General features: G+C 38.8%; 2 protein-coding genes across 3 annotated transcripts in view; one reads left to right on the forward strand and one right to left on the reverse strand.

Annotated features, from left to right (window-relative positions):
- Nucleotides 1–8,216: 8,216 nt before the first annotated feature.
- On the forward strand, nt 8,217–111,632 carry LRGUK (leucine rich repeats and guanylate kinase domain containing; the record flags this gene model as incomplete). The annotated part of the gene is made up of 21 exons (XM_081283316.1): nt 8,217–8,522; nt 14,156–14,263; nt 16,440–16,521; nt 19,713–19,813; nt 23,125–23,206; nt 32,616–32,740; nt 37,298–37,441; nt 47,306–47,386; nt 49,160–49,246; nt 50,549–50,655; nt 55,362–55,481; nt 62,383–62,479; nt 66,408–66,521; nt 68,727–68,928; nt 70,579–70,674; nt 77,006–79,168; nt 90,940–91,079; nt 105,925–106,013; nt 107,552–107,695; nt 109,690–109,835; nt 111,502–111,632. 21 exons carry the CDS (start codon nt 8,217–8,219, stop codon nt 111,630–111,632), a joined length of 4,665 nt encoding a protein of 1,554 aa, XP_081139442.1.
- A 19,148-nt stretch (nt 111,633–130,780) lies between these two features.
- The window catches only part of SLC35B4 (solute carrier family 35 member B4), a 19,174-nt gene continuing 5,775 nt past the window's right edge, over nt 130,781–144,179 (reverse strand). The window contains exons 2-10 of one of the 2 annotated variants that reach the window (XM_081285876.1): nt 143,501–143,614; nt 140,864–140,966; nt 139,185–139,234; nt 138,065–138,146; nt 137,779–137,839; nt 136,095–136,204; nt 134,807–134,882; nt 133,452–133,527; nt 130,781–132,602 (exon numbers count right to left, since the gene is read on the reverse strand). In XM_081285876.1, the coding sequence (XP_081142002.1) occupies nt 132,356–132,602; nt 133,452–133,527; nt 134,807–134,882; nt 136,095–136,204; nt 137,779–137,839; nt 138,065–138,146; nt 139,185–139,234; nt 140,864–140,966; nt 143,501–143,614 (919 nt within the window). In that variant the 3' untranslated portion in view covers nt 130,781–132,355. Of the gene's footprint in view, nt 132,603–132,902; nt 133,327–133,451; nt 133,528–134,806; nt 134,883–136,094; nt 136,205–137,778; nt 137,840–138,064; nt 138,147–139,184; nt 139,235–140,863; nt 140,967–143,500; nt 143,615–144,179 lie in introns of those variants that run through there. The other variant, XM_081285877.1, reaches the window with a different exon arrangement.

The following is a 144,179-nucleotide window of genomic DNA, read 5'->3' on the forward strand; positions in this document are numbered from 1 at the left end:
TAATGAAAACATGCATACATAAAGCTTTTTGTATGTGCAAGACTTTTATAAATCAGATAAATAATTCAAATACAAATTTGCTCACCTGGTATCACAGGGCAGTGAGGGGCAAAGGCCAAGTTCCATCTGATTCTTCTGATGGTCACAGATTTTTGTTCTATAAAAATATATGTTGCCATTGTAATGTCCTCACTCACCTAAAGGCCCCATGACATGACTCTGGGGGTGATTTCTCTCCTTACCATCCACTTTTATCTTTGAAATTCTAATGTTTGATTTGAAGGAAAAGAATTTCAAAGCTGCTTCTTGTCTACTTGTATTTTTTTTTTTCATGTAAGTGTGGCTCTCATCATCATCATCATTATTATTATTTGGGTGTGCAACCAAGACTTTTTAATATTCTTAGATTTGCAACATCACAGACCTTAGGGAAGGCAGGAGTGCTACCCAGAGAATGGTGCATGAAAAAGATGGGTTTTCCCTGTCATCAATTCCAAAGAACTTCATAGACTCCACAGGCTTTCTTTCTGTCACTTACTTGGTGACTTCCCATAAGTGTTACTTGCTGAGATAGTGAATTTTATATGACAACTGGAAAAATGAAAAAATGAAAAAATGTCATTCTGGGTGTGTCTGTGAGGGTGTTTGGGGATGAGATGAAAATATAAATTGGTGGACAGAGGGAAGCAGATGACCCTCCTGAGTGCGGAGCTTCATCCAATCATTGAAGACTTCAATAAAACAAAAAGGCTGAGTAAGAGAGAACTTCAGCTGACTGCTTGAGCTGGGAATTTGATTTTTCCCTGCCCTTGGACTAGAACTTACATCATCAGCTCTCCTGATTCTTAGGCCTGCAAGATTTGTACCTGAAGTGCCCCACCTGCTTTCCTGGGTCTGCAGCTTGCCAACTGCAGGTTATGAACTTCTTAGCCTTCATAACTGCATAGCTAGATAATATCTAAATATCTATTATGTATATGTTAATCTCTCACACATATGCACACATGCTCACATGTGTGAGCGCGTGCACACACACACACACACACACACACACACACTACTGCTTCTATTTTTCTGGAGAACCCTGACTACTAACACATTTACATTTTTGGAAAGATCTGAAGCCTCAATAGCAGCACAGATATGTTTATCAAGGAAAATAGTACCTACAGTATTAAAGGCTAATATGCAAATCCTCCCTTCAGATAGAATCAGAAAATAAAGATTCTAACCTCAGGCTGTTAGTAAACAGCTGGGGGGGGGGGGAGCATGCAGGTGTTCCATATGTGTAAGTTGATTGCTGCTGCCTTTTGACCCTTGCCAGAACTCAGTGGCTTTAAATGACCGTGTGCTTAGCCCATGATTCTTTGAATTGACTGGGCCTCTTATCAGCCAGTAGGCCCAAGCTTCTTTACAGAGGGGAGTGGTGGCTTATAGGCTGTCTCCAACTCAGTCCCTCCCTGAGAGCCTTAACAGAACTGCAGACCAACCAAGGGGAACTTATCTCATCTTGAGTATTTTTTAAATTTATGTTTTGAAGTCTGTATCCTGTGGCCCAACCATGATGCAAATCCCTTGGATAATCCAAATCCCCTGGTCTCTTTAGACCCAGGCTTTAATGGTTTTTGTATCCACAGGTACAAAAACAAGCTGCTCTATATAAGTAGGGCTTTCCTAGTTGTCACCAGGTGGTGATAATGGTGACGTGGGTGTCCCCGTGCTTCATACTAAGGCTGTCTGACTTGCTCTTCCACAGAGCACCACCATTTCACATTTGCTCTTAACCAGATGAAGTACGTCGCTATTTCCAAAGTGGATGGGCTTTGATGGGATTTCTTGCCCATTTCATTTTCCTGTCTTCTGTTTGCTCTTCCTTCTGTTTTTATTATTCAGTGCCATTGATGCTTTGGTTATGCAACCTGGTGTGTCTCAAGCTCTATTTCCTACCACCTCCTGTAATAATTTCTTCTGAAATCTTCTGAATGTCCTAGCATAACATCCTCAAGTCCCTGTGTGTGTGTGTGTGTGTGTGTGTGTGTGTGTGTGTGTGTGTATGTATGTGGTGTGTAACCAGGGTTTGATCCTGGGGGTGCTTTGCCACTAAGCCACATCCCAGCCTTTTTAATATAGTTTATTTAGAGACAGGGTTTCCTTGAGTTGCTTAGGTCCTCAGCTGTGGCTGGCTATGAACTTGTGATTCTCCTGCCTCAGCCTCTGAACCACTGGGTTTATAGGCGTGCACCACCTCAAGTCTTCATCCCAAATATTTCTAGTCATTTTGACCTTAAGTCTTGATGACTTCCCTGATGAAATCCATATATGTGTGAGAGATAAACATTTCTGTGGGCTAAAGTAATCTGAGCTAGAAATTCCCAGGAATCCCCTCTAGTCCTTGGCTCAGATTTCATTCAAACTTGACACTTGGCAATTCCTTTGCAGAATTCTTCACTGGGCTTGACTTTTCTGCTTTAGTCTCTGAGCTCTCAAGATGAACTTTTCCTAGACTTCAATTTTTATCTTTGATCTTAACAGTGTCTCATCCACGTTTTCTATGAGTGGGGACGCCTCCCCCTGTGCCTTTGATATCTTCTAAAACAGATATAATTTGACTCAAAGTCCTATTAGCGCAATTAATTATGACAGTAATAATCTGAATACAGCCGAGTTCTGCAAGGACAATAAAAATAGTCTTCATTTGCCTTATTGTCTTTCCAACTTCCTTGATAAGCATTATGAGGTGTAAGTGGCTGTGTGACATTTTGAAGGACCCCTCCCTGCCATATTGGATCAACGTCCCAAGTGATATTCTCACAGCTCCTATATGCTTCCTTTTTAGCCCTGGGACAATTAAAACAAAATGATTATTTGTGTATATAATTGTTTAATGTTTATGGACCCACCAGATATCTATTAGATAAAAAGCTTCCTTGTGAAGAATCATCCCTTCTTCATATAAAGGTATATTAAAACACAAAAGGATAATAGTTGAGTTATCTCAAATTTAGGGTTTTCTTCCATGAAGTTTTACTAAAGCAGTTGAGAAGTAGTGTATGTTTTTTTTTAATATTTAGTTTTTAGTTGTAGTTGGATACAATACCTTTATTTTTTTAATTTATTTTTATGTGGTGCTGAGGATCAACCCAGGGCCTCACATGTGCTAGGTGAGCGCTCCACTGCTGAGCCACAACCCCAGCCCGAGAAAAGCAGTGTTTTGATCAAAGGTGTAGGATGGGTCTTGACTTTGTCACTGTCTGACAAAGTGGGTTCAGTCAGTTAAATAGTTAATACAAGGAAATAGTAATGTGATTTTTTTTTTCACTACTGGGGCATCAAATTCAGGCCTCAGGTCAGAGCCAGGAAGCACTCTACAAGCACTGAGCTTCATCCCCAATTCTTTTTTTAATTATTATTTTTTATTTTGAGACAGGCTGTCACTGAGTTGCCCATACTGATCTCAAACTTAGCTCAATATCCTGAGCAGACTCATATGAATCTTTACCTTGCAGGGTTCCTACACAATTAAATGAATTAGTGTGCGTGCAGCATTCAGGAAGTTGCCTGGAATGTAGTTGTTACTCATAAAAATTAGTTGTGATCGCCTTTTGTTTTGTTTTTTAAATACCATGGATTGAACCCCAAGGGTGCTTAATCACTGAGAAACATCCGTAGCCTTTTAAAAAAATATTTTATTTAGAGACAGTGTCTCACTAAGTTTCTGGGGACCTCACCGAGTTGCTAAGACTGGTTTTGAACTCACGATCCTCCTGCCTCAGCCTCCTGAGCCACTGGGATTACAAGCATGTGCTACCGCACCAAGCATGGTTGTGAATTTTTTTTTTCTTTTTTTAAAATATTTTTTTTAGTTGTAGATGGACACAATACCTTTATTTTATTTATTTTTATGCGGTGCTGGGGATCGAACCCCCTTTTTCTTCTGCCTTTTTCTTCCATTTTCAGTGAGGAAAGGTCTTACATCAGGGTGGGGTTCCAGACTAGCAGAAGACTTAGTTGTACATAAAGAAGTGAAGACGAAAAGTCCAGGATAGCACTGAGGAAAAGTACCTGAAGCTGGTGGTCACTACCCTCCCCAACTTAAGCTTTTTGTCTTCTTGTTTTAGTCAGCTTTTTTGCCACTGTGACTAAGAGCCCTGAAAAGAACAATTTTAAGGAGGAACATTTATTTTGGGGGCTCACAGCTTCAGAGGTCTCAGTCCATAGACAGCCTGCTCCATTCCTCGGGGCTCAAAGAGAAGACCACCGACTCCAATTTTAAATCAAATTAAAGCAAACTTATACTGTGAACACAAAAGCTGGCCAGCGACTGTCTCTGAGACCCAAAGCTGGGCTAGAGAGTAGCAGCCCAGCTCTCCAGGTAAAAGGTTTTATGGCACAAAGAGTTACAGAGGGGGGTGTCTTTGAAACTTACAGCTAGCAGGATTCTGGCAAGCATAATACAAAGGCAGAAGCAGGTTAATAATCTATAGGCTTAACATTTCAAGGTAGGGAGTAAATTGAGATTCCAACATCAGAATTTATGAGGTGCCCCTGAGGTTTTAGGGAGGGTTGTTATCTAGTCAATGAGAGCCAGGCATGGGTGAGTTCTGAGCATGGGCAGGAATTCCAGACAAGTGTAGAAACCTCAGTAAATTTATAGTAAAAGAGAAATTAACTTTTCATGACTTTGTGATGAGATGGTTCCCAATCTTAAAGTGGAATTAGGCTGGGTTCATCAATGATTGGGAAGCAGAGGGAGACTCCACTGGCCAGATACAAAATATAAGCCCCAAAGGCACACCCCTACCCTCCTCCTCCAGGCACACCCAGCCCACTCAGTTACTACTCAGTTAACCCCATTGGGGGTAAATTCACGGATTGAGTGAAGACTCTCCTAACCCAATCAATTCTCCTCTGAACTTTCTTGCATTGTCACATACGTGAGCTTTTGGAGGACCCCTCACATCCAAATCATTACACTCCTTGATCCTCTTCTGCCAGCTACTGTTCTGGATGCCCTCTAAGGAACACTCCTAAGTGTCAGTGTCCTCCACTTTCTCCTTTCTTCCACCTAAGGTGATAAGGACCCAGAGCCGTCACAGAAGACCCTGCTCTGCTGGGTGATCACAGCCCAGTGACTGCCTTCCCTATTCCACCTCCCTGGCCCTGAAACCTGGGATCTTCCTGCCTGGACACACACACACACACACACACACACACACACACACACACACACACAGCAGGGCCAGGTATCTGTCTCTCACAATAAATTCCTGAGACACTAATTAATGTTCTTGGAGAAAGTAAACCATTATGTTTAATATCAGGGGTTTGGGATCCAGAAAGATCTGAGTTGGAATTTCAGTGTAGACACATGTTGTGTGACTAGGCAACTCATGTAACATCTTTTTTTGATAATGGGGATTGAACTCAGGGGCACTTGACCACTGAGCCACATCCCCAGCCCTCTTTTTGTATTTTATTTAGAGACAGGGTCTCACTGAGTTGCTTAGTGTCTTGCCATTGCTAAGGCTGACTTTGAATTCACGATCCTCCTGCCTCAGCCGCCTGAGCCATGGGATTACAGACGTGCACCACTGCGCCCGGTTAACTCATGTAACATCTTTAAGCTTCATTCTTTAAAAGAGGGTATATCAATTCTTATTTCATAGGATAGTTGGAATAATTAAATGAGATATGTACACAGCACTTAGCAAGGCTAAGTAAGCAATGAATAAATGAAAAAGATGATTGATGTTTTTTATACTAACACTCGCTCTCTGCTTACCTTCTTTCCCTCTGCCTCTTTTTCTTCTCTACCTGATAAAATAAGTTGCTTTATAGAGACATAAGCCTTCTATTTTCATGTCCAATATTCCAAAGTCAGAATTCTTATAGAAACATTCCAACCTCGGGAACATATTGGTGAACTACCAAGAATGAAGACAGAAGGCAAACAGTCTAGACTCTAATAGTACTCTGTGGCTAACAAGTCAGGCAATTTGGGGCACGTCATTGTCCCTCATGGGCCATCAATTTCTTCTGTAAAAGAAAGACTTGGTTTTAAGATGGACTTATAGATTCCTTTCGATTCTTACATGATCTAATCTATACGAGAAAGTGATTCTGAACTGGGTGCAGCGGCACATGCCTCTAATCCCAGGGGCTCTGGAGGCTGAGACAGGAGGATCGCGAGTTCAAAGCCAGCCTCAGCTAAGCAATTCAGTGATACTCTGTCACTAAATAAAATACAAAATAGGGCTGGGGATGCGGCTCAGTGGACAAGTGCCCCTCAGTTGTTCAATCCTCTGTACTGAAAAAAAACAAAAAGTGAGAAGTAAATTATTTTATTTGTTCTTAAGAACCTTGACTGGTTTGTTTTCGTTTTCTTCTGAGACCACTAGCTCTATCTTGCCTCACATTTTTTTTTCCACCTACAAAGTTTGTGGAGTTGGTCACTCTAGCTCTGGATTTCAGCACCATCATGTGGTTTTGGGTCAGTAATTTAACTCCCTGAGCCTCCGCGACTTCATCTATCAAAATGGGAAAAAAAAACCCGAGGTAGATATGAAGCTGAAAAGAAATCAAACACCTAGAAATATATTACGCAAATGCTGTTTTCTGGTGCTGTACGGCATTAACAAATTTTGTAACTTAGCCAGATCATTTCAGAATGTCTTTCCTGGTGGATTCTGAATACTATTACCATCTCATTCCCTCATTATTTAATGAGTTATACAGAATCTTTCACATGCGTTTTATTCTATCTTTTATATGAGAATCATGTTTTTTTACTTTTTGAAATTATTCTTTGACACGACATAACTAGCTCTACCTTAAGACACCTTTCCTGATAGATGGAAACTGCAAAGCTGGTTTGCTAGAAATGCTGATTGTTGTAGAAAACAACAACAACAACAACAAAAGGTTTGTATTTTTATACTTTCTGCTCCCCTTTCCCCTGTGTCAGTTTGGGGGAGAGGGTAGAGAGAAATCCCTTGGAGGAATGTTTACTACCAGAAAGAAAAAATAAGCAAGAAGCAAGATGAGCCTAGTAGAGATACTTTCACTGTGGCCTTTACATTTATGACTAGCAAGATAATGAAGGAAGGTAATTCTGAAAGCTTTATGTCAGTTTTAACGGTCCCTCAAGCACTGAGAAAGATAATAGTCAATGGATGGTGTCCATAAGGATTTTTTCTCCTTTTCCCCTGACAGCCATTGACAGGATCATTTTGTATTTGCAACTGCTGTCACTGAAGCGTGGAGAAAAGGCCCTGTAAGGCCAGGAGGATGAGGGCAACTTCCCTGCAAGGATCTCTATTGTCATCACTATGGCAATAATGGTTACTATAATTTTCATCCTGCTTTTCTATGGAGTGTCTACTTTGTGGAGCTTAAGGCTATGGGATTTGGGTCACATAAAATCACACTACCACAGAATCATGCTTTGTAATCTTGCAAGAGTATTTTATAAAACTGCAAAGGGATACTATGCAACAAGAATCAAATAATTACCAATGCAGGTCACTTGACTAATACAATTATTTATGGGATGCTGATAGCTTTTCACAGGCTCTCAGATTCAGCCTCAATTTGACAGCCATTCTTTTTCCTCTCTCTGTTTGGATTGCCAGACCACTACCAGTTTTTTTCCCCAAGGACAGACAGAGCTTATCATTTGAGGTTGGGGAGATTAAATTAATTGCAAGTTAGTTCTCAGAAGTCTGCTGGTAGTTTCTCTTTATTATCCACAATTAAACCATACGAACAGGAGTCATGCCTTCGATTCCACTAATGCACACCCTCATCTCCTCGCCCCACACTGTGCACACGGTTAAATTTTAGTGATATAGGGACATCAAAGCCTTCTAAAGTAAGATTCTGAAGAAAGGGCCCTTTGTGAACCAAGCGGGACAAGAGGCCCACGTGTGATCAAATGTGAGATGTAAAAAAAAGCTCTGAGAGGGGTGGAGACAAAAGGAGGAGGGTGGCGAAAAGAGGAGACACACAAAAAGAAACAAAGCCAGTGACTGAACTGAACGGGCTAAAAAGAGAAGAATAATAGAAAAATGCAGATAAAAAGAACTCAAAACCAAAGCGAGCGGCCGCGCGGGAGGAAGGCGAGCACGCGCGGCAGCGCGGGGACTACAGCCCCCAGGATCCCTTGCGGCGCCGCCCCCCCCCCGGCGTTAGTCTCCTAGGCAACTCCGCCAAACAAGATGGCGGCCTCCGAGGGAGGTCCCCAGGGACCGAGAGCGCCTTCTCTCCAGAGAGCCTTCAACAGTTTACGAACTGGATCCCCGTCGGTGATGCTGCACTCAGAAAAAGAGCGCTATCCTTGTTGGTCTTCTTTCCCCATGGGGCAGAAACAGAAAAGCACTTTCAGCAAAGACTCCTCCTACCTTCTCCAGCAGCTCATTCACCGCTACCAGGAGTCGGAGGCGGAAGGAGAAGACTACCAGGGCGAGCCTGAGGGAGAAGGGGAATCCGAGGAGTCCTTCGAGTCCGAAATGCTGAATTTGGAGGTGTGCCTTCTCCCCTGCTCCTCCCTCCCTCTCCAGCCGTCAGGCCCTGCCGCTGCCTCGGCGGCTCCCCGCGCACCCCTCACCAGCCCCGGGCTCGGCCATGCTCCCGGGCTCCAGCGCCCCTTCAGGAGGGCGCAGAGTCCCCGCTCTTCGCTTCTCATTTCTGTTACCCGTTTCTCCACCCGCTGCGTGAACTATCACCAAACATCTTTCTTTTTCGTTGACGTATTTGATTTCTAATGAGTCAAGTTACATATAGCATCGTTATGAAAAGAAGTATGTATTTGAATGAGGGTTAGGGCTTTAACGTTTTCAAAATCACACCTGGACAAAATGATTGCCTTATTGTGAACAGGCAGAATTCATCTCTGGCTTCCCCAGCAGCTGACCTGTTTCCCGGGACTGTGTGAAGTACGCTCGCACTTTCCCCCGGGTGGTGGGGTTACTCTCTTGAAGTAATCTAAGTGCTCCCTCAAACACTAAGTGACCTAAAACGACTTAAAACTTTCATGTATTACTGCCAGGGACATATGCCTTATGTGAGTGAATGAGGCGGGGGTGGGGGGAGAGAGGTGAAAAGTGTAGAATGTTCAAACATCCAGCTTACTGGGGCGTATTTCACCGATGTGTGGAGCCTTCCCAACATTTTCACCTGTATTACTTGGAGCGGTGGCTTCACCTTTCACATCAATACAAATTCCCTTCTCTACAATTCTTTTGTCCATCTCCCAGTTTCTTTCTTCCACTAGCTTCCTGTTCCCCTCTTAGCCTTCTTGTTCCTTTTCATTTCTCATCAGATCATTTTCTTCTCTTGGCTTCTAATAAATTCTTTACTTTTTTTTTTTTTCGAAAACAAATGGATTTGTTTTCTTTTCAATACACAGGTTTCCCCTCTTGGTTTTGGCTACCAGGAGACTCAGAATCAATATTTTTCCTAATTTCAATAATTTTCTTTCCCTTTTCCTCTTCCTTCATAATATAAAGTGCTTCAGATTCTTTTTAGAAGTACACATAATAATTGGAAATAGAATGTTTCCAATATCTCCATTCTGTGTATTCTTCTTGCTTTCCCTCTTAGCATCTTTGTATCTTTCCCTAGTCACTGTTCTTCCTTGGAGCTAAACGTGTTTCTCTGTTAATGACTGTTCCCTTTCACAAACTCCTTCCTTTGTCTTATTTCTTCTCATTCTCCCCTCTCTAGCCTGCATATTATTGATTCTACTATTAACTGTTCACATTCTTCCTTCACTTGGGTTCCTCTTCTTTAGTAATGTCCTTTTTCTATTCACTTTGAACAATTGGCAGTGTTTTCCAACTTTAATCCCCCATTTTATTTTTCTTCTTCTACTTCCTTCTACTTATGCTAGTTAGCACTTTAGTCTTGCTTAAATAAATTGATTGTAGAAAGTTATTACTTTGTTCATATTTTGTTGATTTACTTTGTTTGCCACCTTTAACAATAACTGTTGCAAAACTATAGCAGTGTTTTTGCAACTTTGAAATGTTTGTATGGTTTCCACCAGCTTCCATCCCAGAGGAATTCACAAATGAACCACCAGTATACTTTATTATTCTAATTAACACATGCTCTTCAGCTATGGGGTTCATTAGTACCAATGTTAATCTGTCTTCAGTATGCCATTAACAAGCCATAGAAGGAGTTGACTTGAACTAGTTATTCCTTTTGGGCGTGTAGAATGTGTTTAGAAAAAGTTCATTATTTCTTCCATTTATGTTCGAAGCATTAATATTTATTTTGGGTCCTCACATTCTGTTTTGACTTTTCATAGTATTGTTTAAATTTTAATGTGCTGAATGAACTAAAAAGTTTTAAAAAGAAACATTTGGCCATTCATTCTCCATGATTTATTTTCCATGTCTTAGCCTGATTGAGTTGTAATGCTAACATGGTCACAATGACTATTGAGTGCCTATCATTGCAATTAGCCTCAAATTTCAGAAGCCCTTATGAATTTAAGGGAAGCAGTGCAGTCCAGCTGCTCAAAGCAGTGCTTTTGGAATGACAGATTTGTGTTTGAGGTTTGGTTTAGTGTTTTGTTAGTGTGAGATCTTGACCTCTTTCTGACTCATGCATAACATGATGATTATATTAAGGGAATTGTGAGAATTAAGTGAGATGCTATCTGTAAAATGCTTAGCCTAATATATCACTTATACTTTGTAAATAGAATAAAGTTTTACATGTTTTTATCTGCTTAGTAGAGTCTATTAAGAGGTTGTGCGTGTGGTGCTGGGGATTGAACCCAGGGCCTTGTGCATGTGACATAAGCACTCTACCAACTAAGCTATATCCCCAGCCCAAGGTTTTAATGAGTTTGACCTTCATCGAACAAACATCAATGGGATAATTGCTATATAAGAAGCCCTCTGACTATGTAAAGCAGAAATGGCAAGTCCCCAAATCTGATGCATGAAAACCACACTTTGTCTGTAACTGAATGTGGGTAACAGTGCCTACTCATGGGATAGTTATGAACACCAAATTTAATGAGAGACTCTATTAAATATGATACAACATAATTAACTATAACAAAATATAATTAATATAAACAATAAAGTGTATAGCATAGGATCTCAAGAAATTAACGATGCAGTAAATAATAGCAACAGTAATGGTAGGAGAAGGTGAGAAAATGATGGAGGACATACATGATCTCTGCTCTGGAAGTGAGGTGAGCATGTGAGTGAATCCTAGCACTCAGCCTCTGTTGGATCATACACCATATCTCCTGTTTGGTGAAAGGTGTGCGCGGAGCAGCTTCCTACTGAGGGTTCTAGGTGAGAGCAGATGCAGCAGCCGTGGCAGGGCCAGTGTGGAGGGCTCTCTGCTGTTGCACAGACTTGATACTCTAAGCAGTGGGGAACTGCTCTGACGGCCAGTTGGGGTTAGATGAGAGGTTGGTAAGATGCTAAGAAGATTCTAGCAGTGTCTAGAAGAGTCTGAATTAAGGCAATGGCAGTGGGAATGCAAAGGAAGGTAAAGAGGAAAGGTTGCAAGATATTTAAGCTGGGATAGTTACTAATTGAATGTCAGTGGTCTGGGATGAGTGCTGGGCCTATGGGTCACCATCACCATAGGGATCAGGGACAGGTGGAGCTGTGCATTAAGGAGGTAGATCTAGGAGCCAAATGACTGAAAATCAGGGGAGTGGTCTCAGAGTAGATGACTTGGGGACATTTTGCATGGGAGCCTATGAGGTCATCAGGGAAGACAAGGGAAGGGAAGGGAATGACCAGGAACAGAATCTTAGGGCTATAGTAATTTTAGTGACAGGCAGAGGAAGAAGAATCAAGGAGTGAAAGTGGAAAAGGCTGGTCAGAGAAGTAGAAGAAAGAAGAGCTATATAATGGGGAACCAAGGCAAGGAATAGTCTCAGGAACGTGGACATAGGTTCTGCCACTGATGGATTATGTGGGAAGAGGCCGGTAGAGTTCTCATTCTCTTTGCTTATCTGAGGAAAGCATGGTAGGGCCAAATTATGGGAACTTCAAAGGACATTCGAGGAGGTTGCTGGGCAGTCTTGCCTGGGGAATCTGGGGAAATGCCTACAGAGTGGCCCGTCTCCCTGTCACAGTGACCTCAAAAGACAGGCATCTACCTACTATCGGAAGGATGGAATGGCATCACATTTTCAGGGAATGGGGGTATGATGGTACAGGTGAACTTAAGCATCCAGGTAGAAAGTTTGGGACAGGAGTTGATATTCTCCTGTCTCCATTCCTTCCTGGGCCTTTCAGAAGACATTGCCACTTTATTTAGAAAGAAATAGCTTCCCTTTTGTGAACAGTTTGTTTGGTATGGATGAGTGAAATATTAAGATGTGGGATTTCTGACATCAACCAAATACAGCAGCTGTCATTTAATGGGGACACTTGCTGGGTTCCAGGCACTACACTAAGAATGTTATATATGTTCTTTTCTCATTCTCCCCCAAACACTAGACACAGGAGAGGAAAAGCTTTCCTTCCTACCTTCCAGGTTTGATAGCAGGGCCTATGAGATAAGCTGACAACAGGTAGATGAACTGGAAATCAGCATATAGATTTATCAATTTTAATATTACGTGTGTGGGGGCATCATAGGAACTAACCAAAGGGAATACCCTCCCCCAAACAGTGAGATTTGAGAGTTTAAATGCCATGTTTACAGGGGAAGGGGAGGAGGCTGTAGGCCACTTAGAGGAGAGTGAATGCTTTTCCCGAAAGCTGCAGGGGCTCTCACAGAACCCAGGAGGTAAGCTAGCTGTGACAAAGTGTGGTGTCAGCTTTGTTCTCTCCTGTGAGAAGGGTCAGTCTTCTCTGGTTGGTGCAACTCCCAGGGAGGGATTCATGACAACTGAGTTCCTTCGGGAGGATCTGTCTTTAGTAGATAAAAGGAATTTGGAGAGAGCCCTCCTTGCCTGTGCTGTTTTCAAGCACCTTTAGCTCCAAACAATCCATATACCAGAGCAGCGTACTTTGGAGTGGCATGTCCAGAGCTCCTTCAAAGAAAATAACACTTCCTACTAATAAATGAAGACATAAAACTCTGCGAAAACTTGACCTCCCCAAAGTCACATATCCAAAATGGCAGAACTGTGGTTTGGCCACACCTGCCCAGTTACAAAGCTCGTGTGCTGTCTTCACATGGGCAATATGTGCATGGACCTATTCTCTTGTCCTTAGTATTCCCAGCCTCAGCTGCACTGTGGGCTCCTGAATTAAATGGAAGACCCAGAAAAAAGGATATTTTGCTATTGTGGTTAATATGCTACTCATAGGTACATCAGTGTGACTTACATGGTTACTGTATTTTCTGTTGTGTTTTGCTCAATGTTAATGCATTGGTCATTATGGAATTGAAGTCAGCACAAACATGACACTGACCTACATGTTAGCTCTTCTGTTGTCATTATTGGGGCAAAGGCATTTCTGGCTACCATTTGGTCCATGAGATGTGTATGGATCAAGGATCAACCTCCTTATGAAAAGGATTGTCATCCTTTAATATACCTTTTAATCTATCTTGCAAATTATATTAATCTAGCAAAATTGGCCAATGGGAAGTGAACTGAGGACCTGCTTTCTACAGTAAGAATACCAAATTTAGAGAAATACTTTACTTCATTTGATGTAACCATTCTTTGGGGTGTGGGTAGGTAGTTAAGTCATTTCAGCTCTGTTGCATACTGTCTACAGTTTCATGCAAGGTAATCTCTGAACCTCAGTTTCTTCATCTGTTAGATGGAGGTAAGAATACCTGCCTGAGGATTGATGGAAGGGTGACTGAACTCACACACAGTGCCTGCATTGGGGACCATTGTCTCAGTGGCTGCCATTACTACTGATGGTGGTGCTTCTACAGCCACTGTGTGTTCACTCAACTTTGAATGCCTAGTACAAGAGAACACCTGAAATATCAGTGGCAATAAAAATATTAATCTGGTAGATATGTATTTAATTATACCTAGTATGTGTATGTGTTCAACATAGAATTTTCTTTGGGGGGGGTAGGTTGTAGAGGGCACAGGACTGGCTATATAATATGCTAAATAAATTTTAGATATGACAAGACAAATTGTTTCTTTTCTAATGAGAATCCTTTCTTTGTCTGCCTCTTTGTCATTTTGCAGGAGGAATTTGATGGGGTCCTGAGAGAGGAGGCTGTGGCCAAGGCCCTGCATGAATTGGGGCGCTCAGGCCCGGGGACCGAGCAGGTCTACCTCAACCTGACTTTATCAGTGAGTGTGATGGAATGGTCACTGGCATGACACTGCCGAGACCATGTCCATTTTCTTTGGTGCTCATAGATGTGATGGTGACAGAAAATCTCAGGGCTTAGCATTTGATGAAGATGAATGATGAGATAATTATGTAAATATTGGACTTCAGAGAGTACTGGTCAGGTCAGGCATTAGCTCCCCAATTCCTTCATTTCCAGTCTCTTCACACTCTATTTCTTTCATCTTAAGTAGCCTGTGTTATAGTAATCAATGATTTCTTTCCAAGAAGTTGAATTTGATTCTGTAAAACCAGAATCTTTAAGAATTTTCTCTCTGAGAGTGAAAGAAGCATTAAAATTTATATCTGAATCCACGGGAACCAAGGATTTTGATATTGACTTCCCCTCCTAAGCATGTCAAGAAATAAGTAGCTTTGAGCTATATTTTACTTCTCCCAAAATACCTATCATTGAAGAAAAAAAATCTATTCTTATTCATCACTTTTCAAGATTTCAACCCTAGTCATAGAGTGGCCCAGAGTCTTGGCTCCAGATTCATCCTAAGAGGGGCTGTGGGAGCAGACTGCTCAGAGTTCAGCTTCTTTTCTCATCCTTTTGCCACAATCCTAGGAATCTCGCTCTTTTTGCTTCCTTATGTGATAAAGCATTAGCTATTCCTTGGAGATCTGCAGAGTAAATACAGATCATAGGTGAAGGCAGCACCTTGACAGTTGACTTCAGCGCCGTGGCTGGCTCACTCATTGCAAGGCCGGTCTGTCTTGGATTGGAATTAGTAAAACTAAAGACTGTTAAACTGTTTTCACCTGTGCTCATTTCATGGCGTGTCCTTCGAGGTCAGCCTATTAAGGCTGTAATCTTTTACTCTTGTCACTTTATAACATTTATGTAAGACTCAGCCAGCCAGGCAATAACATATGGGGAGCACCCTAGGCTTCTCGCACTGTTAGGCACTGCAGTGGCATGATTCCAGCAGCCATTACCTCCCCCCACGGGTCCCTTTCAATCAATATTCTCCTTAAATTGATCTACCAAGAAAAAAAAAAAAGGCAATCCTTTAAATCATATTTCAACTGAAGGGACTGAAGTTTAACTTATTTTGCCACTGACCTCCTTACATTTGAGATATTGCATGTTGAATTACTTGGCCTTAATAACCTGTCTTGCTGAATACGCTTTCTGGTTCAGTGATTCCTCACCACCCCCAAGTCTCACTTAGGTCGCACGTTATTTTTTGCTTTCTCCTGTTACTTGTGTACATATCTTCTCTCCTGCCCAAATCATACATTTCTTAAGGGCCCAATATAGCTCTATTCCATTTCTCATCATGCCAGCTCCCCACAATGATGTCTTATACATAGTAATAACCATTCAGTATTTATTTATTACTTGTGGAGCAGCCTTTCTTAAACCATTATTATTCTACATGAGAATTTGCTTACAATGACTTCATTGCTTGTTTGTTTTTTTTTCTGACTCTGATGATATGACATAAACCAAAAGTGTAAATCATTGTTCCACAGGATCAAATTCCCTAATCTCACTTGGAGTTCCCTAGAAACACCAGTTTCCTAGATCCAATTTTGTGCCAGGACTCAGAAAACTGGAATGCTGCTTCTTTCTACCTTGCTTTGTAATTTCAGGTTACTTACATACCTCTTTGTACCTTTTATTCCTCATCTCTAAATTGACAGTAATCTGCCCTTCAGATCTCAGAGATGTGTTTCATCCTTGAGATTATTGGGAAACAGCTTTGAAAATGAATCTGTGAAAATGTAGGTAGTATTGTTATTAATGATCTTCCGATTAGACGTGAACTCTCTTTAAAACTTAATTTAAATTCTAGGCATTGCTTTTTCTTCTACTAGATAAAAGCTTTGTCTTTATTGCTATTTTTTTAAATATAAAACTCTGTGCTAAAGGTCTCCACGAACACTGCTTTAATTTGCCTTTTCATGTTGTATTCGTTCTTGCTAATACCACTGTTTTCCTAAGCTATTATTTTTTCCAGAGGAATGTAGTCTTATTATTTTTTTTAATGGGGTCTGTTGTCTTTCTTGAGATCCTATTAATAGTAGACCTCAGATTTTGTTTGTGAATTTCTTCCAGACTTTTGAAAGAAATTTGGAAGGCCAAGAACTAACCTGTTAAAGTCTTTTTCACCTTGATTTTCTCAGGGCTGTGATTTAATCGACATTAGTATTCTGTGTGGCTACGTTCACCTACAGAAGTTGGATCTTTCAGCGAATAAAATTGGAGGTATGTGATTGTCATTCTGGTAGATTGATTACTAAATTATTTGAAAATGTAAATGTTGCAGTATGCAATATAGTTTAATAACACTAAGCTTGATATAGTAACTTGTAGCTCAGTTGACATGTTGATCCTTTGCTTTCCACGTCCCCCACCCCAGGCATCAATGACCGAGAATGAAGAAAAAGGCTAAAATCTGCAATATTAAGATAGGGTTGAGATGCACTCAGTGATGCTTTAGAGAATGAAGTGGAATGTTCACTTTTATCCTTGTAAGAGGTTGATCATTACCTCTTCAATACTTCCTGTATGCTTGATGATTCCCTGTTCTTTACTTCTCTTAGTAATTTAGTACCCATAAATTCATATTTTCTTCCCTCTAATACATTATTTTCTTTACTTTGCTTTTTGCATTGATATTTTAATCCTGGCTAGCTACTTTTGTTATTATTTGAGCCCTGGGGATTCACAAATGTATTTTCTCTCTCTTTTGGCTGTCTCTCTGTGTTTATTGATTCGTTCAACTCCATCATTTGTAGTTCTATATATTTGTTATGATACCTTGTTCACATTTAATGAAATTAGTACTACAGTTGTCATATATTTTCAGCACTTGATCCTCCTTTCTGATTTTCTGATCTTATTTGATGTTAACAGTGTGCGCTTTTTCCTTTAAACTCCTAGAGAAGTAAGCAAATCATTATTTCTGACCTGCTTTCTCTACTGATTTTCTTTGTACTTGCTTCTCTTGCCTTCTTTTTTAAAAATGACAATTAGAATGTTCCTGATGTGGTCTTCTCTGTTTCATGTTCTTTCTTTGTTAACCCCACGTGTGATTCTAATAATTAAAATCCACCCCTTTCAAGGGCTAAGAAATATTCCAGCCTCTTTTAATTTTTAAAATGCTATTGTTTTAAGAAGACTTTTCAATATTCTTTTTCAGTCTTTATAAAACTATTGTGGAAAATTACAAACAGGTGCATAAATAGAACATTGGAATGAGTATTGAGGTTCAGTAGTTATCAGCCCATGGCCAATCTTGTTTCATCTACACCTCCCTGTCCCCCTTCCCAGGGTTATGTTAAAGTAAATCCCAGATGATGATTAATCATATCATCAGAAGGACTTTTTGTGTTATGGATAGGAGTGCTCCACCTACCCCATATTTCCAAGATTGATTTCATTTTCTAGATAAGAAATCACAGAGTAGGGGGAGGCTTTGGCCATAGGAACGTACTTGGCTTTTCAGCAAGGGAAGAGACTTGGCTTCGTATCCTTGCCATTTGAGCAGAAGTCCACAGTTGAGACCTTCCTCTTCATCTAGACCAGTCTTCATTGATCCTGTATAGCCCCTTCATTATTCCCATGTGACCATTTGACATTCATCCAATGTTTGAGATCCCACTATGTGTCAACTGCAGTATATTTTTCTATGATGATGTTTATTAAATTTCAGCTTTTATCAGAATCATCTGGGGGGGGGGTCTGTTAAAATACAGATTCCTGGGCCCTACCCTCAGATATAGTAGATTTGGGGTGGGATCTGAGAATTCGCATTTGGACTAAGCTCCCCTGTGAGACCAGTCCTGCTGGTCCTAGATCAGACTTTGAGAACCACTGATGTAGACATGAGGTGCTCCTGCCATCTGGTGGACAAGGAGGTCACTGCACCGAGTAGGGACCTCTCAGCCTGCTCCTGACCAGGCATTATTTCTGCCACAATGATTTTGAAACATTGACTCTCTCCAGAGTAGGAAATGTCCTCATCATCTCTTTGTGTATATTTAAGTACTTGATGCTGATTCTGCTTTAAGACATATCTCACTGGTAGCATTTACTTGCCCACAAAAAGATCTGTTCCAACAGAAGTCTGGGGCCCCGTAGAAGTTCATAGAGGTGAGACCATTCCTGACATGCATCTGGGCTCAGAATGGACAGGTAGATGCATATCACAGAGCAGTTAGTTACTCCTTAGGTTTCCTCTCACAGGCAGCCTTCCCTGGTTGGTTGATTAATTTCTAACCAAGTGTTTATGTCCTAGTGTACCATCTTTCTTAGAACCATTTACATTTAGGGGATGGTTTAGTCCAGAGAAATGAAGTAGAATTGGTGGATATTTTCTCGTTTCAGTGCCCCTTGAGAAGGAAAGATAGCAGGAGGCCCTCTCACACTGCTGCCCATATGCATCTGGGAAAGGCCCGCTGCGCCATTGTTCTACCCAGTCCCTGTCTCTGCCTGTGTCTGTGCCACCTGGTGAAGGGCAGAAGCACTGTGTGTGGCTTTGGTGTAGAGGTTCCATTCTCCCACCGGAGCCATGCTCTGAGGGGTTGTAACAGCTCCTTCTGTGCTTCTGAAGGAGAGGGACAGGAGTCGCTGTTCTTGGTACCATTTTCATGTGGAGAAATGAATTACTGGTGTCCACAAGGCCATAACCCTTATTGCGATTCTTCTAGATCTCTTCCTTCTCTTCTAATTCATTCTGCTACCCTGAGTGCATCTGTCACAAAATGGCAGCGAACGGCAAAACGACCAGTATGTTTTATATCTAATTTCCATTAAAGTCTCTATCCACATAGAGTCCTTTACTCTGTATTTAAGTTTGAGGATATTAGCTTGGGAAAAAATGCAAAATTTAGATGTAATTTTGAAACAATCCAGAATAAAAAAATAATATCAATAATGCCTTAAATAACTTCAAATAATTAATGAGATTTAGGATTAAGTCCAACTAAAACAAAATTGAATTTACAACAAAGAGAGTTTCCTAATTGTGGCATTTCCAATCTTCGGAAAAGACCTAATTCAGTTATTTAGGGGCTAATTATCAAGAGGATTATCTAAGGCTTTAGTTTCTCATTGTTTCCTCAAAGGCTGGAAATTTTTTGAAGCACATAGGCATAAGCAGATTGTGGGAGAATGAGCAGGAACATGCTTGAGGCCTTGGCCATTGGTGGTCCTGGAAGCAGGGAGAATGGAAGAGGTAGACCAGCCCTGGGACAAAAAGGTTAAATTGTTGCTGCATAGAATTTCCACACTTTTAAAAAAAAATTTCACACACTCCTGGTTTCACCCATTTCATTCATCTGTAGTGTTTAAGATGTGCATAATTAAAAAATATTCTCAAGTAACATCACTGTTTTTAATGACTATTTCTCGTTATTCTGTTGGCTTACCTATTCTGTATCTATTTCCCCCAGATTTGTCTTGTGTGAGTTGCATGCCTTATCTTCTAGAACTTAATGCTTCTCAAAATAAACTGACTTCATTCTTCAATTTCAAGCCACCCAAAAATCTCAAGGTACCCTTTATCAATACACTAATTACATATGTTGCATGGTTTGCAAAATACATTAAATAAGCAAAATAGCACTAAAATAGAGCATTTGAAAATAATAAGATGTAGGAGTAGTATGTCTGAATTGATATAAAAATGAAATATTTGTGAATCATTTATTTTGCAAAAGGGGGATGGACTATCAAAAAGAGAGTTTTTTAAGGAAGCTTTGCTAAAACCTAGTGTTCAAAGGACTAACTTACTTCTGTTTTCCTCTTGCCCTTTTTGAGATAATTGTCATTGCATTTAATTATAGCAAGTAATTTTTTTTAATATGAAAAATTTTGTATCTGTACAAATTTCCTTGGGGCTCCAACATTTCCCTATTTATTTATCCAACATTCACTTTTTTGAAAAAGAATGCTTTCAGACCTTCCTTCTTGTTCTCTGGACTTGCTCTTGTACTTCTAAAGCAGAAATGAACTCTCTGTGGTCTGGGGACAGTTTGCTCTGCCGTAGAGGGGCGTGTTTCCTGCTTCCATGTGTACCCAAGTCACCTGTGGTTCTTGTGAAGATGAGATTCTGACCTGGCAGGTGGAGAGTGGGACCTGAGACTGTGATTTCTAGCCCCCTTTCAGGCACTGCTGATCCACAGACCCTACTTAGATATGGTCAGAGTGGTGGTTCCCGAACTTTTCTGCCCATTAGAGTCACCTAGGGGAGTTTTAAGAACTACCAAAGCCTGTATCCCCTGCCAGAGACTGTGCTGACAAATTTGGGAGTCATTGCCACAGAACTTGTGATTAATTTTCTTCTATTGAACTTTAGTATTTAATGAAAAAAAATCTTAAAAAATGGACATCAGCTATTGCCTTTTTAAATCTGTTCGTGCCATCTTATTTACAAATTCAATTAGATCTCAAGTGTTCTGAGGCTTGCACAAACACGAAAATGTTCTAAATGAATAATCTGATGTTGTCCTTGTCAGTGAGACTCCTTGATTTTCTTCTTTGCTTCATATCACTCCGTTTTTGTCAGTAGTACATTTTCCTGCTTTGAAATTGTAGTTATTCCTAGGGTGCCATTCCACGTTAGGTGCGTTTTAGTACTCAGTATGGAGAACGCGGGTCTTGAGGTCATCGAGAAGTGTGTTTGCAGAGCTGCTTTGGTTCTCCTCAGCTGCCCCACTCACCTTGCTGTGAGCCCAGGAAAATCAATCATGGCAGCACCAGGCTGTTCCTCCATTCACGCCCTACATTGACCCCACCCCCCACAAAAGACTCCACAAACCAACAAAAACAAACCATATGCCCCATCTTTAAGGTTCCAACTTCCTTGAGCATTAAGAGCAAACATATTGGTAACTTTAGAGACATGTTTGCCAAATGCCAGAGTGCCCTGACCAGGGCTATCAATCCTGTGTGAGCTCTGTGCAGACCTGGGAAGGAATGGTTGAGGACCTTCCAGTGTTATCAATGCATCTTCTTATTTGACCCTCCAATGAAGCTGTGAGCCAGCCGATTCTGTCCCATTTTATAGATTTGGATACTCAAGTACAGAAAGGTTAAGTATCAGCCATTACTGGGAGGTAGGGAACTGAGATTGAGCTCAATGTCTGAGATTCCACAGCCCATTTTTTTTTTCCTGAAAATCAGGCTTGGGTAGAACTATGTTCCCCCCTCTTGAGAGGGTTACTTCTTTTTCATTTCATTTCTATGAGCCTTGTGTGCCAAATAGAAAGCATACATTTCCTTTATAAAGAGCATGTACTCTTTTTGTATTTATAGAATGATTTTGCTTTTAGTAGGTGGGAAAAAACATTAATTTGATTTGATGGGTACTTCCTGTAAGTTCTAGTTTCCAATGAGAGTCAGAGCCCTATCATGACCCCTTCAAAGTCTCTCAACAAACCAAACATCACAGGTGCATAGAGGGCATAGTGTTGGCAGACAGTCCTGACAGAGGTGTGGTTAGATGGCGTGCTACAGCACAAAAGTGAAAGTGTCAAGTGCAGGTAAGCCCAGACAATGATGTTTACTTCCAATAATTATATTATTATTAAATAGAAGGAATTATTATAGAAGAATTATTATATAGATTATTATATAGAAGAAAAAAAGTGCACATTGAACTCCATTTACATCATGCGAAGCTGACTTGCTTCATAGTATGCCTTTTATGTATCCGCCATTCCTCTAGGTACAAATTTGTGGTCAGAATTTTAATTTAATGTTTTATTTGCACATTTCTATTTTTTCACACAGCCTACACACTTGTGTTTTATTGACTATAATCCTGTCATTATCTGGTAATTGATTTAATCAGTTTTCTACTCTTGTATTTGAGTACTAATTTTTCTAGTGTTTAGTATAAAAAATTTTAGTATGGAAAATATTTAGTATTCAGTGCATTGCTAAAAAAATATTAGTGAAATTGGGGGTGGCATCGTGGCTTTAAAGGGCATAAGAACTTAAGGATAGTACTCATTACATAAATTGCTTGATAGTTTTTCAGAAAATGATTTTAGTCTGCCCAGCAACTTATCAAAGCAATGTTTAAAAGAATTTGGAGTTTATTAAAAAATATATATAGTCTTTGATGGTAGGTGAATAATTAAACAAAGTTAATGTCATTTTTAGTCTCATACTTTTGTCTTTTTGAGGCGGGGGAGGGGGGATCCTGGGGTTGGAACCCAGAACCTCTCATGGGAGTCAAATGTCTGTCACTGAGCTGCACCCCCAGCCCCTAGGCTCATATTTTTGACCAGGAACAACAGATGTTGCTGAAAATGCTTACCTAAAATTGTCAATTTTGATAAAGGTTGTAGAGTTGAAATGGCGGCCTGAGGGATGAAGAAAAAAGACTATTCCGGCAATTAGGAGGTGACATGGGAGAATATACTGTCATAGGAAAGGAAGAGGCGAGGGGAAGGGAAACAGGACGACACATAAATGAAGTGAATATGGTTCACTGGGTGTTGGAGAAGACCAAAGGCACGGTGTCAGGGTGCAGCTGAGGGAAGCCTGCAGGAAGACCAAGGAAGTTTGAAACCAATGCTGGACAGAAGAGCGCAGCTGCAGAAGTAAAACCTGTGGGTCGTGGGGAGGTGGCCATGAAAGAAGGTCTCTCCCACCTCCTGTCCCTCAAAGTCAACAGAAGAGGACAAGTTTAGGAAACTTAATTGGAGACACCTGAATGTTTTAGCCTTGGTGTTCTTTCAGTAACATTCTAACTAGAGCTGTGCAGAAATGACAGAAATACCTTCTCATGCAATTAATTACTGTGATGAATACGAATGAAAAATGATGGGTAACATGTTCTCTTTTTCTCTCCAGATGGTGGATTTTTCCAGCAATCAAATCTCTGAAATGTGTAATTTGTCGGCATACCATGCTCTCACTAAACTGATTTTGGATAGTATCCTTTGAATGAGTAAAGGGGAAAATTTGGTTAATAGCTACTAGTAGCTCCATCAAAGAATGTGTAGCAGATTAGATGGAATAATAGCAGATGTGTAATTTACTAGAGATGTGACTCGTTTCAATGATTAAAACTTGATATGCACAAAATGAATAAAGATATTTTATTTACTAAGGAATAAAACTGCAAGTTAGAGCTTTCCAAGAGCATACTCTTGAGAAGTAAGGTAGTCCTTCTGAGGATTGTAGGCTTATTCTTAATTCCAGAGCCAGAGTGAATGAATTTCTTCAAATTTTCTTAAATTTGTGCCCAGTTTTATATAAATTCAGCATTTGAAAATCCAGATATTTTCATAAGGAAAATTAGTGGTATTTATTTTACAAGAGAATTCAAATTAGATTTCCTTTAAATAAAGCAAACCCTTCTAGTTTGCAGGGCTGAGGATCAAACCTGGCCTTGAGTATGCTAGGCAAGGGCTCTACCTTTGAGCTATGCCCCCAACCCCTCTAGTATATTTAAATATGCTTTCACCAAAAACAAAACAAAACAAAAAAACCTTTTGATTTACAACCAACTTTGGGAGCATACCTCTTGCATGAATCAGGCTCCCAAGCAGACAGAACTCCTAAAGTTCTAAAGCAACTTCTGGGACCTAACAGGTTAGTTAATTGGAGATCTGTGAGTTTAATGAGCTTGAGCTTCTTCCTTACACCAGAGACCGATGTTCTCTGGGTAATAAGGGAGCAGTGACTTCTCTCTAGGTATCTTTCTACCCACCTGAGGTTCTTCAGGACAGAATGGAGCATGAGTTGATTGCCCCTGGGTACCTCATTCCAGGGATATGGCAGCAGCTTGTTTGTATTAAGGCTGAGATTACAGAAGGTATATTTTTTTGAAAACATATTTTGTAAAGAAACCTTTTATTCATATATCATGGAATGCTAGAGCGTAGTCCCATCCCTTTAGAACTTGTATGTGACAACAAGCAATAAATGGACGTTGAGATGTGCTCTTGACATGAGCGTGCTCTCCTGATTGTAGCCTAATAGAGAAATCAAATAGTGATCCAAATGGAATGTTCCATTGACAAATTAGAAATACCCATTAGCAGTATGTCTCCATAAAACCTTCATTTAATGCTTGAGTATCATATGTATTAAATTTTCAAAGAAAATGAGTCTGACAGCTTAGAAGCCATGTGGCTAAGAAATCCAGTCATCTCAGGCCATATGGAAGCATGCTTCCCAGGGAGACTAGAGTCAGCATCACCTGCAATGTCTTAGTAGGTTCTTGGGCTCCACCCCAGAATTATACAAACATAGCCTGTATTTGAACAGATGCCCAGACAATTTGAGTGTACACTAAAGCCTGAGAGGCATTGGTCTAGAAATCAGCTTCCTTCCTAAACTCCTGCCTTCCAGAAGGGCCTCAGCATCCAGAGCCCCTTCCCAGCCTTCAGGGTACCCAGACATGACAGTGTGGAGTTTGATATGGAAAGCACTGTTTTCCCCCAAATCATTCTTTATGTGCAGTCTGGAATTGTCAGAGAAAATAACTTCCTATTATTCTGGAGTCAAAATGGGGAACACATATTAAAGCATGAGAATCTTAAATTTCCATTTAGATTTCCATGTAATAAAATTAAAGTATTATGACTCTGTAAATGTCAACTTTCATAAAGAAAGGAGTTATTTTTTGTTGTTGTTGTTTTTGTTTAACTTTACATCAGAAGTAGCAATTGAGTTTTATCACTGAAACACATCAACTATATTTACCAATCAAAATCCAGAATATGGGCATCTGATTAAAGCATAGCATGGCACCATGAGTCACCTGGTTTGAAAAAAAAATGCAAAGTAGTCAAAACAAACTACTCTTCATGGACTACTAATGAAATAAACTTAAATTTATCTTATAGTTTTGGAAAGCTAGTAGGCTGTTTTCTAAACAGTACTCGATTTTATGCCTCTTGTTCTTTCACTAATCATATTGCACATGGTGCAGGTGGTGGGGCTTTATAAGTTTGGAAGTTGAAACTAAAATATGCATTTGGTAAGATTATAGATTAATCTATTTGGAGGAGAAATGAACCAGATTAGATTATTTCTTAAATGACTAAACTACTTTGAGATTAAAAAGATAATTTTGTTTTATGGTAGTACATTTGAAAACTTAGATGAAATGGACAAATGCCCAGAAATTATTTTAAGTCAAAACATTCATTTGGAATTAGAAACCCCAAGTAGTCCTATAGCTATAAAAGTAATTCATTAAAAACATAGTTCTTACAAATTAAAATTAATTAGATTAAAAATCTTCCTACAAAAACATTTCACTTTACCCATAATTTTAAGAATAGACCTTCCAATAATGAATAATTTCTTTCAAACATTAAAAATAGAAAGCGTATTCACAATTCATTCTGATGAGGTACGTTGATCGCCACTCCAGACAAGGAATTACAAGAGAAAGGAAAAGGACAGCCTTATTTCAACTGTGATATAAATGTAGAAATCCTAAACAAATTAGTAGCACCTGAATTTGATAAAGTATTAAAAATGATGATCAGCTGTGAACATGAGTTTATCTTAGGAATGTAAGAGTAGTTTAATATTAGAAAATCTATAAATTAACTAAGTATATTAACAGATTAAGGAAAATAAGCCTTATAGTCCTTAAAGAAGCTGAATAGATAAGTAAAATTTAATAAAACACAGCACTTATTCACAATAAAACTCCCAGTAAACTAGTAACAGGGGCTTTTCTTGTTACAAAATGTCTACAAAAATGTTTCAAACTTTATCCTAGTTGGTCGATTGGGGATCCTATGCATTCTTCTTTAAAATTGGGAACAAGGCAAGGATATCCACCATTGCAACTTTTACCCCTTGTTGTTTTGGAGGTCTTAGCCAATACCCTAAACCAAGGGAAAGAAATTAGATGTATAAAATTGAGACTGAAAAAAAATAAGTCATTCTTTGCAAATGACATGTATAGCTACAGAGAATATAAACAAGAGCTTGCACTTTTTTTTAATTTTTTTTATTGGTTGTTCACAACATTACAAAGCTCTTGACATATCATATTTCATACATTAGATTGAAGTGGGTTATGAACCCCCAATTTTACCCCAAATGCAGATTGCAGAATCACATCGGTTACACATCCACAATTTTACATAATGCCCTATTAGTAATTGTTGTATTCTGCTACCTTTAAGAGCTTGCACTTGAAATAATAGTTTTGAGAGTTCAGTGAGGTGGCTAGATTTGACTTCAATAAACAGAAAACAATCACATTTCTCTTTATCAGAAGCAAGGAATTGGAAAACACAAAGAGACACCACTTATAAGAGCAAAGACATGAATCTTATTAAGGATAAATAAGTGTGGGGGGGTTCATAATAAAACTTTCTTGAAGGGTATTGAAGATTTATAGAGAAATATATCCAATGACCCTGGATAAGAAGATGTGCAAAGATGTAAAATGAATCTTATAGAAAACAAATTAGATAAGCCTTATTTTCTTTCAAAGGAATGAAACTGAAAACTACTTGACATTGTATTATATCCATTTCATTGGCAAAATTTAAGAAATCTAAAAATACCAAGCAAGTGTTGGAGAACAGCACTCTCCATATCAAACTCCACACTGTCATGTCTGAGTACCCTGAAGGCTGGGAAGGGGCTCTGGATGCTGAGGCCCTTCTGGAAGGCAGGGGATTAGGAAGGAAGCTGATTTCTAGACCAATGCTTCTCAGGCTTTAGTGTCCACTCAAATTGTCTGGGCATCTGTTCAAATACAGGCTATGTTATACAGAACATGGGGAGCAAGAGGATTTGTTTTTTACCTTGTTAGTAGGTATGACATCTCTGAAAAATAACTTCGAATTATCTCATAAAGTTGAACATCCAAATTCACTATGACCTAACACTTTCATTCCTCATATGCAAAGTTTAGCATGCACCTGGAGACGTGTGTAAGAATGTCCATACTGATATTGCTCATCATAGCAAAAATTGGAACAATCCAAATGTTCATTGATAATGGAAAGCACAAATTATACTGTATTCTCACAATAACATATCATACAGTAGTTACAATGAGTAAAATATACCTCCGTGAAGCAATAAAGATGAATCTTGATAAAAACAAATATAATTTAGGTATGAAACTACAGGGAGGAGGAAAGGGAAGAGGAAAGAGACAATCCAGCATAATGATGATCTCTGCCAGATCTCAGATACAGGATTCAACAGGAACAGTGTGCAGAGGCAGGTTTTAGTTGTTGCTGGTGTTCTACTCTTGGGCTGGGATGAGAGTAGTTTCATGAATGTTCATTTTATGTGTGTGTGTGTGGCTTCAGGTTGAACCCAGGGCCTCAAGCCTGCTAGGCAGGTGCTCTACAACTGAGCTACATCCTACCCCCTATTATTTTTGGAAGAATATAAAAGGCCATCCATGGCCAATAATAAATCAAGTATTAAGATTAACTTAATTAGCTTAATTCTATATAAAAATTTAAGAACCCCAAATATCTGAATTAATTTAGTTGAGAATAATGATCTAAATCATCAGTTAAACAAGCTAGTGATACTGACAATGTGATTATAGTAGATTATATCAATAACTCAGAGTGAATTGTAAACTCTAAAGGCTCAATTTTAAAATTTAACTTATTTTAGGCTATTTTGTCCTAACTTTTAACTGATGGATAACTGATGATTAATTGATAATCACCCTAAATTGCAAGATAGAAATTTTGCTAAGGTAAAGTAGATGTACTTATTATTATATAAGGTTACAGTTTATTTTTTTACCTGTAAGCATTGAGTGGTTATTGATTAGGCTGCATTTTAGGATTATGGATCATGGAATTTAAAAAAATGATTCATAGAGATTTAAATCTAGATAGGATTTTAGAGATCATCTAGTGCTTACCATTATTTTATTTATATATTTAATGAAAAAGGAGTCTGAGACTCATTGAGGGTCAAGAACTTGCCCAGAATCATCTGGTAAATGCTTGAACTGAGATTAGTCTTCAGAATTCAGTTGTTTTTCCCATGTTGCAATCTGCTGAGTAATTATTACCTTTATTCCATAGCTATTTACATCATACGCATGTTTCTTTTCTTAGATTCACTCCTATCGTAAAGCTCATTTTTCACTGGTAAGGTGATGTAGATCTTTCAGGATTAGTTTTGATTAAAGCCATCATTGTGGTCTTCTCCACTAAGAGAATTGTGATGGATTTCCTACGTATTTCTCAGTAACTGTTTTCTGTACACCTGAACCATATTTTATGATTGTAGACAAATGAATAAGAGCAAATACTGAACTAGTGAATAATTCATGTCAAGCATTTGAGAAGTACTGACAGAACTGCCAAAATGTAAAAATATATTGTTGGGATTTTTCCCTCCTTGTAAAGTTATGCTAAAGTGCTACCGGGTTCTCCACTCGGTTTCCACAAGGATCTAAAATTCCCCTGCAAGAGATTTATTCACAGAATGGCAATTCTCTCTTACCTGATACCATCTTTTAAAATTATAATATACCTAAGAGGATTAGCCCAGTAAGCTAATTCATTGTAATAGTTTAGTGATTTATCAGATTATTCCTTTTCTTATCAGAAACTCCTAAGACCTAAGAAAGAACATGAAAGAATAATGTTAGGAAGAAGGGCAAGTTACATTCTGTGAAGGTTCTTAAAATAAGAAAGCAGGAGATTGAAGAGATAAAGGTGCTCCTGAAAGCAAACTGCCAACCAAGAGCTCTCTCAGGCCCAGTCTGGCATGTGGACTGTTACTGTTGTTGGCAGCCAGGTGTGATGTGACTGTTAGAATAATTAGAGGGGCACTGGAATACCACTGCTATAAGTACAGTCACACTAAAGTATCCATGGGGCATTGGTTTCAGAACCCCCCTCAGACACCAAAATTTATAGATGCTCGAATCCCTTATGTACAGTGGCCTAGTGTTTGCCTATAGTCTAGGCACATGCACCTGTAATTTTAATTCATCCCTAGAATACTTATAATACTCAACAGTTGTTCTGTATTATTGAGAATAAAGCAATGAAGGAAGTCTATACTTACAATGTAATTTTGTTTTTATACAATATTTTCAACCCTTGGCTGGTGGAATATGAGGACGTGGACCCTGTGTGTTTGGTGGGCCAGCTGTGCTCTTTACACAACAACCTGACTAATTTCCAGTGCCTGGAGTGAAGAATTAGGAAACTGGAGGAGATAGTTTTTCTGAGATGATCATATTTCTGAGCAGAGATGTTTAGTCAGTGCCTTACTCTTTCTCCCAGGACTGTGAGGGATGGTGGTGAGACCTGCAGGAGCCATGCTGGATTGAAGTAAGACATCTGCGTTCCTCTTTCTTTCTATCCTTACAGGACTTACTGGAGAACTTGATAGGAAGCTGGGTGTACCAAGGGGGCTGTGGTATCCTCGAATGTCTGGGAAAATGACTGTGGACCCAATAAACAAACTTTCAGTTCCTAATATCAGGATTCATGTCTTCTAGTTTTCTGATCCTTGCCTGTTTCCCATGGGACCCTACCCAGCTACTCATAAGCACCTGTATTGCTCTGCGATGATTCAGAAAGCATCTTCATCTTGGTTATAAAAGAGCTACCAGGACACTAGTGCTCCTGAAATAGCTAAAGAAGGTGGCCACTTGAAGTTTCATAGCCTATTTTTTTGTTGTCAAAGATTACCTCTTTAAAGAGTATTTTATTTCATCTGTAGCTGTGTGAGATAGTTTAATTTCCTCTTTCCTATATTTTATATCTATCTTTTGTTATAATTCATATTTTCAAATATCTGGTCTTTATTCTAGTTTTAGAATAATTATTTGAACAGCACAAAGAAATCAGAAGCAGAAAAGATAGTGTTTGTGAGCACAAATATCTATGTGTGAGAATGTTCTAGCTGGAGCTTCTTGGAAGTCAATCTGAAAATACATATTGACCTCACAGAGCTGGATTTCAGCCCAAAGATTGAATCTGAAACCAGTGAGGAAAACCTAGGAATTTCTGTATATTTAGCAACATATTCTTATCTAGTTTCCTTATTGACCTTTTTCTCTGGCCTAGCTCTTTTTTGATTTAATCCCATCCTTGAATCTCCCGTTTCCATGCTATTGGCCAAGAGGTGCAGGACAAGATTCCTTGGCCTCATGTGATTGTAATTTAGTAAATGAGATCAGTGCCTTATAAGTCTGAGGTATGGCTCATTGACATCCTAACATTTGGCCTAATGGCAACTTGATGTCCCCATTTTACAAATGAAAAATCTGAGCAGAGTGCAGTGAATTCACAAAACCAGTAAATCCTAGAGTTAGGATAATTCCAAGTCATCTGAGGCAAAACATGTCTTTATGATATTTATGATCCCTTCCTTCCTATCTACAAAGTTCTCTGTTTTCCAATGGATGGAAGAGGATAGCAAGGGGTTAGAAGTTGAACAGAAAAGGGCTTGAGAAAGATATGGCTCCTCTAGAATGGATACCAAGAAGTGGATGTGCTGTGACGTATTTGCAAGTATGATAGGCATTACCAGCTTGCCTGCAGAGTGGCTCTATCATAACAGACCCACTCATCCGGTAATGTAAAAATCTGTGTTCCTCAAAATCTTTTATTTTATGATATTTGCTAATCGGACAGTGAAGAATGGCATCTTGGTTTGCATTCTCCTGACTTCAGGTGAAGTAGAACATCTTTTTATATGTTTATTAGTCACTTGGGTATTATTTTCTGGAAATTGCTTGATCATATTCTTTGTCCATATTGTATTGAGTTGTTTGTCCTCCCCCCACTAGATTTGTGGTAATATTTTATGTATCCTAGGTAGTAGTCTTTTATCTGTCACACGTAGTGTGAATTTGCCCCCCTAGGCTATCCTTTCTACTTGCTTGTATAATTAAAAAGTAATAAAAAAATAAGAAAATGAGGATTATCAAAAATAAAACTTGAGATATCAGTGTAATGTGAATGTTTAAGAGAAAGGAAAAGAAAAAACTATGGAATATGGAGTTATATCCTAAAGAATAGGATTTAGGGCTGGAGTTTAGGGCTGGCTCAGCAGTAGAGCACTTGCCTAACACGTGCAAGGCCCTGGGTTCGATCCTCAGTACCACGTAAAATTAATAAATAAAATAAAGGTATTTTGTCCAACTACAACTAAAAAAAATATTAAAAAAAGAATAGGGTTTAGAAAGTAATAGGAAAGCAAAATGGATTTTAAAAAATACACTGCCAAGTAAGAAAGCTCCTGGTCCATTCCAGAACAATTGAGAGAATTGGAGAACATGGGAGAAATGGAGAACCCTCAATGGGTTATAATGGAGATGAAATAGGATAAGTAGGTTTTGTGAAGGGTCTTAAATGTCAGTGAGCACTTTGAAATTCATCCTAAGAGAATTTTTAAATTGAAATAAGATATCCAATCAACATTTTGAAAAAATTAACCTTTGACTACAGTGTGTAGGGGACTTAAAGGCAGGAATGATGAATATAGCAGTAGTGTTGGAGGTGAGTGTTGAAGGTGGGTTCAGTTGGCAGAGGAGTGAATAAAAAGGCAGGGAATGATGAAAGAGACATTTTAAGGCAAAAATGCCAGGTCTTAGTGATTAATGGGATGTCATGCCGATTATGAATAGCTGAGAACTGGTGATGTCAAGGCTACTTGAAAGGGAACACTGAGCTTGGATGAGGCAATGACATTAAATCCTGGAACTGATAAGAGAGACTGAGCTGGTGACTTTGCGATTGCAGCTTTAGCCCGGGGCCTACAAGGAGGGGACACAAGATAAAATGTGACATTTTAGCAATAAATGTAATAAATTTAATTGACAGAAGAAAGCCGAGTTTACGCCTCTTTTATTTTAAAGGGAGAAACCAATACAAGCAGAAAGGGATGTCCCTCTCTGTGCCAGGTTCTAGTCTTTGAGCCACCCATTTGCCACAGAGGGCATGTCCCAGGCTGTCATTCTAGTTACAGAGATGAAAAACCTTGGCACCTGTGCCCTCTTCAGGGCCACCCCACATTCAGAAGTTCTAGCTGGGGGAAAGCACATAGCTTCTCCTGGAGATCATTAACCAACCAAGGGAAGACGTGGCCAAGGAGGCAGCTCTGAAACTGGGAGTTCTTTTATACCATTTGAATGAGTCACATATGAATGCAAATACTACTGAGCATTTTTTAAACTTTTAATTTCATATAGAATGCCATATGAAAAATATATCTCAGGATCTAGTGTTCATCTTATATTGGGCATATAATCTTTATTTCAACTGTTGTCTGATTTTTCTAGTGATGATTTAACACTAATTCTTTTTATCTTCAAAATGCTTTCAATGACATTTTCCTTAAATTGTTGTGATATACAGACAATGAGATAGAGGAAATTAGAGGACTAGATATGTGCAGTAGCCTCACCCACCTTAGTTTGTCCAACAACAGGATCATGACAATTAGTGGCTTAAACTCATTACCCATCAAAATACTTTGTCTGGTAAGTGTCATTCTTTGTAGAAGTAGCAATTAATGCTTAATAAATCTATGAATTATGACTACTTAGAATTTTTCAAGTAGATAAAGAGCCAGTTCCTTCATGAAATGCCATTGTCTTCTCCTTGTTTGCTTCATTCCATATCTGGGCTCTGTGTGTGTGTGTGTGTGTGTGTGTGTGTGTGTGTGTGTGTATGTGTGTGAGTGTATATGTGCACATGCATGCAATATTGATAATCCATGAAAATGTAAAATGATTTTCTAATTTGCTAACCAACTTTTTAAAAAGATTTACTTTATATACTGGGAAAGAAAGATGTATTTTATCAGTTATGAAAAAGTATTTAACAGTATTTTATTTGGGAAAATAATATTAAACCTTATTTAAGCATAGTAGTTATTGTGGTTCACACTTTATCGCCTTCAAATGAACTGTATGATGTTTCTAGGCATTGAACTTTGGTTGTCCTTTTATATTAGTACATTCTAGTCTCTCATTCTAGAAAATCAGAAATCATGCTGACAATAACAGAACAATTCCAACCAGAATGTTCAATTTGATTGGTTTTTCCCATGGAGAGCATCCTTTTTAAGCCATATGACATGCAGTGTGACTATGATTCAGTGAAAATAGAGTTCATTTACCAAAAACATCAGCAGGATCATGGTAGTCCCAGAGATATACATGATATCTTAAAAATAACACTATAGCTCACTAATGTGGGGTGCCCATAATACTGTTTGTTGGCATATCCAGATTTCTTTTGCTTCCTTTCCTCCTCCCTCCTACCCTTAGATGGCTTTGCTGTTCTTTGTTTCATGTGTCACAGGGTGGGCAGGAAGCACTTCCAGCCGTGGAGCTTGTAGCTTATCAATTTTGTATGTGAACTGTCCCACAGGAGGATGTTGAACTGTTGTCTGAAATGACATCTTGGGCTATCTGCAGATTTTTGACATATGAGATATACTATTCCTGTCTTATTAACCACAGATCACTGAAGGTTGCCTTTGTGAAAACTTCCCTTGCCCTGAGCTTAGAGCATCTCTACAGTGAGTTAGGTGAGGGTAAATACTAACATTCTAGAATCAGACAAAAGGTTTAATAATTTACCTGGGACTTCATGTTTTCTGCCTACTAGGGTTTGTTCACAAAGCATATGAAAATGAATTTGATAAATGGTATTGAAAATTTTAAATTCAAAAAGAAAGTCATGTTTCAAAGTTATGATCATCTGAAGGATTATTAGCAATATTGTACTACTCATTTCCTAGATTCTTAGAATCTTTTCCTTTTCTATGCATATCTCATCTGCATTAACATTCCCACTATTTTTAAGTGGAACTTTAAGTGGAAAGAGATATGGAAGGAAATGAGAATCGAATCCATTATTGAGAATGACACACAACACTTTCATCCTCAGAGTTTGTTTCATTAACTACATAAATAATCCATGTTGACAGGTCTGTCTCAACCAGTTTTTAGAAAAAGCATGAAGTATTTATATTTTTCTGCAAATAGATCAATCCAACTCCAGCTCCCATCACCCAAAATGAGCTACAAAATATACAACATGCTATCTTTTATTGTCCTTAAAATTTTGAGAATAAGAAAGTTTACTTTTTCTATTTTTAAAAAGTTTTATACCGTATGGGGCTGGGGTTGTGGCTCAACGGTAGAGCGTTCACCTAGCCGTGCAAAGCCCTGGGTTCAATCCTCAACACCACATAAAAATAAATAAAATAGAAGTATTGTGTCCAACTGCAACTAAAAAATAAATATTTAAAAATAGATTTATACCATAAAATGACACATATTTACTTCTACCATTTTTAATGCTTTTGTTTTTAATTCATGGAATCAGAAAACCAGTTGCTTTTGTTACTATTGAAAAGAATTCATTTTATAGCTTAGAGCTAATTCTCAAACTTCGACTTTTTTGATAAATGTAAAAGTTGAAAAGTGGAAAATGTGGTTCGCTAATGGGCTGTTCTGTCACCCAGCTTTTCTTAGCAAGTAATGACAGCACATTCCACACTTAAGAGCCACTTGGTTTTTCCCTCCCAAATCGATAGACTAAGAATGTTTTTTACTTATTTAAGAAGATAGCTTTTCTCTAAAAGTGTTATCTTTGCTAATCATCACAAAACAAGCAGGAAGAACCATCCATGCAGAAGCTGCTGTCCCTTTCTAGTGGGAGGGTCAGTTTTTCAGCGGTGGGTAAAGGCTTTGACTAGCTGACGCTCACTTCAGAAATTTTGCAATTCTGAAATTTTCTCAGTTCTGGTTTCTTTTATGACCACAGGCTATCTAATTAAATTTTTCTATGCATCACTCTGCTCATATCATCTACCACTTTGAAAGCCATCAGAGACACTGGGAAGAAGAATTACGGTCTATCTAACATATCGAAAGCTCTTCAAAGTTCTTTGGGGGAAAATGCATTGTATATAAATTTGATGTGTGGGCATTTTTTGAATAGGATATTGAGGTCTTATTTCAATACATTAAATTTATATGGATGTGATACTAAGCTTAGTTTTTTTCTTTCCTTTTTCTATTATGCTTTTTATAACTTTTTTGAAGTGTGAACAGAAGGAAATTTGATTTCATTTTGGCAAATGGGATTATGAATATTTTTCCTTTCCATTATTGCATTTTTAAAACATAAAAATAAAAAGAATAGTACAATAAGCCCTCATGCACTTTAACAGCTTTATAGATTATTAACATCCTATTAACATGTTTTAAGGAGTCATAGAATTACATTAATGAACACAAATCCAACTCATTATTGAAGTGAAGTTTTATGAAAAATAGGATGACAATGAGCTTTTGCTATTAAATGTACCAGGAAACCCATATTAGTGAAAATATTGTAGGTGGAAAAAAAATGCAGAGAACTTGTAGAGAAGCCACCTAGAGAAAAGGAAATCACATGGCAGAGTCCCTGGGACTAAAAAGAAAGAAAACCAAACCATCCCAGCATCCCAGCTGAGTCAAGTCCCAACCAATATGCCAGATGAATGCAGCAAGCCCAGCAGAAGAACCACTAGAATTTCATTTTTTAAATGCTCATTAAAAGTTTTGAAAGTTTAAGGATGGGTACAGTAGGTCATTCACTGAACCTCAAAATTACTCTTTATTATAATTTTCAACTCAAACTAAAATTTTAATTTTACTTTATTATACTATTTCTTATACCTAAAGGCTAAAGAAGTCAAGAAACAAAGAATGTGTTGGAAAACATACAAGAAAATATAATTATTATTTTTTGGGGGGAGGAGTACCAGGGAATGAACTCAGGGGCACTAGATCACTGAGTCACACCCCAACCCTATTTAGTATTTTATTTAGAGACAAGGTCTCACTGAGTTGCTTAGCACCTCACTTTTTGCTGAGGTTTGCTTTGAATTCATGATCCTCCTGTCTCAGCCTCCCAAGCCTCTGGGATTATAGACAGGTGTGTGCCACTGCACCCAGCAAGAAAATAGAATTATTTTTATCCCTCTTGTTATTATGAGTACATGGAGTTTGGGAAAGAAAATATTTGAGTATGAAATCTTTGTTATAGTCTGACTGAGAAGATACTCATGTGTGAATTATTGAAGAACTTAGTTTGCTACCTGTCATTGCATAACAGGCCACCTCAATTGTAATGACTTGGAGAAATAACTTGGATTAGCTGACAGTTCCCTAGTGTGAGCTGGGTTCTGCAGGGTGGTTCTTCTGCTGGGCTTACTGCATTCACCTGGCATATTGGTTGGGACTTGACTCAGCTGGGATGCTGGGATGGCTAAGTTTTCTTTCTTTTTAGTCCCAGGGACTCTGCCATGTGATTTCCTTTTCTCTAGGTGGCCTGTCTTCAAGTTCTCTGCAATAGAGTAGCTGGAATTTTTACATGATATCTCAGGGCCCCCCCAAACCCAAAGCAAAGCTTTCCAGCCTTCTAAGTCTTAAGCTTGAAACTGGCACACTTTTGTCGTACTCTTTTGGCTATGGGAAGTTATAGGCTAGCCTAGATTTAAGAAAAGGGAATTGTACACAGTATGAATTACTAGAGACAAGATTCATTGGAGGCCACCAAAGCAGCACACTACCACTGCCTTTGTGGTCTGATGTTATTATATTTAGAGTATTTCTGAAAACAAAGTATATTCTAGAGGTTTATTGTGATAGGTTGAAAGAATTGTATTTAGTTTGTATTTCTCGAGATCCAGATGGAGTTATACTGCCATTAGGCTTAAGCTGTGCAGTTACAAGCTCATATTACCTACCTTTTGTCTTTCCTATTGATTGAATACTCGTCTTTAAAATGAAGATGATATATTCCAATCTTTCAGTTGAAAAACTAGGATTACTCTCTGGGGTGTTTCAAAGAGTAAATGATGAAAATATGTATGTGGGGTGCGAAGAATGACTTCCTGTTTTTCTTTCTTTCTTTTCTTTTCTTTTCTTTTTTTTAAAGAAGATTTGGGGAAGTATCCAAAATAAAAATTTGCTATTACAACTTTTTAGAATTTAGAAGAATTTAAAATATTACATATATTTTGTTCCTTTTAGAGCAATAACTGCATTGAGACCATCACGGGTTTAGAGAATCTGAAAGCCCTGCAGAACCTAGATCTGTCCCATAATCAGATATGCAGCCTCCAAGGCCTAGAGAATCATGACCTCCTGGAAGTGATCAACCTGGAGGATAATAAGGTAAGGTGCTCCCAAGTCTTGGTGTCTGCATCTACCTAAGAAGACACATTAGAGAGTTAACACAGACACCCTTTATTGGCTTTTCAAGACCTGTCACATGAAATGCCAGTTTAGAAATGTTATTCTAGCAAATTTATTAGAGCAGTAGTTCCAGAAGTACTGTTTTTTAAAATAAATATTTACAGTTCATGAGTTTTGAAAAGTTGATGCTTACTAATTGCACTGTTTAAACTGCGATCATGTGTGTATAATTTTCTGGAGTAAATGTGCTCATGCAAAATTTTGTGTAGAAAGATGGCATTAGAAATATCTGAACTGTCAGATCAAGGGGAGTGGAGTATGAGACTAGCCTCAGGCTGGTATTACTCTTGCCTACATTCAAAGAGAAGACTGTGCCAGTATTATGTCAGAGGAGGGACTTGGGAGATGTTGGCTGTTATGGTTTGGATGTGAGGTGTCCCACAAAAGCTCACGTGTGAGACTGTGCAAGAAAGTTCAGAGGAGAAATGATTGGGTTGTGAGAGTCTTAACCCAATCAGTGAATTAATCCTCTGATAGAGATTAAGTGAGTGGTAACTGAAGAGGTTTTGTGTGGCTAAAGGAGGTGGGAATTGGAGATGTCCCTATATAATTTGCATCTGGAGAATGGAGTCTCTCTCTTTCTCTGCTTCTGGAACATCATGTGAGATGCTTCCCTTTGCCACACTCTTCCACCATGATGCCTGCCTCATCTTGAGCTCTGAGGAATGGAGCCAGCTGTCTGTGGACTGGGACCTCTGAAACTCTGAACCGTTAAATAACTCTTTCTTCCTCTACAGTAGATCTGGTCGGGTCTTTCAGTTGCAGCAGTTTTTGAAAAAGCTGACCAAAACATTGGCCAAAGCATATAACATTCTGGTTTGATAGAAGGAATAAATTCAAAAGATCTATTGCACAGCATAGTTACTAAAATTAATAATAATATATCATATTTTTGAAAAATGCCAAGATGGTAGATTTTAAGTGTTTTCTACCATAAACAATAACTTGGTGAGGTAATACATATGTTAATCAGCTAGATTTAGCCATTTGACAATTTATATATATTTCAAAACATCATGTTACACATGATGGATACATATAATTTTATAAAAAACTTTAAAAATGTGAACACCCTAGGAAAGGGGTGAAAAAAATAAATCCAGAGAAGAGGCATGGAAAGTGACTTCTTATATCCTGTTGGCAACAATAGGGTATGATCCTAAGTATAATGGGTTGAGAATTGGGCATATTCAAAATTTGAAATCTGGTTTAATATATATTGCAAAAATTATATAAACTGATTTTCACTCTTAATTGCATTTTATTTTTAATAAAGCATTTGCGCTCCTAGTTGTGATCTATTAAGTTGGCACCTGTAGCCAACTTCATAAGCAATGAGATCTCTATAAAGTGATTTTATTCATATTGAGTACTTCATTTATTTCTTCTTCCTCTCTCTCTCTCTCTCTCTCTCTCTCTCTCTCTCTCTCTCTCTCTCTTTTTTTTTGTACCAGGGATTGAACTCAGGGGTGCTTAATGACTGAGTCACATCCCCATCCCTTTTTTAAAATATTTTATTTAGAGACAGGGTCTCACTAAATTGCTGCGACTGGCTTTGAACTCTCAATCCTTCTACCTCAGCCTCCGGAGCCACTTGGATTACAGGCATGTGCCACCATGCCCAACTTGTTTATTTCTTCTTGAGAATGAAAAGTTGGTCAAAGCTTGAGACAGTCTATGCTCAGTGGAGCAATGTGTGACGCTGTGGAGACTTGCTCTGTCTTGCTGGGATGCTGCTTATCAGTTAGGTCTGACCCTTTCTCTGACAAATTTACATCATCTGTTAAGTTGCTAAAAGTCAAAGTTAATTATTAAAGTCTGGGAATAAGTGAATTTTTAATCATAGAAAAACTGTTCATCTGCATCTCACTTGATTTGTATATCAAGTTGTTTTGATCACTTCTCAATTCTAGTGGATGAACTTTGTTCATTGCACTGTGTTTCTTAGGACGTCAGCATGATCTCTATTTCATGTTATTTTTTCCTTTTTACACAATTACCATTGAAGACTGGTTTTTTTTTTTTTTAAATTCCTGCTTAAAATGGTTCTCACATATAGCCGGGGGTGTTGAAAAGTTGGAATAAGCTCATTATATGTCAACTCGGGGCATCTCATGATTTAGGAAAAGGAGCAATGGTAATGATAGTAAAAATTACAGTCATAAAATTATCTAGACATATCTGCTGAGTACTTATACACCAGGCACTAGTCTAAGCACTTTACATATCTCATTTAATCCTTATTACAACCCTGTTATTATTGCTGTTTTGTAGATGAAGAAACTAGGGCACAGAAAAATTAAGTAATTTGCCCAAAGTTCTATATAGCAAAAAGCAGAACCAGGACTCAAGTAGAGAATGCTTTGCCTCCTGAGTCAATGTGCTTACCCTCTGCAAGATAACACAGTAAATGAAATGCCAATGCCTCCCCCCACCACCACTTTCAGAACTAGGTGTGGTGTAATGCCAGAGAACAGTGCTTTTTTCTAGAAATACAATGTGAGCCACAGAAATGAGTCACGAATATCATTTAAAATTCTCCAGTAGTCCCAATAAATGGAAAAAAGAAACAGGTGAAATCAACTTTAATGATATATTTTACTTAATATAGCCAAAATATGATATTTTTAGCACATAATCTACATATAAAATTATCAATGAGTTATTTTGCCTTCTGTCGTCTCATACTGAGTTTTGACATTGGGTATATGTTCTATGCTTAGATGACATCTCGGTTCACTCTGGCTGTAGTGCTAGTGCTAAGTAACTACATGTGGCTGGTGACTACCATATTGGGGAATGCAAGTCTGCAGACACCTCTCAAGCAATATATAGTTCTCTTCCATTTCAAGAGACTTTTCACATTACATTCAGAATAGTTTAAAGAAGAGCTATCCTCAAGCGAAGACAGGAGTTTATAATTTTCAAGTGTTAAAGAGATTCTATTAAAAAGAAAAGTGGCTACATGTCGCCAAAGGAGCTCCTTTGGTAACAACTGGGTCCTTGACAATAACAGGATTCCCTGGCTCCCCACTGGGTAGGTTGGGGAGCAACAGATGGTACTTTGAAACATTCATGGAGCCATCTGAAGAGTTCCTCAGAGACTTCTCCAGGACAACTGAGAATTCTATGTATCAGGGATGGAAAATTTATCATGTAAAAGAAACACAGCAGAGTTTCTGCTTCTCATCTGATGAATTTGGGGTTAGGAGCACAGTTTTGTTGGGAAGGACTTGCATCAAGATTGTTTCCTTGTTTGGCCGTTGAAACGTGGTAGCTCCTACCCAGCTTCATTTGAATTACTGTCCTTGACACATGTTTACTGTCTGCTGGTGACATGGGGACCTCTGTCACCATCCATGCTGCAGACCTTGTTAGATTTTAAACCATGTCTAGCAAGCATTTAAAACCTGGTCAAATCTGTTCACTCTATTAGGTAGCCCCTGACCTTTCTTCCAGCAATGGGATGTTTCTCTGGAGTGACTTAGAGAATGCTGGGGTACTTCCCTGAGTCTTAGTGTGGCCATTTCACATGGTTTATCCCAAATATTTTTTCTTCTGAGTCTTTGTAAAGATTAACAAGATAATTCTCATAAAGCAATGCAAGCAAGGAAAGAACTGTGATCCTAAGTAACAGTGGTACTCCTCCATGCTCTTAGTCTTTGTTGTTTGAGTGTCCTGGCCTGTCTCCCAGAGTGCTCAGGGAGACAGCTGAAGACCACACTTTTACCTTTTATTTTTGTGACACCTCAAACAGATTAGAAGTTCTTCATGGAAGATTTCTTGCTTCTTGTTGTTCAGAGATGCATACCATTTGTCTCAGGCAAGCAATGCTCAAATCTTCATTGGTTCCTGGCTCATGTTTCTGTTTATGTCTGTGGACAAAAGGAGTTTGGGGGATTGAAGACAGTCTGGCTCCTAAGTCAACTTGGTCTCTCCTGTGATTTACATTTGTTAGACCTGAGAAGAGAGGGGTTGGACTCCTTGGGGTCCTTGGGGCCTTCAGGGACTGACAACATTGCTGCAGTCACCTGAGCTGGGTATAGGAGATGCAGGCATGATCAGATCTGCTGCTAAATTCAGTTCCCATTCCACCTGGCCAAGGTACTCCTGCCACGGGATGCAAACAGGAAGGAGGCCTGCTTCGTATTCAGGAGGGTTGGCCAAGACTAGGTGACCTGAGCTTCCATATACCTTCCAAGACAATAGAAACTGTCCCGGTGTCTCTCTCTCCTGGTAGCTGTGGCATAAAGCCCTGAGAGGGACACACTTGGATTCCAATCCTGATGTGCTTCATCACTTTGGCAAATACTTTTTTGAGCTTTCAGATCAAGGCCAACCCCTTCCCTCTCTGCCCATGGCCCCATACCTAGTGCATACCTCATGGTGGTGAGTTTGGCTCCATGGAGTTGGAGTCAGCTTGCTGTAGCCAGCAGTTCAGGACTGAGGCCTGTTGTGGCCTTTTTGCATCACTGGACGTTGAGAGAGCATCCTAGGGGCAGCGTGTGGAGTGAGACGCTCTTGCAGAAGAGGGTGAGAATTCCAAGTTGCTGGCGTTTCCTTCCGATCTTCATACAAACCAAGCTCACTTCCACCTCAGGGGCTTTGCCTATCTGGCATCTCCACTAGGAGTTTTCCCCAAAATTTCAAAACCGTTTACATGTTTGTTTAATGTTGGCTTCTGTCAAGCCCTCAGAAACATTCTTTGACCACCTCAGGCCTCTCCAGCTCCCCGGCCCTATTTTCTCTGTGTCTCTACACTGTTTATTTCTCACCAGCACTTATTTCTGTCTGAGATTCTAGCGTATCATGTATTCTGTTGTTACATCTTGAAGAGTTTTTGTCTTTCCCACTATACTGTTAGCTTCATGAGCTCAGGGATTTATCTTGTTCACTTTGTGCCATGTCTGGTTCGTGGTTGGCACTGAAGAATATTTGTTGACTGAATGCAGGGCTCTCGGGAGCCCTCAAGAGTGCTCAGATTTGCCTCTCGCCTCGCAAGTGCTTGGTTGGCGTTTAAGGTGCGTGTGATGAGATTCTAGAGTGATTGTGGATAAAAAAAAAAAAGAGGCATTTCAAAAATCTGATTTAATAGTAAAGATATTTTACCGAATGGATATGATATATCAGGATTTACCAAGTCATTAACTCACTGAAGTTTGTTATGTCTGTAATTGGCTATTAAACATAATGTTGTCGTGTGTATTCCTTATGAGCATATTTTATTATGAGGATAGATTCTTGGAATTCCTGGGTATGGGCATTTAAAATACAATTGATGGGCTGGGGTTGTGGCTCAGTAGTACCATACTTGTCTGCATGTGTGAGGCTCTGAGTTCAATCCTCAGCACCACATAAAAATAAACAAACAAACATACAAACAAACAAATAAACAAATAAATAAATAAAGGTATTGTGTCCATCAACAACTAACTAAATAAAATATGATTGATATATTTTCTGAAGGTTCATACTAATTAAGACCCTCTGCTGTTTGAGCAACTAATACATTTCTGATGTTTAAAATAAATAAATAAATAAATAAAGTTACCAAATTATAGTGACCAAAAAAAAAAAAAAAATCAAGATCAATGTAAATCAATGTAATGTTTTGAGCAACTAATAAATTTCTGATGTTTAAAATAAATAAATAAAGTTACCAAATTATAGAGACAAAAAAAAAGACCTCTGCTATAGTATATTACTACATTTTTATCAACAAATGTCATTTTAAAAGTATGTCAGTCTGGTAGAGGAAAATGGTGTTTTGTATTCTGTTTGTTAGGAATGTCTTTGAGGTTAAATATTTTTGTGTGTTTGTTAACCTTTTGATTTCTGTTTTAGAAATTATCTTTTCATTCCCTTAATTACTAATTATTTTACGACAGTTTTTCTTTTGCTTTTCATTGTGCTTAAGGTGCTTTTGATATACATATCAAAATAATTTATGAAGGGGCTGGGGTTGTAGCTCAGTGACAGAGCATTCACCTCGAATGTGGGAGGCACATACATGGAGCCAAACTTATCACCATGAGGTATGCACTAGGTATGAGGCCATGGGCAGAGAGGAAGTGGTTGGCCTTGATTTGAAAACTCAAAAAAGTATTTGCCAAAGTGATGAAGCAGATCAGGATTGGATTCCAATACACAGTGATCCTACTAAGGGAGTGTTATGACTCAACAGATCTCTGGGTTCTATCCTCAGCATCACATTAAAAAAAAAAGGTATTGTGTCCATCTACAACTAAAAAATTTTTTAAAGATAATTTATGAAGTATAATCAATATATTCCTTTGCTTCCCTTTATTGCTTTTATAATTTTTGTGAAGTCTTTTTTCATTCTAAATCTGGTACACGTTCACCAAAGCTTTTTTGTCTGTTTTTCTTCAACTTTTAATCTATAGTTTATTTTGTGGTATAATTGAAACAAAAATTTAAATTTTCTCTTTTTCCCCAATATCTAATAGTAATATGATAACAACTATCATTTATTGAGTGCTCACTGTATGCCCAACATTATGCTCAATAATTCTCATTCATTAATACATTTAACTAGTACCTTTTCTGAATAATTTTCTCACTGATCTGTGGTCCACTTTTTAAAATATTCTATTCCATTGTTCCATCTGTTGACTTTTAATGCAGTAATGCATTTATCACCACCATCATCATCATCACCACCATCATCTAATTGATAGAGTCTGTAGTTTGAAAAACACTGCTTTTCTGCACAGATGGATGTATACATAGCAGTGGAAAAAATTTAATCATTGCACCTAATGGTCTCCTAAAGAGATATGTTTGTTTGTGTGTGTGTGTGTGTGTGTGTGTGTGTGTGTGTGTGAGAAAGAGAGAGAGGGAGAGAGAGAAAATAATATGTATATTAAGATATTTTTAAAGAAAAGGCTTTAATAGATCCCTTTAGTGCTGGATGATGGTGCTTGGAGAGCAGGACCAGGAAGGAAATGGCATAAAAAAGAAGTTGGTGTACTTCTGGATTGGGCAGTGGTCACCAAGGGTCAAGTAGGTTAGAGAAGGGGCTGGCAGGACATTCTTGCCAGCAGATAGCTCATAAGAGTCTAACCTCTCTGACAATTTTTACTTTCAGTCATTTGGGGTGCTGTTGTCCCGTCTACACTTCTGTAAAAGCTTGGTACAAGCATAGCCTTGGGTCTGTGGCCTTTTGGAGAAAAGATGGAGGGTGGTGGTGTCGGCTGCTGAGTGAGGCTGTGCAGGAGACAGGGACACATGCAGAATAATGGGTATCTGTGGCATTTGCTAATTTAGCAGAAGTGGAGACTTGAAGCCCAGGCTACCCCATGGTTGCTTCCTTCTTCCCAACCTCATCAGACCCTTGGAAGGACTAGGAAGAAAGTTGTATCCCTTGCATTTGACTCTCAAAGATTCACTGATCCCAGCTGACATTTTATTGGTGATATAATTTCATACAGTCCATGATCATTCTATTCATAGTGTTTGTAACATATCAAGATTTTTCTGGGGCTGGGACTATGACTAGGTGGCAGAGTGCTTGCTTAGCATGTGTGAGGCACTGGGTTCAACTCTCAGCACTACATAAAATAAATAAAACAAAGGTCCATCGACAGCTAAAAAAAAATTAAAATTAAAAAAAGATCTTTACTCTGCATTAAAAAATGACAAAATCATAGAATTTGGAGGGAAATGGATGGCATTAGAGCAGATTATGCTAAGTGAAGCTAGCCAATCCTTAAAAAACAAATGCCAAATGACTGCTTTGATATAAGGGGAGTAACCAAGGACAGGGTAGGGACGAAGAGCTTGAGAAGAAGATTAACATTAAACAGGGATGAGAGGTGGGAGGGAAAGGGAGTGAGAAGGGAAATCGCATGGAAATGGAAGGTGTTCCTCAGGGTTATACAAAATTACATATAAGAGGAAAGGAGGGGTAAGAGAAGAATAATACAAGTGGAAGAAATGATTTACAGTAGAGGGGGTAGAGAGAGAAAAGGGGAGGGGAGGGGAGGGGAAGGGAGGGGAAGGGGGATAGTAGAGAATAGGATAGACAGCAGAATACATCAGTCACTAGAATGGCAATATGTAAATGAATGGAAGTGTAACTGATGTGATACAGCAATCTGTATACGGGGTAAAAATGGGAGTTCATAACCCACTTGAATCAAACTGTGAAATATGATATATTAAGAACTATGTAATGTTTTGAACGACCAACAATAAAAAAAAAGATCTTTCCATGTCAATCAGTGAAGATATCATAATTGTCTAAAATGAATACATAGTGTTCCTGCTATGGGATTGTGTTATGACTCAATGACATAATGATATAATAATAGAGTTCTTGAGAAATTAGAAACTTTTTACTTTTACTAATAACATTAGACTGAATGTTCTTATATCTAATTTTGCCTGTCTGGTGATCTCCATCAGAAACCTCTTGAAGTAGGATAGCTCATTCATAGCTTAAACACATATGTAATACATCAGATTCCCCTTTAGAAAGAATATACTAATTTCTATTCTTACCAACAATGTCTACAGGTGCATGTAGCTAAGACTTGTTGGTGAGATGTGGTGAGTGCAGGAACACATTTCCTCTTAATGTTTGTTTTAGGTTCAAGGACAAGAATTCCATGCTAGAGGGGAATTATCCACCACTCAAAAGTTCTGTGGAGCAGTATGAACCAAGTTTATATTCTATCTTCTTGAATGACACAATATTAAAAAATTCATCTCTTTTTTTTCTTGTAGATGATCCATCCAATGATGGACTACCTAGTATCCTATGGAAAAGCATGTGTATAATAGCCTAACATTGCTCTAGCCAGATTGATGTGTGCAGGTTGTATATTGCAACTTTAGAGTTTGCCTTTCATATTACATTTTTGAAAATGGCACCCTTTGAACATGATGCATATGTTCATCTCCTAACTTAGCTTTGGGACTAATTTACATTTTAGTGCATTTTGTGGTTGCAGAACTCAGGGTTACTGAGACCCTGCTATTGGAAAGCTTTTGCAGCATGTGCAGAAATATTTTGGAAAAAATAGAAGTGAAAAAATGATTATTAAATTATTGAAAACTCCAATATCTATACCAATAAAGTTGTAATATGTCTAATTGTAGAAAATTTAAAGTATTTGTCTCTAGTGGAGGATTCAGGCCTGCTTCAACCCAAGTTGGTTAAATTAAGGATCTGCCAGGTAATCTTTTTTCCCTTTACTTTTTAAAGTTGTGAAACAACTTATTCAGAAACGTGTGAAAAATAAATGTACAGTCTATTAGCAAAAAAAAAAATTGAGGCAAATAGTGGATACTCATCAAGAAATATGTCATGCCTATTCAGTTTTTACCTTTCCTAAAATAATTCATATGGAGTAAGAGGGCTTAGCCAGTCACAAAGGAGCAGGGCTAGGGAGGGAGGTTGAGGGGCGGGAGGGCTCAGTAGGTGTGGGGACAGGTGGGGAGTCAGGTCAGCCTTGTGTGAAGTTTTTGTACTGTTGCTTTTGTACTCTTTTATTTCCATTTAAAATAAACATGGATAAGAGAAGGAAGCCAACTGTTCTCTAACTTGAGAAAAAGAAGAAAAGGTGGTTGTGTGTTCACATTTATTGAAGAGGTAATTCCCATGTCTATGTAGTTTTGTGGAATTCTTGTTAAAAAGCTGGATATTCAAACAGGGCAATATTAAAAAATAAATTTAAGAATCCAAACTGGACTCCATTATATTGTTTTTCCTATTGCCTTTGTGCATTGTCTATTAATATTTTTGCTTTGATTAAACAGATTGCTGAGCTGAATGAAATAGAATACATTGAAAATCTTCCTATTCTCCGAATTCTCAATCTTCTAAGAAATCCAATTCAGGTGAGAGCTCATTTATATGAGGGGAGGAGGTGGAGGAGGACCTTAAAATTTTTCCTCTTCAGGAAGTACTTCTGATAAAGAACATCGGGAATGTGAATACACTTTATCTTTCTTCTCTTTTAGAAAAAAATTAGTCGGGATAAGTAACGTGGCACCTAAAATGACCTGCTTTTCTAGAAATTAGATTTTTGTGACTAAAAGCTGTCTGCACAGCAACACTATCAGTAAAAGTCAAGTCCAGAACTGAATGTCATTCACTTGCCTTGCAGGGTCATTTGTGGCCCTAGGGTGGCACTAGGATTGTAGAACAAGTGACACTGGAGAGCAGTGTTCTTTCACATCAGAGAACACAAGACCCCGGAAGTATAAACAGAACATGGTTCCTATTTTGTAAAAGAGTTGGAGAAACTGTAAGATTAAATACCTGAAGTGATTTGCTTGGATATAGCCATGAACTTGGTGTGGTTATAAGAATCATTATAAAACTATATGTATATATGTATGGAGTTATCTCCTAGGATTTCTTAACCTCTGAGATGCAAAGCTCAGGTTTTGGGGTTTCTTTTTTTTCTCCATTGATAGATCCATTCTCCTGGCCTCCCTCCTTCCCTCCTGTCCACCTGTCCTTCATCCAGTTTTATACCTCATCCTTCACGTTAGCTTCCACAGACTCTTGCCTGTGTGCGTCCCCAGGTGCCTTTCTTCTTTATGTAGTAGATGAATATGCCTGGGCAAGTGAACTGCAAAATAGAAAAATAAATAAGGAAGATTTAAAAGTAAAAGCAGCCCTTTTTGAGGGACTAGTGAGAGAGAGTTTAAAAGCATCTCTGGGAAAGTGAGGAGTGGGACTTCAAGTGGCCGGTATGTCCCAGTTGCAGATCCTTAAACTGCATTTACACATGTCCATAAAGAAACACCACATGTCCTGGTGAGAATGCTGGGTGCACACCCTCTCCACAACGTTCACACGTGGTATCCATCAAAGAAAGCTTAACATTTCTAATTGACATATGTACTTATTTATGGGATATGGTGTGATATTCAGTACATGTATACAACGAGTAATGATTCAATCAGGGTAATTAGCATTTTCATCTCCTCATTCCTTTGTGTTGGGAAGCTCAGTAAAAGATACCTTTGTATATTTAGTCACGTGAATTCTCTTCTATAAAAGGTACCATCCACTATTATCTTGCCTTTCAAATCGATGTAGCTTCTTTATACAAAAGACAAAATGACATTTTAAAAAGCAGATAATCCTAATAGAACAGATGGTAGGGGGTAATAAAGAATTTGTTTTATAAGTGAATATTAAATTATTATTGTTACAAGAAATTAATAACAAATGATACAAATCAATACAAAAATGCAAATAGGCAATAAAATAATGATAAATAGCAAAATTTAATTCTTTGCAGTAATGAAACTCATTGCCATTGGAAAACAAGGTTTGAGCTATTGGCCTTGGAATCTTAGATGAGTTGTTTTCCCTCTCTGAGGCTTAGTTGTTTTTTTCTTTAGAAATGAGGATAATCCTACCTACCCTGCTTATCTCACATGGAGATTAATAAGATCTGCACATTTGAAGAGCTTTAAAAATGACAAGGCGCAGCCTGCATCTGATTGTTAATACCTGGGGCCTGGGGAGTCTTAGGAGGGGGTCTGGGATGGTAGGGGTGGCAGGCCAAAGGCCTGAGCTCATGAGAAGACTGTGGTGCTTGCCGACTTGGGGAAAGGAAAGCAATTGAATGGTCCTCTTGATATTTTACATAGGAAAACCCCGATTACTGGTTATTTGTAATATTTATGCTACTGCGACTCACAGAATTAGATCAGAAGAAGATTAAAGTAGAAGAAAAGGTAGGTAAATCATTATCGTTTCATGTGTTTATGGGTTAATGTGTTCAAAAGCTTTCACTGTCTGCTGTAGGACCAGTATAATCAATCTTTGAGATGCAGACTAATATGTAAATTAATTCTTTACTTAGGGACTGTTTTCTTGTCCCAGGATCTATCAGTCAAGCCCTCTGCAGAGCTTGGCATCATCAAATGCAGGCTTCCGTTGGTCGGGTGGAAAGCTTAACTATGAGAAGCAGAAAAAACACTCTTCTTATCTAGGCCACATTGTGGCAGATTAGCAGTTTGAAAACTATCCTGTTCAGAGAGGATACCATCCTATCTGGGTTACTTTAAAAATTAATTTAATAATAAAATGGACTATAATGTCATCCTACTATATAATCAAAAGGTATTCAAATAAATAGTTTCTCTGATATTTTTAATCCTTTAATTCTGCTCTTTAAAAGAGTGATTTATCTGGTCATACAATTCCAGAGCAGCCAGTCTTGAATGCTAACACCTGCCTCCCTCCTTACCATCGCCAGAGTAGAGATCTCTACTAGTGAGGCCTTTCCCACATTGGATGTGAATTTGAGACAGGACTGAAGACAGGTGTAAATGGGTGGAGAGGCACGTATTCCATCTCATATGTGCCTTTCTGTAATCTTGGCTAAAAATAGTTACAGATAGTTTCTCATGCTGAAAGGCACTTAGTAGATTTCTCTTTTCCTTTAATATTTTGCAAAAGGAATAAAATTTAAAACCATTATTAAATAAAAGTATGGCAGACGAGACTGTTTGGAAGTTGGTAAAGATGAGATAGGGAGCAGCTCATTAGGAAGAAAAGACCATATTTTCCAATGGAGAAAGTTCTACTAAAGGAGGAAGTTTGGGTAGAACGTGAGAGTGTGAAATAATTCTGGGTGACATGGCATTAGAAAAAAATTCCCCAGCATCTACTGCTGTAATCTAGAACTACAAATTTTATTATTCTTCTTGTACTAAAAATTGCAATCTTTGCCATAGTAAAAGCAAGCATAGACTTCAGAGGTCTTGCTTTTTTTTCTTTTTCCTTCTGCCCCTCCCAAACCCAGGGATATAAAAAGTACGAGATCAAAGGATTCTACTTAACATTTTAAAATAATTATCATTATTTAGATTTTAGGAACGTAAGAGTTGACATGAAAACTAATCACGGGCATGGGTTAGATTAGTTTGCATACCTGGTTGCATGTCTAGAATAATTCATTAAAGAAACTCTAAGCCCTGTCTTCATTTTAGAAACCAAACATTTTCCCTTTTACTTCTCTAATTCTGGAAAAGGTTTCAGCAGTGAATAAATATGACCCTCCCCCTGAAGTGGTCGCAGCCCAAGATCACCTGACTCACGTTGTCAACAGCGTCCTGCAGCCACAGAGGATCTTTGACAGGTATTTATGTGGACTCTCCACGGTAGAACTCAGGATGGGCAAGCAGATGACAAGCTCATCATTTTCCCCAGCCCTCTATTTTGTGACCGGTTCATTTCCTAGACATGTGACTTTCTCTGAGGGAAGGGGCAAGTGTTTTTTGATAGACCGTACTGTCTCAGTTATGGCCTGCTGCTCTCAAGCAGGGGGACCCACTGGTTCATCTTTACTCTTTCATCAGACCCCTTGTATGTCGGCTAGCCTGAGCCATATGACACTGAAATAAAAAAATAAAAAAGGGTTGTCAATTCTTCTGCCTTAGGATCAGAACCCAGTCCCCAGTCTCATTAACGGAAAATTGTGATCATTTATATCCATTGTAAATCTTTCCTTTGCTGTGAATTAATACTAAATACTCCTGCCACAGAGCCTTCTGTGAATTCAGATTATTAGGGAGTCCCTAGAAGGAAGCGCAGCTAGCCTAAGGGAGACCTGAAATATCTTTACTGAGCTGCAATCTACCCAGCTTGGTTGGGTGCATGAATAGAGTCTCTCACCTCTAAATTCCAAGACAGATTTACCACGGTTTCTCCATTTCTTTTTAAACAATCTGTTGGAGCAGATGGCCATTTATGCTGTAAGTATAATGCAGAAATTCTATCAATACCCAAAGGCATTTTAAAAATACTTGTAAAACTCTTGGGTATAAATGGCCTTTCTTGTGATATTTGCTTCTGTATTTCACATGGCTGGTTTCCCACAGAGAGCGAAATGTTTTATTTTGCAACCCAGGACATGATTTTTACGTGGAATTTAATAATGTGGACATTGACAGTTTCTGTGTGTATGGGAGCCCTCTAGGTGAAATGATCTATCGTTATTTGTACACATCTGGAAAAGCACATTTGATTTAAAAGGTGGGCATTTATGTCCTCATTGTATTTTTTTTCCAGTTTATAATATTGCTACTTATTTCATGCTTTAGGGGACATTTATATAAAAACATGTATCAAAAATTTGCAGCATGTTTGATAAACATGTATTTCTTGATCATTTCTGACTGTCAGGAAAATAAGAGCCAAGGCCCAGCAGGTCGGATGTCCAGGATGGAGCAGTGTGTTCCTGGTGCTAGCTCAGCAGCTGGTGTACTGGCCCGCCTTTGCCCTTTCCGCTGGGCGCCAGCACCAGAAGTCAGGCCTAGGAGGGGAGCCCTGACTCTTGGCCCTGGGAAATGAATGTTGCATTATCGGAGAATCCTTGTCCCCCTCTCCTGGCATGACCAGGGAGAGGATACCGTATTCAAATGACATGGCCAAACCTTGACTCTGGCCTGGTAGTCATTGGTAGCTTTCTTATTTGAAATGACAAACTTCCCCAGTCTTGTGCATGTCTTGTCCCAAATATGGAATTAGTCATTTTTCCATGAAGCCCCAGTGTTGGTGAGAAATGGTTCTTCTCTGTCCTAAAATGGTGCTAGAGATACTCATAGCTTCTGGGTTGGTCATTGTTTCTAGGCTTTTTAGTGGAAAGAACTGGAAACAGCCTTTTTTCCATTCATCCATCCATCTTTATCTGCACGTGTCCATCTACATCCATTCAATCCAACTGTGTCTCTCTATGGATGGCTCTATCTGTATGTACCTCTAGGTCCATGGGTTAAGTAACTTGTCAATTCGAGCGATACTTAAAATTAAATTTCAAGACTACAGTTAAGCTTTCATTTCTTCTCCTTTCCATTACATCTGCATTTACTTTTCTCCCCCACCCATAATCCTGATTCTCAAGGACAGAGAGGAGCACAGAATGACAAAATCTCGTAATTACTCATTTTTAAAATTTTTTTTTTTACTTTTTTTTTTTAAGTATTTATTATTTAGTAATCGGCGGGTACAGCATCTTTGTATGTGGTGCTGAGGATCGAACCCGGGCCGCACGCATGCCAGGCGAGCGTGCTACCGCTAGAGCCACATCCCTAGCCCCTAAAATTTTAAAATGCTATGGCCAATGAGTCCTGAAAGACATTGAAAGCATTTTTTTTTTTTTTTTTGCCTATGCTGCACCCATTTAACTTTGCCCCATTTTTTCTTGTGGTAAAATATCTATAGCATAAAATTCCTACTTTAACCATTTTTGTGTGTGTGTGTGTGTGTGTGTGTGTGTGTGTGTGTGTGTGTGGTTGGTGCTGAGGATTAAACCCAGGGCCTTGTGCATGCAAGGCAAGCACTCTCCCATCTGAGATAGATTCCCAGCTACATGAACCATTTTTAAGCAGACAGTTCAGGGACCTAAATACTCACCATGTTGTACAACCTTCACTCCCATCTATTCTCAAAATATTTTCATCACCCCAAACAGAAACTCTATACCCACTGAGCAGTAACTCCCCATTCTCCCCTTCTCCAGTCCCTAGAAATCGCTTATTTTCTTTCTGTCTCCATGAACTTGCCTACTCTATATATTTCCTAGAAGTATCAACAACCCCATTTTTAAAGCAGCATACTGCATATTTCTGGTTAGAACATACAGTTGCCACATACAGTACTTTCTCCTTCTTTGTTCTCATTTATTCGCTTTTAGTCTTAGTTCTCATTAGTCTTGAGCAACTACATATTTATTGCTCACTACCAGTCCTTTTACTGGTGTCTCTTGAGTCATTTGGGTTGTATGAGGCTTGTTTTCTAGTAGATTCCTTAGGAAGGACTGTGGGATCATTGTCCTTTGTTCTGGCATGTTGGTAACAGTTGTGCCCTTCACACTTGAAGGTCATTTCTGCTAAATATAAAATTGGTTGCTCACAGTTTTTCCCTTGAATACATGGAAGATGTTACTCCACTTCGTTTTGGCATAAAACATTGCTGTCCAAATCTACTCTTTTCCTTTATAAGTCATGTGCTCTCTTTTTCTAGTTTAACCATGTTTTCCCTTTTTCTTTAAAGCCCAGTAATTTTACTCTATTGTATCTCAGTACTGGTCATTCTGGCTATTTATAGGTATAAAGTGTGTAGTTATCTGTTTTGTTTTGTAATGTCAGGAAAATTTTCTTGAATTCAAAGTCTTTACTATGTTTCCTATTCCTTTGTTTTCGTTGCTTCTTCAGGAAGATCTTCTTTGTCTATTTTCAGCATTTGTCAATCCCTCTCAAATACATTTTTTCTCTTTAGACACTTTTCTAAAAGAAATGTATTTTGAGGTAATTATATATTCACATGTAATTATAAGAAACAATAGCAAGAAATTTTGTATACATTTCCCCCAATTGTGATGTCTCACATAGCTTTGGTAGGGCATCAAACCCAGGAAATTGGCCCGGAAATTGGATTTCAGCAGCTGGGCCTGTCCTCATGTGTGTCTTAACTATTTAGTTTGATGCAATTTTATCACCTGTGGATTCATCTGAGCACCACTGCAGCAAGTACAGAGCAGTTTCATCATAAGGACTTCCACAGCCACAGTACCTCCCTCGCTCTCCCCTAGCAATCACTAATCTTTCCCTATCTCTGTAATGTCACTTCAAGAATGTTTTGCCAGTGCAGTCATACAGCATAACTTTCAGGGATCCCCCCCCTCAGAACAGTGCCTTAGAAATTCATCCAAGTTGTTGTATGTATCAATAATTCCTCTTTTTTAGTGCTGAGTAGTGTTCCACAGTACAGATGTATCACACAGTTTACCTGTTGGAGGAAATGTGGACTGATTCCGGCTTCTGGCCACTACTAATAAAGTCGCTGTGTACATAATGATCAGCCTTTTGCACGTGTGCGACAGCTGCAGCCTGGTGGCTGTGGGGTTCCCTGTCCTCAGATCTGCCCAGCTGTGCCCATTACTTCCTCCTCCCTCCTGCACAGACTCCAGCACGCTGCAGCTTTTGTGGGTGTGTGTTTGTTTTGTTACACGGGTTTTCCATGAGCCTTTGCTCTTACACTTGTCTGTATGTGGCCATTCAAAGAGATTAGAACAGGATGCTGCTTCATCGTCTTCACAGAATTTTTGTTGAACCCATACTTCAGTTGTGTATTTCAAACATTTTATTTTGTTCTGTACTTCTACGATTTGTTTCATGAGTCCAAACTGCTGTGCATGTCACAGGAGATTTCATTGATAAATTCGGCCTTTAGTCCCGTCTTCATGTCCAGAAGCCAAACCTAGAGTCATTTATCAACTCTTCTTTCCTTTGAGCGAGTTTATTAACCTTTCTGCACTTCAGTTTCTTCGTGTGTTAGAGGGGAATGATGATAGTAACATCTTCCTTAGCTTCTTGTGATGATCGAATGAGGTGCTATGCTAGAATCACCTCCTAGAAACTCCTAGAATAGTCCCCAGCACAGAGACATTGCTCAGGTAAATTTCTGTCATTTCTATAAAGTCTGCTTTGCCTACCTGTGTTACAACTCAGTCTCAGAGGGCAGTCATTTCTTTCATTGACAAGTTCTGGAGGGAATATCTGAGCAATTAATAACTACTGTATCTTACCATATTTTTCCTTTAAAAAAGCTTAGTAAATTTACATAAATTTGTATTTTACCTAGTTAATAATCTATGCTTTGGATATTATTTTTGACATAATCAACTTGTTTCAGGACCATCCTTCTGTTTATGTTTATAGTGTCTATGTATATAAGTGCTCATTATTGTAATGGTGACATGGGGGCTTTTCCTAATGGAAGTAGTTAATATGCTGCAACTCTGGTAGGAGTAGGACAGTAATTCGCTCTGGTCTTGTGTCGCAGCACTCTTCCCAGTCTGGACGCTCCTTATCCCATGTTGATACTTGCTGGTCCTCAAGCTTGCGGGAAACGAGAACTTGCTCACCGCCTCTGCAGACAGTTTAGTACTTACTTCAGATATGGGTAAGTGTGTTTATTGGCTTATAAGACTTGGAAATTCTTCCAAGTTGATGCAAGTATCAGTCGTTCCTTTCTACTCAGATCTCAGATATGGCTGATTTGGGCTATTAATTTTAAGCACCTTCATAAAAGTACATAATCAACTTTTTCATGTTATATTTACAGCAAAGCTAGAAGTGGTAAGTAAACTCAATGTTCCACAGACATGAACTCTTGGGAAGGACAGAGTACCCTGAGAGTGTAAGTTTTTGAAAGTAAGTTTTTTTAATAAAATTGAATCAGTGTTGTTAGCTGATCTTGGAAAGACTAGGAATCTTGATTCTTATGCCATGCTAGTAGACGTGGTCGAGATGATTGTTAAAGCATATTTCCTAGTTATGGAACTTAACAAGTAGCAAGAAGATTTGGTCTTTTGTGAAACAGACAGTAAGCACATAGCAGTGACCACTCCCTGAAGCAATCAATCAGTGGTACATCCAGGCCATTAGATGCCTCTTCCATAAAAGGTCCACTGGCTTTTTTGCCATTTATTGTACTGTAGTATACGTGTACTTTTAAAATTTTAATCCTCCAGATGTTTAACTTGATTCAGTGCCAGCCCAAATCACTCTCCAGAGCTTGAGAGTGCTCTTCTTTGTAACTGATCAGGATGGCGCTTGGAGGCAGGCTCCTCCCGTTGCCTTGAGGTGCAGCTGTGAATCACAGTGTTGGGTGGGCTGTGCTCCAGGGGCCAGCGGCCCCAGCTTGCTCGCTTGGGACATGTGCTGGCAGCACGTGAGCTTGGTCTTCCTCTTCTGGGGCACCTTTCAGTAGCAACAAGTACAGAAAAGAGGCAGCAAAAACATCTCCTGTCCTTCCCTTTAGGTTAGCCCTCGATAGACTCTCTTCTGGAGCAAATATTTGGTGACTGATTCCCTAATGGCCCAGTTAAAATCGAGGATATATCTTGAAAAACTAGAACCATCCAAGAAAACCATCCAGCTGGATTTACGATGTTTTAGAGGTTCCTGTGAATGCGATTTAGAATTGCTGCTGTGGTCTCTTCAGCAGTTTTCCTATTTATTTTTTATTATAGTAAAGAAATTACTTTTAGATTAGTGGTGTGTGTTGATGAGCTGAGGATGTGACTACAAAGATATATAGGACAGCAAGAAAAAATAAATGCAAACTTATGCTCTTACAAAAAAATTCCTTCCCCTTAAGCTACACAAGTTCAAATAATGTAAATACTATTTTAAACAGGTCAACTTATTTAAATATTTTAAATTGCAATCTGCATCTCAACAACTTTAAGATATACATACTACAGAATGATTTGATTAATATATTTTAATATTCTAAAGTAACAAAATAAATTAAAAGCTAATATTAGAATTAAAAGCATAAAGTGTCATTATGAAGGTACTGAACCTGTCCTAAAAGATAAGTTGAACACAGTGAATGCGAAGTCAAACTGGGACAAAGGGCATATGCTGGACTGTTGTGCTAATGTGTAAGTTTGGAACCTTTTAGCAAACCAAAGCGACCTAGGGAGCCAGGCTTTCTCTGGTTCCTTTCACGTCTCTATACCAATTGTGTTGCCCAGAGCTTTGCATTTGTGATGTGCTGTTGCTGAAGCATGCTGGGTCCCTGTGTGCCTGGAGTGTTTGTTGACTACCATCAAGACTCTGGTCCTGTCACCCCCACATTCTTAGCTGGCTTGGCACTCCCAATTACTCATTTTCCCCAAATCTTGTATTTCCCTTGTTAGAATGCTTATCCTCCACATTTCAATTGATTTATTTAATGTTTGTTTTCTCTGCTTGTCTGCAAGCCCAATGTGGGTAGGGGCCATGTCAGCTTTGTTCACTGCTGAGTTCTCAGTGCTCAGCATATGGCCTGGCACTGTGTGTTAAATGACTGGGCGATACTTATCTGGCAGGGGAGATACCTTGATCACGAAGGTGGTTTTCCCAGGGTGAGGCTTATCCATTGCACTCTGGATGTGCTGACCCCTGTGATTTCCCCAAATGCGGGAACCTCTACTGCACAATTTGTGGTAGTGGGGGACTGCATTCACACTCTCGAACAAAAGAAAAAAAAGAAATGACTGGGTGAGTGAATGGAAGGCTTGATTCATAGTAATGTACCGAATATTTAGTGGAAATGACTATGATAAAAAGCATAGATGATTTCCTAATAGATATGGGGAAATGGATGAGTTCATTCAATCAGTAGGTATTTTTTGAGTTTCTCCCATGTGATAGCCCCTGAAGATGTAGTGTTAACCAGACTGAGGAGGTCCATGTCTCCAGGAAATTTGTAGTCTGGTGGGGAACTCAGATAATTGGTATGATATAAAATTTGTGTGGCAGCACAAGATGGCAAAACAAAATTCTAAAATAAATTTCATGTCCTGTGTTGCTGCCACTGTGATTGTTCTCCTCTCAATGGAATTAGTGGTGAGTGGAGAGACTCCTGACTGCCCCCACCAACTCACTCACTCGCCTCCCTCGCAGGCTCATTGTCATCCTCCTGGAGGCAGAGACCAGGGCTTGTTCAGTGGCAAATCATCCTAAGAATTTCATCAATGCCCAGATCAAAGACCACGTTATTGGATAAAAGAGGATATTATATGGCTAGCCATTTCCTCCATTGAGAAAGTAAGATAGCTCCACTATTATACACAGCAACTTTCTAATTAAAAGGAGATAAAACCAAAGCACATCTTCAGGGGCAAGTCCTTTCTCTTGTTTAGATTTTCTTTTCTTTTATTCTTTATCCAACATAAGTTTTATTGGTTTTTAATTAAACGAAAGCAGGCATGAATACAGTCTCTCTGTGAAACATGAAAGCATTTGCAAAGGCACTTTCCCTGCCATTTGGCTTGAATCTTTTCTCTCCCTGTTATGTATTCCATTTTCTCCTGTATTTTACTTTCTTTTCAAATCACATTCACTCAAGATCAAGGTGTTCAGCAAAGTTTTCACAAGCTAAGTTGCATGTCCAGATAAACAAATAAAAAACAATTCAGTCCTATAACAAACGGTGTGGATGAAGAGTCTGCTCTAGTCTTAGGTTTTGATGTTTGATTTTACTATTTGTTCTTGGTTTTAGAAATAAGTTGGATGTCTTTTCTTTACCTGTTTTAGTTATAGGTGGCCTGGAGATATTCGTTGGTTGCCTTCAAAGTCTGTCTATTTATTTCTGAGTCTGTATTGCCACACAAATCAGTGACTTCCTGAAAGAGTGCCAAATAATGAGGGTACCACAGAACAACACCAGCAAGCCTGTTTATCTTCCAGATTTAAGACCACTTTAGTGATCTGAATAGTCTGGGAAGAAAAACTTTATTCTCCTTTACATCTCTATTTTATAGCAATCTCCATTATAACCTTCTCATGGTGTTGACTACTAAATCTATTTTATTTTTACCATTATAATAAAGTAAAAAACCATAGCTCTTTCATTGCATGAGATGGTCTGAGGTATAGCAACGTAGATGTGGTTTCTAATCTAATGTGTCCATTTCTACAAATATAGCAAACTTGTAAAATGGCTCATTTATTCATTCGCTCCGTATTTGTTGAGCGCCATCCATGTGTCATGTGTTGGTGATAAAGCTGAAACGAACAGACATGAGTCTTGTCCTCCTGGCAGTTTCCGTTCAGTCTAATATGGGGTTTAAATGGGAAATTCTCTTGCAGGATGGTTTGATGGGTACTATTCTGAGGAAGTAAAGAGCCTCTAATAGAAGTGGAAGAGAGAGTGGGTGCTGGGCTGGCGTTGAGCTGCACCGCTGAGAACAGCAGGCGTGGTGCATTAACTGAGAGTACAGGTTGTGGCATGGCTAAGCCTGAGCTGTGAAGGACAGTCACAGAAGACAAGACGAGACAGACTGATGGAGGGGAGGTCTGATCACAAAAGGTTTCTAAACAGTTCCCAGTTGTGTTTTGGAAAGCATACCCTGTGGGCAAGTTTGGGACAGGGCTCAGGAAAGGAAGGCTGGACACAAGAAGACCAGCTAGAATATAGTGACAAAAGACAATGGCAGGAGTTCTAAGGTGGTGAGCAGCTACTGGAACATGGCAGAGTCGTGGCTTTTGTGGAATCTGACCCTCAGACACAGTGTGTGCTGGAATCCCTGCGCTCATGATCCCTAGAGTGTGTCCCACATTCGATGACGAATATTTGCATTGGATGTGAAGACCAGCGTAACTTACCTACCTGATGGATTTGGCTGGACACCTGGGCATTTGAGGGCGTACATTGGAAGTGCCCATTCACCAGCTCTACACAGCGTGTTTTAATGTGCTTGAATTCAGATGTGCTCCCAGCCAAGCCTCTGCCTAAACACTGGTAGCAGCAAGAAGTCATTATTTCCTGAGGCAGTCTGGTCCAGAATTAGATTCTAAATCTGCAGGCTTCTGAATCACACTGAAAAAAAAAAAAAAAAAAGAAGTCTACTTCCTCATCCACCTGCTAGCTCTTCTCAGACATCTGTTCTTCCCGTTAAATTTCCCTGGATACTTTCTTTTCCACTAATTTGGCCTGGCCAGCCAGATGATTCTTTTCCTTCCTGGTCCCCTGCTTTCTGTGGTCTCCATGTCTGTCCTTAGAATGGCTAAGCTCAACCTTAGGCTTTCCCACCGGAGACACTGTCTGGGGTTAGTCCCCACCTCAATCCTTTTCTCTGTTAAGTGGAACTAACAAGAGTGTAGTTCCTGTTACGGACCATGACTTAGCCAGTAAATTAATCAGTAAATAACAAACCCATGGACATATTTAAGTGGAGGAGAGGAGGGATATAGAAAGCGATGGTCCAAGCGGATTTGTTTGTCTAAAATCTGGCATCATTTTTTCAAAGTAAGTTTGGGAAACATGGCTTTCCCTGTGAAGTGTTTTCCTTAAAGATGTTCACATTCGGGCTGCATGCTCTACAGTTAACGCTTCTGTGTGTAAAAATTGGGTGACAGACACAAGCACCGCAGGTCATCAATTGCTCCTCCAAAGAAAGTTCCACCACAATCCTGTGGTGAGCATCTTCCACATCACTGCAGCCGGCTCTTTACCTGCCTGATGCTTCAAACGCTTCTTTGTTTTGTCTTCCTTTTAGAAACTCTGAAAAAAATCTGTGCCGCTCAGTTTCTCTGTTAGGAAATGTAAATCCAGCGTAGCGTTTGAAGATTATGCTGAGGGTTTGTGGCACAGGGCGCAGGGCCACAGATTTATCTTCTCTGTCAGGGACACCAGTAGACGGAGGGTCTCGGGTCCCTGCCAAGCATGGGAAGAAACGCCAGCGCATTGGAACAACAGAACAAATGCCAAGGTGTTTTGACAGTCTCCTCGAAGAATGCACAGTCTTTCCCTAGTATACAATGTGAATATACTATTAGGACCTTAAAATTTCCTGGTATAGTTTGTTCTTCATTAAAATAGAAGAGGAGCAGTGCATGGATTTATTTATCTTTGCCTTTGAAATGGAGAGACTTTTGTGGTTTCGACTTTACCCTCTTCATTACTGTGATCTTAAAAAGAATTGATTTGGGATTGGGGATGTGGCTCAGCGGTAGCGCACTTACCCAGCACGTGAGAGGCCCTGGCTTCAATCCTCAGCACCACATGATAATAAATAAATAAATAAAATAAAGGTACTGTGACCAACTACAACTATATATATATATATATATATATAAGTGTGTGTGTGTGTGTGTATGTATATATATATATATATTTTTTTTTTTTAAAGAATTGATTTGGAGGCATCCTGGCATTGCTGCTTAGCAAGATCCATAGTGGCTGTGACTCAGTTTCACCATCTATAAAATAAAAATAGGAATACCTGCCTGATAGGTTTTGTGAGGGATCAATGTCAAGCGTCTAGCTGTTCACATCTCGTATTTTAAAATCACAGGCTAATCCAAAAATCCATTTGCATCCCCAAGCTTAACATTGGGAAGGTGAGGTGATTCAAGGTAATCTAGAGTCTTGGGTAATTGGGACCATCATAGTCTAGTTCTGATACCCGCCTGCAGTGTGACCTAGGACAAGTCACTTTTATAATCATCCATACAATGGAGCTCTTCTTATGTACTTCACACATGTAAATTTTAATTCATTTTACAAACAATTAGGGGATACCTGCTGTGAGCCAGACATTGGGAATGCAGTGGCAGTGGCGAATATGCTGAGCCAGACAAATTCCTCCCCTCGTGATTTATATGTTCTGCTGGGGAAGAGAGGAAAAATCAGCTCACTGTGTGAAAGAGGCAGTTCTGGTCATAGAGAGTAACTGGGGTGTGGTGGGTGGGGGGCCCTTTCAGGCAGGGGATAGAAAAGGTTGAGTTAAGGATTCCATTCAGCACTGGAATCAGTGCAGCACAGGGTGGATGAGACGACTCTATCTTCAAGTCAGGGTGGGGTGTGGGGGAGGCCCCCAAAGTACTGGAATGCAGTTGGCACAGGCTGAGGCTATGGGACAATAAAGAGGTGCATAATGCAGCCCTGGGAGGTGGGGAAGAACACTGGGGGGGGGGGAGGGGGTTATGCTTAACCCAGTCCTGAAAACAAGTGGCCAGGCACATGGAGGGACAGGAGCGGGGCCTGCAGAACAGGCTACTAGAGCAGAGAGAACGGGAAAACACTTGGGAGAGTAAAAATATCATCTTCAGAGGGGATGATCCAGTAAGTGACCAATAGCAGTGCGCAAAAAGTTGATCCCGATCATCCAAGGGTCGTGTGATCCTTGAAGACTAGTGATTGAACGTAGCCTAGCACTTCAGAACCACGGTGTTTCCACAATTCTATTGCTTTCTGATTTATGGATCAATTTCATTTTCAAAAACATTCTTTATACTGAGATCTTATTCATTTTGAATTTAAAGTTAATAGAAATAGACTAGGTTACTTATTTTTATGATTTCAGGGCCTGCCACACAACAAGACCACCTTACTTTGGAGAAGGGGATCGAGTTGACTATCATTTTATTTCTCAAGAAGTTTTTGATGAAATGCTGAACATGGTAAGACTGTTTTCCTTTGTTTTTAATTGTATAACGTCTGTTCTCCGTCGGAAATATTAGGAAATAGTGATTTGAAAGAAGAGAAAAATTTAATTTTGTGCTTGTTTTAAATCTGGTTCAATTTGTATCTTTCTGTTTTTGTTTGGACCAAAAAATCTGATGCTCTAGTCACTGGTGGTAGAGCATGACACTGTTGTGTTTTAATTCATTGTCTTAAAAAGAATGTACTCCTTCCCTCTTGGCCTTCCCATGCAAAGGGAATCCTCACAACCCTACTGTGTTTTATTTTTGAAAGTAAATACTTTCGTACTCCACAGCCACCCGGGGCTTCAGTTAAACTGAGAGTGTGTCGTATCCTCATTACAACGAATGAATGTGTAAATCTATGTTTTTCTTATTTTTGTTTATATTATCATTCTTTCCTTGGCCAGTGACTCCTACACCACTTCTTATTTCTTCTAAAGTTTACTGAAAAACTGAATGAGGGACCAATCTGTTTCTGCCTATGAAAAAGTCACCTTCCAGGAGCCTAGGAGAGCAGAGGAAGGGGAGGGAGGAACAGAGGGCAGGGCTAGTACTGGGAGGAAATCTACCAAAGGATGCTACGATCATGTACAGAGAGGCCACATTGAATCCTGCTTATATATAATTATAATGCATTAGTTAAAGTAATACTTACAATGATAGAAGGGAGATGAGTAGAATAGAGCAGGCAGACCAGGAGGGGAGGAAAAGGGGATGGATAATGATCAAGTTGTGTTATACACATGTACAAATATGGCACAATAATTCCACTGGTATGTAAATCATAATGCACCAATTAAAAATTAAAATAAAATCACCTCCCAACCAGCACTACTGCTACAGCTACAGCCCTCCCACCTCCTTTCCCCTCCTCTTTCCTCTGACTTCACCCCCAAATAATAGATCTGGCTCACACACCTGCAGTGTATAGAATCACACAGTTTCCATTAGTTTAATTTGAATGGCGCGTGTTTCCAGGACTTCTCTTACACTCAGAGAAACATGCGAGAAAGTCCTGTCCATACTGCAAGGGCAGCTTTCCCTCCAACCTTGTCACAGAAATATCTTGGGCAGGGCTGGGGTTGTGGCTCAGTGGTACAGCGCTCTCCTAGCACATTCAAGGCCCTGGGTTCGATCCTCAGCACCACAGAAAAATAAATAAAATAAAGGTATTGTGTCCAGCTACAACTAAAAAAAAAACATCAAAGAAAACAAATATCATGGACATTATGATTTTCTCTCCTAGCCTGTATTTTGGCAGTATCATTTGATTTATTAAGAGAATTCTGGAATTTCTTATTTCTCAGAGCTTTAATAGAGGAGTTTTAGTAAGAAGCGTTCTCTTAGGACTCTAGGGTGAAAGACAGCTGGTTCCCTAAATTAATGCTAATATCTCCTGTTGGAGGCGTTTTTGCCTTAGTGCAGTTCACCTGTACTCAGTACGCCAATGCTCTCCTGAGGTTCCACACGTTACAAGGTTTATGATCAAGTTGGTCTGGTTCCATTCCTAGCCTAAAAAACTCCTCTGCTATATTTAGCCTTATAGTTTACTGCCTCTACAAAAATCCCCTGTGTTTGAGAATCACTCCTTTTTACTGTTTTTGCTATCTGCATTACTTCAATATAATGTAATTTTCTTCCACCTGAATGTTGCCTCTGATCTCCTTTTCTTTAACATGGGAGACTGTCTAATGAAGAGTGAGAAACCTAGAGATAGGAAATTCATGACACATTGTCAGATTTGCTAACCAGGCCCCCATGCTCTGCCCTGTGTACATAGGCCCCCTTTCCACATAACACCTACCCTGGTCCCCTTTGACAGACACCCTGGCATACCCCACCCCCATGCACCTATATGAGCAGTCACATCTATTTGCCGTGACAGGTACAACACAAGGGCCTGTGCACCCTCCTGCATTTACATGCCTCCCCCAACAAACACCTGCCCAACCCATACGTCATTCCTACATGTACCCGTTGACACATGAACCCTTTAACAGGAGCACACACAGTCACTTACCCACAGACACTGCCCCTCTCTTGTGTAATCAAAACCACAGCCCTGGAGTATTTGGAAATAAAATGATTGCTACTTATTAGGTAATCCACATGCAGAAAGAAATGAGAGGAGTATCACCAACCCAAACTATGGGGCGGGGGGGACTACAACTCAATTCCTAACAAATCAGTCCAATGCAATCTCTTTTATATGTATCCACAACGCAAGATTTCTCCCAACCCTACAATCTTCCAGAAAATGTTTTTGGGATCTGCAGAGGAAGGTCCTTGTACACACAAATGAATGAACTTATATATCTGAAAATAATCCAAATATGTACACATTTTGAAAATGGGGTAACAGGGTATTAGTCAGGGTTCTTCAGAGAAACAGAACCAGTAGTTGTGTGTATGTGTGTAGAAAGAGATTTAGTATAAGAAATGGGCTCACATGGTTATTGAGATTGGCAAAGCCAAATCTGTAATGTGGGTCAGCAGCCTGGAGACCCAGGAGAGTCAGAGGTGTAGGTGATGTGCAAAGACTGACCTTTATTTTCTGTGCAGGCCTTCAGCTAATTCAGAGAGACCCACCCACATTATGGAGGGGAATCCCCTTCCTCCAAACGCAATAATTAAAATGTTAATCTCCTCCCCAACATTCTCCAGGTTGACACACAAAATTAACCATCACACAGAGTAAACAGGATCGAGTATCTGCCTAAAAGGAGAGCCAGATACCTACCTATCTATCTATAAAGATTTTTTTTTTCAAAGAACAGATAGTATGACATTGAAGGAGTAAAATTTTAAGGATATTTATTGTTGACTTTTTTTTGATTGTGGGGGAGACAGATTTTCCTCATCATCTGCAGCAGACACATCCTCCAGAGACTCATCCAAGCCCTAGAGGCACCCTGTGTCTCCTGCCTAGTCCTGTCCCCTGAGACAGCCCTTTCCCCTTCCACCCATATCTCCAGAACACCTGGGGCCAGGAGGGGAGCAGTGGGCTCTTAACTGCTTGCTGTTCTTAGTGGTGCTGCCATTCCATGGGATTCAGCGCAGCCCTGGAAGCTCTTGCTTCATTATTTATTTTAAAGTCATGTGTGTGAGATGTCACACATCCCAAGATTACCCACATTTTTATTCCTTCTGTTGTTACCAGCCTCCCAATAGATGAATACTGTCCAGAAAAAGTCACAGTTTTGCTCTCAAAATTGTATTTTTTTTTTTTTACTTCACTTGTATTTTTTGGAAAGGAATACAGCTGTCAGAGAAACCAATTTTCCAGAATGCAGAGAGAGGGCAGTATTTATAGTTCAAATGACTCTAGGGCAGGCAGCGATTTGGGGTAGTTTCAATAAAATGCTATCTTTATGAGGAAAACCAGGATGGGCCTATTTTTCAAAGCTTTTAGGATGTCACTGTAATTCATGGCCACTAGGAATTATCCATAACTCATGGCTTATCTTGGAATGCAAGGTTTTGGGGAATGGGAGTGTATTTTGGACTCCCTTGAATGCTGGCGTAGCTGAAATGGCGGCAGGAAAGGGCAAGCTATTAGTTTTGCTCTCAATAGTGAAGGTTTGTGGTGTGGATTTGGCAGGAAGTGGGTAAGTACGCAAAATGGTCTGTCCTACCATAAACTCCAGTCCTTGATCCTTCTCTCTATGGATTATTTCCAAAAACCTATTTTTGGGTCAGCTAAGAATTCTGAATAAATTTCTCTATCACAAAGTTTGATATTAAGCTTCATAAACTCATTGTTAATTTGTCACTCTTACATATTTTCTCATATTTGGAAGTTTTATAGAATTATATAAAACTAAGACATCAAATTATTTTACATATGTTAAATTCTATTATGGCTACTTATACACACAAAATCTTTGTGCTTCTCAAATTCCAGGGGAAATTCATTCTAACATTTAATTATGGTAATCACAATTATGGATTAAATAGGGACACCGTAGAAGGTATCGCAAGAGATGGATTAGCAAGCTGTATTCATATGGAAATAGAAGTAAGTGTTGTTTATTCAATCAATTGTGTGTGTGTGTGTGTGTGTGTGTGAGTGTGTGTGTGTTTGAGGTCGGGTCTACAGTGTGGGGCAGATAGCATGCTGCCAGGCCCAAGAGAAATGCATGCCAAAGCGTGAGGTGTTCCATTTGTAATTAATAAGGAGGAGGCAGGTGCAAAGAGACAGCATTTTGATTAAAACACAAGAAATTGTACATATAGTAGGAGGAAAACTACCACTCAAAATTTATTTTCTTTTATTTCCTCCCTATATTATTATTTTTTTCTTTTTACAACTTGGTCTGTTTATACAAAGACATGTTAGATAAAGTCCAGTTACTGCCAAGTGTGGTCCTGGTTCCTCGCCCCCTCAGGACAATGGCAGCCCTGAGTGGTATCCCTTGTTCCTTGAGTCTCCGCAGACAGTTGGGCTGTGCATCTTGTGACTCCACATGTTCACCGGGTGCAGTATTTTTATACTTCCAGCAATTTAGGCTTTGCAAGTTTGACTTTTCTCTCTGCCTCCATATGCCATCTTTCCCCAACTATCTTCTCAAATTGGAGTATCCAGAATTTTTTTTTTATAAAATTAAAATCCAGAGTTTAAAAAATATATAACTTCATTAAATACTTCTTCAAAGATAGTAATTTTTCTCAAGTTACTTCCATTGAGCAGTATAACACTTTTGTAATCAGGGGGCAAAAAATGGCTCAAGTAGACCAAACTTCCAGAAAACAAAGCGTAGGAAAGTCTGGTATTTTCTGTAGACTCTGAATCTTTTCTGTGTTTCCTTCTGTAACACCACAGACAAGAGACTGCAACTCCCTTTCAGCCCCTTGTATGGGTTTAAGTGTTCCCTAGCTTCAGCAAAATCACTCCCATTTCTTCCACCTCTTAACTTTCTGCACAATCCTTGCATTCTTTTTTTTTTTAAAGAGAGAGTGAAAGGAGAGAGAGAGAGAGAGAGAGAGAGAGAGAGAGAGAGAGAGAGAGAGAGAATTTTTAATATTTATTTTTTAGTTCTTGGCGGACACAACATCTTTGTTGGTATGTGGTGCTGAGGATCCAACCCGGGCCGCACGCATGCAAGGCGAGCGCGCTACCGCTTGAGCCACATCCCCAGCCCAATCCTTGCATTCTTATCTTTCTGCAGTTGACTGTTTTGTATCTTAAAGAGGGGTTTTCTTTATTCCTATGCTAATTATTTTTTTAAAAAAGACCAGTTCTAAAAAAATTTTCTTCTTTGGACAAGGCAGAAACAAAAACGAATGTGTTTTTGAGTGCAGAAATACTCCATCCTCTTTGTGTCTACCTTTTTCCACTTGAACAGTTATCTGAGTGATGGCTCCTGATTTACTTTTTCCTCCCTGAAAGCTTACTCCTACTCATTTCCAGGAGGTTGAGTCTATAAACCATGTTTTATTCCCTTGGTTCTCCCCAGCTGATGTATTTTTCCAAACTACTGTTGTCATTGACTCTTCCAGAAATTATTTAAAAAGAGCTTGGATTCCTTCCTACCAAAATTTTAAAACAAAGGTTTTGAACTTGAGTTCAACTGATGTTGATAGAATTGAGACGAAAGGGACTTTAAGATCCTTTGGGAATAATGTGTAGGGAGCTGGGGGCTTTGTGGGAGCTGTGGTCACAGCCAACTCGCTGGGTTCACAAACTGTACTGAGGCTGCCTTGTGCTGTGATCAGCAGCTTACCCTGAGCTCAGCCTTCTGGGCTCTGGACAGAGCCTGTAGGATGTCACTGGAACTGGCCCACACAGGTGGCTGGCAGGAAAGGTCCCACAATGTATTGACAAGGGTGAAAAAGGAGCTTTCTCTTCATAAGGGCTCTCTTCTGGTGCTATACGGATGAGTTTTTAAAGACAGAATTGAAATTACTTTACAGTAATAAAGTGAATTACCTATTTTATATCCAGCAATTTTCCTTTTTAGCAGTCATATTCATTAAAATGATTAATTAGAGAAAAACCAGGTGGAATGAATTCTATCTAATATTTCTAATGACAATTTAATATTTGATGAAGAGAGAAAAGTAATTGAATCTTGAAATATTTGTGGGAAAATAGTGGCTAATTCTACAGATAAATTCTTCAATATAATACTACTTATTATACACTATATTGTCAGATGTCTCCAAAATGATTTCTAAATCATGCATATGTTTCCACCTTATTATCTTTTTTTTAAATGCCTAGGGTGTAAGAAGTTTGAAATACTCCTATTTTGAGCCTCGCTATATCTTGGTGGTGCCCATGAACAAGGAAAAATATGAGGGACATTTGCGGAGAAAAGGATTATTCAGTCGTGCAGAAATTGAATTTGCTGTCTCCAGAGTGGACCTTTATATTAAAATTAATCAGAAATTTCCAGGGTATTTTGATGCAGTAATCAATGCAGGTCAGTACTCTCAGCAGAGTTTTATTTTTTAAGTATGAGGTCACTAGGTTAGAGTCTGTTTTATGGAAATAAACTTCTAAATTGCAAAGAGCTGTTGAAAGGGGTAGGAATCCATGAGCTTTAACCTTTTATTCTTTTAATCAGAGTATTTATTATTTTTATTAATCCTTCAGACCTAAACTAATAAGATTTGGTGTGAAATGGACCCTAAAATAGGTTCCTTCCTAGGGGACATTGTGAGAACTAAGTTCTCATAATACATCATTTGAAATACACATTTAAATTGTTAGGAAGGCAAATGATACCCAGACAATTTTATTATAATCTACCTCTAGTTAAAAACCCAACTACTATAAATATCATAACCATTAAATATCCGTGGGAAACATTTTCAAAGATTCCTTTAGACATGGCTATTTATTTGAAGTAAGAGAATTTCTCAAAATATAGATATTCCTATATGTTTTTATATGTTTTTTGTATTTCTATATGTTTTTATATAGCTATAAAAGAGAATGAGAAAACACTCTGTATGTAGCTAAAGAAATATCTTTAATCCATATTGTTATTTTTAAAAGGCCACGTTCATAACCTTACATATAGTATGCCATCAGTTATGTTTAAAAAAAGAAATAAAAAGCATTATATAGTTGTATTTTCTATTTTGTTCTATATATTTTGTATTTTCTTGTACTACATAAAAGTATATGGAAGAATCCTCAAGAAATTAATAACATTGATATCTTTTTAGAGGGAAACTGGATAGCGGGGACATTAAATTTAACTATATGAAATTGCCAATTCACCTATTTCAACCTATGAGAACAATAATTTGATACGGTTTCACTTAATAGTTTAGCTCTCTGCAACCTGTTAATGAATTTCCTATGCATATTGGTCTTCTTTTGTTGAATAAGAATAATCACACTTACAACTTAAAACCATGCCTGTTTATAGGCTCAGGTTCGGTAAGAGTCGGGTACGGCATGACTGTGTTCTCTGCTTGGGGTATCAGGGGTATCAGGAGGCTGAGGCAAAGGTGTCAGCTGGACTGAGGTTTCATCTAAAGGCTCTGGGGGAAAACCCGCTCCAAAGTTCTTACTTGTTGGCCCAGTGCAGTCTCTTGGGGTTAAGGACCCTGTTTTCTTGTCGGCTGTCTGCCAGGGGCTGTCCTCATTCCCTAGAGCTTGCTCCCAGGTCCTATGCACGTGGTGCCCACCATCTACTAGCCAGCAACAGAACATGAAGTCCTACCTGTGCTTTCAGTCTCCAGTTTTCTCTTCTGCCACCAGCCAGAGAATTCGCTCTCCTTTTGTAGACCTTCTCTGATTGCATGGAACCATGTGGATAACCTCCGCTTTGATGGGCTCAGACTCATGAGTAACCTTAATTACATCTGCAAAAAACCCTGTTTGCCATATAACATAATATAATCCTGGGAATGATGTCTCATTACCACCATAGGTTCTGCCCACACTTAAGGGGAGGAGACCATACAAGGGCGAAGTATCATCAGAGCCATCTTAAAATTTTGATACCACAATATATAAAACTAAACATAGTACCCAAATCAGTACCACCAGCAGTTGAGCACTAACTGTATTTTAACCTGATGCTGTTGCTTTAAAGTACTTATCTCATTGACCGTAGATGATCTGGAAGTTGCCTACAAAAGGCTGAGTGAGCTCATTAGAGAATACCTGGGATTGACTGAGGAACCTGCCACGAGCTTGGCTCCGACTGCAGGTACCATCCTATCTCTTTCGTGCGCCCATTTTAAAATTATTGTTATGGAAAAGAAAGCAAATCTTTGAGTTATTGTGTGGGTACCCATCAACCAGGTTATAGCTGGTTCTAACTCTTTAATGCCTGTAGTTCTCCTGGGGTAATTGTTCCCACAAATGAGCTTTAAGGATTAGCACCCTGGATCTATAACTCTACTTGTCTCCATGACCACAATAGAACTCAGGGACTCACCTTCGGGAGAGTGGACAGCAGATAAGGGTTAGCCTCATGGTTCAGATCTCAACTTCCAGAATTGTTTTCCCTTGTGGGGCTGAGGTGTTGTTCTACTCACCAGGTTGACATTTAGCCCAAGAGTTTCAGTCCAAGAGTTTTCTTTCCCCTTCAGATTGCCCCAGCCTTCAAGTGTTGTACTGCAGAATACAGGGGCAGGGCCCTAGCCAGGTGGCCCTCATCCTGGCTCTCTACTCCCCTGGGCAAACTTCTTTGATGTTCTGAGTTTAGGTTTACTCTCTTGCTAAATGGATTTCTTGTTCCCCTCATTCCTGCTCGATCATCAGCAGCAAATGATGTAAGACATATAAGAGGGCATCTCCTTGGAATTTAGGATTTTGAAAGCCCTCTCTTAGAATTTTGGTGCATAAGTATTTTGAGATGTATTTGAAAGATTTTCCCAAATTCTCCTCCAAATTAGGATAGCTACTCTAGCAACAGAATAAAACAAAACAACAACAACCAAAAAATAGAAAACAGCAAGTGTTGGTGAGGATGTGCACTGTTGGTGGGAATGTAAAATGGTGCAGCTGTTTTGGAAATAGCATGGTGGTTCCCCATAAAAATTAAAAATAGAACTACCAAGCCAGGCACAGGGCACACATCTGTAATCCTAGTGGCTGAGGCAGAAGGATCACGTGTTCAAAGCCAGCTTCAGCAATAGCAAGGTACTAAGCAACTCAGTGAGACCCTGTCTCTAAATAAAATACAAAAAAGGGCTGCAGATATGGCTCAGTGGTCTAGCACCCCTGAGTTCAATGCCTGGTACCCAGAAAAAGAAATAGACTACCATATGATCCAGCAATTTCACTTGCAGATATATACCCCAAACAATTGAAAGCAAGAGCATGAAGAGATAGTTACACCTCCTTGTTTATAGAAGCATTTACTTTAGCCAAAAGATGGAAGCAAATGAAGTGCCCATGGACAGATGAATGGATAAACAAAATGTGCTGTATACCTACAGTGGAATATTATTCAGTCTTCAAAAGGAAAGAAATTCTGAAACATGCTACAATATGAATGAACTTTGAAGATATGCTAAGTAAATAAGCCAGTCAGGAAAAAGCAAATACTATATGATTCTACTAATGTGAGGTACTTAGGGTAGTCAGATTCATAGGGATACAAAGAAGGGTGGTTGGCAGGGGCTGAGGGAAGGGGAGAAAGGAGTGTTATTATTTAAAATGTCCAGAGTTTCCACTGGGGAGATGAAGAGAGTTCTGAAGAAAGAGGATGGTGTTGGTTTAACAACAATGTGAATGTACTTAGTGCCACTGAGCTGTAGGCCAAAAACTGGTTAAAATGCTAAATTTTATGTGTGTTTTACTACAATCAGTATTGTTTTTAAAATGTCCCTTGTGGGGTGCAGTGGTGCATGCCTGTAAACCTAGTGGCTTGGGAGGTTGAGGCAGGAGGATCGCAAGTTCAAAGCTAGCCTCAGCAACTTAGTGAGGCCCTAAGCAACTTAGCAAGACTCTGTCTCAAGATAAAATATAAAAAGGGCTGGGGATGTGGCTCAGTGGTTAACCACCCCTGGGTTCCATGCCCCCAGAACATTAAAAAAAAAAAAGGGCCTTCAATGGACTGAACTTTATTTATAGATCACGTTTTGCAAAATGTTAAACTGAGGCTCTTGCCACTTTGTAGATGCTGTGCAACTTTGTGGTTACACCTCCGTGACTCTTGCCCAAACATGATTTTGTTTGACTGATTGCATTCTGGCAGGCTGAGGGAGGCCAGGTCATGATTTTGCCAGAGTTCAAACCAACTGTGCCATTTTGCACTTTGCATGCTTTCCCCAGGTCACGTGTCCCTAGTATTTTGGAATGAGGTCACTGTGAAACTGGTAAAAATCAACAGAAAACAGATGAGAATTTTCTTCTACATATGTATAGGAGATAAAGTGACCAAAGCATGACCTGCTGCCCGAGAAGTATATGAAGAAAGTTTGACCTGTCTAAAAATTAACGGAGGCAGTAATGGAGAATTGGAAGGCTGGGTTCCATCTACAAAGTGGGAGGTGGGGATATTAAATCAGGAGCATGTCGGCATATCTAGCCAACCCTGATCGATTCTCTACATCAAGCACTAGTTCTTTATAAAGCCATGGCCTTTAGGGTACCTAATGAGGCTTCTATAGGCCACAGAACTTTCTCTTGAGGAAATCTGGATCCTGTTGCTTTGGTTCTGGGCTATCCCAGCAACCTGTGATCTTTAATTTGGTCCCCAGAGTAGACTATTCCTGTGGGGACTATGCCTTACGTTAGCGTACCCTCCCTTGATCCCCAAGCTGGGTCCATCTCCCACTGTAAATTAATAAATTGGTATGCTGGCTTTCATGTTAGTCTCTTGTGATTTTAAAAACACAAGTCAGTCCCCTGAGGCTGACCAGTTCTGCGTAACTGAGAAATGTGCATTTATTTCTGTATCGGTGCCTCTGAACAGAGGCGTATGAGCAAAGCAGCTTCCACATCTGGCAGGATTCCCTTTGTATTTTGTATTTTCCTTATTCTACAATGATAAGGAACACTGATTATTGGGTGCATTTGCCATTTGGCAAATTAATAGACCAGATAATGTGTTCATAGGAAAATGGACTCCCTTTTTAAAGGGTATAATTGTATTTGTTTGGACTAATTAGGTTAGGCCTGTCTGATTTAATGAAAGGTATGAATTACAGAATTTATAAAAATGTTACCACTCTCAGATACATTTAATAACTGAAACCCAGCCATCCAGTTATTGACTAACAGAATTCTAGCTTGAAGAAGTAGATGGGGAGAGATTGCAATTAATAAATAAGATCCCTAGCTTCAATAGAACTTTGCTTTTCTGGCAGGTTTAATATTTTGGAAAAGATTGTATTTTCTTAAGCTGAGATTGTATTTCCTTATTTATGTAGTTAATTTGTGGAGGGAGCTATGTTTTTTTAGTTGACATTAATTTTAAGGATAAACTTGCACATAAAGTGAAACTGTAGAGACCAGACATTATTCAACGGAGTATTTTAAAAATCCTAACAGCCACAATCCTTATTAATAAGCTTTTATGGCATCTCCAATGGCCCAAGAATTAGGACCAGTGGCTCAGTTAAGGACTGTGAAGTCTACACCAAGGGAAAAGGGCCAGATAAGAATGAAACTCAGTGTAAGAAAACAGTTTTCAACTATAGTTCCCTAAACAAATGGTCAAAAATGCCTGAGAAAGGGTCTTGACCCAGTAAGCCACTGTCCTGGGCCTGGTTGGTACTCACATCTTTGCCTCTGCACTAAACTAGGTACTCTAACTTAAAATTCTACAGTTTAGGTACATTTACACAAACACATTACTTATCTAAATGAGATTCCTAGAAATAATAATAATAATGATAATAATAATGGAATGGAATTATTTTTTGGTTAATGGAGTTGTCCAAGGATAGAAATTGAAATAAAAAAATTTAAGATTCTGAGAAATACTGGTCTGATCAATTAGAAAACTGTACTGAAAATAAGAAGTCTCACATTTTTATTCTAGATTTATCCAGTAATCATTAATTTGATTTAAGAAATTATTTTGAAAATAATTATTTTCTTAAGAAAACTGTATATAATTTTATGGCCATTATTAGAATCTGGCTTTCCAAAGCTGAGGTTTTTCCCAGTTGAATTAGACCATCTATGTATTTAGGCTTCAGTACAAACAGAAATCTTATAGTCAAACAGCATTGTCTTTCTAAAAGAGGTAATCCTGTGTCAATGCAAACTAAAGATAATTCCCAAATATTCGAAGTTACATAGCTTTATCTTTAGTGATTGCATGCTGCTAATTTGTAACTGAGAATGCAATTATAATGTCTGCTTTTAAAAATGGGAGTGAAACAAAGAGATGAAAAGTAAGCCAGGGGCTATCATTTCTGAGTACAGCATCTGTCAGCCTAGACCTAGAAATGTGAACCTTCACCAGTGGATAGTTAGTTGAATTTTTATTTAATGCATGTGTGAAATAGTAGCTTTAGGTCCAGATGATAAACCCTTGAAATATTTAGGTGTCTAATTAATATACAGTATTGCAGTTTGTGTATAGAATTATCTTGGTTTTTTTCCTTATAATAAGACAAATAATATTTGTCTCTAAAGCACAAAGACCTAAAAAAGTTGATTAAACACTAGCTTTTCTATAAAATCAAGAAATACTATATTATCAACTCAGGGTGAGGGATGTCTTGCCCTCCATTTGTCTCGGGACAGCCTATTTCTAGGTAGTTGGTGCTTCCAATAAAGCTTTTAGAAAGCCGAACCAACTATCATCCCGAGTTTTTGCTAAAAAGATCATGAAATGAAATTCTATTTGCAAATCATTATGAAGAATTCTGACTAATGGTAGAAGAAAATGATGATGGTAATGATGAGTCAAACAGAGGAAAACTGAGCAATTTACTGGCCTGCAAAGTGGTGCCCTTATCATTAATGAAGAGCATGGAATCATTTGCCAAATTATGTGAATTCCTAAGTTGTAAAAGTAGGAAAAGAAATTCTGTATGTCTGACTATAGGAAACCAAGAGGATTAAGGAGGGAAAAAAACCTTTAGCACCAGGTTTTACTGTTCTTATATTTTTCTCCCTTTAAATTACCTTTTTAATTTAATACATCTATATACACACATATGTATATAAACCATATATGTTTTATTATGTACATATTACATGTATGTATATATATATATGTATTTATATATGTAGAATTACTTAACTGTTAAATTAATTGGCCTTAATAGCATTCCTAATGTTGCATGGCCGTCACCACTTCCTATTTCTAGATATTGCTAAATTTTCCATTACCCAAAACAGAAACTCTATACCCACTAAACAATAACTCCTCCTAATCCTTGGTAATCTCTAATCTACTTTCTGTTCTCTGTGAATTTGCCTATTTTAGATATTTTCATTGTTTTATATTTTAATTTAACCTTGTTTCTTGCGTAAGGTAGTATTTTAGTTTATATTGTTATATACTAGGACCATAAAAATGATGGACAGGGCATCCTCCCAGGAAGTAAGCTTTTCCTCATTTCTACTTGTTCGCTCTCCCTCCCAAGAGACATCTGGTTTGACCAGATGCAAGGGGCTTCCCGTGTAGGAGGCTCAGTGTAACCCAGAGCAGCTTAAGCCCTCTGCTGGGAATGGTGGCTGGGAGTGTGGTTTGCTGTGGGGGACAGGTCTGTCCCTCTGGGATCACTTAGAGGTCTTTTTGGATTTGGAATCTCTGAGGATCAGGTCTCTCCCGAAGTGAACAGAGACAAGTTTCCCCCAGTTCCAGACTGATGCTCCACTTCTGCCCACTGCACTAGGTAAAGGGCCCATGTGATGGAGGAATTCTTTTCTACAATGTCAATGTCCAACATCGTTGGTGGCCTCTGAGAGCTATTGTGAAGCCAGGGTAGACTTGGTGGGAAAAGAGGAGATCTGGGGATGAGGGTGGGGCTGTGGGAGCAGCTCAGAGTGCAGATTCTCAGGAGCAGCTTCTCTGAGCCTTGGTGCCTTGGGATTTCAGTGGACACTTTCTTTACTTCCTTGTTTCATTCATCATTTATTTACTGAGTTTCTGCTGACCATGGTGCAGATGGTCAGGTATTGGTACTGGTATTGGTAAACAGGTGTTGGTAAACAGACAGGACTCTTCACAGGGCTCACACAGTGAATTTAAGGGGACCACCGTTAAACAAAGGAACAAACAAGTGCAAGATCATCTGACTTGATGTCCATCCTCTAGTTTCTCTAGTCAAAAACAGCCTTCCTTGATTGCTAAGGTCAAAATTTCAGATCTCATTCATGTGGAAAATTTCTTCACCACCCAAAGACCCAAACTGGGTTCCTGAGCTATCCTCTTTATTGTCCTAAGTTCTACTAAATAAGAAAATTGTAGAAACTTAGTGTCTGTGAGGAGAAGGAAGATTTAGTTCTCTATGTGATTCTATTCTTTTTGAGGATCTGTGTGCATCATAAAAGAGGGAGAAGTTTTTGTCATTAATTTCTAGGCGGTCAAGACCATTTTGAGCTAACTTGTTTTTGTATTGAAGCAGGAGCTCCCTCTAGCAGGAAGACTGTCTCTGGGGTACCAGCACACCTGGTTCCTTCCCCCAGGCGCTTGGCGAGACTGCAAGCAGATGGCCAGGTACCAGAGCATCTCTCCGGAGTACAGATTCATGGAAAGGTCCCTGACAATCAGAACCCAGTTCCCTCCCAGAATCAAGAGCTGACTCAGGAGGGAGAAACCCATAAGAAGGAGCTTTCTTCCAACAGCCTCCGCAATTCAGAGCCTCCTCAGCAGCTCGACTCAGCAGCACCTGGGGCTCCTCAGCAGACCCAAGACAAATCTCCAAACCCAGTGGAAGGGGATGTTCAACAATCAGATCTTTCTCCAAAAATAACAACCACTCAGCCAGATGTCCCTAAAAATGACGCTGGACCATCTGAGATGAAAGCCGGTGAAGTGGGGCAGTCCCACACCACTGCTCCTCAAGCACCACCCCAACACTCCAGCCCTTCTCCACCCCACGGCCCTCAGCCAGACCAGGATGAGGAATCCGGGGAGGCCAGGGTGGCCCCCAGCAGCCCTCCGCTGTCTGAACCACCTCAGGGACCTGGCCCATCTTCTCTCAGCCCTCGGAAAATCCAAGAAGCTGAGTCAGCCAAACCTCTGCCCCAAGGTTCCCAGCATGATCTTCCAGAAGAGCCCATCCACCCTGACTCAGTGAAGCAACCTCCCCTAAAGGGGGAAACCCCCAAATCAGAAGTTGTCCGGGCCAGTACCCCCTACCCAGAACTGCCACCTCCCCAAGACACAAGGACAAACACAAAACAGACCCAGGACAGGGAACGCCCAGTGACTCGGCTCCCTAGGAGTCGTCTGGCTCCTACGAGGCTGCCCCAGCCTCAGACACTGGCTCCCCTGCAGAGCAGGAGGCCCACACCCAAGCTCCTGTCACCCAGCAGGGAAGAGGCTGCAGGGACAAGCTCAAATCAAAACGTGACCCCCTCTCCCAGGCCTGTCCTCACTCAGGAAGGGGACCCTGGTAAGCTTCCTCCCATCAGCCCTCCCAGTTCCAAACCGCCCCCAAACCTGAGCCCCCAGGCAGCCCACAGTGCCCAGCAAGGCCAGGAAGAGAAAGCCAGCGAGGTGAAACTCCCTCCTATCAGCCCCCCCTTCCAGGAGCAAGCCTCGCAGCGGCGCAGCCCCAGTGCCTCTCTGGAGGAGGAGGCACCCACCGTTGGGCTCCCGCACATTCCTTCTCCTGTCATGGAACCTCAGCTGCCTCAGAGCACAGGCCCTCGTCCTGAGGCAAAGCCTGCAAAGGAAAGGAGAGCTCCCAAAGCAGCCCATTCCTCCAGCAGGAAGGTTCCAGATGTGCAGGCCTCGCCCCACGGCCAAGGCCAAGATTCCCTGACGCAGAAGGGAGCTAGGAAAAAAAAACTCCCTATCCAAGGAAAGACAGCGCCTCTGAGAAAGGCACCTCCCAGAAGCCCCCAGATAGACTCGCGGCTGGAATCCCAGAGTGAGCCAGGACCCGCAGAGGTGCCCGACCATCCTGACCCCATCCCTCCCTCCAGCTCCCAGGGGAACCAGAGGGAACCAGTCCACACTCCAGAAATTTCTGAACCATCACCCAGAGATCCCAAATCACAGGAAGAGAAAAGAGGGAATGTGCGTCATTCCAGAAAAAAGGCCCCGACCAACCTTCCCCCACGTGACCTGGTTCCAGATGTAGGTGTATCCAAAAAGAGACCCTCTTTGAAAGCACCAATTTCTGAAGGATTATCTCAAGACAATGATACTGTCCTCAGGGGTGACCAGCCAACTCAAGAAGTTCGGCCCCCACCCAGCAGACCCCTTGGAAATGAAAAGGTCCCTGCAGAGCCAATCCAGGACCCAGAGAGAAGGGAGCAGGCTCATAAAAAGGAAAGACCTCAGAAGAGAGAGAGTGTGTTGGACCCCCCAGAGCATGAGGGCGTGGCCCTTGCCCAGCAGCCTGTCAGAGAGACCCTAGCCCATAAAGGCACCCGTCAGATCACAGAGATCCCCGTCCAAAGGGACGATGCTCTTGCTTCCAAGCAGCAAACCAAAGAGAGACAAACCCGAAAAAACGTGGGTGCAACACAGGACAAAAGCCCTGCTGCTCCCCCAAATCAGGTGTCCTCTGAGGAGAAAGCCAGCCGGACAGGAAGACTGCGTGCCAGGGGCAGTCAGAGCACCAAGGTTTAAGTGCTCCCTCAAGCCACCAGATCATTAAACCTCATCAAGCTGCACTGACTCAGAATGGAAAGCCAAGGCCAGGGCACTATGAGTTACACACAGGCTTCCTTCTGCAACCATAGGTCAGCACAGGTGGAGGGGCCATCCCATGCTGACCTGCCCTGGGGGCCCAGAAGGGGGTCAGTCTTTGTAACTTCTGTGCCCCTTATCTGGCTCACCATTTCTTGGTGGGAAGAGCAGCCATTGCAGAGGGAGAGAGCAGCAGGAAAGACAGCTGGGTCAGTTGCTGCCAGGGAGGGCCAATCTGTGTCCAGACACGGATTCCACTGGATTCCAACGTGGACTCCAACTTGGCCGAAGCAGTCAGTGCCTAAGAGCCATTAAATTTTGCTCTCTGAATTAGGAAAATTCACTTCTAGAAAATTCTCTCATACCTGTTGCGTTATCAAGGGAACCCAAAGCATAAAGAACTCTGAAAAAGGAAATCTTGTTGTTTCTGGAAAACTCTACCTAGAGTTAATTTGTGGGAATCTTCTGTAGGGGAGAGGACACATCTTTTCACACATGTAGCTATGATCAGGCACCTCAGATTTTCTTTGGCATATGTTGCTTGGAACTTTTATTTGAAATGTATTTTAAAACGAATACCTTCCTTCTCTCTCGGAATAGGAATCTCATGTAAATTAGCCCATGCTATCATTATGCCAAACCATCTGGTAGAATTAGTTAAAAGAATTAGTGGGAAAGAAAATCAGGTGAATCTGTTTTTCATTTATCTATTTATGTCCATTCTCTTCTACTGCTGTAAATGATGTGAGTCCAACCAGGGCCAGCCTAAGTGAATGTGTTTAGAAGGAAGTGGAGTTTATCACACAGCTATGGGAAGGGCAGAGGTGCAATAGGTTCTCAAAGAGATAGGGGACCAGTTACTGAACATCACCAGGATCTTTGTCATCCCCAGGACTCTTGTCATCTTCTGGACTCTTATTTGGGACTCACACCATCTCATATCTATCTCTTTCTCCATGTTGGCTTCATTCTCTGGACTACAAATGACTGTGTGTCCATTTCTGCACATGGCAGGGAACATGGCTATCAACAGCCATCAAGTTTATATCTGGTTTTACCTCTGGTAGTTCTTGCTACTATAAAGGGATTAACTTGAATTGAATGTTTCCTCAATTTTAAGATTAAAAACAATCCATCTCCAATCAGGCATTTCATTTTTGAACCAATCTCTGTTACCTTTGACATAAACCATCCCTGTGTATGGAAACTGAATTCCCCAAGAAGAGAGAATAATTGTGATCCAGGCAGCAAACCCAAGATCTCACTGTTGAACACTTACAGGATATTTGTTATGTAATTACTGTATGCATATACAATGTGCTAAGCAATGTCTGGCATTCTGTATTTAAAAAATGTAACTGATGACCAAATGCCGGTATGTCTTATACAAAAGATATGTGTCCATAAAACAGTATGAGTAGCAAATGTTATTTCAAGAGCAGTAGAGGAAATTGATATTTTAAGAAATCCAGGATTTAGAATCCTCTTATAAGCTAAGAATCCTCCTGTAAGTATGTAATGTTGGTAATTTTCTTCTGACTTATCTGGTTTGTTCAAGATAAAAGTTATAGGGTAACTTTAAAAACATATCATAATTTATACTTATCAAGTCATTCATCCAATAAGCATTTGTTGAGCGTTTCCTGTGTGCCAGATACTCTGATAGTTGCTAGATATAGTGGGACGATAAGGACCCTTCAAAGAGCGCTCTCTGTCATCAAGGAAGACAGACAAGAGGGTTAATTTCAACCCTAGGTAATTAGGGTAGCTAGGGGCCCTGTAGCATGCTAAGCTGTATTTGGCATCCCACAGACAGAAAACCCATTTATTTACTTTTCCAGACTCTCCTAAGAACACCAAGGAAGGACATTGAATTCAGCCTGAGATAGGAAAATGGGATCAGGAAACACTTCCAAGAGAAGGTCGTCCTTCTGCTGAGTATTCAGGGTTGCAGAATTAGCAAGTAGGCTGATGCATGTGCATGTATAGCATGTGCATCACCCAGAGGCGTGAGCAGTTAGCATCTTCTGTGTACCCGGATGCCAGGAGAGCTTAGGTCTGTGTAGAGCCCAAAGGGCCTTTTGTGCTGTGCTGAGGAACCTGGAATCTTGATCTTGTAACAAAATAGGGGTGCGGTGGATGGTCAATTTTGTACCTTAGAGGTATCTTTCTGGAGGTTAAATGGAGGATCAACTTAAGAAGGGTAATGCAAGAGGCAGGAGGAATGGCTGGCATGTGATGGCAAAGGTTGGGACAACAGTGAGGGCCTGGTAAGGCAGTGGCGGCAGGAATGGTCAGATCCAGTCAGCATTATACTGGGTGTAGGGTCAGGTAGATTATGAAGAAAGAAGAAAATAAAGGTTTTCCATGAGTTGTGCATGGGGCACTTTAGAGGTGCTCATGCCTCACCTAGGCAAAGAACTTCAGAAAGGTACCTAGTGTGCCCTCTGCCCCTGTTTCTGAGTTGTGTTAGTGTTCAATGGGTAGCTAAAGCATACTTTCCACCTGACTTGGGGGAAGCTCCAGCTTCCCTTCCCTGAAATTCTTAATGGTAATAGAAGTTTTTGATTGTTTTGCTTTGGTGTAGTGTGAGTTTTTAATGTTTCAGATTCAATGCTGGATTCTGATTTTGTGGATGACAATTTGTGGTTGAAGCAAAGCAGTAGAAAAGATTTTCAACTCATCACAGGTTTTTACTGCTGTTATTGTCTTGATGTAAGGGAAAGTTTAGATTTTTAAATGGAGACTATATATATTCAACGTTGTCATTTTCCAGTCTACATTTAGAAGCCAAGTTTATATTATTTTCATTTGATATGTTTCTCAGCAAAGTGATTTTTGGATGGGGAAAAAAACATTGGAGACTTAAAGTCACAGTGATTAGTAATGCCTTTGGCTTCTTAAAGTCTGGTACCCAGCATTCAAATTAACAAAGATAGTAGTTTCACTAGACTTGAGAATCTTCTTCAGATATTTAAGAACTAATCGATTATTTTCAAAACCTCAAAAGTTAATTGGAGAAAGGCATGATTGAAAGGCTGGGGTCTTAGCTCAGTTGGTAGAGTACTTGCCTCAAATGCACAAGGCCCTGGGTTCAAGGAAGGAAGGAAGGAAGGAGGGAGGGAGGGAAGGAAGGAAGGAAGGAAGGAAGCACATGATTAAAATTTCACAAAAGAGGAAGTAAAAATGTCCAATAAATATGTCAAAAATATTTAGTTTCATTATAAGTTATAAAATATCAAGTTAGCAAAGATGAAAAAACAGGTTAATGCTTATTTGGGGGAGATCTTTGTGTCACAGCAAGAAAGTAAACTGACACATTTTCTGGGGGACAATTTTCTAATATCTGTTAAAAACCTAACCTTTAGTCTAATAATTTAAATCCAAGAGTTATCAGGAGAAAATCATTTATGTACATGGATATTCATATCAATTTTTTATAATAGCTAGAAATAATTTAGTCCTCTAAAGGGATTTTAAAAAATAAGTTATGATGCAGCCATATGCTAGATTGCTATGTTGTAATTATAATCATATTGTAGAGTATTTACTTAGAGGATATTCACTATATATTAAAGATAAAGTTTAGGAAGGCATAGCTAGTATGGTTTCAGTTGTTATGTCTGGATTGTTTTCCCCTCTAAAGATCACCTTGCTGAGAAGCATCTAATGGAAGTGATATGAACTTGGCTTCTAAATGTAGACTGAATAATGACAATGTTAAATATTTATAGTCTCCATTTAAAAATTAAAGATTTTCTTTATATATTAAGACAATAACAGCAGTAAAAAAAGTTATGAATAATTTTTTCTCATTTATGTTTTTTAGTATTTTCTAAATTTTCTGCAATTTATGTTTATTCAAAAAAGTAAATAGAGTTAAATTCTCTGTCACAAACACACATTGAAGAGCTTGTCATGTAAAAGCAACAGCCTTATGGTCTATTTCAATTTGGCATAATGAAGAACTTTCTAAGAGTTAGAGGTGATTTGCAGAGAAACAAACAGACTTCTCCAGAAGTTAGATGCTCCTTTGTGGAAATCTCACAAAAAGTCTCCATCTGTTGGGTGATTTGTTGGAGTAGATGAAATTTAAATATCCTTTAATGATCTATGATCCATTTGTTATGACTAGCTCTACTTCTTGGCCCTGAGGAATCCAGCTGTCTGTTTTATTAAATATCGTGCTTAGTACTAGAACAGAGCACACTTAGTATTCACTAGATCACTGGCTTTTCAACATTTTTGACCAAGATTCATAACTTGAAATACATTTTACATGGGAAGCAAAGCGTCATAAAGCTCCATTACTATAGTGATACAACTCTGATGTTTTCTGTGTGCTGGATTTTAGCTTTCTAAATGTAGCCTATAGCCTGCTGCATTGATTTCACAATTTGATTTGCAACATGCAGTTTAAAAGCCTGCACTGAACCCTCTGGGCTTTGCTTGGGTGCCATCTTTGGAGGCTCATTTACCGGGTCATCTGCCTGTCTGGCTGCCATCAGGTGAGGTTGAATGTCATCCCTGAATTCTCTGAAATGATCTGTGTAGTGGCAGATATGACCTTTGTCAATGTTGGAGCTCAGGAGAAGATATATCCAAAATTCGTATGCATAATTATAAGTTCTTTATGTAAAGCTTAAAAAATACTTCTTGATAAACACAGCACATGATCTCCATCAATAGTGTTTCCTCTACTAAGTTCTTAACTGACTCCTCTGATTTTTGTTCTGTGACAACCCTGAAAATAATCTTGTTACCATAAAAGATCCTCACTATTGATATAGTAACTAGCACAGTATGTCCATAAATGAATTTAATTGCTTAGTTCAATTTGAAAGATGCAATTCTAGAAATCACTTTTCCGTGTTGATCAGGCATTCAGAGAAGAGTCTACCCTTTTATTTGTGTTGAAGATAGATAAATAAACATTAGAAGACTAAACCTCTAATCTTAAAGGTGATTATAAAAGGGCAATCCTGCATAGCAAAAGATAAAGTTTTTTTTTTTAATTAAAGATTGTAACCTTAGAAATACATGACTGTGAATGACTTCAAGAGTCAAAGTAATCCTCGGAAATTCCAGTTCCACTACAATGTCACCCTGTGAACTGGGCAAGTTAGAAAGCTCTCATGTATTAAATGGAGGCAATACTAGGATTTCTGTGAGGATTAAATGAGTTAATATATATATATTTTTTTTTATTGATTATTTAAAGCATTACATAGCTCATGATATATCATCTTTCATACATTTGACTCAAATTGTGTTTTGAACTCCCATTTTCACCCCAAATACAGATTGCAGAATCACATCTGTTACATATTCACATTTTTACATAATGCCATATTAGTGACTGTTGTATTCTGCTACCTTTCCTATCCCCTACTATCCCCCCTCCCCTCCCCTCCCCTCCCATCTTCCCTCTCTATCTCCCCTGCTGTTGTTCAATTCTCTCTCTTTTTTTCCCTCCCCCTTGCCCCTCATAACCTCTTATAATTTTATGTATCATTGAAGGTCTCCTAATGAGTTAATATATTGAAAAATACCTATAACAATGTCTTCCCCTTTTCCAATTTTTTCCTATATAATACAGATCTTAGATAGCAAGTTTCCTCTCTTGAAATTTGCCTACTCTATGTTTTATCTTCTTCAAAGTGTTGACTAGTTATTTTGTGATGAACTCATTCATTTTTAAAAATCCTGGATAGTAGTCCTATGTTTTATTTTTTTGTTCTATTGTTTTTTGTGGTGTGGGGGATTGAACCTGGGGCCTTGTGCATGCAAGGCAAGCACTATACCAACTTAGCTATATCCCTAGTCCTGTAGTATTATGTTTTAATTGAACCATTCTGGATGCCGTGCTCAAATGTTGTCATGTTAATTCAATGCTACAGAAGACATTACAAATTATGAAGCTTAGTAGAAATAAATGTTTTTGTAACTCATTTTCTCTGTATGTGAATGTGTTTTCATGAACTTTCCTTTTTCTTGGTATAGAAATAGCTTCTGATTAAGTAACTGATTATTCCTTTGACTGGACTGAAGACTATAGCACTTTACAGTTATAATAGTTTAATAAATATATTCACTTTATCATGGAACCATGAACATTATTACTATTTCCATGGACTTACATGGTAACTTTCTACTGCAGTAGTTTATTTTGCTATGAAAAGTTATCATGGATACTATGTGAAATTATTATTTTTCTAATTTCTATCATTTCTTTCTTAGAAGCACAAATAGCAAAGTTTTTAAGATATAATCTGTCCTGGAAGAACAGCTTCTTTTATGTACCTTTGGTTTTGTAATAGCAGTTCTTGATGAACTAAATATTTTCTTTAATTTTTCAATATAAATTATGTGACTATTCTATTAGAAATAAATATCTTAAATTCTAAAGAAGATTGTTGTGTTTTAATTTGTTTAAAACCCTTTTCATGGCTACATATTTCAGTATAGAGACTCTTTTTTAGGATTTTATAGGTATTTACATTTTATATATGTATATGCATTTAATCATGGTAGCTATAAGTTACTCTTAGTTGTAAACACACACACACACACACACACACACACACACTCCCCTTATCACATGTTTTTTAAACCCTCCTTTCAGTGGAGAAAAAAATGAATGATTTCAAAGTCATTTGGGCATCTGAAGAATTTTGTCTGAAAATAAAAGTCTTATTCAAGTCATTCATTTCCAAATGCTTCCAAAGAAAATAAACTCGAGTGTGAATACATTTATTTTTGCAAGGTTTTATTTAAATGTTTTTAAAAGTTCATATTGGAAAGTGATTAGTCTCATGTTTTTGGACAGGAGAACAACTAAATTGGTTTGCTATACAAGTAATCTGATGGACGTGGAAACACTGGTCATTAAAATAGGGATTTTTGTTTTTCAAAATATTTTCAACCTGACCCACAAATGGCATTTTTTTTTTACAAATTATTAACTTGAATGTATGTGTATAATAACAGATCATCAATATCTTTTATTTTCACTTTTATGCAGTAAAAGGCCCTATTTAGCCTGTGTGATGATATCAAATATATATGCAAATGCTTTATACTTATGTAATTATATCTCCTGCATTTGTTATCTAGGTTGGATTCTATGATTATTCTTTTAAAATATTTTCTTCAAGTAGCATTTAACTCATTTGACTTCAAAGGGATGTAAGCCAAAATAAATGTCTGAGCCATTTAGAATTGTTTTTGAGATGCAGTACCAGTTGTGCCAGATACTTCATTTATAGCTTCCTGCATTTGGTAATGATACCAATCCATAAAATGACTTTAAAGTCTGCCATGCATCATTAAATTCTTTTATGCTTCATTGTAGGGGTTTAAATAAATTTAACTGGCCTATATACTAAAGAATTTGCTTCTTTTGTGGATTATAAAGTTGTGTGTGTGTGTGTATTTTTAAAATGTTGTCTCTAGTTGACTTTAATTTAGATACTTTGAATAAGATCGCATTAAGAAACTTTGTGGCAGGGTATTATAACATTGATAATTGCTTTTTTTTTTTAAACTGGAAAGTAAGATCTTTTGCCTATCAATGTATCAAGACATTAGAAAATAAATTAGGAACTGTTTGAAACTCTTTATTATTGGAGTTCAAGTCATTAAAGTGGTGGCATTATAATGTGGTTTAATAGTAATCTGAACACATTATCTTTTACCCAAAATGTTTTGTTGCTGAGAAACCATTAAGACATTAAATTGCTGGAATTATGGCTGCCTTGTATCATCAGATGGAACCTGACTTATTTTCGCTGTAGTTCAGATGGCTTATATTTTAGGTTAGAAAAAGAAACTCTGACCCAAAAAATTGTATCTCAAATACATTTTAACAGGCATAGGATCTTTCTATGAAAATTATGTCAATGAAAAACCTTCGTTAATTTTTATCTTATTTCAGTCTGTTCAGATTTCTGGTCTTTTTCATGATGCTCTGTCAAAACAAGTGTTTTCTTAAAAACTAATGAACACAGGGTCTAGCCCTTCCATCTTTTCTCTCTCCCCACTGCACACCCGCTGTTCCTGTTTTTCTGTATTAGCTACACTGAATTCTTAACAGTGGTAATAGTCAGGTTAAGCGTGTATTTGGCTCCTTATACAAACCACTTTCACTGCCTGATATTTATTCTCCCCAGATATTTGAATGCCCCCCACCCCGATATTTCTTTGTTTTAAAGTTTCTGTTCAGATATCACCACCTTCCAGAGGACTTCTGTTGACTGCCATGCCATCTCTCACTCTGTTCCCTTACCTGGCTTCACTGAATGTATCATCCGATATTTTTAAAATGTGTTATTTGTCTATCTCTAACATAAGAAGGTCTTCCTCTCAGGACTTTTGGCTCATTGCTACATGCCCGACATCCAGAAAGTCAGCACAGGGTAGGTGATCAATTAATATGGGTGAAATGACCTCTTTCTCTGGAGATTTGATGAAGAATGGTCCTGCATACAGTTGTCTCCTTCTATCCTGTTGGTTGTGATAAACTCGGTTACTCCATTGTTCCTTTTCAGGTTCCTCTGTTACTCAGAGCTCCTTGGACGTAGGACTTGGCCGTGTGTTGCCTGTGTCAAATCTCTCTGCTCTGTCTCAAGTCAGGTGCTAGGTTGTGGAGCTCTAGACTTTCCTGCCTTAATTAAATCCTTTTACTTATCTGCAACAGCTTTCACCTTATATCATTGGTTTGGGATTGTTGGCGGAGTTTAAGTTCAGATTACAGACCAGCAAACTGCACAGAACAGGGATTTGATCTCCTGTAAGGATTCCTGGCCTCAGGCTACCTGAGACTCTGCTCAGATAAGTCCTTGCATCTGTGGGCTGAGATTCAGACTCCTCCTTTTCAACTTTTCACCTTATGAAAGCACTTGAGCCTTGACAGCAAGGCACACAGGGACAGGGACAGGGGCCTGCCTTTTCAGGACAGGTATTCCAGCCTCAGCCCTGATACCTCTGACCTGTCAACCTCAGTCCCCACTCTTCTGACTTAGAGCCTTCACTTTACTTGTCACAGGTGGAAGGTTATCTGTCTTGATTTCAGCCTGGATCTCTATTATATTAAAATAAACTAAATTTCTGTTACAGATTAGTAATATTTTTTTCCTTTGGATGGGGGTAACTTCCTACATCTGCTTAATTATATTGACTAAGGTATACATGTAAATTATTTATTTTAGCATTTTTAAAGCAACATTCCTGAAAGGGTTGATGCTCCTCAAGAGCTATAGGTATTTATTCCTGGGCCTTCTATAGATGAGCAATACTAAATTGATATTCTTGCCTTCTAGGTCTTTAGACATTCTAATGTTTTTAAAGGGAATGTTACATATTATTTATAAATATGTCATGTTAAACAGCCACCTCACCATCATCTCAAAGTTTCTTCTTAGCATTGCATGTTTTGTTTTCCTTTAAGCCCTTGGGAATAATTTTGTTAAATGGAAAGTAATTATGGCACCAAAACAGGCTGGTAGAGCAGTGGTACAGAATAGAGGACACAGAGACTAATCCACAAAGTTACAACTACCTTATATTAGACAAAGGTGCTAAAAGCATGCAATGGAGGAAGGATAGCATCTTCAACAAATGGTGCTGGGAAAACTGGAAATCCATATGCAACAAAATGAAATTGAATCCCTCTCTCTCACCATGCACAAAAGTTAACTCAAAATGGATCAAGGATCTAGGAATCAAACCAGAGACTCTGCGTCTAATAGAAGAAAAAGTTAGCCATCACGTGGGGTCAGGCCCCAAATTCCTTAATAAGACACCTATAGCACAAGAGTTAAAACTAAGAATCAACAAATGGGACAAATTCAAACTAAAAAGTTTTTTCTCAGCAAGAGAGATAATATGTGAGGTGAATAGGGAGCCTACATCCTGGGAACAAATTTTTACCCCTCACACATCAAATAGAGCTCTAATCTCTAGGGTATATAAAGAACTCAAAAAGTTAAATAACAACAACAACAACAAAAAAAATCAATAACCCAATCAACAAATGGGCCAAGGACCTGAACAGACACTTCTCAGAAAAGGATATACAATCAATCAACAAACACACGAAAAAATGCTCACCATCTCTAGCAATCAGAGAAATGCAAATTAAAACTACTCTAAGATACCATCCCACTCCAGTAAGAATGGCAGCCATTATGAAGTCAAACAACAATAAGTGCTGGCGAGGATGCGGGGAAAAATGTACACTCATACATTGCTGGTGGGACTGCAAATTGGTGCAGCCAATTTGGAAAGCAGTATGGAGATTCCTTGGAAAGCTGGGAATGGAACTACCATTTGGCCCAGCTATTCCTCTTCTTGGAATATACCCCAAAGACCTAAAAACAGCATACTACAGGGAAACAGCCACATCACTGTTTATAGCAGCACAATTCACAATAGCTAGAATGTGGAACCAACCTAGATGCCCTTCAATGGATGAATGGATTAAAAAAATGTGGCATATATACACAATGGCCTATTACTTAGCACTAAAAAATAACAAGATCATGGCATTTGCAGGGAAATGGATGGCATTAGAGCAGATCATGCTAAGTGAAGTTAGCCAATCCCTAAAAACAAATGCCGAATGTCTTCTCTGATATAAGGGGGGTGACTTAAAATGGGGTAGGGAGGAAGAGCATGAGAAGAAGATTATCACTAAATAAGGAAGAGAGGTGGGAGGGAAAAGGAGAGAGAAGGGGAATTGCACGGAAGATGGAAGGGGACCCTCATCCTTATACAGAATACATGTCTGATGAAGTGAGGAGAAAGAAAAAAAAGTATGTCATATTAGATTGGGTAGAGAGAAGTGATGGGAGGGGAGGGGAAGGGGGAAGGGAAGGACAGCAGAATAAAACAGACTTTATTATTGCTGTGGGTGTATACGTGACTGCATGACCAATGTAATTCTGCAACCTGTACACTCAGAAAAATGAAAAATTATACCCCATCTGATTCAAATGTATGATATGTCAAGATCATTGTACTGTCATGTGTAACTAATTAAAACAAAATTAAAAAAGAAAAAAAAGAAATTATAGCTCAACAAAGATATGAGGAAAAATAAGATGTTTTATGGGACATTTTAAATTTTCTATATGGAGAGTCTTGACAGATTATTCTTTTATATCCTATAAAAGAACTTTTTAAATTGTGAATTACAATATATCTGAGATCATTCTTCACTGACCTCCTCCATATACAAAGTAAACTAAACTCATTAACATATTTCTATTGCTGCATCTTTGCTGCCCCAGAACTTGATCTTACTATGTTTTTAATTTTGATGCTCATTAAAATGTTACTTTTTTTAGAAAAAAAAAAGAAAGTAATTATATAGGTGACTTTTCCATTAAGTATCTAGAAGCCATTGTTTTTGACATGTTCTACGTCCTAAATTCCATTCATAAACCTATATTGATTGAGTATTAGGTGTACTCCCAGGATATGACTCCTACATGTCACCAACAGACTTTATTATTAATTTTATTAATTATTGCTTTATTTTAAATATACATTTTAAGTTTATTTTCTAGTTTAACTTTATATAATATCTTGTGTTTGGGCAAATACAAATATAAACATTTCTGTTGCTTCAGAAAGTTCTCTTATTCTATTTTGCACCTTTTATTTTAAATCTTACTTTTTTCCTGCCAGATGTTCAGACATCCCACCTGGAATCTGAAGACGCTCCTAGGAAGTCTACTGCTTCGAATATATATGATTTCCGGGATCCCACAGACAGAAACTACTTTGCTAAATTATGGGCCAAACTTTCAGCCAGAAAAACACCAGTGGTAAGGGAGGGACTGAAGGGGTGAAGTGGCAACTGAGCCTTATGTGATGTCAGGCAGAAAGAGGATTTGATATTTGGGGATGAATGAATTCCCCCCAAATTATTTTCTTACTGGTGTGAGCCAAAGACAGGACTTTTTCCTGCTCTTTGTACACCTCTAAGAGTAGATACTGATTCTAAAAAACAGAATATCCAAACTCTGACACTCAGTTCTTCTATTTTGTGAGAATAGAAAAACACTACAATAAAATTGATGTAGAAAAATATGTATTTCAAGAGAAAACTTGCTCTCTCGCTGGGATATAATTTTGAATATTGTGGAGCTGAGCCTGAAAAGGGAGTCCATTCAAAGAATCTGTGTTTTATGACAGTACTGTTTTTTTCTTCCATATTTCTAGAGGACCATTATAGTTGTACATAATAGTGGAATTTGCTAATATACATTTGAACATGCACGTAATGACTAATACGCCATATAATTTGACCAATATCACTCCCCAATATGTCCCCTCCACCTCCCCTTCTTCCCCTGGTCCCTTTCCTCTACTCCTACTGATCTCACTTCCATTTTTATCACATAGTACTATGTAAATCAGTCACGTAACTTGGTTCTAACTCAATTCTCTGGGAACTTAAGAAATCAGCATGCGCGAGAGTGTCAAATATAAAATGGGCCCTATATGCAGATTAGGTTGCTCATTTTTCTTTTGTAATCATTTTTCTGTGGTGATCTGGGAATGCAGAGAGACTTAAAAAGTTGCAGTTGCAGCAGTGGCAGAACTTTTGTTTTCATTGTCAACTCTGTGCTTGTGTTTCCTTAAGCCTAGTCTGTTCAGATAATTATAGCATCTTCCAGAGTCAGAGCCACAGGCAGTGGCCCAAAGCACCAGACTGATTACTGGTCTCTTCCAACAGAAAGGCTCAGGCTATGCCACATACAGACAGAGCTATGCATTCTATTCTAAGCCATACTAGTTGTCGGGCGTTCTGGGGGCAGGAAGAAGTGTCTCTGCGTGAATGTCCTGTGTATTCTTGGTCTCCTCTCGGCTGGCGGGCCTCCTCCACCTTCCACTCCCAGCCTTCCTTCCATGTGCGTGCTCTCTCATCATGGTCCAGCCGACTCTCTACGACCTCTTGGTTCTGTGCCCACACTTGCAGCAACTTCCTCTGTCTCTTTAATTCATATTGCTGAAAACAAGATAATTCACTCGTCCCACTTTTCAAGCCACGCCACACAGGTCCTATCAGAACACTTGTACAGACCCCTGTGGCAGGGCAAGAGCGAGGCCTCCTTGGAGGATGCTGGGTCTTGGAAGCACAGTGGGTGGGTACACTGTAAACATGTTGAGTGTGGGAAATGCATGCTTATTTGTCCAAAATAAATTAAGTCTAGAATTATTCGCATCTACCAGGATTTGTGGGAGATCAAATATTAGTCATTAGAAATGGGGATCCCTCCCCATAATCATTTTAAATTAAGAATTCTAAGACTTAACAATATTCTGGAAAATTACAGAAGGGCCTGTGGCCTCCCAGCCACCACAGTTATCATGGGGTTGTTCCTTGTGTAATATTCTAAATTTTCTATTTTAAGCCAGTGACTCTAGCATTTTTTATATCTTCTCTACTTGTAGTAGTTTTTTTCTACTCTTCCCCTTCAATCTTGTGAAACTCTGGGGAGCCAACAGAGGTGATCAGGTAAACCCCCCTGCACTTGAGGAACCCATTACCCTCTGTCAATTGCAGGGCTGGGAAATTCAGGTCTTCCCAGGTTAGTCTAAGTCTCCTCATCGGCCCTGGCCTCCTTAGATGGTATGGCTTGACGCTTCGAAGAGCTTAGCCTTTCGAATACAAGTTCTTGAATCTCCATCTGGAACATGGGTGTCCAGAGTTCAGATCTCCAGACCACAAAATCCTGACCACCTTTACTCCTTTGTGATAAGCCTGTGCCTGACAACCAGATTCAGTTCTTTCCCAGTTAGGTTGTCCTACCACATAGACAGGCAGAAGCACGTATCATTGTTTGGCCCCCTTCTGCAAATGGGTATGTCATGCTTTATTTATCTGTGAGAAAACTTGCAGGCCTTATTAAAGACAGTTTTTCTCTGGTCAAGGGCACTAAGATACCTGGAGTTGGGGACTGGGAAATACAAATGGAAAAACCCACACTCTGCTCTTAACTGTGATTCATCTCTTAAAATTTTAATATATGATCAGCAAACAGTATGGAGAAACCCAAAGAGTGGGAGGGTGTGATAAAAAACATGAAAGTAGAAGGGGCCACCTAGATGGTGATAGATGGGGGAGAAGAAGCAGGTAACATAGATCACCTGGGGTCAAAAAGTCTCACGAACTTTTCACATGCCAGATTACTCTGTACCTGCAATGCACTCACTGAGAAGCTGTTTAGCATCTGTAATCCAGGTCATCCAGAGCTCCGTGTTGAACTGAAATGTCTGTTGTTACAGGTGTCAGGGTTGGCATACTGATCCATGCTGATAACAATGTTCAGACCCAAGAGGTTGGGTGCCTTTGCCTGTCAGGCTGGTAGTATAGATGGAGTTACAATGTAACAGGGTGGTTTTACAGAAAAGCCAATCAGATCCTCCAAGAATTGACAATTTACTTGAGAAATTAGTCTAAATGTCATACTGAATTGTTGTCCTATATATGGGTGCATTTATCTAAGGTTATTTTGGGTGCCTCACTTTTCTTTTAAAGATTATGAATTTCAACAAATTTCACCATTACATGAAACTATAGTGTACCAAAAAATATGGGAAAAAATGAAAACTTCAAAGAATTATTCACAAAAATTATGAATTCAATTCTATTTTGAAATTTGCAAATATTTATCAAAATGTAGGAGATCTCCCAGATGATTAGTCTTTGCACTGCAGGGATAATACCACAAAATAAGCAACATACTTTTTAATGATTGCAACAGAAGTTTCAGTGAAACGTTACAGTGTTATGTTAGGGAACATAATTGCCTGTATACAGCATTTATAATTTAGATAGGGCTTTCACTAGATTATTTATGTATTTTCCTCACTGCAGTTCTAAGGAGATGCTATTTTCCTTGTTCCACTTTGGAGTGTTCTAGTGGAATTGATAAAGGAATTACAACTTTCCCTGCCAAAATAAACAAATGATAAGTTGTCTAAAAGGGAAAAATGTAGACATTTTTTTTTCTTTTTTGGTATCTTATCTGTAGATTTAATGTGTTCCTATTTTCCTTTGAGAATTATTAAGTAAGTGATGTAAAAAGCAGAAATTCCCATCTGTAATATCTTCCATGAGGTTCTGTTTCTCCGGAACATACATCCCACTTAAGATTGCATTCCCCCTCTGCTCCTCAATCCCACCTCAAAACTCACCATGTAATGAGGTTTTGGAGCACAACGCCTCTCATCTAATATTCTGCTTCTTCCTTGGCCACAGTGTGTCAAGGTGTAATTACAGAATAATGAGGCCAGCTCAAAGATATTGTATGACTTTTAGAATCCAGTCTTAGTCCTTGGTAGACACATAGCACATGTTATAACTAGATGATTGACAATATGTTTGTTATGTGTTTTTGGTCTATGCTTGTTTCTATCTCCATTTGACTATTGGCTCTTTGACTCAGGAGGAAAAATGCACTCTGTGGTATTCTTGTACTGGGTAATCTTACAAAAGTCACTTTTCTGCTATGCAATACCATTTCCTTCTGCAAAATAGAGATATCTACCTGACAATATCTTTGTATTAAACTCTTTTGTAAATTATTGATTTTAAAATAAATGTTAGTTGTTGCTATAGTGATGGTGATGGTGATGATTGGCAGGAAGTGGGAAAGAGTTCAGACCTTTCGCTGTACTTTTTATGTTCAAGAATAGCAGCTCTACTTTGGGGGCTCATCATATCTTAGTATCACCAAGAACCTTCAAATCCATGAAAAGTGGTTCATTGGACATCTACCAATGGCAGATTTAGCACTTTGGACCAACCCCCTCTGAAGACTACTAAAAAAACAAGATAAAAAAAAATCTACTAGAAGATATCAGAGAGCAAAGAGACAAGTGGAAAATTATCTGACCAGGAATTCAGGGAAAATGATCCTGAGAGATGAGCCTGGTACCAGAGATAGGCATGATTGAAGCTGAAGTAACACTTCTGACATCTTGTGGAAATACAAAAATCAGGTGTGCTTGCTTTGGGTTGGTGAGTGAAGGGCTGCAACCTTGCAAGTGGGGGTGAACAAGAAGTATTTGGGGCTTCATGGGAACAACAGTTTAAGTACTCTAATTCCTGAAATTCCATTTGTTTGTCTCCAACAAGATGTTTCCAGATATCCAACAGAGAATGATTTTCATAAGCAATTTTGACAATATTATGTCTAGTTCACAATAAAAAATGACAAAACATACAAGGAGACGAGAAAACATGAACTAAAAATAACAATTAACAGGTAATAGAAATAGGCCTACAGATCTTCTAGGTATTGGTGGAATCAAACACACATTTTGAAATTTCCAAGTATTGATTATTAAACCCAATTTTTAATATGTTTGTACTTAAATATCCAAGGTACAGGATTAAACTGGAAATTTAATAAAAAATTAGAGATGATAAAAAAAAACAACTATATGGAATTATAAAGCCTATGAGAAGGGGGAAACAATAACTGAAATTAACACCCAATTAGACACACCTTCGAATTAGTGGACAGGAAAATTAGTAGGAAAAATAAATCTTAGATGATAAAATAGACAATACAGTGAAAAGGGGAAGATATACAAAGTAAATAATGAGAAGATCTAATGTGTTATTGAACCCTAAAAAGAAAGAAGAGAACAAAATGGAAGAGAAGCCAGATTTCAGAGGCAAGTGATGAAATCTTATAATCCTGATGAAAGTCATTAATCAGATTGAAGAAATCTTTAAAACTCAATTTAGTATACTTTTGTTGTGAAATAATATTGAACTAAAAGAAAATCATCTAAAAAGCAACTGGTAGGGGTTGGGGGGAGATTACTTTTCAAGGAGTAACTATTAGGCTGACAGGTGATTTTCCAAAAGAAATCATGCAATTTAGAAATCAGAGAATAAAGTGATGAAGGAAAATTATTGCTTATTGTTCCAAACTGAAAATGAATCAAAGATATTTCTAGACAAAGGAATGGAGAATTTGTCACAGAAAACCTACATAAAAGGAGACTTCAGGGAATTTTCTTTAGGCAGCATGAAAATGATCTAAAATTTAGAGACACAGGAAAGAATAAAGAGCAAGAGAAAATGAAAATATGTTAGTGAGTCAAAAGAGATGTTGACTATATATGTTGTTGGATATAAATAGAATTAGAATATATGACATTAAAATATAAAAATGAAAACATACAACAATTACAAAAGTCAAGAACATTATAAAAGGAGATGAAATGCCCTAGAATCATGGCATCTGAAGTCCAGGAAGGTAGATATAATAATTAATATCAGTCTGTTACACTGTGATGTGTCAGGAACACATTTTAACCTCTATGATGTCACTAAAAGATTAACAAATGTACGATTTTTAATCTTAACTGGGGGCAGAAGTAGAATAATAAATAATTCAACCTTGTGTCAGCAACAGTAGCCAGAGTGATAAAGCATGAATAAGTAATAAATAGTGTAAAGTTTGTAACAGTTAATAAATGCACTTGACAAAACTATGATATATAATACTAGTATACTTAAATCAATTGAACTTCAATAAAATTACAATGATTTTAAAGGTATTTTTAAAAATTTAAATATACTTTCAACAGCGTTCAAAAATCAAATATTTAAGGATAAATCTAATAAAGGATAAGTAATGCCTTCACACAGAAAGATATCAAACATATTATTTAGGAAATTTGAAGAACTAAATAACTGGAGGGAAGATCAAGTTCATAAACTGCAAGAATCAATAACATACAAATGTCAGCTGTCTCCAAATAAAACTATAAATTCAATGCAATCCAGTAAAAAAATCCCTATAAATTCTTTTGGGAAACTTATATCATCTTAATATTTACATGGAAATACTGGTATCATAAAATAAACTAATAGACTGAGTAAGAGTCCAGAAACAAACCTATGCACACATGAAAAGGTACTAAAACTATAAGGACAGGCGTAACATGGGACAATTAAAATTCTTATAAGGGCTGGGGATGTGGCTCAAGCAGTAGCGCGCTCGCCTGGCATGCGTGCGGCCAGGGTTCGATCCCAGCACCACATACCAACAAAGATGTTGTGTCCGCCGAGAACTAAAAAAATAAATAAATATTAAAAATTCTCTCTCTCCTCTCTCACTCTCTCTTTAAAAAAAAAAATTCTTATAAGACAATTTATGGGAGGTTAATTGGTATGCTTTAGAAAATAATTGGGCCTTTCTTACTGAAATTGAATATATATATATACACACACACACACACATTCACATACATACATTATGCATCAACCATGATATTCCTGTGTATTTAGAGATATATATCTATATATCAGAAAAAGAGACGTGTACATCAAAAGATAGGTACAAAGATTTTTATAATAGCATTGTTCGCAGTAGTCCTAAACTGGAAATCCAAATGTCCATCAGCAGTAGAATGGGTAGGATTCTACCTTGTGTATGTGTGTGTGGTACTGGTGATTGAACTTGGGAGTGTTCTACCTCTGAGGTATATCCCTATCCCTTTTTATTTTGAGACCTGGTTTCATTAAGTTGTTCAAACTGGCCTCAAACTTAAAATCCTCCTGTCTCAGTCTTCCCAGTAGCTGGAATTACAGACATGCCTCACCACACCCAACTAAAATAATTTAGATAATTTAATAAATAAGATATTCAATTTTCTCATTCCTTGCTCTTACAATCCTTTATTGCTTTATTTTTCCTCCCTCCCTATCTTAAATGGTATTTACTTTTCTGAATGATTCCCAAAGCACGTTAATTTGAACATCTCTAAAAGATTCTTGGAGAACTGTAAATATAATTTTAATCAACCTTACTTCTTAAACACAATTTTTCTCTTTAGATTTTATTTTTTAAACAAATCACAGCTTTTTTTCTTAGGGCTGAAAAAGGCGTCTTACAAATGCCACCCAGTGAGGTTGTTTCAGCCCCCTCCCTGGTAGTACCCAGCCCCCTTTTGCAAGGTCAGCTCTCTGGAAAGCACAGAAGCTGTGCTGACTTAGACAATATTTTTTTCCCTCCAGAATTGTTATGACCAAGCCTTTGCCTTCTAGAAGAAGCAAAATGACTTTCTGTTCTTCAGTCTCTTCAATCAGCTCTTGCAAACTCCATAGGGGACATCTACTCCCACGGTAGGCCAAGTCACAAAAGCCAGTTCTCCACTGGGAAAATAGCAAGTGACCCGTTGTTTGAGGGCAAATGTGTGTGTAGAGCATATAAGGCCAGTTCAGTCCGAAAAGGTACCCATCTGTCTGAGGCCAGTGAGAACGTGACTCTGCAGTGACAAAGCTCTGGGCACCTCCCTCCTCCAAACACCCCTTCCTTTCAGAGCTCTGCAGCCAGTCAGCTCAGGGAGGAGGGCTGCTTGCCCAAGATTACAAAGCTTCAGAAATCCTATTTTGATCCCCCCAAAATATGCTTTCTTTTATTTAGGTGCATTTCTCAGTGTGGACAAACCAGTGTGAATCCTGGGAGAATAAAGTTCGTCCCCAGAGTTTTCCCTGTTCTTCATGCTCCGTTTGAACTCAGGATCCTCATGACTGGTCACTATTTCACGTTCAACTTTTCTTTTGTCAGAAAAAGATTTTTGTTCTGCTCCACAGGGTGTGCTGAATTACCACCGCAGGTGCTCCCCAGCCCTTCATGAGGCCTGTTCTCAGTGTCCCCCTTTTCTAATTGTTAAATCACCCCCTACTTAGCCCTTACCACAGAGCATCCCAAGTTCCCAGCCACTCGGAGATAGGCGTTTTCCTTCTAGATGGATTCCCAGTTCCTAGTGTGGCTGTTTGACCCCTACATGGTGTCGATAAATATTTGCTGAACCAATGATTGGACAAAGGAAGGAGGGATGAGTGAGGTGACATACTAGAATCCTCCCCCCGAGTTTTCTTTTGACTCCTCATTCCCCATTGTTCCCAGCTGATGAGTGGGGGACTATTTCTACTCTATCTCTGTTCTACCAAAAATCCATACCATATTCCTTCTCATGATCAATTTGTTTTTATAGGGACAGATTTCTTATCTGAGCCACTTGATTCAATCTTGGCTTTCCTCCTACCTCCCTGGCGTTCCCTCTCAGTCTCCTTGTCTATTTTTTTCTATTTTTTTCCTCCCCAACTTGATACTAGTGCACCTCAGGATTCCTCTGCCCCTTTCCTCCCTTTCTCTTCTTTTCCTTATCTACTCTCACCTCCTCCAAAACTGAAACCCTGACCTTTGCCCTAAGTCATCTGTAACCTTCCCCACCCTAATTGATGGTAACTCCTTATTTTCAGGTATCAGGACAAAAACTTTGTGGTCCTTCCTCTCCTACCTGGTATCCAGTCTATTATCCCAGGAAATCCCATGGACTCTACTTTCAGATTGTGTCTGGAATCTAGACGCTTCTTTCCAGCTATACAGCTGCTGCCCTGGTGTGCTCTGCCATCTGTATCTACTGATCACTGTGGTCACCTCCCAGGTGGTCTCTCCAAGTTGACACAGAACACAGTGGTCGGTTACAAACCTAAGTCAGACCTCGAGTGCCCTCTGATCAGATACCGGCAGCCACCTACCTTGTCTTTGGTTTCCTGCAAGGCTCTGCATGGCCTGGTCCTCTGGGTGTCTTTGATCCCATTCCTCCTCCTCCTCTCCCCACCTCAGCCCCACGCACACTGCTGTCTTATTTCTCTAACCCATCAACACTCCTGCCCTGACTCCATAATTAGTACCGCAACCTGCACCCCACACTCTGTCCCCTTCCTGGGTCTCCCTAATCCCCTTTCCCTGTAATACTTAAAAAAAAAAAAAAACCTCCATTCTACCCTCTAACATATTATATTATTTGCTTTCTAATTATGTTTGTCCTTGTATTCTGATTATTTAGTACCTAGTAGTAGTACATAGCCAGGCACATGGTAGGTGCTCAGTTTATACTCAATGGATGAATGGATAGGAGGTAGTATAATTTAGAGCACTGCCCCTTGGGCAAATCATACATCTTTTCTGATGCTTAGTTTTCTTATCCACAGAGATAATGGTGATAAAGAGCTAGGTTGTTAAAATGATTAGAAGAGTTAATGGATATAAATTTCCTGACACTTCATAAGTGCTCTGTGTTATTATTATATTTTAACCACTAGAGCAAGGCAGTGCTAGAGTAAATATTATGAGCACAGGAAGATACCACATATTTTCTCAGTCATAAGATTTTAGTAGGTTAGAACAATAGTGACATTCTTGTTTTTCCTCAAATTCCAATATTCTGCCCACATCTTATTTAACTCCTGTTATCATGATACAGTGCATTTGTGTAACCTCTTTTATTATACGATTAAAAAAACACAAAGCAAATGTAAGTATTATTCTAAGGCAAACTCCATTGTGTTGAGACGGCCCAGGCTGAGACATGGAACTTTGCCAGTCACTCCAGAAGACCCTCCTCCACCCCATGCTACTCCCACTCCCTCCAAACGTCATCACCATCCTGACTTTGATCATACCAACTCCTTATATTTCTTCTTGGATTCTACTTTGTGAAAGAAAAGTGGAGCAGAACTGACCACAGGCACACCAACTATACAGGCTGTCTTGCGCAGAGAGAGCATCAAGAGAGGGAGAGCAACAGTAACCCCCACCCCCTTGAGCATTTTTTATAGGTCAGAATCATGGCTGCGTGTTGGGGGTGGGTTTAACCTTTGTGACTGGTACAGCAAGCATCTCCTGATTTTGCAGAAGGCAAGTTTCTGTCCCTTGCGAACAGAGACGGGCAGATCTTTTGTCTCCCAAGGAGAGAACAGAGAAACCGGCACGTCTCCAGACCAGTAAGTTTTTTTCTTGGGCTAGTTTCTATTTCTTGAGAGTAAGAACAGAATAAGAACTGCCACTGCCCCTGTTTTCTTTCCAGTTGTGATATAATTTAAATCAAGCATCGATTGAGAAAAAAAATCAGGATGATATAAACGAGATCACAATAGTGAATGTTGTGTTTTGTACTAGCTCAGAGTGATGCAGGGTAAAATAATAGCCATTTTTCATGAGAATGAATAAAAAACACAAAATAATAAGTTCATAGCAGGTGTGGTTCATATGTAGTTATTTTATAGTAATGTAAAGCTATTTAGATTAAATTTATGGAGTATTCATAAAGTGAGGGTGGGGAGAGGAAGATGGCTGTAATTATGCCAACCGTTTGGTCTTTTCTGTTTTCAAATGAATATTATATCTTTTAATGACAGGTTCTCCCCCCATTCCTTTGTTTTCTTGACAATTATCTGTTAAAGAACTCCGTCTGATCTATAAGGTTTTCCACACTTTGGGGTTTGTTGGTTGGCTTCTTATGGTACCATTCATCATGGTCTCCTGCCCCTAGATTTCCTGCAAATTGACAGCTGGATCCAGAAGTTTGTCCAACTCAAGGCCCGTTTCTTTAGCAAGGCAATAAGAGGTTCTCTATTCTTTCATTAAAGGGCTCATGCTACCTGGTATTCTCTTTTTGTGATGTTAATAGTTATTGTTGCTCAATATCTAGGATTTTTTTTAATATCCTGGGGAATTGAAAAATGATGATTTTAGAATTCCATGATTTCATTTTCATTTATTAGATGGAATAATACCAGCAAGAGAGGCTTCTCTCATCTGCCACTTGGGAAAATGGTACAGTTGACATAGGATCAGCAGTCTCAAAGCTTTTTTTTTTTTTTTTATTTGTTTAAGATAATAGATTGGTTTCCTCTTATTGTCTGGAGGCGATCAATTAATTTTAAAGTATCATTGGTAATCATTATAAAATTTATGCATCTTTGAAGGCCATTTATCCACTACGTTTTTAATCCTTATTGAAACACAAATTATCCTACCTTTGGCTTGTGGAGTCTCTTCCAAGTTGGCTCTCATGTCCTTTTAACTTGGCCCATGTAGTTTTTGATAGCCATCTTGCAATCTGATGTGACAAGACATTTCATACTATCCTGTAGTCTACCTGACGCAGACCTTGAATTAGTCTCTTCTCTGAAAATTCTGGGTTTCTTTAAGTGGGAAATGGTGGCACAGGAACACATTACATTTGAGATGCTCAGAGCTATCAGGTGTTCATTGTTTTTAGAACTTTTCTGTGGAAAGATAAAATATTTCTTGAGTTCAAGTGAATATTTCCTATTCAAATGCACAGAGAATCCTGCTTTTCAAAGACATAGGACATGATGGAATTACAATGTCCCATTCAATGACTCCTTTGCTTTGTCTCAGAACAGTCTCAGAATAACAATACTATCAGATCTTGTTAGGAAAACCAAAAACAGTTACCAATTTTAAACAAATGATCTTCCTCAATTATCCATGGTTATAACTATACTATCAGAGCATAGTATCCTTATATACTTTCTTCTTTTTAACTCTTTTTTTTGTTTTAGTTCTCAAATATGTACATACTTAATGCTCATCATTAGACCCTATATCAATATCGGTCTTGTTGTTTTGTTGTCTAAATTTATTCTCTACTAGAAATTGAAAAGGCAAAGGAACAATATTTCCTGAGTTCTTGTGTGTTGATAACAATGTGTTATAGTGTTAAAATTTATACCTGAATTGTACTTTTTTATTATTTGTCAATTTGCTTGTTTTGTTTATCAAGTACTTTTATTGTTTGTATGTTGTATCTTCTTTATCTTAAATATTTATCATTTTCTCATGAATCTATTTTTAACCTTTCTTTATTTCTTTTTGGTTTTTAAAAATTTTTCCTTGACTCACTTTCTGTTTTTCATGCCATTATTTCTTACATTTATTTGTTGTTGTATTGCTTGTCTAGTTTTCATTTCTGTATTGATTTTTCCTTATATTTCTAATTCTTTCCTGAGTTCTGCTGCCTCATTTATGAATTAAAAAAAAAAACAACATAGTATTTGTTCCTTAATGTTTTGTGTCCTTTTCTTTTCTTCTTGTTCTTCCTTTTTTCTTTTTATCTTGTGGTGCTAGGGATAAAAACCAGGGCCTTGTACCTACCTGCAAGGCTGGTCCTCTACCACTGAGTTATACCTGCAGCCTCTGTGTCATTGTCTTAATGTCTTTGTTTATTTTGAAATAGTAGATTACAGATTTTACCCGTTTTACATGCAAATTTCCATTATGGGGGTGTTGTTTGTTCCTTTTTCTCTTTTTTCTTATAATAAGTATGTATAAAATGTGATTGGATACTATTACTCGTTTTTATGTGATATTAATTTTCTCACACTTTTAGAAGGGACCATGGTGGTGCCTTCCTGAGATTTCCTGTCCCTTGTCCCCTTCCTCCTTTGGTCTAAGCCTTATCTTTCCTTTGTCTCTTAATAAATTTTTATTCTACTCTCATTGGTTTCTCTTAGTATCCCCTGTCCTAGGAGGGAGGCCCAGTGGGTCACTTACATGACTTCACTTCTCCTAGAACTTATGTGGACCTCTGTGCTCCCCCACTGATGGAGCTGGAACACCCGTCCTGTGTTCAGCTGTGGTTCCCAGTGCTTTCCTGTGACTATTTTGAGTGTCTTCACATTCTTGTCCTCATATCTCCCAGGCACCACTTGGTTCCTTTGGCTCCCTCCTGCAGAGACATGGATATACCATGCAGGAGCTGCAGCTGTTAGTCTCACCTGTATGTTGGGCTTTGAGGGGATATTTTGTCACCTAGTTTTGTTATAAACATTTCAATATGAGTTTCATTTTGCTATTTGGTTGCTCTATTTTGCGGACGAGATTCTGAAAGAACCAAAAACTATTCAGCCATGACCACCACTGTCCACCACCACTGTCATCTTCCCAGTTGTGATATAATTTAAATCAAGCATCAATTGAGAAAAAAATAAGGATGATATAAATGAAATCACAGGAGTAAATGTTGTAAAATAATAGCCAGCTTGCATGAGAATGAATAAAAAACACAAACAAAATAATAAGTTCACAGCAGGTTTGGTTCATATGTGGTTATTTTATAGTAAAGTAAAGCTATTTAGATTATATTTATGGAGTTGCTTAAATATATGGGTTTTAAATGGCAAAATTTAAATGGGTTGTTCCTTTCTCATCTCATTACAGCCTCCCCTGACCTCTCAACACATATTTTCTCTCCCTCCTGCTGGCAGAGAATCACAGAGCTAATGGTCAGAGAAAGGGTAGAATGGTCTCCGTAATCGAATATCCACCTGAGAGTCTCTGTTCAATGAGTCCACATTAGCTCTCATGTGTCATGATTTCCAAGAAACAATTTTAAAACTTGACCTAGACTTTTTCAAGCTAGGAACAGTTGATAGCAAGTTTTAGTGCAGGTTATAAAGAGTGGCAAATATTATTTGTTCTTTATGTTATCCCCTCAAATCTATACTGTTGTACATTAAAGGACTTACCAAGCTCCTGCTTTATGCCAAGGTGCATATGCTATGTACAGGGGATGCAGCAGAGACCCAAGGGACTTCTGTTCAGGGTCAGGACTCATTTCCCAGAGATGCTCGGTGTGCTAGTGTTGGCATCGTTATTAAGCAGTCACTCCTGCAGATAAGTTTTTGTAAAGCAAAAATATTTTTAGAATCACATCAACTTAATTCTCAAAAATTTTGTCTTAAAATATTTCCCCTAAAGACATGCAAACACTTAAAATAATGCTAGTCCCCAAGGCTAAGCAGGTGGTGAGCCTAGAGTTGTGGCTTAATGCCACTAAGTATAGCATGTCTCCTTTTCCTAGAGGGCTTGTTTATTGTTATTTTCTATGCAATTTTAAGCAAATGCCAACTCATAATGGAGCCTGCTTCTAATGACATAAAAATCAAAACAGCCAGGCTTGTTTCACATTGTGACTGCAAGCAAAGATTAGTGTGTTTTAAATGTACTTGCTGTTTAAATCAATGTTATACATCTCTGTAAATGATGGAGTCTTTTATGAAAAACAAATGAGCACTTGCTAATTTATCTTTTTTGGAAGTTAAGAATTTTATATATTAGGTTTGCTTCAAGTGGGGAAATCCAGCACATGGCCAGTTGCTAAACAAGTCATTGTCATCATCTGAGTACCAACGTTTGTATTCTTCACAAAGCAGCACATGCTAAATTGTTTTGTTCCTTTATTCTGTCCCCCTTTCTCACCAGATTATAAACCTTTCAAGTGCAAAAGTTTTTTTTTTTTTTCTTATTTCCTGAGTGCAAAATCCTCTGGACTACCATTGAGTTCTTACCAAGTAACCATAGTGGTGGTGACGAGGGTTAAATATGGAAGAAGTCCTTCTGGTTTTTTCTTTTGGGATCATCCTTGCGTATGTCCATTCACTCTGTTAGCCATTCTGTGTGCTATGTTCCAGGAAGACTAAGAAAACATTAATAGTCTGTACCCTTGAGATGTCTATAGTCTCATTAGATAAAAAAACAAACATAAAATGTTAATGAAAACTGTCACATTATCATTTGGATATTAAACAAAATTTATATGTTAAATTGAAGTCTTTATAAAATATTTGGGGTTTATTTATAAAGTTTATCATCTTTCCACTGAGTGATATCAATTGTTTTATTTTAATGCCTGTTTCCCCCTCCTTTTTCTTTCCACATATTTGGCAACTTCTAGTAAGAAGAGAATTATCATAGCTATTTTGATCATCTGGCATATTTTTAACATTGATATAATTTTCTGATCACATGTCTTGCTTAGGAAAGAGATTCTGTGCACAGACAGCACGAGGCAGCCCGGCAGGCACTCATGGGAAAGACGCCTCCTGGTCATACACTCCTATTTCAAAGGTAGCAGTTTATCACATTTATTGATAGCCAAGCCATCTTAGATTGATTTGCTGGTGTCCATTTATACCAAATGCATCCTAAATCATCAACAGAAACAGAGACCTCTGCACTAAAATGGACCTTATGATTTAGTGGCGAACCCAGTTCTAGAAGCTGTATCTCCTTGTCATTTATATATTGTTTTAAAAGGTACAATATGCTCATAGCTTCTAGAAACTGATGGTATTTTGCTGACTGCAAAGAATAATGTTTCCAGTGGTGTTGGAATCTAAGTACCAGGCTTCACCAAGACTGTTCATGACTGAGGGTTAATTATATCCTGTTGATTTCCCTGTTCTTGTCTGTCAAGACTCTCAAAACGATGGTAATTGTGTGTGGGGTCATTTGTTAAGTGTCTCCTTTCCATATTAGACTGGAAATTCCACGGGGATAAGGGCTGTTATATCTTTATTAATTCATGAATTCTTAGTCCTTGGTATGAAATGTTTTACTAGGACCTGCCACATAGTGAAGGCTTCACAGATATTAGTAGCTACAATAATTATTGTTCTATTAATAATTATACATGATGAGGTAAGACTTTAGGTTTTAAGTTTCCCTGAAAATGAATAATATGCAAACATAATCATCCTAGGATGATTATGTAACATTTGCATGTTATTTCTCATTAATGTTAGTAGGCTTTCTTTGGATAGTCTTATTAAAAAATGCAGGCTGTGTGTAAATGCAAAATTCTACTGGGACATTGAGGGTGGGGATTAGGAAGTAGACTGTGTTCCCAGAGCAGCTAAAGTTGGGGATTGTGTGCCCACCAGGGTGTCGTGCCTACTCAAACACTGTGGACAGAAAAACTAAGCAGTTTTAAATATGAGCTTCAAATGGATCATCACTCGGCAGATAGATGCTTTGAATTTGCATGCACTTACATGCAATTGGACTGCTTTGCACATAGCAACAGCAGCAAGTCTGAGCTGAATTGCAGCAGAGTTTATTCACTGAAAATGGTTAACAATTCTTTTTCTCTGCAGTCACTCTGAGGGAACAGGCATATGCATTCCATATACATAAATAGATGAAAAATGAATATTTTATACTAGAGCTTAGTTCAGAGTATATTATTAAAATTTTCAGAAACATTTCACTGGAGTACCATCTTAAAACATTAGATTATAAACAAAACTGGAAAATATCTATTTCAATTTTTGTAGCAGTTTGTATATTGCTAGGCTTTTTATGACAAATGGACTAGGGCTTATAACAGAGTATATGCAAATCACGGAAAGATAATATGCCTATATTAATGACCTAATGGATAAGGAATATCCGCAATAGTACAAATGTACAAAATCTTCAGATTAGGATGTAACGATGCCAATGTCCAAGATAAGCTCTGAGTGGGTACGCTACATTATCCCGAATAGATTTTATTGGCATTTACATTTTTGTGAGATATAATGGTCAGTATTTGGGTATTGTGTGTGTGTATGCTTAATAACACCATAAAATCCTTTGTTTTAAAAAAAAAATTCTAATTTTAGGGGTTCAGTACCAGCACCAGTGATCAATGGCCTACAATATTTCAATGGCCTACAATATTTTACAGCGTTAGAGGACCTACATAAAAGTTTTGAGCTTTCTGAAGATTATTTTAAATTTCCTTTTGGACCATATGCTGAAAAGAGGTGAGCTGAGTTTTGTTGAATGGAATTGTTTGTTTTCTGCTGGTTAGTTAAAAAATCATCATATTCATCCCTAGCCTTCAGAGAAACTCTAAAACTGAGAAGCAGGGCCCCACTCTCCACTATGGAATTTGAAGAAAGTAGACCCTGCCCCTCTAAAGAGGGCACAGTTATACAATGTAGGTTCATAAATCTGGGACTTTGAATCTTGAGGGAGGAACACAAACAGCTAGAGGCAGTTAGAGACATTCAGGTCACCAGTAGAAGAAGAAACAAGAATCCAGAGGAATGGTTCAGGCATCCATTGTGATAATACAAGCTATGTTCTGCTCATCTATTCCTATATATTTTGACACCTAGCTTACCTTGGTTCCTGTCCAGAACCTGGTTCCTGATTTTTATTAATTCTATACACTAATCAATAGCTTTCCAGTAACTCCCTTTTTAATATTCAGATTAGCTAGAGTTGATGATTGAAATTTGCACCCAATATCTCTGATTAGCACAATGCTCTATTTCAAAATGTTTATTAACTGATATCATACATATGCATATATTTTACCTTGTCCCATAAGCAAACCAGAACCATTAAGTTGCAGAAGGGAAACTTGGCCCCAGGCTAGGACCATGAGACACAAAGCTCGGCTAAGAACATTCTCCCCCCCCCCCCCCCCAGTTCCAACCTCCACCTCACTTTCTCACTCTGACTGGCTAATAAATCCCTCAGGTCTTAAATGTCACTACTTCATGGAGATCTGTCCTGGAATTACTAGTGTATGATCTTCTAGTATCCTATGTTCCCCTTCATGTCACTTACACAATTTTAATGATGTGTGTGTGTGATTCCATAGGCCAGTAAATTGCTAAGCTGTATGAGGACAGGTCCAAGTCTCTCATTCATGGTGGATCCCCTGAAGTTCTCAGCGCTGGCATATGAATGACTTGATAAATGAATAACAGGAAAAGGTCATGAGCTTAAGCAAATTTCAGAGTATTACATTAGGAGGTGGGGTGCATGGGTCAAGGAGAAGAGAATGGTGTGTCTATCAGTCAGGCAGGATCAAAGCTGTTCCCTTTAGTGAATCAGGGACTTTTCATGCATGACATTGATATTTAGTGAGGAAAATTCACTGAGTAAATGTCCTCCACCCTCTGATTGTGCCTAAACAACTGCCATGAGAGTTATTCTCCTTTATTCCCCCAAGACTCTGGCCTGAGTTAAAAGGCAAGATTTTTCCAAAAAGTAATGGTTTAAGTATGGGCCAATTTCAAGTGATCAATTTGATTCTTTAATGACAGCAAACTTAGTAGAAATGAGGCACAATTGTAGGAGTGAAGAATCCAAAACTATGAGACCCAAGGACTGAGAACAAAGCTCAGCTACTTTATAATATTTTACAGATGGTCAACATAGGTAGAATGGTGAAGGAAACCAGGAAACTGGTGAATCCCATAGGAGAGGAACCAGGCAGTAGGACTGTGCATTGGCTCACAAACAGAATTTAGGCATCAGATCATACAACCTCATCTTTAAAAAAGGGAGCAAAAGGATAGTCCCCCAAAACAAGCATTTGATATACCCAATGTTGGGTCCAGATCAAGTCACTTAACATTTAATCTGCTCTGTCCTTGAAAGTACTGCCATTTATAAATTAACACTTGATTCTGAAGTCCCAGAGATTAGGGCTTGTGCCTTACTAATCTTGTTTTACACTCCAGCACCTATTGCAATACCAAGTTCATAGTAAGTGCTAAGTTGTGTTTTGTATGATAGAAGAGGAGTTTGTGCTATGTGTCTAGTACCTACTACCATCAGCCATGTCAGCTGCTATACAGCGCTTGCTGCAGATACCATTTAAGACAAGCCTAATAGAGACATATTGTAAACTACCATCATGACTTGACAAAGGTTACCCAGTGAAGTCGTTAGGATAGATCATATGACCATCAGTAATTTTGCCTCTCAAAAAGAGTGTTCATTCCCCCCCTCCCCCCAGTGGCAAGAATACTTACTCCAAGAAGTATTCTGCACTTCACTCTTATCTGTGGTCAAAAGAATGGTCTTTTCAGCCCCCAGAGGGCAGTATTTCCTCACGCCCAGGATCAGGAGCAAGTGACGGTGAAATGGATCAGGCCTTAAAAGGTATGTATATGAGTATGTTATATTCATATGTTTTTTGCCATCTTTCTGACTGGTCCTGATTGTTTTAAATGAAGTCAATGAATAGACTTTTAGTCCTCTTAAAGGAAAGTGAGAAATGTTCTAGGACCTTCTTAAAAGCTGTGACCTGCTACTCTAGGGCCTGAGGGGACCCAGAAGCCTGTACAAAGCATGTACATCAAGATTCTGGCTTTCCAAAGGACGGTGTTCTCAGATCTTCCCCATCTCATTTTCTCTCACTGTTCTTTAAATAGGATACTTGGAGTATCACATATACTCAGAGAACACACAGCTTTTTAAACAGTATGGCCAAAGCAAAGTGGGGCTGTTTTCTATGGTATGGTACAGAGCATTAGATTAGGAATCACAAGACCTGAGTTCTAGTTTCATAATGTTGGGCAAATAATAATTGAGCTTTGTGAATAATATTATCTATTCTATACTATGGTTTTACATATTATTATACATATGTATAGTATAGTGTAATATATATAATATAGGGCTAGATAAGATGAGATATGGTATAAGAAGTAAGAAGTAAAATACTAGATACTTGTTATTTATTGTAATTGGAAATTTCTATACACATAGCAGAAGATTTTGCTAGTTTTTTTCAGAGATGGTTTGTAGATGTGGGGTGTGTGTGTGTGTGTGTGTGTGTGTGTGTGTGTGTGTTTGCATGTTTCTTGGAATGAGCCATGTTTTCCTGTTTCTTTGTATACCTTATAATCTTTTGTTGAAAATTGGGCATTTGAAAAAACAGCCATCTTGCACACTGGCTGAGTGCAGGGCAACACCTTCATCAATTATCAGAGTGTGTCCAAAATGCATGAAAGCTTAACTTTCTGGGTATGCATTTCCCCTGGTGCCTATTTATTGGCTTTTCCCCAATTCCCCAGTATACAGAGCTGCTTTTAAAAGTCTTATTTTCCTAAGGGTTGTATTTCTGCTTCTTCTTTGGACGTTAGCTCTATAATTATATTCCTTGATTCCTTGTGTGGTTTTCATGAGCCATTCCTACTGTTTCCTGTGACTTTCCATAGTTTGAGATCCCAGTTGTGCCTCTTTGGGATATATGAATTTTTTCATTAGGTGACACAGAGACCAATCAGACAGCCTCCAGACAGGTTAGAACATTATAAAACAGGTATGCTCTACTCTCTCTGGTTCACAGAAAGGTACTAGGACATGACGGCATTTCCCCGGACCACACTGTGGTGTGCTTGGGAGGTCGTTAAGTAAGGGTGAATGAAACAACATAGAATTTCCCTCCATTGTAAATATGGCTTTTTACTGATTGAGCATTCTCTTGGCTGCATGTATGTGGTAATGAAAGAATATGGCATGGGACATTGTTACAGAGGGTGTAAGCAGGGTGGAAGAGGAGCTGAGAAGTTGCTACCTGAAAAGCCTTCTGGTCCCTGGGTAAGTCTACACAATGTAAAGCTTGTCCAATTTTCCACATGATATATCTGACCTCTTCACCTATTTTTTCTTTTTCAGTGTAATTTATTCAATATAGTTTGTCATAAACAAATCCTAAAACTCATTCTAATGCTTGCTTACAACATACAATGCTTATTTTCTTTGTTTAGTGTACCAAAGGATTAACTATATTACTGGATCTTTTCTCTTTAATGTTTTCCAGCACTGCATAAACAGTCATCTTCATATGATAAAAGGACTTTCCAACCCAAAAGACACTCTGGTACAGTTACAGTTCGCCCAGGTTCCAACACCAAACCTGTCCTCCCTCCAATTCCTCAGGGCTACAAATAGACGAGCACTTGACATCTGATCTTTAACCTGGAAAACTGGCTTTGATAATGTCCAATCCCTGTGTCTTACCAGGCCATGGCTCTCAGCCGTTTCTCCCTCAACCACCAACCTACTAAAGAATGTTCTACCTGCCTTAATTTCCTCAATCAATTTCTGTTATGATTCTCTGAATTGCGTTTTTTTATTTATTTTATCTTTTATTATTTTTCTTGTTTTAAAATGTTATTCTTAGCTTTTAAAAATGCCTTTTCAGTTTTTCCCATAGCTACAAATGATTTTTCCAGCTGCTTCCTGCTCTGAAATATCAGATGTCAAAATCTCCCAAGGTTTCTGCATTGCTATGTGTGTAGTGATTTTTGGATATATCCAGTGGGGATCATCCGCTGAAGATTTTAATGTATCCATTTATAACTTAAGTGGGTATGCTAGAGAATTGAATTATTTTGTTTTAATTATGAAAGAACCGTAGAGTTCCATTTAATTTGTGGCCAACATGTCAACTGTACCTCTCGAAGGGAATTAATTAATGTAATTTTGGTGAGTTCTTAACTTCCTTTAGCAATATGAGGGACTAAAGAGTATCAGGCAATTTTTTTATTTCACCTTTTCCAGACTCTGATTATGTACTGCTTTGTCATTAAAAATATTTTAAAACAACTTTCACCATCTTGTTATTTCACTCCCTGCCTTTTGCAGGAAAAAAAAAAATCATTGAGTAAATATGTGCCAGTAAACTTATCTCCATTGCTAAAACATAGAAGCACATCCTTGTGGACTAGTAAGTGGTTTCTTCTCTGAGTCCTCCATGCATGATGACTAGTGGGAATAGGAGTGTCCACATCATACTGCACTAATTCTTAAATATTTCAATTATTAGAATCTTCTAGCAACTCCCCCTTTTCTTTTCTTTATTCATTTCTATAGTACTTGGGCTCAAAACTTGGGCATGCACATCCTCTGCAAGTGCTCTACCACTAAGCTACCTCCCAGCCCTTAACTTTCCCTTTTAAAATATTAGCCCCTCTTTAACAACACTCTTCTCCGTAACTTATACTTGGGTATGACATAATTGCTACTGACTTATTTCTTCCACATAGTCCCCTTCTCAAGTAGGAGCTGGTTAAAGTTTTTTTCCTTAGAGTTGAGAAGAAGGGGTCCGGAGACTTGGAGGAGAGAACAAGAGCAAGCAGGAGAAAGAGAGTCGATCTTTTCTGGAGAAGTGGGGAGGCAGAGGGTGGGCCACAGTGTCCCAAGCATCTATAAGAAATAATTTGACGTTCACAGACATCATCTAACCTTTTCAAAATTATTATGAGATATTTTAGATATACTTGAAGATATAAAAATAATAGTTCCAATTTCAGACAACGTGAAGATTTATTTTTTTCCTATTTCTCCCTCTAAATACAGCTCATACATTGGAAATTATATATAAAACAAGCATAAGAAGACCATGAGGGGTGGAAAGAAGGCGGAGAAGCTAAGCATCTCATGAACTTCTGGTTTCCTTTTTGCCTCATATATCCTGAACTGAGTGCTAAGTAAACTATAATCCCCCAACACGAATGTGTACAAATCCCAAACTAAAGCTTGTTCTCTCTACTCACAAGAATAGGAAAGGGGCAGCCTTGTGAGAGAGCCGCAGCCAAACACCAGGGGAAAATACCATGGCCCACCGTCCCTTCCCACACCTGTCACAAAGGCTTTTGCCTTCTGGTTGTTACCAGTTTTCCTCCTCTCTGCTATGGTAATGTCAGAGAAGGTCTTGTGGATAGCCAGGACTTTTGCCACTGCCCAGTATTAACAATAATCTTTCCCCATAGTCATCAAAGGTCACTTGGAGAGCTGATATTTATTAAACTATGGGTAGTAATGAATACTTCTCTTCCTTCCCACTGGAGAGTGAGAGAAGGTCTCGTGGAGAGCCAGGACTTCCACCACTGACCCTTCTCTGTGCAGTAATGAAGTGCCCCTCCCCATCCCTTCTAGGGTAGCGTTTTAGTCAGCGTTTTCACTGCTGTGACTAAAGGACCTGACCAGATCAATTCTAGAGGAGGAAATGTTTATTTGGGGGCTCACGGGTTCAGAGGCCTTAGTCCATTGAAGGCCAGCTCCATTTCTTCAAGCTCGAGGTGAGGCAGGACATCATGGAGGAAGAGTGTGGCAGAGGGAAGCAGCTCACATGGTGATCAGACAGCAAGTGTATCTCCACTTGCCAGATACAATATATACCCCAAAGCTACGCCCCAGTTCCCACCTCCTCTAGCCACACCCGACCACTTTATTTACCCCTCAGTTAATCCCTATCAGGGGATTAATTCACCGATTAGATTAAGGCTATAACACAATCATTTCTCCTCCAAACTTTATTGCATTGTCTCCAACATGAGCTTTTGGGGAACACCTCACATCCCAACCTTAACTGTTGGTACCATTGTACACCAATTAGGCACCCTAAATTTCCACTCCCACCCAACTTTAGTGATATATCCTATCCCTCTTCTCCTTTCCACCCTGAATGTCTACAAAGGTCAAATGCAGAACTTAGACTTCTACCTGGCCCCAACAATAATGATTTACTTTCTTCTTCCTCCACTAGCATTGTGTAAGAGAAGACCTGCTGAAGCAGAATAAGTTAGACTCCATGTATGTATAATATGTCAAAATACACTCTACTGTCATGCATGTCTAAAAAGAAGAAATAAAAAAAACTTAAAAATTTTTTTGCTACATCTACCAATTAAGTTTTACCAATTGTGTTATTTAAACTACCTAGAGACAGCTTCTTATTTTTGCCAACTTGTTCTGGAATAGATGATATTGCATTTTAATATCACACTATAATTATGTTTTTGTATCTTTCTTCTTATATATCAAATAGTTTTTTGCTATATAAATTTTGATGTTATGTTAATCAGCTCATAAATGCTGAGGGCTATTATCATAATTATAGATTTCATCTTGTTTCAATATAAAAGAGTCCTTTTGTTCATTGTTCTATTAAATTGTTTTGCTTTGAACTTCTCTTTGATAATATGGGTGCCACCTGTGATTATTTTTATTTGCCTGATACACCTATCCTTTTAATCTTATTCTTTCTATGTAATTTAATTTTGGTCTCATTGTTCTTCTTTAACCCCATCTGAATCTGCCTTGTACTTCATTTAAGGAGCAAAACTATTTTTATTTAGTATTAATAACTCTAATAATGCCTGTAAGTTACCGAGTCCTATTTCTATCACTTTGTTTATATTTTCTGATGAATTTGAGACTTTTTTTTGCCATTTCACTGATTGGTTTATGTCTCTTGCTATATATTTTGCTCTTTTCATTTGTACTAATTTGGAAGATATATATTTTCCTACCCTGATGTATATCTATAATTTAAATTATTTTTATTTCTCCTGTCTTTCCCATTCCCACAACTATAAATTTAATTAAAAATTATAGACTTAGTTTATAGAACTTCACCATTTTTTTTTTTACAAAATAAATCTTTAAGGGCTGTTTTGGCTTAAGTACAATATTTGTATTATTTTGCCCCTCTCTACATTTTTAGCAGTTTCAGTGTTTACTATCAATTATTTTATGATACCTTTCTCATTGTCCAATGTTAAAGCCAGAAGGGGAAGTGAAGAAAGCAGAGCATATCTGAATAGTTCTACAGTAAGGAGAAGTCCACTTGATTTCTCTATTCCACCTTGAAAGATGAAACGGAACAGGTAACTGGGGTTTTTATTTGTTTGTTTTTAACATTTATTCTATTCTCAGGATATATTTTCTTTATGTTATACCCAGGAAGTTATGCTCAGTAGAAACACCACTAATTCATTTCATCACTCATTGAATGGAAAGTTAAGTTAGGTAGTTGCTAATATGCTGCCATATTAACCTAAAACTTCAAATTCTGGGAAGCATTAAGATTTCAAAAGTTCATAAAGATGTATGTATGTATGTGTGTGTGTACATACTGGTATACCATCTCATTCCAAAAAGGTTTGAGGATACTTTCAGTAGTAAATTCAATTCCATTAGTAACATGAAAAGGGAAAGATATTGGGCAGAGAGGAAAAAAATAAAACAACAACAACAAAAAGATGATGTTTAATGTATCAAATGCAAGCCCTCGTTGGTAGAGGTGGATGAGAAAAATAAGTGTCCTAATTGTCCCACCAAAGAAGGAAGCATGATACCTTCCACAGTTTCAAGATTCATGATAACCTTAAAGTTGAATAATAGTTGCTCAGTAGCAGCACTGCTATTCTTGATGACAAGACTTCAGAGACATTTCTTTTCCAGTTGTCCCAAAGGGGGTGCTCTATGAATGTGGGGACCCCATTCTCAATAGCTTATAAGCATCAAATACCATCTTGATTTAAGGAGGCCTTTTGTTGTAATGTCTTCCAATATAGACTACATAATACAAAATTCACAATTCTCCCCATCCCTGCCCACCAAAACAATTATTGGAGAAGCTCTAAATATGTAGGGAGACACTAGAATATAAGTTACCTGCATGAGAATCCCTGAGTTCAAATCCTGGTTCAGTCATTTGCCAGGAGTCTGATTTTAATTAATTTGGTCAGCACTCAATCATGGAGGGACTGCTGGAGATGTCATTTCACTGAAGTGAAAGGGCTAAGGGATTGGTGGAGTCACGTAATGAATCAGGCTGAAGAACAGGAGGCAGGTCTCTAGCTTCAGTTGTCCAACCCCCTGTGGCTGGGTCTTGGAAGAGAAATTAATAATCAAGTGGTAGAAAATGGAAGGCCAAAAAATTATTCTATTGATTCTATGAAACACATTTTTCACACTTTAATATCTGTAAAATCAGGGCACATTTTTAAATTGACGGCATGCCACAGTTGAATCGGCAGCATTGTTTTTCTTTCTTGGTGGAATATAAAATGATGGTCTATGTTATAACATTCTCAATTCAACAAAACATGGTAGCAAAAATGATTACAGGGGAACTTCTGCTCCTCAGGGGCAGCCAAGGTCTCTTTGAGGAGATCGTATGGATCCCTTTGAAGTTCTGGCAATCTCTGAGGGTTCTGTTGGACAAGAAGGCATTCAGCAGAAGCATGGCTCTCCCATTTTAAAAAGAAGCCCTACTACAACTAACTCTAGCCTTAGCCACTTTTTTTAGGTCCCCATAATGATAGAAAGAACAAAAAACTGCATATACCAGGAAACCCCTGTTGTTGTCTAGGGAGAAAAGTCAAACCCCCAAATACACATAAAAATGTCAGAATGTGCATTTTGGAAGGAAGCGAAAAGCAGCCTGCCAAGGTCCCCTCAGTGCCATTTCCCTATGGATGTGTGTTTTTTTCACCAAGTCATCCGGGATCCCGGAGAGACCATTGCCAATAATTCCTTCCTGTTCCCTCCTGAGTGATGGCAACTTGTTGGGACTTGGTCCCAAGTCCACTGAGAAGGATAGCAGAGACCACTGGATTCTGAACACATGGAAACTCATGATAGCGCAGGGGCCCCACTATGAAGAGCTACCCCATCCCATAGTTTGGGAAAAGGTCACATTTATATTCAAGGGAAGTTTATGCCCCATTCCTCCCAAAATTGTCCATGTAAAGCCCTTATGAAAATGATAAATGGTCATTGGCTATTTTTATAAGTGTGTCTGGCAAGACAGACTGGGAAAATGTGAAAGATCTATTAGGGAAATGAGAAATGCTACTCCATTTCATGATGCTTGGGAACGCTGGGGCAGGGGAGGACCTAAAAATTCCCTTGTGGGTGGAGTGATCCTGCACCCTGGTGTGCTTGGGGCTGTCCCCGTTTATGCCTCTTGTCCCAGCAAAATTATTAACAAGGCTCTCTTTCACAGAAGCATTATAGCATACATAATAATTAATCATTCCATGGGTAGGTCATATGGAGTCAATCTTTCTGTTTATATTCATGCGTGTAAGAAAGCAAATAATTTATGGAATAGAAAAATTGAACTAGTCAAGATACTTAAAAGCTTAAAAACAAGAAATCAAGAATAAAAATCCAAGTTAAAAAAGGCAAACCATAGTGTAGAAAAGTTCCATAGTAGACTTATTAAATAAAACATGAATTTCTCAAAGTTCAAAATTAGTATTAAATAGTTAAATAAAGACATATAATAACAAATCTTAAAGGACAAAATAAAGAGATTAAATAGTTAAATTTATGAATGAATATAAGTTGAAAACAAAAGAATAAAAACATCGAGGAAAAACTCATTAAAATAATACATATATCTGTATAACATACATATATATTTACATTTATCGTATATCGATATATGCATAATATTATCTCCTTAGTAAAGCACATAAACTAGAAAGAAAAATGGGAAAACTAGACCTTAGCTGTAAGTCTGTGAGTAACAACAGCTCTTAGAATTCTGTGGTGAGATGGTCTCTCAGTGCCAGGCCCAAGCACTGCCTCTGCAGGAGAAAAAGTGAGAGGACCCAGGGAGAATTACCTTGCCCTCTTCTCCTAAACTACATCAAACCACTTGAAGACTTTTCAGCTGGGTGTGGTGGTGGTGCAGGCCTCTAATCCCAGGCATTCAGAAGAAGCATGACCCAAGGCTGAGGCAGGAGGATTACAAATTCAAGGCTAGACTTAGCTCTTAGTGAGACCTGAAGCCACTTAGCAAGATCTCCTCTCAAAACAAAACAAAACAAAAAAATATACAAAGTACAAAGACTTTTCATAACAGTGTTGATGAGATACTGTGTGCATATTTGCATATGTGCTGCTTAGATTTCTGAATGCATAAGCACTGTTGTGTTCATCCTTTTTTGAACAGTGGTCATCTGTGAAAACTCTTCTACAAAACGTTTAATTAATGAAAACAGTCCCATCCCAAACCCTGTTGATAGCAGAGGGTGCTGTTTAAAAAGGTGGTGAAATCAACACATGAAGAACAGTTACTCAGTACAATAATCAGCCTAGCACCAGACAAAATCTATGGTATCACTGTTTTAAAAAGCATATGCAGCAAGTTTTGTTGAACAAGAACTATGAAAAATGAAAGCAATTTGATCCACTAATTAGAAGGCCTCCATCAAATCAAAGTGGCACCACCAAGGTCACATACAACTTGCTTGCATTTAAGAAGGAGAAAGTTCTGCCGTTTTATATTTTCTTTTATTTATTAATATACGAAAAGCTTCAGGTTTTTTTTATTAACCCAGGCTCTTTTGGCATGAGAGATTAGTTTAGCAATTTGATGAGGTGAATTCCACAGCATGTTAAATTAGAATCCTAGCCACTAAAGCCCCAAATCTAATTTTCACCCTAGTTTATAAGGTTCTCTTGAAAATTCTATTATCCTAATGCATGTCTCTAATGCTCTAACTCTTATAAGAAACAGTACTTTCTACCAATTGTAAATCGAAAATATTCTCATTTTGCCACTGTGGAACATTTAAATTTTATATTGATTAGATTATTGAGCTTAGGTATAGTGATCTAATCTATTTTCCCTAAAATTGTAGCAAAATTCCTGATATAACTGAATTCAAAATAATGATTTTGCTTGCACCAATAAGTTTACCTAAAGAATAACTACACATGCTTGTTCTTGGGGCAGGTCCTTAAAGACCCAATCAATACTGTATGTGATTCAGAAAGCCAGATGAAGGAGGGAAAAGAAACAGGAACGGCAAGGTAATGTAAGGTGAAGGATATTGGAGGCTTCTTTTGCACCAGCGCTGACAGCTGACCTTCCCGGATGTAATTAAGCTGCGAATAGAGAGCACGCACTTCCTGTAACTCTCCCCAGCACGCTTGACCCACAAAACCACAGGGCTCCCTCCCCCTCCTTATCAGATCTGGGCTCACATCATTGTCTCAGGTCCTTCCTAATCATCCTGTTTAAAATCTCTCTACAGATCCCACCTCGATGCCACCTGTACCCTTCCCCTGCCTCGTTAGTCTCAGAGCACTGGGTGGGACTCTCTGCCATTTAATTATTTAGCATGTTTACTGTGTTCCCCTCTTAAAATGTAGGCCCAGGAAGGTAGACATAACCACAGTCCTGAGTTTCCAGATGGCTGTTACCTTCAGTTTTCTTAACAGGACATAGTGTTTGAAGTTGCTATTTTTTGAGCTTTATGAAAACACTACCATTCTGTCTATGGTCTTCTGAGAATGGATTTTCACATCCAACTTTGATTTTTGAGATTCATTTTTGTTTATGAGTGAAGCTGTAGTTCATTCATTCATTTCCCTTTTTTTCATGCTCTTGTCAATGGCAATTTTGGTCTTTTCAGGTTTGTTTGTTTTGTTTTTGTGTTTTGTTTTTTTTTTTCAAAAAAAGCTGTTCTGTTATGAATATTCTTGAACGTGATGTGCCTGGTTGGGCGCACAGGGAAGATTCTTGACAGAGCCAGAAGAGGAATTTTGTCCACAGGTTAGTTGCATCTTCAGCCTCTAGGGATAATATCAAATTATTTTCCAAGTCAGGATTACCAGTTTGCACTCCACCATAGTGTATACAAAGCTCTTGTTGATACAGTCCTTAACACTTAACACTTGGTAACTTTTCGGTTTGGGCCATGATGTGATATGCTATATCACTCTGAATACAGGCTGCATCTGCCTATTTACCTGTGAGATTGAGTATTCTCTTATGTTTGGTGGTCAATGAGGTTTTTTTTTTTTTCCCTTCAATTCTGTGAAATAGCTATTTTTGTGAGACACAATCCATGGTTTTGTTTTGTTTTGTTTTGTTTTTTGTCTGTTTTTTAATTTGGTTGTCATTTCCTTATTGCTTTTAAGAGTTTTTAAATAGAGGCTGAGTATCCAGCCTTACCAGTTCTAGAGATATAATCTGCTCTCTTAGCTTGTGCCTGGTTTTCCTCCTTCTGCCTTTTCTTCCTCCCTTCCATCCTCAGTACACTTCTCTGCAGTGTGTGGATTTGGAACAAAAGGGGAACCATTCATGTCAGCTCAACCAATCACATATATAGAAATTTCTAATAGTCTCTTCCTTCCCCATAAGTTTTCCCATTCCTAGAATTTTGGGCAGTTTTTCCAAGATAACTGAAAAAATAAATGGATAATCCCTTTGGTATGTGAATTATTCATTTTTGTTTTTAAGTTAGGAAGTAAAATAATTATTTTTTATTTCTCCCTTGTAGTACCATTTGTATTAAACCAATTTCTAATATTCCTTCATAACTTTAACTAACTGAACACAATGCATAATTTATGGGCAATTTGACAGCTGCTATGTTGCTTAGCAAATTTTAATACCATTTGTTTGTTGGAATTATTTGCATAAATGGTGTTCTGAGAGTCAAAGCTTTCTTTTCATTCCTTTTCCTTACCCAAAATTTTTAATTTGGCATGAAATTTAACTTTAAATATACAAAGATTCTTGTTTTTAATTGATGTTCTTGATAAGTTCTGTGAGAATAGGGACCCCATTGATTTGGCCTCCAGCACCTTCCTAGTACCTTATCTGGTTCATAGTAGCTTGCTCAATAAATACTGGACTAGTTAATTATGTAAAGTATAGCTCTACAAAATTTTGGCCATATATTTTTCTAAATTTTTTTATAACTTTATTTTTTTTTATGCGGTGCTGAGGATCAAACCCAGTGCCTCACCTATGCTAGGCAAGTGTTCTACCACTGAGCTACAGCCCCAGCCCCATTGACCATATATTTTTAAGAATTTTAAAATCTTCATACGTGGTAGGCCAATACATTTACATTTATTCTAAGAGATAAGTTTGATAAATGCAGACAGATTTATGCAAAAAGATGTTCATGGGAACCTTATTTATAATAAAGTTTGAACACAAGGTGCTAAATGTTCAACAATAATGAATCTATTTAAGCAACCATGGAATAGTCACATAATAAATTGTCACGAAGTCATTAAACCTTACATTTTCAAAGAATATAAAAAGTGCATATAAAGCAACCTTAAATAATGAACTAAATAGTGCAGAAGTGCATATTTGTATCCTAGTTTTTTTTTTTTTGAGAGAGAGAGAGAGAGAGAGAATTTTTTTAATATTTATTTTTTAGTTTTCGGTGGACACAACATCTTTATTTTATTTTTATGTGGTGCTGAGGATCGAACCCAGTGCCCCATGCATGCCAGGCGAGTGCGCTACCACTTGAGCCACATCCCCAGCCCCTGTATCCTAGTTTTGGCCTAGCAAAAGTTTGAAATAAATAAATCAATATTTCTCAGTAGTTGTTCCTGGGTAACAGGAATCACTGATAAGTGTAATTATTACATTGATTGCAAGTGCCTTGAAATTAGCACCCAATTTTTCAGCTTGGTATTTCTATATCTTAGAGATGTCTGTGAACGGTGGTATGCCACAGTTAAGCAGAATAGCACATTTAAAAACTAAGAAGAATCCTGAATTCTTCATAGCTCATTATCAATAACCTGTCATTATTCATAAATTCTAAATCACAATTTGTTATCATATTTTCTTTTTTGCAAAACGAAGTTAGCTTCATCCCCTGAGGGCATTCTGGATACTGGAAATGAGAGAGGTTCATAATGTACTTTCACAGGCACTTTGGACACCTGTAGACTATTATGATGATGCGTGTGTGCCCTGGACACCTTAGCCGTGTGGTTTGGACTGCAGGGTCCTCATCCCAGCATGTGTGGTTTGGTTTGGTTTCATTCTGCCTTGGCAGGAGATTGTCAAACACACAGCAGGAAGCTTAATGAGCTCAGTAATATCTCTCATAAAGTACCTGCCATGAGTATATTTAGGCTACTTAAGGATGATTTGGGGATTTGGGGACACTTTTTCATTAAGAAATATTCTGATTTTGCCACATGAGCTACTGTCTGCCAAGGTCTGTTCCTGTGTTGACCATGTGCAACTCTAGTGGAGGCTACTGCAGAGCCCGATGGTCCTGCTTCGCTGTGGTATTCCCTTACAGGGTCATGAGTCAAGGAATGGGTGCAGGTGCACCCAATGGGAGGACTTGTAGCAGTTTCCACCTTGAGTGGCTTCCTAGAGATGCCCTGGAAGAAATGACGAAAGGGACTGTAGGAAACTGGGGATGTGTTCCTTGATGGAAGGTTCTGAAAGAAATGTGCTTGCTCTCTGATAAGAACTTCAAGATTGACTGAAAGTCTGAGGCCACCCACGGAAAGGAAATTCTCCTTTAGGGTCTCAAGTCAAAGAATGGGTGCAGGTGCAGCAGCAGAGGCAGGGGAGCCCACAGGTCACATGGGGCACACGCAGCACCATCTCCTTCACAGAGGAGGTGGTGGCGGTGGTGGTAACTCCTCTTGGAAACTAGGACAGTAACACCAGGTGGACAGAGAGCTCTGAACCAGGCACCAGCTCCTTTCCTGCCCACGGCAGGAGAACAAGGTCCCTGCCTTCCTTCCCATCCTTTTTCTTCCCTCAAAGCTCTTTGCCTGGCTTTGACTGCCCCACTCTGGTCAATCTGGTGCTTTTTTCTGCAGGGTTTGAACCCAGGGGGAAGTCAAGGCAGTGTTTCAGGGACAGGCACTGGAGCTGCAGGGTCTCCAGGCTTTGGGGCCCAGTAACTAAGAACAGGCAGAAATTCAGAATCCCTCATTCATTTTCTAAAAATCACACAAGCCTACTGCCCAGGGAGATAAAGGGTTTTTGTTCCAGCCCAGGGAGATAAAGGGGCTATGCCAAGATGGAGCTTGAGAGCTCCACTAGCCTGGCAGAATATGGGCTGGGAAGCAGTTCTTTAAATCAATTTCTCTATATCAATATCAATTACATGTGTCATTTCCATCACAATCCAGTTTGTGGTCCGAAAGGCAGACCCAAACACTCACACCCTCAGGGGTGGTGGGGGGGTGGGGAGTGTGATTCTTGACTACTGATAACAAAGTTGGGCTTCCAGAAGACTTTAGGGACAAATTCCAAGTGATATCAACAAATACTTGACCCCCATAAGGCAAGAAGCTTTTTGTCTTGCAGCAGATGACAGCAAAGTGTTAATCTTAGCACTGGCGAAATACCTTCTGTCACTGTCAGCTGTCTCGGATTTCTGTAGCCCCGAAAAGCCAGCCACGGTTATGTATTCTCCAAGTATGCCTCGCTTTACATAATTAATAACCGTCTGCAGTGGGTAATGGAGGAGAAGAAAACTCTCTGAGGAGGTGATCTTAATTCATCCCGTGTCTCCTACAAGAAGACATGCGCTTCTGCACCAAGCGTAGCCATGACACGATGGGGAATTTACACTAGGCCTTTCTAGAGCAATTTACCAGCAAACTTGGGCGTGTATTATTGTGAACTGCTGCATACCATGCGATTACAAGATTAAGAAAGAAGGAGCGAATTGCTAATCTTGTCAGTCCAACTGTTTTCTTTCTTGATAACATTTGCATTATTACACTTTGGGTGATGAAAGATTGTAATTGGCTGTTGACACTGATTGAAGGAAGGAGACGTGGCTCTTTTAAAAAAGAGAGAATTAATTAGCCTGGTGAGAGCATTAACACATTCCAACCCGCAGCTCTCACAGCTGCAAAGCAGGAGTGAACTGTCAGAGAGTGTTTTCATCTCTTTCTTCCCCACCTGGTTTTCTCCTTTCACTAACATCTTTTCCTAGATTTAACACACATAAGATGGGCCCACAAAAGAAAGCAAGCAAGAGAAAAAATATAGCTTTCAGGATTTGCAGCAGAAACACTGCTAATGTATGTGTGTTCCATTTGCATGTATGAAAGCAGTGTTTAAGGAAGATATTATAGAAGGATTAAGCTAAGCCAGATCTTATTATGCCGTTCAGGTTGCATTAAACCAGTAACAAACACCTGAGACCTTGTTCATGTCGCAGTCAGGAAAAAAAAAAAAGATGCTGGTAAGTTGACAAAAGTTGATGTATCCTGGTTTGCCAGGTTCTTTCTGAATGTGGGTGAACCTTAAGGTCAATGAAAATTTGCTGCCTTACAAAATATGGCTACAATGGCAGCAGAAAGATAGGAACTTTCCACCCTACAGAGAAAACAGGGTCCAAGAATTAGGAGGTAGGAGTCAAGTGGCTTCTTGCTGCTGCCCCCAATAACTCAGGTGAAAAACTATTATTTCTCGTGTCCACAGCTTGAATTGCTGATTGTCTAGAAACTTCAGTTCTCAAGGGAGGAACACCATCCATCACCCAGGAATGCAGTGAGGGTTCATTTGAGAAGGGAATTGAGACTATCATCTGGTCTTATCTGCCTTCTATGCCACTGACACAACAGGAAAAGAGAAAAATTATGGTCACTGCTAGGGAATCGATCCTGGCTCTCAAGGGAAAACTGGATTCCTGCTACGTTCTGAGGATAAGTACTATTTGATTGAGGCTACCCCAGGTACCTTTCTCAGTACTTACATATCTAGAGGCAAAAGTCAATGAAGACAATACCACTAGGAAGAGGAAGAGGATTAGACTCACCAGGCATGAAGGTTTGGGTCATTCCACAAGGTCAAGACCCATGCCCACCTGGAGTGGCAGGATAAGGGAACACAGAATGAGAAGTGGAGTAAGAGCATTATAAATACTAACAATGGCCTCAAGAACAGTTGCTGAAATGAGGACTATAATGACTCTGCATATTTATTCCTTGTGTTATGAATTTATTAGTACTTTAACATTAGAAAATTGACTTTATTATCAGCAACAAATCCCCCCTTTCTATTTTATATAAGAAGTGTGCTTAACTTTTTAAACTTTTGGCTTTAGGTTTTAGGAAATCAAAAGGGTTGCAACTGAATTAGAGCTGGATATGGTGACCTAAGGGACATTGGGTCTCTAGGGAAAGAACAATAGCACTTTCATTAGTCAAAGGAATAGTCAAATCATATGTATTAGTCTGTTTTCTGTTGCTACAACAAATACCTGAAAATTGGTACTTTGTAAGGGAAAGAGGTTTATGTGGCTCATAATTCTGGAGGCTCAAGAGTAAGGTGCCAGTGTCCTGGCAAGGCTCTCGTGGCTGTGTCATAATATGGAGGAGAAACAAATGGAACTGGCCACATGCAGAAGGGATCATATGGTGAGACAGGAAGCCAGAAAGATTCAAACGCCAGGCTTGCTCTTTTTTTTTTCTACTTTTAGAGGTTAGAAACTGGGAAACTAATTAGTGAAAACGTCACTAATCCCTTCTGAGTGTGGCACCCACAATGACCTAAGCACCTCCCAAAAGGCCCCACATTTTAAAGGTTCCACCACCTCAACATTGCTACACCAGGGACCGATTAACCTTTGGGGGGACCCACTCAAACTATAGTATCCTATTAGGTAGAAGCCTGCTGCTTTTAACTTTAGCTTTTTGCTTGGAAGTTAAATATTATTGTCCAATAGCCCAGCCACAGGGGCAAGCCTGTTGGTGGTTCAGACCTCTTTCCCCATCTTCCCTATACCAGAGGTCTGGAAATGGAATCCACATTGCCCATAATCTTTACCAGCAGAGTTCTGGGATAGACTCCTCTAATGGCAGGTACTTGTGAGATCTGGAAGGCAGAAAGGAAGCAGAAGCCATCTGACTGCTCCCCTGGCACTAGCAGGCACACACATATGGCCTTTTGCAGATGTGCCATTTTATAATACCTTCCACTTGTTTTCCTTGACAACTTCCTTGAGTGGCTGAACAGCCCCAATCTGCCTTCCTCCTGTGAAAAATAAACTATTAGGTTAAGTGACTAAGCTTGGGTTTCCACTACATGCAGTTCAACATAATCCCAATAAAATTTGTATAAAAGGGTCAACAGTTTTCATTTTGTGACAAGATTACATATGCAAACACGTCTGCAGAGACATTCTAGAACTAAAATTTGAGCAGTACTATAACATTGACTCTTGTTTGGATGGAGGATATTAGGCAATCTAGTGAATAATGGATAATGCATTAAACCCCATTTGTGCCAAAGATAGTGAATCACTGCAAGGATGTATCCTTGCATAACATTGAAGGTTTATTATCAAAGTATAATTTAGAGATGGCATTTATCCAAGTAGATAAGAGAACAGAATTTAAATGTTTTATGGGACAGAACTTGGAGACACTACAAGAACAGTAAAGACATACATTAAACATGCTGTAAATTACAGCTACTTAAGCAAATCATTGATAAAGGCTTTGGGATGTAATTACTTCTTTCCATACTGTACATTTGATATTGTTGATTAACCTGAAAGCCATGCTCCAGTTACCAGGCGTAATGTTCACATTCTGATGTGAACATCTAAGAGCCACAACTGGTTCTGAGTCGTTTTGCTATCAATTTTCTGGGGTTTCTTTTCTTCACTAGCTCTTTGGAAACAATGTGGTAAGAAGATACATCCAAGACTTCATAATGACATTCGACATACACCTACACCACACAGGAAAAAGGAAAGGAAGATGGCATAGTGTCATTAAGGAAATTTTAGGGGTAGCATCATGCAGTGATTACAAATTCTGGAATCATCTTTGAAGGTTCAAATCCCAGCGCTAGCATTTATGAGCCACTGAGCAAGTTAGGTATCTCCTCTGTGTTCAGTCTCATCTATAAAACAGGATAATTCCCTTACATCAAGGATTTGAAGGGTGAAATAAGTTAATATTAAGTGAAACGCCTTGCACACAGTAAATGTATATTTACTATTATTACTGTATCATTTCATTCAATTCTGGAATGAACCAGATTATTTTAACAATGGTAAAGATTCTGGGAAACGAATACAGATGTACGGCCTTCATGAAAGGAGTGTGTTCATGCTGTAAGCTTCATTCAGAGCTATTACAGGAAATAATAAATTCCAGTAATTATAATCATAAGCTTATTTAGCTTCAGAATGCATTTGTGCATCATGGAGTCATATGTAATAATGGAGCCACATGCCAGATCCTTGAAGTGCTGATTAAGAAACAACATTAAAATAACTTAATTTTAATGAGACGATTTTATTAATTTTAAGATAAAGAACATCACTGAAAAGCTTTGATTATTAACAAATATTTGCATAGCCAGTTGTTTGTTTTTCCCTTTTAAAAGAAAAATTTTGACATGCACACATATTCAAGTTACTGATCTGTACTCATTTTTGATGGGTGCTTGAAGAGTACAAAGAAATCGGATCTTTGCTGATACTCACCAACATTTTATAGCTTTTATTAAAGAAAGGTATCTTGGGTGGAGATATTGCTGCATTATCTGCAATAGTATTTTGTTGCGGATACCAGATCACTGCTCCACTGATGAGATTATACAATTTGCTAAAGAGTTGAACTCAGCCATAACTTGGCCTCTCACCTTTCTTCAGGCTTGCAATCTGTAACATTTTAAAGTCCAACATGCACTGGGCCTGTCTGACTCAAGAATTGGAGACCATTCCACCTTGCAATTGCAGGCTCCGAGCTGCTTAGGAACATCCAGCCCTGTCCTTCTGATAAGTGTGTTGCAATTCTTAAAGAGATGAATTTTAATTTTGCTACAGCTAGTGCAAAATGTTTCATTTATTTTTCTCTCTTCCTGTTCTGTACATGGAGGCTATAGTAAACCATAATTAAAAATAAATGGTGTGGAAAACTGCTTTAAGAGTGGCTTTTGGGTGCAATAGTGGCATATTAAAATAGAGCTGGCCATTGCTGCACTATAAAAGTCAACCTACAGGCCTACTCACACAAAGCAGTTTGGAGAGACCGGCTACAAGAAACTTACTACTGTGAACCTCTAGAAATCCAAAAAAGTAGGCTGATCTACTTGAAATTTCTGAAGCAGAAACAGAAGTGTAGCTGGAGAAGTGACCTCTTATCAATCCAGCTGTGCCACAATGCCTTAGGAAGACAGGCTGTTGACAATGGCTCACAGTAAAAATTCTGCCACCACCTTACAAGGTAAAATCTGGAGAGTCGTTGAAAGCGTCTGTGGGCCCTTGAAAAGTAATCATGATCGGAAACACCTGCAGGAAATATAGCACTTTTATTAAGAAACAATGCTCATACAATCCAAGATAAAAACCAAATGTCTGATGAGTTGTTTCAGAAGGTTAAAAAAAAAAAAAGGCCCTTTACAATAATTGACGGTAAAAAGACTCATTCAGTTTGGCAAAACATTTTATTCACAAACTTTCCCTTTCCTCCGTAGCTCTCTGTTCAAATAGCTGGCAAGGCTGGGAGCGACGTTTGCTATTTACACAGCTCCAAGTCTGAATACGCACTAATGTCTTTTGGCTGCTGTACAAACTCAGCTGCCACCCCACACCCCGATCTTTGTTCTGAAGATGTAACATCGATGAAGGGCTCAGAGGCTGAACACAGAAAATCTTTGCTGCCCCTCCCCACCCTGTAGTTTATAAGGAAGAGTGTAGGTCTAATCATCCTCTTTGGAGGATGAGGCCATCCTCCGGAAGGGAAGCAACTAGCACAGCAATGACATGACTTGTGAATGTGACAAAGATTTTTTTTTTTTTAGGATGCAGGGGAATAACTGCTGCCACCCTCTTTGGTTCACAGGATCTTCACTACATCTTAAAATATATAAATAATTCTGTGTGTCAAAGGAATCATTATGACTCTTTTCTTAATTCTGGGCCTTGTTTCTTTTAAGGCAGGCCAAACTTTCTTTTTGTTCCTGTACTTGGTTCCCTTGCAGCCTACCTTTGGGTAGTGGTTTAAGCAGGAAAAGTCTCAGCATGACACCAAGAATAGACAGATAAAGATGCTCTACTAGCGGCAGCCAATACACACTGCACCAGGGGAGGTGACGTGAGGCGGGGCTGATTACCCAAGGCAACCACTCAAAACCTCAGCAACCTTTACTGCTCTGCTAGGTATCTTCTTACTTTCTTCCTGAGCACCAGATATGTAAGGTGCTAGATATATATTGCTCTCCCTCTTACCACCAGGCATTCAAGAGAGCAAAAGGCTGGGTAGCAGGCTACATGCTATATAATCTCCCAATATCCCTCCTTCCTTTCTTCTGCTCAAACCTCTGGAATGTTTTCCCTTACTGTCTTACTTCCCAACTAGCTGAAGAGTGGAGCAAGCATCGGGAACTGTTTCTCATAACTTGAGGAAGAGATCTCAACAAGCCTTCATTGAATGAATGAATATCATACAAGTCAGACCCTATGCCAGGGGCTGGCAATACAGGAGTGAATCAGATCACAGGCCTCTCCCAGCCCTGGAATATCTACAGTGAGGAAGATGCTGGAAAGAAAGAACACACAACAAGGCTGAGAAGGCCACGCTCCTGTCCCAGCTCTGGACATATCCAACATATTCTAAGGACATATCCAACATATTCTAAGGACATATCTAACATATTCTAAGGACATATCTAACATATTCTAAGGCTTATGAATAGTTCCTGTGGTTACAAATACTGCTTATACTCATTTTCAAATATCACTCCAATCAAGAGTAATACAGAATGCATTTTATCTATACTGACAGTTCTCTCAATCTAACAGTGAAATGCCTTCAATAAGAGTCAGTCACATTTTTCAGCAGAAAGCCACTGAGACCAAAATGCTTTGATTATCTAATAATGGCAAAATTCTCATAATTCTATTCGCTCCAAGCCAAAGACACACAAAATACAACAAATTCAGGATCTTGCTTTTGGATGTCCATAATGTGGTTCTTCTCCATGTGTATTTGTGTATTTGTTCAGGTCAATGCCAACTGGACCACTGGCGAACAGGCCCACATCCAAAGCCAATTCACTGGTTGAGGGTTATTCCTAATCAAATAGTTTTCACTTCTCCTCTCCACAATTCTGACCCTGTTGAGTGAGGCCAGCCAAAGTTTAGGGTAAAAAGAGCCAAATAAAACTATTGTTTTCCAAAGATAGCCCTCTGTCTGCTGGTCAAGATCTCAGCCCCACTCTGAGCATGCAAACATTTCCACACTAACCTTCAAGTTCGTACTTATCTACAATCATATATTTTGCCAGCTTCTCACCTGTACAGATGCCTTTCCTTAAAAAAATAAGAATGCATAACAAAATACACGCTACCCAGGTAGAAATACCCTGTAAAAATCTACAAAAACACTCAGAGGCCTCCCAAAATAGAGGCAGAGACATAAATAGATATGCGGTTATAGGTATTGCTCAGTAGAAAACACATGTGAAAGGGGCTTCAGTAAAGAAACTGGAAAGTAGAAAGTGAATGAAAAAAAAAATGAGAAGAACGTGCTCAGCAAATGACCACAAGACATTTATTAGAATCCTGTAAAAATACCACATCATCTTCCTACAAGAGGTGGCTTACAGGTGGCATGGATCAGCTCAGCCGTCCTTGCTTTCCTCACTTCTAGCACTGACCAAATTAAAGTACTGCAGCATTTCATTTTAGTCAACTGGGTAGGAAGAAGGGAAAGGGAAAACAAAAACGAAAACAAGAAAGCACTGACTGCTGGGATTGTGTCTGAACACATTAGAACCGACATAAACTCATCAAGTGTATTAATGGTTTAGTTGGATGAAAAATAAAGTAAAAAATATGGACAAGGCCTGGGTTTGATCCAAGGATAAAAAAATAAATTACAAAAACAATGAAAAAAGACAGCATTTATAATGTAATAGAGTCTTGGTAAAGGATATGCAGGTATTAGTATAATCCCAAGACCACGTCTCCTGTTACTCATCTATTATACCAGGCAAGCTCCTATAGGAGCACGCAGACGCCACACCTTACACTGTCTGGCTAGTGTCCTTTGTCATCTGATTTGTGCTTTGGGGTAGAGTTGTGGATATCTTAAACACTAAATTAATTTTATAAACAAACTATGTTTCTCTGAAGCACAAATTATATAGTCCTGACAGACAATGGGAAAGGCATTTAAGAGATGTCTCCTCCTGTTAAATGAGTCTAATGTTCTATAAAATGGTTTATTCGCCCTTTTAATAAAGGTTGAAAAAAAGTTTCAACCTGGATTGAAAAATCAGTTAACTAAGGGTAATAAATTATTTTTAAAGAGTATTAACTGGTAGCTGTTTTATCTATTTCCTTATATCCAACCGCCAGAGAGAAAACCCAGCTTACACAGCGCAGGCCTTCAGCTTTCTGAGCACTCATTTTGTTGTGCTCTGACCTGGTATCTGTCCATAAATATTCTATAATAATAAGACCAGCAGAGGTATTTGCACTGAGAGAAATAGACATCGTGCTGTGAGACGCTGTCGGGCTGCAACAGGTGTTTACATATGGGGGAAAAAAGCAAAATGTAGTAAAGGGGGTCTGCCAGTATGCTCCAGTGTCACCAGGGCTCAGAGTTCGCTGGGCCACTCAGTTGTTCAGTGGAAGATGGTGCCTGGAGTACCTAACAAACTGCAAAGTGCTGCTGAAGAATGGGGGAGGGGGTGGCAGGAGAAAAAGGGGATGGGATAACAAATGATTATTATGGCAGAGAATGTCAGAATAGTAACAAAGGCATGATCTTGTCTGAGATGACAGATATAAGACTCACAGCTCTAGGGACTTGGAATTTAACAAACAAGCACAGTTCTGAATATCCTGGTAAACAAAAACAAATAACGAATGATCTGTGTGATAATACAGAACTACTCTTTTTCCTATTTTTAGGGTTAAGGGATGTCTATTCAGAGTCTACAAACTTTGTTTGGATGGCCATGAGAAACGGAAAACGTCCCCTCCTTCTCAGTAATCCCTGGGGTATGTCTGGTTCCATCCTGGGGGTGATTCAGTGTTAACCGAAGCAAAAGGGCGGAGGCCTCCTGCACACAACACTGGTCATCTTCCAGGCAGACGTCAGTTCTTCTTGTCGGCCTTCTGCTGCTGACTTTTTGTGGTTCCTAGGTTGTTCCACACTTCTGTGTACATTAAGGTCCCAATGAAGACAAACAAGGTGCCCAGCCAGTGCCACAGAGTGAAAGGGTTCTGGAAGTACAGGATGGAAAAGATGAGGCTCACGAACTTGCGTAGAGTCACAACAAGCGTGACGGTGAGGGAGGCACACTCTGTTGTGAGGATGAACACGCCCCGGATGCACACATACCTGGAATGGAGTTAAGGTCGTTTTCTGTAAACTGCACTTGGGAGGCCAGTGGGGGGAACTTCTGCATGGCTCTTGGCTTAAATTTTCACCTTCTAAGAAAATAGGAGGGTCTACCACAGCACTCTAGGGCCCCTCCTCGGCAGAACATCCTGCAGAGTTCCTGTTCTGCCATTCCATTTATAGATCTCAGTTGGAAACTACCTCAAGATCTCCCATTATTATTCTGGATGTTTCCTGTGGTTTACAACCAAGGTTGCCTCTGAGATAACAAAAGGGCAACATTCTCTGGTAAGGCTGATCCCATCTCCCTTTATTTTGTCTTGTCCTCAGCTTCTGTGCACCCTCCCCTAAAAAGGAACTTTAGGATTTCAGAGGATTGAGGTCAAATCAAACTGTTTCACTACTTCAAAGAGTTAAGAGATTTTAAAAGGAACTTAAGGTCATTAAAAATGATTACTTAAAAAAACTTGAGTCTTGACTAATTTGAAATTTCTTTCAAAGCTTGTGGTACTTGTGATAATTGGAAATATCTTGGAATACTAGAAAAGCCTGGGCAAAAAAAATCACAAACTGTCCATGCCATAGACTAGTGTTTAACCAGCGGGCTCCTTCATTCCACCAGCGCATTCCTCCCTGCTCCCTGAGACTTAATGATCCATTGCACCACTGTCTCTTTGCCCTTTGCAAAGGAACTCCCTGAATATGTCTCTCTGCTTCCTGCTCCCTACAGGAAGAAATCAAAGAAAAAAACCAAACTCATGTCTCCACACCTGTTAGAAGAGAAGAATAAACATTCTATGCCAAAATAACATGAAGAAACTATATATATATATGAAATCAAAAGGATACTGAGTGATAACATTCATGAGGAGGTAGAACCACATGATGGGCACTGTCACACCGACAACTGGAACTTGATAGAGCTCTGCAAAGATTGAGAGGATATGGTCACACTAGTTTTTCTTTTTCTTTTTTTTTTTTTTGTGGTACTGGAAACCCAGGGCTTTGGGCATGCTAGCTAGGCTACACACCTAACCCCAAGATCACTTTTTGATAGCTAAACTTTTCATCTTTCAAAAAGGCAATATAAATAAATGATTATAGAAATAGCAGCATTATTTCACTTACCAATAGGTTTGGACCTCCCATCAATTTACCTACCTTGATTCTAATGGTTAATAACAGCCACAAGAGTTATTGCTCTGAGGTGACTCTCAGAGGTCTTCAAAACTATGTTGTTAATAATCGGAAGTGGTTCTCTTATTCAGAAACTTTCCAACTTTCTTATATACTATTACCTTTATCATATATATATACATATATATATATATATATATATATATACATATATATATATATATATATATATATATATATATATTTATTTATTTATTTGGCCAAATGAGAGAGATAACACAGTTATAACACTGTCATGCAGAGAGCAGACCTAATTTTAGAACTCATGCTCCGATAAGACCCTAAGGCCAGGCTATAGAATGCACTTACCATTCGAGGTATATGCAACATAAAGCCTGATTTTAAGTGCCTTTTGTTCCCTGTGTGTTCATTTGTCTGTATGATGATATCACTAGTAGATAATCAGATCATACAATAGTTTCCTTTAAGTTGACTGACAATTTATAGCTAATTAATCAAATGGCCACTTTACATTTATACTGTAGACACTTGAAACTAATTTGCTTATTCTTGTTGCCTATCTAACCGGTCACTAGGAAACAAGCCCTGCCACCATCCTACGCCCATCTTGCATGGCACCAAGGCAGCTTGCATCCATGAGCAGCTCTGCCATTCACAGTAGAAAAGGATGAGCAGCACCCGAGAGAGCTGGACTGCTGCCCAACTCTGCAGGGTGCAGATCTCTATTCTGTGTGGCTACTAATTGTTTGTATTCCCAAAACCTCTTGATTCAAAGGCAAACACACAAATTTCAAAGCAAAATAGAAACGTGAAGATATTTTCTTACTTAATTTGCAAAAAATGGAGAAGTGCCTACATAAAGTTATTGCTGCTACAACTACTAATTAATAGTACCATTTATATTCCTGAAAGGTTGGAGGAAGATAGTTTTGGAAGGGACGGATGATTTAAATAACAATGAAAAAAATTATGGTCAAATTAAAAGCAAAACTGAGACTCTGCCTCAGAAACTGGTATGTAATTCTATCATATAATCCTAAACTCACCAGACTTATTGAATAGAACTGCATGGTCATAAATATCAGAGGCCAAGAAGATGAAACCAGGAAGTGGAAGGGCATGCTGTGGGAAGAAATGGGTCATATAAAGTTAAGTGCAAGAACATACAACACAGTAATTGAAAGTTGTACAAATTGTTTGATAAGTAATATAAAGAAAAGCAAGTAGACTAAGTTAAATCTATCAGTGCCTCCACTTGACATTATCTGGCATCATGCACAGAGCAAAGCAAAGGAGCCAGCATCCTTTCCTCAACAAAAGGGAAGGGGGAAACTTTAAAACAGTCCAAAAGGATTTGACACATTTATTTCTTTATTTTTTGAGAAAGGTTAAGCAAACAATGGATCTAAGAATTATAAAGAATACAGAGGCAGATTTCAGGGAATTCAGAAAGCTAGTGGGAAAGAGATTTGAGGACAATCCAAAATCAGGGGAAAATAAATGAAGGTAAAAATAAGAAGGGTCTGAAGAGAAAAAAGGATATGATAGGCCAACAATGACAAAGGTGCTCGACAACAGCCCCCACTCTGCCCAGCAGTAATGACGAGTCGCACCTAACACTCACTGAGCAGTTACCATATGCCTGGCATTGGAGATATGAACCAAACACAAAGTTTTAAAATTCCCAGCCACGTACCCTGGCTCCAATTAAATATCTCAAAATGTTTGGTTGCAACTTCAGTACAAAAAGTCAGCCGTGAAAGAATCCCTGGCTACCTGCATGAGGGCAACTGCCTTACCCTCAGCTTAAGGGACTGGCTGTGCTCTGAGGGTATCTCAATAGCGAAGAGGGAAGAAGAGGAGGAAAGTTAGAGGAAGTGACAGTTCAAAACAAAGCACATATAATAATTAAACTATTAAGTGAATAAAACCCACCTGGGGGACTTATGCCTCTCTACCCCATCCTCCCCAAACTACACCCCAGATGCCTGCCTGTACAAATTCCCTTGCCTGTTGCTCTTGGAACTTGGTTTTCCTTTTCAGGATTTCCATATTGCTTTTAACTCGATTTCATCTACAAGACTGTTGCAGGTTAGGGTGCTTTGTCCCTGGAGGTTGCTCCTGCCTAACAGATGTTTCATTCACATTGGCTGATAAGGATTGTCTTATGTAGGCAACTGTGGCTCAGAATGTGCACTAGCTCCCTCACAAAAGCACTTCAGTCTCTGGGTCTCAAGGCTTTTTAATGATATCGGAAGGATGGCATCTTTCACTTGAAATAACACACTATAATGCAGGAATTTCTACCTTCCCCACCTATAAGAAGTTGCTTACGTTATAAAATAAGGCCTCCTTGGAGTGCTTCCCAAATTGTTTGTAGAGAGTCTCTTGGAATACACCCATCCTTGCTGACATCAGAAGAGCAAAAGTCAGTGCCCCAATGCCTAAGACACAAACACTGGGTTACAAGACGGCCTGCATTTGTTCATTTTCAGATGTTTCCTCAAAGAACATTTATTGCTTGTTTACAGTTCTACAGATATTATAAACTAAATGTAGAACATGTACAACATTTTAAAAATAGGTAAAAATCAACCACAATATCACTGTCTAACCTTTTATTTTCTACATCTCTCTATATCTAATGCATACATTTTTATACTAAGATGGGATGAGATTGCATGCACGATTTTATATCTTGCTTTTCTTGGGATGTTTTCTCACATTTTTCTTCAAGTCCTTCATTCATTTTTTTCAAAATTGTGATTTAATGACTGTATATTATTCTACCACATGGTTGGATATAATCTAACCATCTAATCTAATTAGAAATAATCTAACCATTCTCCCTTAGATGTCTTTCAGGGAGAATGGTTAGATTATTTCCAATTACCTCATCACTGAAATCAATACGTATCATTGTACACAAACCTTTACACCTTTTGATTATTTCCTTAGAATAAACTTATAAATGGAATTACCGAATCAAAGGTTGAAGACATTTTAAAAACTCAATATACAATATTTTTCCAGAAAGGCTGTGTCAATTTAAACTAATCATTTATATGAAAATGGTTTTGTCATTCTGTACCCTCGCAGCAATGAAAATAATCATTTATCATTTTGCCAATATGACAGGACAAAGTAAAAAGGTATTGTATTTTAGTTTTAATTTTCATTTCTTTGACGAACAAACTAGTGAATCTTAACATAAAATTATCATTTATTAATTTTCCCCATGAATTGTTTACTCATATCCTTTGCAAACTTTTCTCATTAGGTGAAGTATTTTTCTCATAGTTCATACAGATCTTTCTATGTTAAGAATAGCATCCTAAAGGGATAAAATTCAAAGAAAAGAGAACCACAGTCTTTTATTGCTACTTCCCTTCCACGATGTCAGTCTCAATCTGTTCTTGTTATTACTGAAAGTACCTGGAAAGAATTTCCCTCCAAATCAGACAGTGTGAGAACAAGGCTCTCTAGGAGTTCTCTAATTAATTCTACAAAGAGATACTTGTATTTAAGAAAAAAAAATTCCCAGGAGATTATGATGATCAGTTAGATTCGGGAACACTGCCATCTGGAACAGGTAACCTATGAAGAATATAAATCTAAGATTTAGAAATGGGTCCCTTGGAAATTTGAAGAGTCAACTGGTTAATGTGCCCTTCTTTTGCAGATGCTTTTACTCAGCAGATGGATCATGAAAAAATGGATGACAGCCCACGCGCTGCTCTCAGAGCATGCTAGGCAGGCGAGTAGACACACTTTTCTTTCAAGGCCAGTGGCAACCAAGAAACATATAGATCCACGTTGTCCAGCACTCTGCCACAAATATGGACTTTTATTTTTTTTTCATTTCTTGAATGCTAAGGTTTAGAGATACAGGATCCCCTCTCTTCCAGGGCATAATTTTTTTAGCTGAAGCTTCTTGCCAAGAAACACTTCCCTTAGGAGAAAACTAAGCAAACACAACTTCAGAAGCAATTAGCTTTATTGTAATTACTGTACTTGCCTAGTAACCACCATGCAAAGGCCTGGAATCCATCATTTTCACCCACGCTGGACTGGGAAGTCTAGGAAATAAGAAAATACACTAGATACAGAGACCAGAATCACATACAACATGCAAGAGAGACAAGGGAAGTATTTATGCTATCCATTTCCCTCCATTCCTCTCTTGCAGAGACTCAAATCCTTACATCACAAAAGTTTTAATTTGTTTTATTATTAATGAGTGTCTGGTAACCAGGCCCCAATGGCAAGTAGTGAATATAAATGATTTGTGAGCTGATTCTTACCACCTGCTTTGCTGACATGAAAGTGCAAATAAAAATCCCTGCAGACACCAGGGCAATGGAGGTATACTTGAAAATACTGTATCTGCAAAATAAAAACAAAACACAGGAAAACACATTTCCAAATGACATTTATAGTCAATGGGGTATGTAAGTACAAATCACTAAAATGTGACCTTCCAGCAGAGTCCACACAGGCAGGTACATGAAGGAATCAGAGTACTGACTGGTTTCTAAACATTTTCCCTGGGGTGGTTAAAATAATTTGTTTCCAACAGTTTGTTGATAAACAGATTGCTACATCAGGAAACAAAAATAGAAACAGACACAGACCAGGCATGACACTGCATTCTGCTCTTGAGAGTCCATAGGGAGCCTGGCCAGTCTTAACTGGGCTCAGTGGCTTTCCCTGTCTTTATAGAACTCAAACCTGAGTCCTAAGACACACACCACCAAAGAGGAAGAACAGACCATCAGGTACCAGTAGCAGCATTCAATGCTCAGAAAATGATTAAATTGAACATTCGCTGAGGATGGTATTATTTTTAAAATTTCTGAATAACTTAAATGTTGCTTTTGAATGTTGGCATAGTTGGACAAAGAGAATTTTCAATTTATAGAACGATGAGCGATAGAAATAGCGACATTTCACATTAACTAAAATAGCATCATTATTATCCCTTTCAGATTTTTGGTGATCGAGCAAAAAGCCTCAGGGAAGGATTAAAAAAAATTAAAATGAAATGTAATAAATAAAATAAATGTAATAAATAAAAATTAAATTTAGATGTTAAGTGTAAATAGTCACAGTGGTAACCATACTACACAGTGAAGCTCTATTGGTTTAATAGGTACGTATAGTACCATAGATTTAGTCATGACAAGAGTTAATCAACTCAGAGAAGATACTACTCCAAAATCACAGATAAGCCCACTCACCTGGCCAACTGCCTCAGGAAACTATATCATTGTGCACCATTTTTAGAAAAAGAACTAAGAAAAAAGGTAGATGGCCAAAAGCAAACTTACAACCACAAAGGGAAAAAGAATCCAGATGATAAGCCCAGGGATGGTGGCTTAGAATATCACTTCTATACATAAAATATGAAGGTGTGTTGTTTACCTTTTCTTTAAAATGATAATTCCCAGAATCATGTTGGCTATTAGGGACCCCTGTAAAAAGGAAACAAGAATAACAAAAAGAGTCTTAGAGCACCAGGGAAAGAAAACAACTCAAAATGAATATGAATGTGTACAAGGTGGGAAACATGGAATGAAGGAGGATGGATAAACAATGAATAAGGTCCAGATGTTCTATGGCAGCAAAAAGTATAGAGCACAACGATCTCTCGTGTTAAACAGTAACGAGCTAATAATGAGAACAAAAATGATCAATTCTCAATAACTGGTCTCAGAAGTTATGACTAATAGGGATAAATGATTTAATAGACTTCTTTTTGTCCAATTTTCCATCTAATTTCTAAGACTTTTAATAAGCTTCTCCTCACCTGCAGTTTTAATGAAAGAAGTCAAACAAGAATCTCTCTCCCCCCTCTGGAAAGATGTCAATCAATCAGCAAGTGTTTATTAAAGTCTACTATGTGTTAAAGTTCATCTTAATAACTATAATTAATAATTACATTCAGGAATAGCACATTCAATGTCACAAAAATCTCAGGCCACCCAGAAATGCTATCATTCCAGTCATCACCACCCATTCTGCATTCTTTTGCAATCCTACCTACATGACCCTTGAAGTCTTCCCTTCTCTTCTGGGCATACTCTGTTCTTATTTATATACAAACCACACATGGATCTCCCACCATACATAGGAAAAGAAGAAAACTTGTACTACTTTGGGAAAAATTCCCTTTGTCAAAAATTTTCCTTTATAAGCTCAAGTTTTTGATGAAAAAAAAATTAGAAAAGAAGTACAATTTGAGCATTCCTGATCTGAAAATCTGAACTGTTCTAAAATCCAAAACTTTTTGAGTGCTGACATGATGCCACAAGTAGATAATCCCATGCCCCAAACCTTGTTTCATGCACAAAATCATTAAATGTATTGTATAAAATTTCCTTTAGACTATGAGTATAAGGTACATATGAAACATAAGTAAATTATGTGGTTAGACTTGAGTTCCACAACCTACAATATTTCTTTAGGTATATGCAAATATTGCAAACCTGGAAACACTAGTGGTCACAAGCATTTTGAGTAAGGTATACTCAATCTGTATCTGTTTCATGTAACAGAAGTAAATGTAATTTTTTTTAATGGGAAAAAAAAAACACTAAGGCTGGAGTTGTGGCTCAGCGGTGGAGCATTTGCCTAGCATGTTCGAGGCCTTGGGTTTGATACTCAGCATTACATAAAAATAAGTAAAAAATAAAGGTATGGCGTCCAACTACAACTAAAAATAAATAAATAAATATTTTTAAAAAAGAAAAAAAAACTAAGTGATAAAAAAGAAATAAGTTAAATAACATTAATAGTAAGTTTGAATATAAAATCAACCAGATGAAGAAAATTGAAGGTAAAATCTGTTTCCCAGGGAAATTTTAATTTTTTTTTAATAATCACCCATTAGACTTCAAATAAATAAGTTAACTGTCCACTTTCACATTTCTTTCTTTTTGCCTTCCTTCTCTGGTGAAAGCCATCCTTGCTCACACATTCACAAACCTACTCTCTTATACCCAAGACCAAAGACTTATTACAAGACCTTTCTACTTTTGCTACATAGTCAGTCTACTACTTTTTTATGCTTTTCAGAGGAACATGCACGTGGCAGCACTTACAGATCTAAATATCATGTGCAAGGGCATGGCAATGTTGAGATTCAGGGCATAGTTATTCACCACGCTGACAGTAAAGAACATGGTTACCATCACGGCATAGTACCTGAAATACAGAAAGAACAGCAAATCACAGAATCTGTTATTTCCAGATCAAGTATAGAAGGATATCTATATTTTAGTCTAAAAAGAATTTTATTTGTTTCCTTTGCATTAAAAGACTATCACTATTATCATCTGAAGTCAAATATTATGTATGTATAAAAATACAAAGTCAGACTAACATGGGAAAAGTTTGAATTACTGAATATGTTTAAAGAAATTACTTTTTCAAGTATACATGGCCATTTAAAACTAAACTTTTAAAATGTTAATAGATATCAATAGGTTTTTTCGAAGTGAATAGATAAATATTACTGTATTGGCTCACTGTACATAACTTTCATATATATATTAGGTTAAACCATATTAAATTGCCATGTTTTTTTTGTAATTCAAAAAGGGTTGAACATCAGCAATTTCAATAAGAGAAATATTTAAAATCAATGACTAAAGAAAGCACGGCAAAGGTAAATAAGTGATTCCATGTTCTTCATGAAATGTTGTCCATTTCCACCTCTGCACATGTGGAGATATAACAACAGAGAGTTGTTCCAAGTTATCTTCTCTGACAAGAACCTATTATGTATTGCTGATTAGATATGGAGCTCTCTATACATCACAATAGGCAGTAAAGTCCAAGGCTAAATTAACATAGCCTGGAAAGTTTGAGGAGCTTAACAATGAATGTAGAGCACAGTGTCACATACACACAAAATCACTAGCCATTGTTTCTTCACAACCTTTTAATACTATATATTAGTGATTTTGCAAGGCTTCTTGTACAATTTTCTCAGTCTTGCCTTAAAGAGATACCTTTGGGAGGCAAGAAGAGTTCATCAAGGTGTTTCAGGATAATTAACTCAATTATTCCACATGGCTGCTGACCTAGCACTGCCTAGAAATCACTTATGAGGATGAATTACATGAGTAAAACTTTAATTATGGTTTCACAACCGAAAATAAAATAGCTATCACAAACAGGACACACATGGGAGTGTGGTTGTTGGGGGAAGATCATGGGAGTCTCAAGGACAGGCTGGGGAGGTTGAAATTCATTCTGAACATCATGACAACCACTGAGCAAGAAGTGCCACAATGAAATGGTACAAGTAAAACAGGAATAAACAAAAGTGGGCGGAAGGGAGATCAGTCAGCTGGATACTTAAAAGTTATGGTGACACAGAATATGCTCCTGATCCACGCAAATGGCTGAGGTGATGGGAAGAGACAGTGGGAAGAGGCAGGAAAGGCCAAGGAAGTAAAAAGTCACTGGGGCTCCTAGTGCAGGGTAAATGGTGGCCTGCAGGAACAGAAGTGTTATGAAGATATTAAAGCCAATGAAAAAAAAAAGTATTCCGAATATTTAACATCTGTTATGGTTTAGATATGGGGTGTCCCTCCAAAGCTCATGTGTAAGACAATGCAAGAAAGTTGAGGTGAGATGATTGGGTTCTGAGAGCCTTCACCCAGTCAGTGATGAATTCCTTGGTAAGGATTAACTGTGGATAACAGTAGGCAGGTAGGGTGTGGCTGGGGGAGGTGGGTCATGCCTTTTGGGTATATATTTCGCCCTGGTAAGGGAACTCTCTCTCTGCTTCCTGATCGGCAGTGTGCTGCTTTCCTCCACCACATTCTTTCACCATGATGTTCTGCCTCACCTCATGCTCCAAGGAATGGGGCCTGCTGTCTAGGGACTGAGACCTCTGAAACTATGAGCCCCCAAATAAATTCTTCCTCCTCTAAATTTGTTCTTGTCTATCTTTTAGTCACAGCAGTAAAAAAGCTGACTAAAACAGCATCCCACACCAAGAAATTTAAAGGTATGATATTTAATATAACCCAATTCAGCCAGATTTTCTGTGTGCACTGTTCAGGAATGCTGCAAAACAACAGCAACAAGGGTGAACCTGAGTCCCTGGATATAGTCACATGGGAATGTTGCTCTCCATGGGTTAAGTGACACCATTCTTCTAACACTCAAAATTGGATGGACAACACTCAAGTCTCTCATCAAGAAGGCTGAGTCTTCAACACACTGTTTACTGTAAGAACTGCCCTGGGTTCTACCTGGCCTCAGGAGTACAGTTATGCAAGTGTGGACTAGTGGAAAAAGGTCTGACGTCAACAATTCTGACTTTGCTTGCTATTCATTTTCTTTTAATTGAGGTGAAATTCATGTAACATAATATTGACCATTTTAAAGTGAACAATTCAGGGGAATTTAGTACACTTACAAAATTGTGTACACCTCTATATAGTCCCCAAAGTTAATCAGTTTTAGAAAGGGACAGTCACACACAAACACAAGTGCACACACTACTGTCTTCCTCACAGTTATGTAAAGTGTTGTGGCAGGAATTTTATCCTAAAAATAGACTCCCCAGAGTTTTGCAATCTGTTAAACTCAAAAAATGAATTATTCTACTGATATCTTTGATATATATCTCAGAAAAGAATGTCTTATACTCCTTTTCTATGGGTTCCATCTCTCTAACTTTTTAAAAAGACCCAAAACAAAGAGACTTTTATGTGTCATACCTTATTGGGATAGCTGGCGGCTTCCTTCCCAAGTCAGCTTCAAAGAGGAAGCCTTCCACAGCAATAAATAAGAACTGTGCAAATGTCACGATGTTCCCACATCCTGGATGCTTCCTGGGTGATGAGTAACAGAAAGGAAAAATAAGGCACAAAGACCGAGATAAAGAGCACTAAAGTCTTATATTTATAATTCCAAAACAGCGGGAAGGATAGATTCCTATTACCCACTGTCTTTCCTTACCTTGGCTCTCAGAGGCCATGGATCACACACCTTTAGCATTATACCTCACAGAAAGTGTAAAATTTTCTTATTTATTCATCCCCAGGTGTAGCAGGCCATGAATGAGATTTGCTCTGCCCTACTCATTACCAGAACTGTGACACAGCTTTCCTGGTACTTGGCAGGAGACTGGTTATATGTTCTGGTGGAGATCCAAAAGGCCTGTCGCCAGGAGCTGAGTCAGTACAGGTAGCAAAACCCAAGGACAGAAAGGGGCTGAATTTTCTCCTGGAATGTTTATATACATTCCTGACTGGGAATCATCGGATAAGGTGATGATAAGGACATTATTTTAGATATGTCTCCGAGGGGGTAAAAACTAGTTCTTGGGAAGGGGGAGGGATCTTATCCCTTTTAAGTATAAGGTACAGTAAAACACAACTGTGCATAAACTAGAAT

The sequence above is a fragment of the Spermophilus citellus genome (assembly GCF_964194105.1).
Source record: "Spermophilus citellus genome assembly, chromosome: 3".
In the NCBI taxonomy this organism is placed as follows: Eukaryota; Metazoa; Chordata; class Mammalia; order Rodentia; family Sciuridae; genus Spermophilus; species Spermophilus citellus.